The sequence below is a fragment of the Globicephala melas genome, chromosome 6, assembly GCF_963455315.2.
Source record: "Globicephala melas chromosome 6, mGloMel1.2, whole genome shotgun sequence".
Taxonomy (NCBI): Eukaryota; Metazoa; Chordata; class Mammalia; order Artiodactyla; family Delphinidae; genus Globicephala; species Globicephala melas.
Genome location: NC_083319.1, coordinates 33,375,580 through 33,497,475, shown reverse-complemented (window position 1 = coordinate 33,497,475; position 121,896 = coordinate 33,375,580). Strand labels below are relative to the sequence as shown.

Genomic DNA, 121,896 nt, shown 5'->3' with positions numbered 1-121,896 from the left:
GCTTCTTTCACTTAGCACAATGTTTTCAAGTTTCATCCATGTTGTAGTGTGGATCGCTACTTCCATGGCTGAACAATATTCCGCTGTGTGGATAATCCCAAATTTTGTTTATCCATTCATCTGTTGATGGCCATCTGGATTATTACCACCTGTGGCTGTTGTGAATTGTGCTGTTATGAATATCTGCATACAAGTTTTTAGTTGAATACCTATTTTCAATTCTTTTGGGTATATTACCTAGGAGTAGAGTTGCTGGGTCGTATGGTATTTCGATGTTTAACTTACTGAGGAACCACTCCCCCTTCTTTTTATAGATTTTCACAGACTCAGAAGGCTGGAAAGGACCTCAAAAGTGACCTAGAGCAATGTTTCTCAGACTTTTGGATTTCATACAACCATGAAACTAAAACCACCACTACCACCACCCTCTCCCTTCAAAGTAATAGGGATTTGTGTCAGGATCAAGGCCAACCTCATAAAATGAGTATATTTAGTGTCAGGTAAACTCATTGCCTTGTACTTGTTTTTCTCCTATCACCTCCACCACTGGGTCATTTGGGAACCACTTGCCTGGTCCAATCTTCATCTAAAGTCTGAGTTCCCCTCTCCAGCTGCCCTGGGCTTGACCAGCCTCTGGGGCTCAGCTGGGGGATGTTCTCCCTTCTAGGTAGCCCTGGTCCCTGGAATATTCTTCCTCATGGAGTGCTGGCCCTACTCCCATGGTCTCCCCAGTATCTTTGCTCCCCACAGACCTTGGCCTCATTCCACCTGTTTTGGGCCTGGGACCCATGCTACTTTCTGCTTCCTGAATGCTCTATAGGGCTGAGCACAGCCAACATGAGACACTGAGAGCAGAAGAGGTGGAGATGAGGGAGCCCCAGACTTGTAAAGACTCTCAGCAGAAACAAAGAGAATCTCCAAGCCATATATGTATAGTATTATGGTATTTCATAAACACCTCCCCACCAAAAAAAAAAAAAAAATTGTGAACAAGCCATACAGACTAACAAGGTTTTATTTGTTTTATGTTGGCTGGGCTTATCCCAATTCAACATTTCTCTCTGTGCTGAAAGGCAGCAAGACAGCATGGAGAGACTTGACAGGTGAGGCCTGCATTCAAATCGACCATCGCCTGTTACAAGGTGACCTTGGTGAGGTTGATATCTGTGTGCCACACTCACCAAATTGGTAGAAAGGGGATTTTAAGGCTGCCTCACAAGATTATCATGAAGGAGGTGAGGCAACAGAAGCGCCCAGCACACCATAGGCACTTGCTCCATAACAGTTCTCATTGGAAGAAATCTGAGCAGCATTTTATACCTTCGATGAGCAAAAACAAAGTGAGAACACAAACTCACCATTATTTAATATACATTTGGCAAACAGAAGTCCTTCAAAGAATCAAATCCCTGTATGGAAAAACAATAAAATAGTAACAAAAAGAAGTGTTGGATGGTAAGGAACATGGAAACACAGTAGAGCTGAAACAAAACAGCACCTTGGTCTCTTATCAAAGGATCCAGTGGCACTGCTGAGGCCAAACCCTACCCCAGCCACCTGGACAGTGGGAACAAGGTCTCCCGGAAGAGGATGGCCATGCCCTGTGTCTATGAGCCCTAGGGAGGCAGCTCCAACAGGAACTAAGACTAATGGGGGCTGGCTCAACCCACTGGGTAGGGAGGGCCCTGAGGAGGGGCCCTGGGTGGTCCCCACCTTAGGAAAGAAGTTGAAGAGGGGACTCACCACCCACCTCCCCCAGGAAGGAGATTCAGTCCCTGGCCAGTCCTTCAGAATTTGGTATCGACTTTGTCAGGGAAAGCATCAGGTCTCCTTACATGCTGAACAGGATCTGTTGGTTAATGAGACATGATCACCTTGCCTGAACAAAGCACAGATGGTGCTTCACACCTTCAGTCTGGGCTGCAGAATCTTCCCAGGAAGGGTCCCAAGCCCTCAAAAGGTGCTTTCTTGGAAGGTCGGCATAGATGTTCACAGCTGTCTAGCCCGGGACTGGCCTGCACGGCACTGTCCTTAGGCAGCTCTGAGGCAAGAGCAAACTGGAGGGGTTTCCTGCTTCCTCTCTGCCCCCTGGATCAGCCCCTGTGATCAGGCTGGAAGGCCTCCCTTCTTTCTGTCCACCTTGCTGGGAATCCCAGTGACACAAACACCAGAGTCAGCCACAACTGGAGGGTGGGGATTCAACAACAACCCTCACTTCCTCGGGGCTCCAATACCAGCAGAGCCACCTAAGCTGCTGCCACCTCTGGCTGGAGGCTGCTGCTTCTGGCCTTGCCCACCCAGCCCTGGCTACATCAGGGCAAGTGGGAGGCGGGGTGGGGCAGGGGAGAAACAGAGTATTTCAAACAGGCAAGCACCGTGGAGATTTCTCCCATCTGCAGAGCTCCACATGGTGTGAAAAGGGCTTTCACCTTCATCTGCTCCTCAGCGCCTTGGGGAGTGCTACCCCCTTGTAACTGAAAGGGAAACTGAGGTCCAAGGAATGTTAGAAATATGTTACCCATTAAGAAGTGGCTGAGCCAAAACCCAGTGCTAGGACCGACTATAGATTCAGTGCTCTTCCACAGTCTCTGAAGATATGAGTACATTAAAACAGCGAGAATGCCTGGTGCCTCTAGCCCCGGGAGTCTATAGGAATTGGTGGCAAAAGCATGGGCTCAGAGCCCACTAGATCCGGTTCTCAGCCAGCTCTACTCCTTCCGGGCTGGGGAACTGGCATGCAGCTCCAGTCCTCTGTGTCTGTTTCCCCAGCGTGCAGGATGAGGTTAAACCATGCCAGCCTCCCGGCTTCTGGTGAGGACAGATGACACTGGGTTCCAGCTGCTGCACACAGAAGGTGCTCAATGACTGTGTCTCCTTAAAAAAGGTTGGGATGCGAGGAACATTTATAAAGGTGTCTGTCAGTGATGGCTAAAACAAAACCTCTTCTCTCCAGTCATGTGGGAAGCTGGCTTTTATGGGCAGGAAGATGGGAGGATGAAGGAGGAACAGCATCCGCTGGATCAACGGACAGAAGGAGAACACGATGAGGCTCCAGGCAACATGTTCAGGACTCCCTCTAGAAGCCAGCAGAGGGTGAATGGGCACTCATGGCCGGGGGAGGGAGAGGTGAGAGGCCACATCTCCCAAGGAGACCAGCATGCGGCCAGGCAGAGCTCACGGTAAAGATGAGAACTCTGCAAAGGCTGCTATCCATTGCGCATGTCCCACGGACCAAGTGCTTGACGCACGCTGGCTCTAAGCGCCAACTTACCCGTCCCTGGCCACACAGCTGGCTAGCTGCAGGGCTGAACCAGAACCCTGAGCCTGAGTCCAGAGCACACGCTTTCTCCACTCTTCCGTGCTGCCCCTCGAGGCTGGGACCACCATTCCTTTCTTCTCTTGCTGTCCAGGTCCTCAAGGGTGGGGACTGGCTCTGACTCATCTCTGCACCCCCAGCACCCAGCGGTGCTGGTCGAATGAATTACGCACTTGAAAACATTTCAGAAACCTACTGGACTCAAAAGTCAGAGTCCTTTTCATAGAATATGACACGGTAGAAAACTACACAGGCTGATTCCCTTCTGAGGAATGTAGCCTTAGAAGAAATTCTAAATTCTTCACTTCTTTGCCTAGAAAATGTGAGTATCCAAGTCCTTCTACAATGTAATGTATTAGGGTCTTCTGCTCCCACTCAAAGTGGAAAAGCCCTACTGTGATATGGGGTGAGCAGCGTGGAATATCAGAGCATTGTCTTGCCTGACGACAGACAAGGAAACTGAAGGCCAGGAAGGAAAAGGGATCCCTCAAGATCACACCTTGGGCCTCGCCATTTTTCCTACATAAAAGGCTGCCTTTGCAAGAAAGAAGTACGCATTCAACATATACATCCTGAACAGCTGTTGTACGCTATCTGCAGCAGGTGCAGTGAAGTGCTAGAGCAGAGTTATCACACGGAGCAGTAAGGGCCCCAGAGGCTGGAGGAGTTAGTTCTGTGTAAGGGAGTTGAGAAAGGCTTCATGTGATAGGTGACTTGGACCATTAGGGAGAAGTTAGAAGTTCTAAGGGAAGATGTGGAAGAGTGGCTAACCTTCTGCCAAAATATGTGCTCCCCCATCTAAGTACAGAGCTGTTGCTGTGAAGCCACTACCTGAACAACGACTACACGTGGGGCCACGTGACTATGAGCGGCCGATGGAACGTGAGCAGTTAAGAGCAAAGCAGTAAAGAAATGGCTGTGCCTTCTTCACCATCCCCTTCCCCTCTGCCAGCCAGAAACAAAGCCTCTGAGGCCCCAGGAATGGCAGAGCCACAGATGAAAGGAGCTGGGTCCCTGAATCACCGTGTGCTTCTGCCGAGCGGATGCAGCCATACTGGATTGTATGGGAGAGTAAGTCTCTACAGTGTTGGAGTTTGTTACAGCAACAAGCATCACCAACTACTACAGAAGGGAAGGGAAGACAGGTGTTCCAGGCAGAAGGACTAAGGCACAGCGGTGTGACAAAAACATAGTGTGTTTCAGGGAATGGGGAAGGTCTGATGGTGGCTGGAGCACCGGCCACGTGAAGGGGGTACTGAGATTCAGCAAGCTCACGCTGGTCACCACAGGAAGGAAGGTCACGTACAGGGATTGTTTCCAGGGGCCCTGGTGTTGCTGGCGCTGCTCTCGAAGGAAGAGTGGAAGTTGTGAATGGTTTCCTGTAAAATTTGTCTCTCGCGTCCCTGTGGAGGAAATTGAAAACAGACACAGAAAGTCTTGTTAAATCTTTTAACCATTAATTCAATTGACACAGTGCTGTTAACGTTTAACTCATACTTGAAAAACCCATGGGCATCTTGGGGAAAACAAATTACCTAATTGAAAGAGTACTGAGTTTAATAAAAACATCCTGAGTCAGAATCTCCCCCAGCACCCACAAACACAGCATGCCAGGCCTGGAGAGGCCCCCAAGATGCAGGGGTCCAATTTCCCAGATGAGGAAGGGCAGCAGAACCCAGGGAGCAAGAATGACTTGCCCTGGGTCACTCGGCCCGGAAGGGACGTCTCCTACCCTGCCCTGTGCATCTTTCCAGCCCTCGTATCTCCAGGGACTTCAGAGGGAGCTGAACTTTCTGATACAGAGTGAGAGTTTGAACTGCCTTTACTCCCCCTTGTCCAAAAGATGACAGATTCGTTTTCACAGTGATTCACTTCTCACCCCATCCTTGCAGACCCCCCTCCTAGTTGCTGCTCTTTACACACGTATTTTGAGATGGGAAAAGAGGGGGGATGTGGATTTTTTTTTAAGCCCAAAGAACATCTTCACTGAATACGTAGGCGAGAGGCAGTGATATATAGAGGTGAAGAACAGAGACTGGAATCACACAGCCTGGGTTCAAATCCCAACCCTCCCATTTACTAGCTGGGTGACTTTGAGCAAGATACTTCATCTCTCTGGGCCTTAATTTCCTCATCTATAAAACGAGGATGATAATTGTACCTCAGATGGTTGCTGCTGACATTGGGCTGTGGGTGGGCAGCAGGAGGCCAGCATATCCTGACCTCAGAGAACAGCAGTGTAGATTAAACATATATATATATATATATATATATATATATTTTTTTTTTTTGCGGTACGCGGGCCTCTCACTGTTGTGGCCCCTCCCGTTGCGGAGCACAGGCTCCGGACGCGCAGGCTCAGCGGCCATGGCTCACAGGCCCAGCTGCTCCGCGGCAATGTGGGATCCTCCCAGACCAGGGCACAAACCCATGTCCCCTGCATCGCAGGCGGACTCTCAACCGCTGCGCCACCAGGGAAGCCCTAAACATATATTTTTTAAACTAAGAAATAAATGTGGTCAAAATGTAAAGCAAATTAAAACTGAATAATCTCTGGCAGATTGTTTTCTGCCAAGAGTGGAAAAAAAATAAAAAACTCCACCGAATGAGCCTAGACTTTAAACTTTCTCTTCCTTTATTGCATGGACTGCCCTTTCCAGATCCCCAAGCAGAGACCTCTAGTGCTGACGAGGCCTCCTGGACACTTGGGAGGGCAGAAGAGTCTCCCTTCACACAATCCTTCCAGGTCATTCTTCCAAGACAGCTGGGAAAGTGCCATCAGGATTCCATCAACACACACCTAAAGGCAGCAGGGAAGAGGACAGAGCATTGGAGGTGGGGAGGTGGAGTCAGAGGACCCCGAATCCCTAAACCACTACTCACTCTGTCCTAGGCATGACCCCATGCTGCTGAGTTTCTGTATCTGTAAAAGGGGGATGGTATCACATGCTGGGGCTGTGATGAGGCTCAACCTGAGATAATGAACGGGGTGACACTGTGCAAACTGCAGAGGGCTAAAAAATAAATAGAGGGAATGACAACCATGTCATTATTAGACACCACCTTAGCCTTAATTGCCTGAGAAATGAGGTCAGGGCGAGACAGGGTTCCAGCACACTATGCTTCCTAACCTCAGGAGGGAGCCGCAGATGATGGAAACCATAATCACTCCCTGCATCCACACCTGATTGAAGATGATAATGATAACTGCCCTTTAAAAACCCCCAAGTTTCAAAGGACCTGCCTGATAATTCTCAAAAAGAAAAAAAGCAAATGGCCATTAAAAGTAGAAAAAATGTTCAGTCTATCTAGTAGTTAAAGAAATACAAACCAACACAAGGCATACTTCTCGGCCTATCAAATTAATAAAAATTAAAAAGCAAATTGGTAGTACCCAATGCTGGCAAGGGTGACACTGGAACTTATAACCACAGCTGGTGGGGGTGTTCACTGGCTCCTGCTGGAAGGTATTTCAGGACAAAGTACCATATACCTTGACTTAGACTCTGACTCCATAATTTCACTTTTTTTAGATGTCTATTCTGAGGAGATAATTAGAAAGCCTTATACACGAAGTTGCTCACTGTAGCACTATTTATAGAAAGTTGGAATATCTACATATCCAACAAGTAGGGATTAAAAAAAATAATTTTAGTACATCCTTGCAAATTTATTTTATTATATTAAAAGAGTTCTTAATGACATGGGTAACTGCATATATTTACTGTTAAACAAAGTAAGTAGAATATAAAATTATAGGTCCAAATTTATCTCAGCCACATAAAGAAAACATTCAGCACAAAACACTGCAGAGCGATCTCACCAAATACGAACAGTGCTGGCCTCTGGGTAGTTGGATCGTGACTCCTTTGAAAGTTTTTTCGCCTTTCTGGCACTGTGCAAATTTAGTAAGACAAATATGCACAACTTTGAATAATCACAAAAAAATGGGAATGGAAAGAAGCAATGGCTTTAGGACCAACTAAAGGTGAAACTCAGGCCATCATTTCTGTTTAACCTTCTCCAATATAGCACTTGTCTGAAACTAACAGACTAATAAGCTGACTTGAGTATACATCACAACTCGGATACTGGGGTGGGCTCACCTGGAAGTCAAATAGTTTGCAGGCTGAAGGTCCACGCTGCTTTGCTGATATTTTTATGGCTGAGCCAGGTTTTGGGCGATAGTCATTAAAAAAAAAATTTTGAGGAGGCAAAGATGGTGTCAAGATGGCAGTGTGGGAAGATGCAGAGTTAGCGTCTCCCCACAACTAGGGTGCCTGCCGGCCGCTGGTGGGGGACACTGACGCCCAAGGAGACGGGAAGAACCCGAGAGTGAACTGGTAGGATGTAGGGGGACTGAGGGGGTAGGAGAAGTGGAGGCCAGACAGGATCAGCGCCCCTGAGGCCGGGGAGATCAGGAGAGGCAGGTGGGAGGGACTCTCCGGAAAGAGCATGAGAGGAGCAGAGGGCAATCGCCTGGCCCACGCGGGCCGGGGAACCTGCTGAGCTCCCAGGCGGGTCCCCTGCCCTCCAATGCCCTGTCCAGGCCAACAGGTCCTTGGGAGCATAGGAGGGAGGCCAGGGAGATCAGGAGAGGCAGGCGGGAGGGGCCCTCCCAGACCGGAGGAGCAGGAGAGGTGGGAGGGAGTTTGCCCCACCCACTCGAGCCCAGAAAGCCTGCTGGGCTCCCAGGTGAGGTCCGCTGCCCTCTGAGACCAGGGGTGGGGGGCACATCTGTGTCCCTTCTGTTCCTTGAGCCTAAGCCCCACCCCCCACAGCCCCCAGGGCCTTTTCCAGCCCTGTGGGTCCTGAGTATTGGCCCCACCCACCGCCCAAACCTCGCCCTTGCTTAGGCCCCGCCCTCCACAGCCAAGGCCTCCCACCAACCCGCCCCTTTTATTTTTTGCTACTCCATGTGGCTTGCGGGATCTTGGTTTGCGAGCCTGGGGTTGGGCGGAAGCTCCTGTGGTGGGAGCTCCGAGTCCAAACCACTGGGCTAACAGAGAACCTCAGACCCTAGGGAATATTCACCAGAGTGAGGTCTCACAGAGGTCCCCATCTCAGCACCAAGATCCAGCTCTACCCAATAGCCTACAAACTCCAGTGTTCGAAGCCTCAGGCCAAACAACCAGTAAAACAGGAATACAATCCCACTCATGAAGAGAAAAAAAAAAAAGGAGATTGCAAAAAAAGATGTCACAAATGAAGGAGCAAGGTAAAAACCTACGAGACCAAATAAATGAAGAGGAAATAGGCAATCTACCTGAAAAAGAATTCAGAGTAATGATAGTAAAGATGATCCAGAATCTTGGAAATAGAATGGAAGCACGGATTGAGAAAATACAAGAAATATTTAACAAGATCTAAAAGAACTAAAGAAAAACAGAGATGAACAACACAATAACTGAAACGAAAAATACACCAGAAGGAATCAATAACAGAATAACTGAGGCAAAAGAACGAATAAGTGAGCTGGAAGACAAAATGCTGGAAATAACTGCTGAGGAGCAGAATAAAGAAAAAAGAATGAAAAGAACTGAAGACAACCTCAGAGACCTCTGGGACAACACTAAATGCACCAACATTCGAATTATAGGGGTCCCAGAAGAGAAAAAGAAAGGGTCTGAGAAAATATTTGAACAGATTATAGTTGAAAACTTCCCTAACATGGGAAAGGAAATAGTCACCCAAGTCCAGGAAGCACAGAGAGTTCCATACAGGATAAACCCTAGGAAAAACACACCAAGACACATATTAATCAAACTAACAAAAATTAAATTCAAAGAAAAAATATTAAAAGCAGCAAGGGAAAAACAGAAAATAACATACAAAGCAATCCCCATAAGGTTATCAGCTGATTTTTCAGTGGAAACGCTGCAGGCCAGAAGGGAGTGGCAGGCTATACTTAAAGTGATGAAAGAGAAAAAAACTTACAACCAAGATTACTCTACCCAGCAAGGATCTCATTCAGATTCGATGGAGAAGTCAAAAGCAGCTCCTGCAGCTCAATAACAAAAAAACAAACAACCCAATCCAAAAATGGGCAGAAGACCTAAATAGACATTTCTCCAAAGAAGATATACAGACGGCTAACAAACACATGAAAGAATGCTCAACATCATTAATCATTAGAGAAATGCAAATCAAAACTACAATGAGATATCATCTCACACCAGTCAGAATGGCCATCATCAGAAAATCTAGAAACAATAAATGCTGGAGAGGGTGTGGAGAAAAGGGAACACTCTTGCACTGTTGGTGGGAATGTAAATTGATACAGCCACTATGGAGAACAGTATGGAGGTTCCTTAAAAAAATACAAATAGAACTACTATACGACCCAGCAATCCCACTACTGGGCATATACCCTGAGAAAACCATAATTCAAAGAGTCATGTACCAAAATGTTCATTGCAGCTCTATTTACAATAGCTTCCCTGTATTTGCAACACATGGAAGCAGCCTAAGTGTCCATCAACAGATGAACGGATAAAGAAGATATGGCACATATATATACAATGGAATGTTACTCAGCCACAAAAAGAAACGAAATTGAGTTATTTGTAGTGAGGTGGATGGACCCATCTGTCATACAGAGTGAAGTAAGTCAGAAAGAGAAAAACAAATACCGTATGCTAATGTATATATATGGAATCTAGAAAAAAAAGAAGATGGTACTGATGAACCTAGTTGCAGGGCAGGAATAAAGAGGTAGACATAGAGAATGGACTTGATGACATGGGGTGGGAGGGCGAAGCTGGGGCAAAGTGAGAGTAGCATCGACATATATACACTACCGAATGTGAAACAGTTGGCAGGTGGGAAGCAGCAGCATAGCACAGGGAGACTGGCTCCGTGCTCTGCGATGACCTAGAAGGGTGGGATACGGAGGATGGGAGGGAGGCTCGAGAGGGAGGGGATATGGGGACATGTGTATGCATATAGCTGATTCGCTTTGTTGTACAACAGAAACTAACACAGTATTGTGAAGCAATTATACTCTAATAAAGATCTATTAAAAATTTTTTTGGCTAAAATGTTCAAACTTTTTTGATTGTGTATGAAATATATTTTATATCACAACCCCGTTACATGTAAATCCATACAACTTAAACAAGCTTTAGCCTTCTTACCTGCAAAGAACGTTCATATTTTCTGCTCTGTTCTATTTTGCTTGTTAAAATGCTACTCATGAACTACTAAATTGATTCCACAACCCTCCAGCATGCTGTGGACCACAGCTAGAAAGACATGGGGGTGAGGGGACAAGGAAAGCTGGGCATCTCCTCTCCCAAGTGTCCTGAGTTTTCAAATGTGTACAGAGCATTTGAGCCACAATGGGTACTCTTTTGGCCAAGGTTCAGTTTCGAAAGAAAGAGGATGAACATTAGGAGAAGCTCCTGCCCTAGAGCAATCAAGAAGGAGACAGGAGTCGGGGTCAGGCGGGTCCAGCCCAGAAGAGCCGAGGCCCCAGGCGTCCAAAGAGCTATTGGAAGCCACACTTGGCCTGAGAAGTTCTTTGCTCTTTCTAAGAACTAGCACAGACTTGCAATGGTAACCTAGAGTAGGGAAGATACACTTGCTTTTGTGATATTCAACGTCTCCCAATCATACCTTTGCTCTAAGATGCACTTGACACACAGTCCTCATTTCCACAGGACTTTGGCACTACTGACCCTTGAATAATAGGGCCATTCTCCAGCGATCAGTTCAGCTCAGCCCCTTCCCCTTGCACCTATCTCCACGTGGGTTTGCCTGACTTTGCAGGGTGGATGCTACCTGTGGGGAGGACATGGGTGGCGTGGCATGTTGGATGCACCCGGATCTTTCAGTTGGGAGATGATCAGCTGGGGCCCCCAAGGAAGACCACGGTATTGGGCTGAATGTTTGTGTCCTGTGTTGAAACCCTAAGCCATCAATGTGATGGTGTTAGGGGGTGGGGCCTTTGGGGGGTGATTAGAATTAGGTGAGCTCATGAGGGTCAGCCTCCCATGATACCATCGGTGTCCCTATAAGAAGAGATAAGAGAGATTGGCTTCTCTCTGTTATGGGTCACATGGGGACACATGAGAAGGTGGCATTGTGCAACTTGGAATAGGACCCTCACCAAACTCAACCACTGGCACCCTGATCTTAGACTTCCAGCCTCCATACTTTGAGAATTCAATTTCCATTTACAAGCCACCTGGTTTGGGTATTTTGTTATGCAGCCCGAACTAAGACAACCACCAGCGGATGTTCCTCTCGATGGGGCCCCGCTTAGTATGGGATACAAGCTGTTACAGAAACAAGGAGAAGGGGGGCAATGAATTTCAGAGAAAACTTAAAGAAAAAAATGTTCAGGCCTGTACAGACTTTAAGACAAATGTCCTCCTTTGGAGTGGGCTTGAGATGTCACATCATCCACTCTGATGATGACAGTTTCCTAAGATTTGCAAACCAACCCAGTCTGTTTTCTTTTTATGATTCCGGACCAAGGAGGCCATAACCACTGAGGGCAGAGGAGAGGTTCCAGAAGCATTAGCGGTTACCATCTACCAAGCCCCAGGCCAGGCTCCAGGGACACCTAGCTCCTGTCCTTCCATGCCCTCCGAGGTCCTCACTGGCCCTACATCTAGAATCTTTTCTGTCCTTCTCGACTGGCCTAGGCTTGGCTTTCCTCACCTCCTTCCTCCCCTTGGCTCACACATCTGGCCCTTGGAGGCCAGGAGGAGGAAGGGTCCTAACTTCTGAGCCAGAGCCTCCTTACCATCACTCACCTAGTCCCCACCCCGAAGCCCTTGGACACTTGACTGGGTCACCCTCAACCACCCTGAGAGCCTTAATCTGTCCCCTCTGGCCTCCCCTCACACCAGGCATCTTTCTCTCCATGCTCCAGCCACTCCTTTAGTTCTTTAAATGCACCACACATCTTCTCACTGCAGGGCCTTTGCACATGTGCTGCCCTCTGCCTGGTCTGCACTTTTCTTCTACCCCTTTGCCAGGTGGTTCCTGTCTTCCTTCACATTGCAGCCCTCCTGCCCTTGCTCGGGGACGTCTTCCAGGCCCTTGCCTTACCAGTCCCCACTCTAAGTCAGGAGCTCTCACAACACAATTTGCCTGTCCCGTGCCTGTGGATTATACCGAGGCAGGATAGCAGAGAGGCCAGGACACAAACTCTGGGTTCTAATCTTGCCTCTGCCACTTACTGATTGTGTGATCTTAGGCAAGTTCCCTGATCTCTCTGTGCTTCAGTTCCCTCATCTGTAAACTGGAAACAACCTCAGCAGCTTTCGTGAGGGTTACACGAATGACTAGATGTGACGTGCTCAGAGCAATGCTGGGCACTGAGTGATACTCAGTGCTCAACACCCACACAGTGCCTGGGACATGGCAGACAGTTAAAGGGAGATTTCTCATGAGTAAATCAATGCTCTGAAGAGTTTAGTGCTGGCTTCAGGTGATCCACCTGCAGTAAGCCACCCTGAGGCTTCCGTTCCCTAGGTGAACCCTTCCTAGCAGCCGAGACCTACCCACCTTCTGCTGCTCATGTCTAAGGGCAGGGCAGAAACGGTGCTGGTCTCCGAGTTGGGGCTCACTGCCTCTCTCGGAGCCTCTGCTTCCCTATCTGTAAAGTGAGGCAGCAAGGGTCCCAGGACAGGTGAGCAGTGTTTAGGAAGAGGCCACTTGCAGAGGAGAAAGAACACACAGCAAAGACCTGCAGGAAAACGCTTAGGCTTGCAGACACCTGCAATGCCTGAAGCAATGCCGACTACATCACTTTGAAGGACGACCTCACAGCCTACACACAGGCAAAACAGTGACGACCACGAAGGCAGAAAAACCAGCCGCCAACCCGGCGAGGCTGCAGGGCTGGAGGAGCTGCTTCCACACAGTGTGATGCTGCAGGAACCAGTGAGAAGGACCCCCTCCCTACCCCCGACTCTGCTCCTGGGCTGCACGAGGAGAGTGTGAGGGTACCGGCCTCCTGGATTAACTGAGGAAAGGTATGCACAGTGATCTGTGAATGATAACTGTTACGTGGATATTTACCTGAGATTGTCACTACAGGTCTGTTCAATATTTCTGTGCCTACCTGGCAATATATAGAAAGAACCATAAAATGGTACGATCGCTAACATAACCTTGTATTGTGGAACACAGCCTGAAGAACAAAACAACAGCAGAAAAAGCAAAAACGCAGAGATGTCCATTCTGGTACTATTTACAATGGTCAAATCCCAGATTTTACCTGTCACTATCGTCGAACAAGTGGGGAGCTGTTCGGCTAAGTGTGAAAGAGCAACAGGTATGCAAGTATTTATACGTTATTGCTTGAATAAGAGACCAAAAAAATCCAGCCCACGTTAGGGAAAAAGACAGAAGGCAAAGGAATGTGAATAGCCCAAGAGCGACTGTACAACTGTCTGCAGAGTGAGTGGTGCCTCACTTCTCTTGTGTTCTGTTTGCTTGTTTGTTTTTTGCATATGTGCCTTTGGGTGGGTGGATGGGTGGGTGGGGGCTTTGCTAATCTTTAGCTCTAAAGCTGGTGAAACAGAAGTTGAACATTAGACAAAAATGCAGGATGCCAACAACAACAACAACACTGACTGACAGATCTCTGTGTGCCAGGTGCTCTGCGGAGCATTTTAGTCCCGGCAGCGAGCCCATCACCCCCACCCTACAGACAAGAAAGCGAGGCTCAGAGGAGGGTGTGACTTGCCCAGGGTCATTGTAAGTGGAGGAGCTGGGATTCAAACCCAGGTCGGCCTGACCCTGCCGCCTGTCTTAATCAACTTCCACTGTGCTCCGGAGGGCAAAACCCAGCCCGGTGGGGTGAGATGACCGGAGGGAATGTTTTAGCCAAATCTAAGGAGAAACCACCTTATGGGAAGAGAGATCTCGAAAAGGAACAGGCATACTCAAAGGTAGTGACCCCTCGGTCATGAGAGGTGTATGAGCGGGGCTGTCGTCCACCAGGTGTGGGGGAGAGATGAAATCAGACCATGAAGGTCCCTGGAACACTGGGGCCGAGGATCCTAGTGAAGCTCTCAGCTGTTGGAAACAGGAAAAAAAAAAAAAAAAGATTGAGAACAATACCTTGCCTGCGTTCAGTTCAGAAATCGCTGCCAAAATCTGCTGCCTGGACCCGTCTGTCTTAATCCCCAGCTCCTTCAGGTCGCCATCGGTGAGCGTGAGGAACGCTTCCATATCCACCTGGGGAGAGAGAGGGGGATTCGCTGCTATCTGCTCGGCGCCACACCTCTTTTCCCCAACCACAACCAGACTATCACGATAACGAGCTATTAGTGCTTATGAGCAGTGAATTAATTATGATTTACTACTTCCAAGTCCTGGCTTTATGCTGAAAGTTTATTTGAAAACATCATTAAAATCGAACCCTCAGGACTTCCCTGGTGGTGCAGTGGTTAAGAATTCGCCTGCCAATGCAGGGGACACAGGTTCGATCCCTGGTCCGGGAAGATCCCACATGCCGCGGAGCAACTAAGCCCATGCGCCACAACTACTGAGCCCGCATGCCTAGAGCCCGTGCTCTGCAACAAGAAAAGCCACCGCAATGAGAAGCCCACGCACCACAACGAAGAGTAGCCCCCCGCTCGTCACAACTAGAGAAAGCCCGCGCGCAGCAACGAAGACCCAATGCAACCAAAAATAAATAAAATAAAAAACAAACAAAAACAAAACAAAACAAAAAAAACGATCTCTCCTCAGCTCTAAGCCTGGGATTTTTAGGAGAGGTGCATTCTGGAAAGACTCTGAAAACGAAACAAGTAAGGGAAGTCTCTGAGACGGTAATCTGGGTGACTCGAGTGGTAAAAAATCCAAGTCTTGGTACTAGAAAGTTAATTCCAATGTTGCTGCACTTTTAACAGTATCCGATACTGCACAGAAAATATGAGTATGTGGCAGTACTCACCATGTTTCCCCCCCCCCCCCAAGGACAAGAGAGATGCAGACTGTGGAAAGACAGAGTGAGAAAATAAACAAGCAGAAGCAATAAAGGAAAGAAGGGCCATTGGTTTTTACCAGAAAAAAAAGGGCATCTCAAAGCTGTTCAATCCTTGGTTTTTGCCAGAGAAATTCTAACATTTCTGTCATCCCTGCCTAGGCCTCAGCTCCAGGAGAAATTTCTTCCCTGTCTTGATCTCTTTTAATAGTCACTTTACTTTCATGGATTTAAAAAAAAATCTTGAACCAGGTTTGAGTTAGTGGGGAAGGGTCTGCTCCCTTATCCAACATCAAGCTCTCCCTGAGATGCAGAAAGGGCCCCTCTGATAACGGATAAGCTCCCTGAATCCCTCGGACACTTTACAGATCACAAGGTGCTAACGGGATCAAGGAAGAGGTGACATGATTTTGACGGAAACCACCTGCCCCTGGCCCTGCTGGATACTCCCCTCCCCCACCATCCCAGACCTGTGGCAGAGACCCCACACCCAGCTCCTCAGAAAGCACGGAACGCATAAAATAAAAGCAGGCAGCCATCAGCAAACAGTAAAGATTTTTTTGACGATGAGAACAATCGCCACTGAAGTTTAAGACATCAAGGAGGCAGGAAGGACAGGCTGGATACGGCAGAAAAGCAAACCAAGGAAGAAAGCCACAGCACCCCTTACTGTTTCCTGAACAAAAATACAAACTCCTCAGATTTTGGAATTTATGAATTAGATAAGATTCTAATGACCAAATAATTCTGCCTTCTCAAATAACAGAGAAAATGTTAAATAATATTTAAATCAAACTGACTAGGTTGAGTTCATCTGCCCAGTGAGGAACATTTCTCTTGCCATAATTTAGCTTGAATTATTTTTATAGAGACTGGATTTTCTTCACAACCACAATGCCTTTTTTTATAATGGCTTTTGGCTTTTATTCGGAGGCAGACCCTTTTAAATTTAAACATGATCTGTTGTATTTACTTTGAATGCCAATATACTGTGTATTACCCCCCCCCCAAAAAAAACAAACTCCTCAACTGCATCTCAAGCTTGTTGGGGACAATGAGTGACTCTCGTGATTGCTACAATAACTATGACAGTTGTCATGTGCTAAACTGGGCACCAGAATGTTCTAAGCCAGTGATTACACCCTGGTGGCTAATGGGCCCACTGAGGAGTTTTATTTGGCCAACAGTAAAAATTTTAACATCTTATTGAGATGTAATTCACCTACCATACAATTCACCCATTTAAAGTGTGCAATTCAAAGATTTTTAGTGCAGAGTTATGCAACCGTCACCACACTTAATTTTAGAACATTTTCATCACCCCAAAAAGAAAACCCATACTCATTAGCAATCACTCCCATTCTATCCTCCCCACATTCCCTGGCAACCACTAATCTACTGTCTGTCTCTATAGATTTGCCTATTCTGGACACTGTATATAAATGGAGTCATACCATATGCGGCCTTTTGTGACTACTTTCACTTAGCACAGTGTTTTCAAGGCTCATCCATGTTGTAGTGTGTATCAGCATTTCCTTCTTTTTCATGACCTAGCTACATTCCATGGTATAGAGGTAACACGTCTTAGTTATTCATTCATCAACTGAGGGGCATTTGGGTCGTTTCCACTTTTTGGCTACTAAGAATAGTGCTGCTATGAACACTCTGTGTGAACACATGCTTTCAGTTATCTTGGGTATATACCTGGGAGAGGGATTTCTGGGTCATAAGGTAACTCTGCTAAACATTTTGAGAAACTGCCAAACTGCAGGACAGTAATTTTTAAAAATGTGGTGGTGAGCGCTTTAGAGCAAATAGGAACCTCTTAGACTAACACAGACTATTTACATCCAGATACTGAACACAGGTTCATCAGGATTTGCTTTTTTACCTGCTTTAAACCTAAGAACGTGCCAGGCAATCCCCTTCAACTAGAGAGCAGAGTTCAAAATTATACAATTCTATTATAATAAAACAAGTTATAAGGTCCCCAGGATTTCACTGTTATGAACTGAACCAAATGTGCTGAACAAGAATTCTATTTCCTCAGCTATCTAAGTGAAAAAGATCAATCTAGGCTTACAGGATGACAACCTACATATTTAGACAACTGTTTTATGGTAAGATATAAATTGACATTCAGAAAGAACATCCTGGGCTTCCCTGGTGGCGCAGTGGTTGAGAGTCTGCCTGCTGTGCAGGGGACATGGGTTCGTGCCCCAGTCCGGGAGGATCCCACATGCCGCAGAGCGGCTGGGCTCGTGAGCCATGGCTGCTGAGCCCGTGCGTCCGGAGCCTGTGCTCCGCAACGGGAGAGGCCACAACAGTGAGAGGCCCGCGTACTGCAAAAAAACCAAAAAAACCCCCCAAAAAACAAAAAAAAACAAAAAAGAACATCCTTACCTCTTGCTCCTCAAAAATGGGCTGATATTTCTCAAGTGATAATTTCTTAAGGATTCCAGTCAGTTCATCTTCAAGAGGGAAAGAATGTAAAATAAGATATTTTAGCATTGGGTAAAATGTATCAAGAGTGATCTTCAAACTTTCATAAAACAGTGGTAATCTTATTTTGAAATTCTACCAGAAACCCCAACACAGAAAACAGATCTAAGGTGCGTTCCTGGGGATGAAGCTGAAGGTGGGTCCCGAGCCACCTGTTGACCATAATCTTCCCTTAGGGCAGGCTCTCAGCATTTGCCAAAACCCCAGATTGGGCTATGAAGACAGAAGATGTGGGGGCAGTTCATGGCCAGGCTCCAAAGGCTGACTCTCCAATGGCGGGACCATCAAGTTCTTGGAGGTCTAGCTGCTGGGACTAAAACCCTCCCGTCTGTCCCAGAACAATTTTTAATTATGATTTCTTGACTGTTGTTAGCTACAGCTGCAGTAAACACTAATGCCAGCAGTCCTCAGCTAGACAGAGAAAGAACTGGAGAGAACAGGTAGGTGGGCTTCAGACCAGAGTCAAGGTTTGCCTCAAGCGTTCGGAGGCTGTGGGCTTCCTGAAGGAAGGGCGTGTCTGAATGGGACAGCAGAGCCAGATGGGCACAGACCAGGGGAAAACAGAAAATTTTGAGTATCAAGTTATCAGAGCAGGGAAGATAAAGGAGACAAAAGCAGCATCTGTGGGGGCTTTAAGAAACATTCCTTCACACATTCGATAAGGATTTATCAGACTAGGCACTGGGGGCTCAATAGGGACCAAAGCAGACCATAAGCAGGCTGTCAGGCTCAAGGCAATGAGGAAGAACAGAGCAGGGTGGGGGAGGTTGACAGGGGATGTGAGAATGTTGTTTTATAGAGGGCGGTCAGGGAAGGCCTCTCAGAAGGAGATATTTGAGCAGTAAATGAAGGAGTGAGCTGTGCAGATATCAAGGCAAAGAGCACCAGGCAGCATCCAGACAGTGAGAACAGCAAGTGCAAAGGTCCTGGGGCAGCGGGGGCAGCTTACAAAAGAGTGGACTGGAGGTTAGGAGGTCAGAGGTCCTTTTATTCACTCATTCATCATTCAACAGTGGCTACTACTGTGCCTACTACGTACTGGGAATGCAAGGATGGAAACGTCCATGCTGTGAAGGAACTCAGTGTAGCTGGGAAGATATAATGAAGAGGATGACAGCTGATGCACAGTGCTCACTGTCAGGCACCCTGTATGGATGATGCATCTCCTCTTAACAACCCCATGAGGTAGACCCTCTTACTGTCCCCATTTGCAGATGAGGAAGGCACAGAAAGCTGGGTACCATATCTCGAGTGAGGTCACACCACTAGTCCATGGCACAGCAGGGATTCAAACACAGTGGTTTAGCTACCAGGCTTCTGCTACACACACTGCTCTGCCACTTCTCCCACTGGTGATGAGTTTATGGCGAAGCACATGAATAAGGGGATCTGGGGACAGAGAGGACAGCTGACCAGCCCAAGGGACCGGACAGGCTTTGCAGAAGAGGTGCTAATGAAATAGGATGTATGAGGTGAAACGAGTCCCAGTCCACACATAATCTATTATAGGCTCATGACGCCTATCATGCTTTGCTGCTGTCATTCCCTCCACGAGTCTCTCTCCACATCTGTGTGCTGGTAAATGTTTAACAACTGGATTTCTGGGAGGGGGAATGTACGCACGTATATAAGTACATGATTTTACTGATTTAAGGATGTGTGTGCACAATTTACATACAATAATAAATTACACAATACTCTGTATTATAAATTCCATATAGCCAATGCCTTCACTGCATTTCAGGCGTCTCACTGAATGCCTTCATTGATTTTTGCCTTACTCTTGAAGACATAGCCAATGAGTGTAGCTCCTACATGAAGGCTCACTAATGCTTCCGTTTACGTGAACGTGCGAGATGAAATGAAATGATGAAGACATACGTTGGAACTTCATGTGAGCAACTTTGCTGAATCAGATAATGGTTTTCAAAATCTTGAAGAATATTTTCTCAATTTTTAATGTTATTTTCAATATAACAGGTTAAATAGTTAAAGTTTAACCTGTATAATTAACACTGTCTCTGTCACTGTCTAGATGACATCCAGATGCTCTTTAAAACATTAAATCAAGCCCTAGTGGGTATTTGCTGATTTTCGTGGTATAAATGCCCCATTGTGGTCAATTTCAACCTACCAACATCATGTTCCTGGAAGTGGAATTGGGAAAGATGCACAGCAGTAACACATCAATACACAGTATTCCCACCACGTAGATAAAGGAGACATAAAGAATCTTAAGAGAACAGGTATTAGTAAAACGCACTAAAAATCAGTAAATAATATATTTTGTTTTAAATGCCACATACCTTTACATGTAACATAATCAGCTTAATTATAAGTTCATGCAGTTTGACTTTTTTTTTGTCTTCTTTTTTTTTAAGCATTTTTATTTTTATTTTTTAAAACTTTTTGGCCGCACAATGTAGTATGTGGGATTTAATTCCCCAACCAGGGATCGAATCCACACCCCCTGCATTGGAAGCATGGAGTCTTAACCACTGGACCGCTGGGGAAGTCCCTGTCTTTTTTTTACACATATTTTTGTTGTTGTAATTTGACTTTAAACAGCTGTGTTTAATTGCCAGCTCAACTGTTTCCTACAAATGTAACAATCGGTTCTGGGCCACCATTCCCGGCTCCCAGCTCCCCACTCTTCTCAGTCCTCCTGGCCCGGCACGAGGGCCACTCTTCAGTGAAGACTGCCATGGTGCTTCGTGCCTTGCTGATAACACACGTTTGATCCCACCTTGCGTTACAATCATTTAATGTTATTATGTGGAATGTATCTGAATCCCCAGCCTGATGATGAGTTATGCTGACACTGGCACAGGTTACAGCACCCAGGGCCTACCCCAGTCACCTTCATAGTAGGAATGTGAGGCTGAGAAGGCCACGTCGTCACCACCCCACCACTTCCTCCAGGAGGAATGAACAGACGGACACAGGTGGGAGGATGAGCAGGGCAAAGGCTTGCATGCAGTCCTTGACTGAGGCTACAGATTTCCCACAAAAATATCATAAAGAATGGCTATTTGGGGATAGATTGCAGGCTCTGGTCTGTGATAATCTAATGCCTGAAGGACAAGGGTCTGGCTGCCTCGGGACCCAGGAACCCCAGGAGGGAAAACTAGGCTTTCTAAGCCAGAGAAGGTAATCTAAAAAGAATTTGCTGTCAGGTCCTCCTGTTTTTATCCCAACTAGGCTTTGCAAACCTTTTTTAAAAAAATGAATGAGAGGGGAGCAAAGTGGGCATAGACAGTGCATTCTGATGACTGTCTCAACTCTTTTTTTGGAAAAAGGTGGGGTACAAATCCCAAACTGAAACTGTAGGAGTTTAGATTCCTGAAAGCCTCTGAGGCGGGAGAGTTCATGGGTAGGGAAATTAAGATTCCACACAGAAAACACAGTTAGGGGGAATTCCTTGGTGGTCCAGTGGTTAGGACTCGACGCTCTCACTGCCAAGGGCCTGGGTTCAATCCCTGGTTGGGGAACTAAGATCCCACAAGCCACATGGTGTGGCCAAAAAAAAAAAGAAAAGAAAAAGAAAAAAACATTATATAAAAAAGAGAAAACACAGTTAGGGAGGAATGGGGTTGCTAAGTGAATCTCTGAAGCTTTTATAAATGATTGCACTAGATATCACAAAACAATAAAAGCAGCCCCAAATAAAGCGGATGCCAATGGCAGTGTACATTTATCAACTCAGTACAGACCAGAGCCTGTGCAGTTGATTTCAACTTATCACTTGCTGGGCAGAACCTGCTCTGCACTCCCTCCCAGTAGCTGCAGCAAGATGCCTGCAAATGCACTTGTGAGGACCACACACACAATGAGAGTTTCCTCCCCTCTCTGATTTATACTCCTTGATTTGCACCTGCCTGGGCCCCATCTCTCACCAAAGCCCTGCTCCCTCCTCCCCCATCCCTGCTCCCAGGAGCCACCAGAGGGGAGTTGTAAAGGATGAGCTTCTTCTCTCCTTTATCTTTTATATCTTCACATCTTTATCTGGGGCCTCACTGCACAGCCTCCACCCCTGCCCGGCCGTCCGGTCCATCTTCCTTTCCTCATCATCCCCACTCATGCAACTTCCAACGTTCTCCTGGTTACATCTCCTGCTTTTGCTTGCCCTCCATCCACTTCCATTTTCCTCTGAGGAGCTACTTCTCTCCCTCTCCCAATCCACACAGACCTGACCCCAACCCTGGCTCCAAAGGCAGACACACTCCACCCTTGGGGACACAGAGATAGTCAAGGATGGGCAAACAACCCAAGTTGTTATAAATATAGCCAAGACAGGACAATGACCTTTACCCCTGGGATTTTGCTGTACCTACTAAGAAAGCAGCACTCTTTCTGCTGGGGTTGCTAAGTTAGTAGGAAGAAGTAAGCATGGAGCTGCTGGGTATGTCCTTGCCACTACCTGAAGAGAGCTTACCTGAGACATGGAGAAAAACATTCCCTAAGCACCTGGATCCAGACACACCTGAAGAACACCCTAGATATTTCCATTATATGAGCCAACAAATTATCAGTTTTTGGTATTGTTTTTGCTTAAATCAGTTTGAGTGGAGATTCCATCCCTTGCAACTGACAGAGTTCTGATTTGTACAAGGTTCAGGGAAAGGTACATAACTGGGGTCGGAGAAGCAGTTCTATGGGTGTTTGTTTGTATATATAAACAAAACTCACCTACATTCAAAAACTACTATACACCTTTTAGGTATGTAAGCTCAATGAAGACAAAAATACAAGGTAGAATCAGGGAAGGGGAAAGACAGGTGTTTTTGTCTGACTGAAAAAATGATAAAACACCTGAACTAGGATGGCTATAGCAAAGAAGGGCAGCTGCTAGGTTACCATGGTGAAGAGGAAAGGGCGGGCTTTCAGGACCCCGGGGACTCACCCTCATCAGTGATGGTGCCACTGCTGGAGCCCCCGCTGCTCTTGGACTGCCGGTGGGATGAGGAGGAGGACACGGAGGACTCGGCTGCCTGCGCTTTGGGAGAAGGTGAAGGCGTGAGCGTGGGGGAGGTGCTTTTGGAGGTAGTGGAAGTTCCAGACGGAGGCCTTTTGCTCGTCTCCAGTTTCTGCTGAAAAGAATAAGACAAATACAATATTTTTGTGTGTGTGTGGTATGCGGGCCTCTCACTGTTGTGGCCTCTCCCGTGTGGAGCACAGGCTCCGGACGCGCAGGCTCAGCGGCCATGGCTCACGGGCCCAGCTGCTCCGCGGCATGTGGGATCTTCCCGGACCGGGGCACGAACCCATGTCCCCTGCATCGGCAGGCGGACTTTCAACCACTGTGCCACCAGGGAAGCCCGACAAATACAATTTTGAGCCCAAATCAATTGAGTCCTTTGCCCACTGGGAGGGAAAACAACTTTCATACCAGGACTGGTGAGATTTGGGGTTTCTGCATTTACTCTTGACCTGTGACTGAAATTTTAGAATCCAAGCTATAAGCCCTCTTTATCTGTCTCTGTACGTCTGTAGATTAGAAAGGCCTTAATCCTTCATTGTGTAAATGTGTAATATTTTCTTATTTCCAGAGGTTATTAATAAATTTGATTATAAAGTCAAAAAAAATAAAAAAGAATAAGACAAATACATAAGCCATCACCTGGAGGGTACACATGATTCAAACAGACACCCACAACAGGGAACACGTGGGACATTTGACTCAACAAGATATCTAACCAGGACTATGACATCTACTTAAGAAAACATGCAAAGCAGAAACAGTATTATCAAAACAGTTACAGGAAAATCCTCCCCTGGAGCAGAGAGGCAGGGAATGGGATGGAAAAAGTGGCACATAAGGAGCCAGAAAACCCGGGTCCTAGTCCTGCCCCTACAGCTGCAATATTGTGTCCTTGGCTGAGTCCCCTAACCTCTCAGTTAACCAGCTCTAAAATGGAAGTGTGGCTTATTACAAACGAAGGCCCATTCCGCTCTTCATGTTTCTTCATTTAAACCAGTCACTTCTAACCTTTCACCACAGAACACTTATTATTTTTCCTTTGTGTGTGTTGCACACAAAAAGCCCTTCTTATTTTGAAATACTTTATTTTATTGAAGTACAGTTGATTTACAATGTTGTGCTAGTTTGGGGTGTACAACATAGTGATTTGGGTAGGGTTTTTTTGCAGTTTACATTCCATTATAGGTTATTACAAGATATTGGGTATAATTCCTGGGACTATACAGTAAATCCTTGTTGCTTATCTATTTTATGTATAGTAGTTTGTATCTGTTAATCCCATACTCCTAGTTTGTCCCTCCCTGCCCCCCTTTGGTAATCGTAAATTTGTTTTCTATGTTTGTGAGTACTCTTAGACTTACAATGACGGAAACTAAGAAATTAACACTGGGACAGTATCAGCTAAACTACAGACAGTACTCAAATATCACTAGTTGTTACACTGATTCTTATTCTGGTCCAGGATCCATGCTGCATTGACTTGTTAGGTCTCCTTAGTCTCCTCCAATCTGTGAAAACTCCTTGGTCTTGCCTTGTCTTTCATGACCTCGACACTTTTGAAGAGTCCTGGTCAGGTATTTGTAGACAGTCCCTCAATTTGGATGTGTCTTATTTTTTCATAATTAGATTTACTTATGGATTTTGAGGTTGATGACCACTGAGGTGATGCGCCATTCTCAGTGCATCACACCAGGAGATACAAAGTATCAGTACCTTATCACTGATGCTAGCCTTGATGACTTAGTTAAGGTGTTGTCTGTCAGGTTTCTCCATTGTGAAGTTACTATTTTTCCCTTTATAACCAATAAATATTTGGGGAGACATTTTGAGCTAAATGTTTTGTTTTTTCTTAAAAGTTTTGCCTGCTAATTTTAACATTCTTTGGTGCATCTTCTCTGGAGCAATTACTACTGTGATGTTCTAATGGTGTTTTGCTATTTCCCTTATTCCTTCCACATTTATTACTTGGAATTCTTCTGTACAGAAGACTTGTTCCTTCTCCCCCGATTTATTTATTCAGTTATTTATTCGTATCAGCATGGGCTTGTGGATATTTATTCTCTGGGTTATAATCCAATACTACTGTTATGCCCTGGTCCCTTTTATTGGAGGGTGCTATTTAGAAACCAAAATCTGGATAGTAGGTTGCTCATGGCTACTGGGATATCACTGCTTCTAGGTCCTCTCAGTGAACAGAGCAAGGAAATATATGAAGTCTACTAACCCATGCATACACACATAGCTCTACAGTAAGTATATTCCTATGTCTATCAATCTGTGTATATATGTATATTTATGCATACATTCATACTGATTTATACTGATACCTCTGACTCCAATCCAATACTCACAGGATTAGTTCTAGCATTTCCCCTTTGACTCAATCTCTGACAGTTAAAAACTGGGCTCATTATCTATAATATATTTACTTATTTGTTCAACCCTAGTATATATATAAAGTGTATATGTACACAAAAGGTATATATATGTAAAGTAGCTTCACAACTGCTACACCATAACGCCTGCAAGAAAAAAAAAACCTCAGATGAATTGGGAGATTGGAATTAACATATATACACTACTATGTATAAAACAGATAACTAATGAGAACCTGCTGTATAGCACAGGGAACTCTACTTCACTTTGCTGTACAGTAGAAACTAACACAACATTGTAAAACAACTATACCCCAATTAAAAAAAAAATCAACTAGAGTACAATGCTTTTGTACAGTTCTTTTTGTCTTTACTTTACTCTCACAATATCCATTTACATGTTTTCTCCCACCTCCTAAAGTGCAGTTATGTCATTCACTTGTAATACAACTACATCTGTTGTCATAGTCTGCGTACATCCTTAGGTCCTGGTTGATTTTTTTAAAATTTGCATACAGTAAAAATAACTGTTGTGTACAATTCTACAGGTATTGATAAATACGTAGAGTTGTGTATTCCACCAACAGAGTACCATATGGAACAGTTCCATCATCCCCCATATTCCCTTGTGCTGTCTCTTTCTAGTCAACCCCTCCCCCCATCCCAACCCATGGAAATAACTGATCTGTTTTCCATCCTTATAGTTTTGCCTTTTGTATACTGTCATATAAATGGAATCAAACGATATGTACACTTTTTTGTCTGATGCAGCATGATGCCTCTAAGATTCATTTAAGTTACTGCGTGTGTCAGTAGTGTGTTCTTTTACATTGCTGAGTAGTATTCCATTGCATGGATATTACCACAGTTAGTTTACCTGTTCACCTGTTATGAGATGTTTCTAGTTTGGGGTATTTATGAAAAAACTGCTGTAAACATTCGCAAACTGATTTTTGTATAAACAGAAGTTTAAAAAAATTCATTTGGGTAAATATCTAGGAGTGAGAGAGCCAGGTCACATGCTATATGTATGTTTAGTTTTATAAGAAACTGACAAACTTTTTCAAGGCGGCTGTATCATTTTTGTATTCCTACCAGCAATGAATGGGAATTCCAGTAGCTCCACATTCTCACAGCACTTGTAACTTAATTTTTTTTTAAATTTTAGGCAGTCTAATAATAGGTGTAGAGTGCTGTCTCATTGTGGTTTTAAGTAGCATTCCCTAAATAATGATGTTGAACATCTTTTCATATGTTTACGTGCCATCTGCATATTTTCTTTCATGATACTTTTCAGATACTTTGCCCATTTTTAAATTTATTGGTTGTTTTCTCATTGTTGAGTTTTGAGAGTTCTTTATTCTGGATACAAGACCTTTATCAGATACATGATTCGCAAATATATTGTCCAGTCTGTGGCTTGTCTTTTCATTCTCTTAATGCTGTCTCTTACAGACAAAAGATATGAATTTTCATAAAGTCGAATTTAACATTTTTTTCTTTTATGGATCATGCTTTTGGTACTATATCTTAAACTTACTTGCCAAATCCAAAGTCACACAGACTTTCCCCTAGAAATTTTATAGTTTTTCATTTTGTATTTCAGTCTATGATCCATTTTGAGTTAATCTCTGAATTAGCTGTGAGAAATGTGAAGGTTCATTTTCCTGCATATTTAATTGTTCCAGCACTATTTGTTGAAAAGACTACCCTTTCTTTGTGGAATTGCCTTTGCACCTTTGTAAAAAAAAAAAAAATTCAGTTGATTATTCTTTGGCCTCTCTATTCTGTTCCATTGACCTGTGTGTCTGTCCTTCCCTAATACTGTACTGTAGTTTTATAGTAAGTCTTGAAACTAGGTATTATGATTCTCTTTTTCATAATTCTTTTGCCTATTATAGTTTATTTGCATCTAAATATAAATTTAAGAATCACTTTCTAGATCTCTACAAAAAGCTAGCTGGGATTTTAATTGGGATTACATTGAATCTATAGATCAAATTACAAAAAAATGGATATCTATTTATTTAAGCTTATTTGATTTATCAGTGTCTTGTGGTTTTCAACTTATAGACTCTGCGTATACTTTATTAGATTTATACTTAAGTATTTCATTCTCATAATACATTTTCATATAATTTTATTTTCATATAATACATTTCAAATGTATTGTAAATGATATTTTAAGTTTCATATTTTAAAAGTCTAACTGTTCTAATTCTAATTGTTCATTGCTAGTGTGTAAAAATACAATTGGGACTTTTGTATATTGACCTCGTATCCTGAGACCCTGCTGAACTCACTTCTTAGTCCTAGGAGCTTTTGTGTAGATTTTTTTGAGTTTTCTAAGCAGACAATCATATCATCTAAAAATAGAGATAGTTTTCTTTCTTCCTTTCCAATCTGTGTACCTTTTATTTGTTTCTTACCTTATTACACTAGCTATAGTTTTTGGTACAAAGTTGAGAGACAACATCCTTATTCCTGATCTTAGGCGGAAAACACTCAGTCTTTCACCATTAAGTATGATGCTAAGTACAGGTATCTTACATGAGGTCCAGGAATTTCTTTTCAATTCTTAATTTGCCAAAAGTTGTGATCGTGAATGGAGTTTGAATTTTGCCAAGTGCTTTTTCTGCATTTTATTCTTTAGTCTGTTAATATGGTGAATTACTCTGACAAAGTGTTCTTTTTTGGGTATTTATCCTATTTAGTGTTCTCTTAACTTCCTGGACCTATGGTTTGGCATCTGTCATTAATTTGGGGAGAAATTCTTGGTCATTAAAAAATACATATATATTCCTCTGCACCACCATTCTCTTTCTTCAGGGGTTCCAATTACTTGTATGTGAGAGTATTTGATATTATCTCACAGCTTTTGGGTGCTCTGCTTTTTTTTTTTTTTGCTTTACCTTCTTTTTTACTTTGTGTTTCAGTTTGGGTAATTTCTATTGCCCTGTCTTCAGGTTCACTGATTCTTTCCTTGGCTGTGTCAGGTCTACTGAGGAGCCCATCAGAGGCATTTCTAATCTCTGTTACAGGTTTTCTATTTCTAGCATTGCCATTTGATTCTTTCTTATAGTTTCCATTTCTCTGCTGAAATTGTTACTCATAGGATCTTGCATGCTGTTCAAATTTTCCACTAGAGCCTTTAACATATTAATTGTAGTTCTTTTAAATTTCCTGTCACATAATTCCAACACCTGTTTCACATCTACATCAGATTCTGATGACTGCCTTACTTCTTGGGAGTGTGGTGTTTCTTGCCTTTTTGTACATCTTGTAATTTATGCTAAAAATTGGACATCTCATTTAGAATAGTAGAGACCAGGACAAATATTTTCCTGCCTGGAAATGGGTACACCTTTCCTTCTGCTAGGCCTTTAATGCTCCTTCGAGCTACCTACAACCCAGAGTGGAAAAAGAAGTCCCTTTCTTACATTTTAAAAGACTTTGTCAATAAGCTGCCTATATTATTAAGGAATTCTTCCTCTGCTTTTTCTATAAAGACCGACATTCCATAATAAAGCTTCTGGTTAAGCAGAAGGTAATTGGTATATCCCTAAGAAACAGATCTATCCCAGCCAAGAGCAAAGAAACACAATACTCTAGGCCTTGTGTGCAGCATTATTCGGGAGGGAGCAGATAAATATAAAATTTGGGATGCTCTGAAATATTTGAACCATTCCTCTCATCCGCAGTGTGGCAGATTGATCATGTAATGGCATCATCTCCACCCCTCCCTGGATCAATACCCTTTGCTATGTAACTCTGTGTGGTCTCCTGCACAGAGGGTGTGATGACTTAGTTACTTGATTGGTTTTCAACTTATGCCTTTGACTAGTGCCATTAGAACATACCCAAGCTTGCTGTGGGCATACATGGCCCTGTTTTTTTGGTCACCCCAGCCAAAAGCCAAACATCTAAGTGATCCCCTCAGACCAGAAGAACTGCTTAACTAAGTCAAGACTAAACTGCCCAGCCACAGATCTGCAAGCAAAAGAAATGCCTTCTGTTTTAAACCACTGTGCTTTCGGGTGGGAACAGAAAGCTGATATTCCCAGTGGGCCTTTGGGCTTCCTGAGATCTGGGAAGTGTTGAAGCATACTCTGATCCCATTCCCCCCAATTCTGGGTCTCCTAAGGCACACTTCATGTGAGAAGCCATGCCTTACAAATATCCCGCCATCGCAGTGGTGCTTGTTTTAAGCAAAGTACAAAACCCAGATTTAGGAGGCTCATATGTTGAATACTAATTTCTAATTCTTCCTAACGCAGTCTTTGAAAAGCACTTCATGTCTCCATTTTGCTGCTGGAGCCTTTGACAGAAAGCCCACTCCTGTGTCCTTTGGTTTAGGGCAGTGGTTTCCAAGAACTTGGGCTGGGCTGGCTGCAACACTCTCTGGGGAGAAAAACAGATTCCCCTAACCCTACCCTAAGAGTTTCATTCAGTTATGCTGTGTGGGACCCAGTAATCTGAATTTTTAAATAGCTCCCCAGGATTACAGTATATTCTTATGTTAAGAATATCAGGTGATCATTAAACTGAATCGTTTCCCCAGTCTTCTGTTTCCTGAATGCATCTGTAGACACAATTTCCTTTCATCAGAACACACTTGTATATAGATTAAATGATAGGTGCATCCAAGTGAGGTAATAGTTAATTTAATTTATAACTTAGATGCCTACCTATTTCCAACACCAATTAAAGGAAGCTAACAATATATAATACATCTAATAAGACCATCAAAATAGAAACAGAAAATTTTAGACAACAGAGAAGAGGAAAACTATATCAAAATTCTAGAGTAGCAGATTTACCTTAATGAGTAGCTGAGTCTCCTAGCAGCAAAGGCAAAAAGTGAAATATGCTAATTATAGAATTCTTACTATCTGATGAAATAAAATGTATTGAAGTATCTGAAGAAATAAAATGTATCGAAGTATCAGTAGAGACATTTTTTCCGTAGAGCTGAATTCTAAAAGGAACTTAATTACATAAATCCTATTACACAAGTAATTTTGAACATAATAGAAAATATGCTAATGTATAGAGAGAAATTTTTTCTGGAGTTATATTGTAAAGAAACTAATTATACAGGTCCAACTGTGTAAGGGACTTTGAATAACAAAAAGAGTTGTATAACCAACAGTGGTTGGGCAGACAATAAAGACTATTTCTCATACCTCTCCATTAAGACATCAATCTCTGGAGGCACTTCTGGGCAAAGGTCCAAGAGTGAGGCCTTCAGACGATCTAACTTTTCTCAGGGAAAAAGCTTAAGACATCTAGAAAATGAGATGAAGAGTGCGGTTGTGCCTGGACTTGGGGTCCTCTCAGAGGAGGAAATGGGCTATACTGCCCCACTGTAGGGGCACCTGGAGAGCCATCTGGTAAAGGAGCCAGTTCATGCTCATGACTAGGTACCCACACTCTGGGGGCTCACTCCATTAATCAGCCCCAGAGGAGGGACTCAGGAGGTGGAGGGGGAAGATTCTGAAGACACTGGAAGACCTCCCCTCCCAGAGGCATGTGGGGTTTTCCACGCATTGCAAATCCCACAGTTTGCTACCAACGTGGTGACTGCTCTGGGGCTGCACTAATGGAGGAAAGGTGCCAGAGCATGGAGGTGAGGCCCTGGCTCTGTCCTGCCCACCAACCTCCGTTTAGTTCCTTTCCTACTCCACACTCTCATCTCCGGTGCTCTGCACGTGCCGTCCCCTCACCCTGGGACAGTCTCCCCCTCACCCCACCCTTGCCCCTTTCATCTGCTCCTTCAGAGCCCTGTCTAGATGTCACTGACGCCCTCAAGCCTCGGCAGAAACCCAGCCGTGTCCCACAGCATCCTCCCCTCTCCACAGCAGACCCTACCACACCAGTGTGAGATGGCTGTGTCTGCAGTGACACCCTGAGAACGGTCACCAAAGCCCTGGTTCACTGCTGGATCCTCACTGCTGGAAGTGCCAGGCACAGAGCAGATGCTCCAAAGATGTGGACAGTGGATGCATAAGAAAGGAGTACAAATACTACTGCTACAACTGTCAACAGTAAGGGCTGACACTTATACAGGCATACCAGGTACCAGCCCCATTCTAAATGCTGAAGTGTGAGGCTGTGATTAGAACCCAGGCAGTTGCTCCTAAACCCACACTCTGAACCCTTTTGCTCTAAATCAGTGAACAAAAACACGTGCCGTGTGAGGCTGGATGACCAGTATAGGGCTGGAGAACTTAGTGCTCACCCCGGCATCGCACCGCACCTCAGCACCCCTCCCACCTGCAGGTATCCTGGAGATTGGGCGAGAGGTGAACACACGTGTGCAGGAGACCAAGGGCACAGGGTATGATCTCGGCAGCCACCCTTCTCAGAAAGCCCAGGTGCGGCCAGATGGGAGGTTTAGTCCTATCCCACGACGGTGGCACCGCCTGTGCTCCCCAGGCGTGGACCATGCTAGAACAGGACCTGTGAGCGTCAGAGGAGCAGACGGAAACAGAACAAGCACCTTGCCACCAGGAACACTGCCGCCTGCAGAGGAGACCAGGAGCTCAGACGGGCTGGAGCCAGGCGCTGGACCAACAGGACTTGACCGATGGCTGGGCTTCTGCTCAGATAATCCGGCTGCTTTTTTCCTCTGGGCAGCGATCTGGGACAGAACACTGTCTATGCTTCCACCTGAGGAAACAGGAATAGGAATGACTGCCTGGGTCCAGAGCACTGCAGTGCGGGCGGTGGACATCAGGTGCCGACCTGGCTGAGCCAGAACCCCGTTTCCCAGACCCCCGCCCCTGGCTCTGGGTCAGGGCTAACCACAGGAGGACTGTGCATGACAACTGGCAGGTGGACGGCCATCAAGGCTCCAGTTTGTCCTCGCTTTCCCCCGAGCCACGGCCAGTTCAGTCAGCCGCCAGCGGGCACAGACAGCACGCCCTGCCCTGGGTTCCCCCAGCAGCCCCGCTGCAGCGCCTGCCAGCAGCTCCACATGCTGCCACGCCAGGGCTCCTCTGCCATCATCCAGCCTCCGCTTCTGGATCTCTACGCCCCCAGCTACTCCCACAGTTGAGTCAATAACTTTCTCACTCCATAATACTCAAGGGGTTAGCTTCCCTGACTGAATCCTGACTGCCAAGTTCCCTCTCCCTGTTTCCCCAAACCTACCAGCAACCTTGAATTATTAGGAAGGAAAAGGGGAAAGTGATAATAACCAGAGCGCGGGAGGGCACTGGAGGGAGAACACTGATATCTGACATTTATAGAGCACTTACTAGGTCTGGAGGGCAAAGTGTAAAGCTTCAAAGACAGGCACACCCACTGCCCCCGCCACCCTGATTCAAAGGCACTTACATTAAGCAAATCGCTAAGCAAGCAGGCAAGCGCAGAGCTATGGAGCCATTACTTAGAGTGGGATCTCCAAGAGCAAAAATCGAGAACAGCCTGAATGGTTGAACACCATTCAACAAGAGGGAACTGGTGAATTAAAACTGACACCTCATATGAGTGGAAGGCTGTCTGGTTATTTAAAAGATGCTGTAGCTACACGTGTACTGGCATAAAGAGGTGTTTACAACATGGTAATGGGTACAAAGAGGAAAAAGGTTACAGAGCAGACTACACTGGGAAGTCAGCCTGCTTGCGTGCAGGTCCTGGCTCTGCTACTTCGCAGCTGTGTGGTCCTGGGCGAGTTATTTAACTCCCCTGAGCCCCAGTTCCCTCCTCTGTAAAGTGGAGAGGACACCTCACAGGTTGTTGGAGGACTGAAGGAGATAATCTATTTAAAGGGCACTGTGCCTGGCACATACTAAGTGCTTAATAAATTATTATTATGCTTTCAAAAATATGCATTAAAGTACTTTGCGAAGATATACACCAAAATGTTAACAATGATCCCTAGTGGGTGAGATTATACTTTTTTTTTTCTTTATCTGGTTTTCAAGCTTTTCCATAAGAAGCATGCATTCCTTATGTAATGGCATAAAGCAGGGTGCCTTCCTGCAAAGCTGGCTTTGGTTAATCCTGGATCCCCTCGGGGAGAACCAGAAAATATCCTGTAACCAGCCTCATTACCTATTCCCATACTCTGGTGTTTTGTTTGGTTTTTTATAGTATTTACTATCATCAGATTTTTAAAAAATTATCTGTTTATACCAGAATACAACTTCTTACAGAACTGACTTTGAATTTTTTATTGCTAAATGCTCTATCGCCTAGACATTGCCTTGCATCTAATAAGTGGTCAACAATATTTGCTGAAAGAATATGGTAAACAAATGTAATGATGTGAAAAAAATTAAAATTAAAGAAAAAGAAAGTATGCCAATAAGCCCCAAATAACTGTGGGGCAATTTGCTTTGAGTCTTAATTGTCTCTGGGCAAATCTGCTGTGTGTCTCTGGGCAAATCTGTCACCCACTCTGAGCTTCCGTTTCCTCATCTGTTCACTGAAGGCTCAGGATGAGAAGATATCTAAGGTTTAATCTTCAAGGATTTTAAATACCGCAAAAACACCATGTATTTCTCTTAGTTTCTTGTAAAATTTTCCAAGAAAATAAAGCATTATAGACTATTTCTTCCCCTCCCCTGCCCTAAGAAAATGCATAGAAGAAACTATGAATTGTGAATTCACTGAAAAATCCTTTAGGCACATCAACGAGAAAGACAGGTTGTATGCAGTGGTCTCTAGGACTGTCCCCAGTTCACACCCTCAACCCTCAACCCCAAGGGATCTTCCCACCTCCACGGAGTGGCCTGCCTGGGTACCCACCTGAGCGGTTGTGTAGCTCCCCACCGTGCCTGCTCATGCCTCCTACCCCACTGGAGCCACCAGAAGAATGAGGTGAGTGGTTGAAGTTTCCAGAATTGGCAGGAGAGGCTGGGCTTCTGGAGAGAGATGGAAATTTAACTGGCCTGACGGGAGTCTGCAAGAACAAGGTGGATATCACAGTTAGGGTTTGCTGTTCATTCCTTCCGATGCACAGATCACAGTGGTGAGGGACCTGGAGTTCAGCTGGCCCATCCCAGCCAGTGCTTGCATCCACTGGCATGTCCTTGCCCACCGGTGCTCATCCTGCTAGGAGTCCCCCAAGGGATGGCAGTTCACATCTATCTGCTGACAACTTGACTGACCATTAACTCAGGCTGAGCACCTGTGACATCGTTTCCTACAGGTCACCCACCTGCTCCCATGTGGTGGACTAATGTAAACCCGCTCTGTCCATTTTTGAGTACCTCCAGCCACCAGGCCCTTGGTCTCCAACTAGTGATTTGGTATTACGACAGTCCAGGGAGGCAGCAGCAAGCAATGGGGGTCAGACAGAGACGGGGGCCCTGAGGTTCTCCAATCAGTCGACACAAAGCGGCAGGGTCAGGTCCTAAATCCCTGTCCTCGGTTTGCCCATTTACTGTACCTACATTATTTACAGTCTACACATATGGAGATCAGCTCCCACAACGGGACGGACTACCTCAGTATATCACAGAGACACACCGAGGGCCACCAAGTCAGAAACCACTGTGGTCAAAAGGAGACAAGTCACACTTTCTGGTTGCAAGAAAACACTAGTAGCACACATAGTTGCCTCCCAGCATTGAGCTTTGTCCTGGACCTGCGCAGTGTAGTATGGAACTTAATTAGAGGCCAAGAACCTGATTTCTGGTCCCAGCATCCCCGCCCCAACTTGGCTGGGTGACCTTCAGCAACTGACTTCCCTTCTCTGGGCTGTTTCCTCATCTACTAAAGGGAAGGGTGGATTAGATCAGGTCTTCAACCTGTGTTCCAGGGAGAGGGACTCCCATTTTCACTCCATTCACTCTAACATTTTAATCTGCTTACATATTAAGTTCTTTGGTAGGGTTTCATTAGACAAAAGAATATCACTCATTTAAAAGAAAACAAAAAGCTTCAGCCCCCCTGGATTAGTGGGTCTCAGGTCCCTTCTGCCTGCAATGTCAGTGAGTGGTGACGTGTAAAGCATGTCAGCTGGACAACTTACGGTGTCTGTGCTCCCGCCGCCCACAGGTTGCCCCCTGCTGGCTCTCTGGGGCCGCACAGTCTTCATGGGGTCTGCCTTCCCGTTGTGACATGTCCGGGACCGATCCGAGCTCCACAGCTCAAAGCTGGAAGGGGGTAAGAAAGGGGGGATGACTGCCTTCAGCTTGTCGCTTGGGAGTCTGGTGAAGGGGGCTCCATTCCGAAGCTGAAAAAGACAGGCTGTGGGTTAGGCAAGCTCCAAGAGGGCTCCCGGCTCTGCGAGGAAGGCTCCAGGTTTCCCCTGCTTCTCAGAGAACGGCAGCACTACCTACCCCTCCACCCAAGCCAGAAACCCACATGATGTCCTCAGCTCTCTTCCCAGCAACCAAGCGATTCCCACAGCTGCTCTGCTCCAACTCCCAGGTTCTCTTGCATCTGTCCACAGCAGAAACACACAACAGGGGCGGGGAGTATGGAGAGTCGTGGGGTAGCCAAGAGGTGATACGTGTGCTGTGATGGGGCAGCACAGGGGAGGGGCCACCTCTCCCTGCAGGTAGAGAGGGCATCTTGTGGGTGGGGGGGGCACTTGAGCTGAGCCCAAAGGACAACAGAGAGGTTTGGGAAAAGGGCACTGCAGACCGAGGGAAGAGAATGTGGAAAGGCCTGGAGGCAAGAGGAGCAAGACTAGTGCACAGAATTGCAAGGACACTGGTGTGACGAGAGCTGGGGGTTTCGGGAGGAGGGGATGAGGGTACTGGAAGGCCCAGGCTGGCTATCTGTGAACCCAGCCAACCCTCCCATCCCCCATCCCACCATGTCCTTCCTACTCCAGCCACACCTCCCACTGCTGACATTTTTAACTGCAATTTAAGTTTTGAAAATGTGATTTGGGGTCAGTATAAAATCCACACAATGATGACTGGCGGATTGTCAAGGAAAAGCTTTCACACAGTCCAAGCTAACTTTAATTAAGAAAAGACAGTGAACTTGGTGCCAGATGGTGCTTTGCAGGGAAGGGCATACCACAGCTAAACCTGCCTCGGGAGCCAGGCAGGTGGGCATCTCCGCAAGGATGGCTGCAAACGCCCACTCAGCAGAGCACCGTGGCCATCCTCCATCTGCCACGGGGCAGGCAGGCACACTCGTGCCCTCTAGAGGGCATGAGGAGGTGGGACAGGAGAGCAACAAGATGGGAGGGTGGGCATCCTGGGTTCCCATCCTGGCTCTATCCTGCTTTTCTGAGAGTCCGTGAATAAGGGGTGTACCCTCTGGACCTCGACAACCTCATCTGCCTAAGGGTATTCATCAGAGCTGTTAAAACAATGAAAAACTAGGAACCCCAAAGTCCAGGTCAGTCTTAGATAAAGAGATGAGGGCACAGTCCCATGATGGAATGTTCATCCTGCAGCCATTGGGTGTGATGGGACCAAAGAGTGTTTCTGACACAGAAAAGATGGTCATGACAAACTGTTAATACACCAGGTTCAGCACAATATGGGGAGGATAACAGTGCCTGACCTGGCATGGTTGTTGGGGATATTAAGTGAGTGAATATATGCAAAGTGCTGCAAATACTTAATAAGCATTTGGCTGGTACACTTAGTGCTGTGTTAAGTATTTGTTTATTATATATAACACGATATCATATTCACAGATGTGAAAAAATGATTAGGGAAAATACTCAAAAGATATATGCCACAAAATGTCAATCATGATTATATCTGGATGTATGATCAAGGGCAATTTTATTTTTCTTTATACTTTACTGCATCTTCCAAAATTTCAATAACAGCATTTGTCTTTATACTGAAAGTAATTCTTGCTATTTAATAACATTATCAAATGTTGGGCGGTACAAGTCCCACAGTCAGTGTGCAGACACCAATTTACGCCTATTACACAGCAGGGCAGAGCGGGCAGATCCTGGTCAGGGCTCCGCAGGTCCTGGGGCAGCTTAGTCTTTTGGGGGCTCCTCTGCTCCCTTCTTCTCTCCAATACTGCCCTCTCCTGGCCAGCCTCCAGATTAAGGCCTCAGAGCTAAAGGGACTTGAGCCCAACTCCAACCAGGAGACTCTCACTTCAGAGAAGAGAAATGAAGCCCACAGAAGTGAGGTAACATGTCCAATGTCACACAGTAGATAAATGAGAGCTCATTCTGGGCCAGCCACTATGTTAAGAACTTCCTGGGGATGATCTCATTGAAAAACCACAACCATGAGAGATCATCCCCTAAGTTAGAGAAGGCTAGCTATCACTTAATGTCCATCCTCGATATCTTCCTCAGCAGACACACCTGATACTTAGATGGGCACACGACCACTCGGAACAAAGACTTCATTTCCCAGCCTCCTGTGCAGTGTGAATGGGCCATGTGACTAAATTCTGGCCCATTTAATGTAAGCAAAAGTGATGTATGAGTTTCCAGGAAACTTCTTTAATTTTTTGCAGTACGTGGGCCTCTCACTGTCGTGGCCCCCCCCCCCCCGCCCCGTTGCGGAGCACAGGCTCCGGACGCACAGGCTCAGCGGCCATGACTCACGGGCCCAGCCGCTCCGCGGCACACGGGATCCTCCCAGATAGGGTCACAAACCCATGTCCCCTGCATCGGCAGGCGGACCCTCAACCACTGCACCACCAGGGAAGCCCAGGAAACTTCTTTAAAGACACCTGGCATGTGCCTATGGTCACCTCTTCTTCCCTCATCTTTCCTGTCAGCTGGAGTGAGGTAGTAATGGACAGAGCTCTGGCAGGCATCTTGGACCAAAAGGTGACCTTGGTAGTAATAGCCATGGCTGGTAGACCAACAGGTAAAAGGAACCTAGGTCCCAAACTCTATGGAACAATAAACTAGTCTTGAACTTCACTTACTTGACAGAAATGTGATGCTGTCATATATTTATGCCCGTTATTTGGGGATTTTCTGTTACTCATAGCTGAACCTAATCCTGATACATCTCTAATTTATAGATGAGGAAACTGAGGCCTCTCTCAGGCTGGAAACATACCCTCCTCTTTGACTTCTCTCTCCTTGGCTTTCCGTAACCAAAAGGGTGAGTTCAATGTCACCCATCAATTCCTATGCCTACAAGGCCCCTGTCCTCAGTACTGCCTCCTTGAGAACATGATTGGGGATTACCTCTGGCTGCTAAGCACAAGCACAGCCTTACCTGCAATTCAGGGCTGGCATCTGTCCTGATTTCTCGGTGCCAGAGATATACCCACTGTTACACATTTTGATATCGACCCCATCTGTAACCACCACAGAGAAAGACAAACGCCTACATCCCTTCTTAGAAATCAATCCCCTAACGATTGGTAGAGACCTGAAATGCGTTTAGAAAAGCCCCACACTCACCATGGTTGTCAATAACACATCTTCCTTTTCTCCTCTTGTGCTCCCAGGACCTGAGAAACAAATAGAAGTTTCCTGAAATGACCCCACCCCCACCCCACAAAGAGTTCATGGCATGACAAGTGACCAGGTCAGCCTTCATCCTGGAAAACCAACTCTCCTGAGTGATTAAATACTTAATAATAATTGGTATTCTATATCTGAATAGAAGGAAAGCACTTAAAAGGTATCTTAGAGTGTGTTTTCAGCTTTCCCGTAAACCACTGTCATGCTGGGTCAGACAGTGGTACCTCCAGCTCAATAGTCTGTCTCAAACAGTGGTGCCAAAGGATCTAGTCTGGGTGTGGGAAGTCTGACTGTTAGAAGGGATCTGATCTAATTGACGTCCCAATCAGTGTGGGAATCTCCTTCAGTGCCCTGGCAAAGTCATCCAATCTGTTGAATACCTCCATTGGTGGGGAGCTCACTACCCCCAGCCCAACCCTAGTAATTCACTCTATTTCAAAACACTGTCAGTGCAAGACCAATCACATTCGGCAGGTGGGAAAATCGCTGATCGAAGGCAAGAGAGAGGCAGTGACTGGCCAGTGGTCTCAACAGGGCATGTGGGACAGGAGCCTGGGACTTGTGCCACCAGCTTCCCCATTCTACCACACTGACAGCAATTATGTCCCTTCTTTGCCAGACCAGCCACTCTGCCCCAGTGTCACATTCCAACAGCATCTCACCTCTGGCATCAGCCTAGGAGGTGGGACAAAGGGAAGAGGGTGAGGGCAAAAAGGTTCAGGGTTTGACCATTCTGGAAATTCTACCACACATGCAACTTCTTCTTACCATTGTCTTTGGTCGTGGGGGTCACGTCGGGGAGCCCAGAGCGGCTCGTCTTGTCTGGGGGGGGCGCCCTCATTGTGGAGTCCAGTGCTGGCTCTGGCTCATCACAGAAAGGCAATGGCTGGTTGCTGGACAGCCCACGGGGCAGTGTCTGCATCAGTTTGAGCTTCCGGAACCGATTGGACATTCGGTTCCACCAGGACTGCCAAGGAAGTGCAGAGCAGAGGTCATGCCCCAAGAACACCTAGCCCAGGGACAGTGACCACACTCCACACGTGCTTCCCTTCCCCTCTCCTGGGCCCACTGCGGGCATTACCAATCAACCATAGCACCCTTTCCCAAAAGCCATGGTTCTCTCTAAATCCTTCCTGACCCAGCCCTTAGGGAGCCTTTCCAATAGGCTGGAGTTGGCAGTGAACCCTATTTGCTAACCCTCCTCCAATCAATCTCCTTATTGCACAGATAGAGAAACACAGACCCAGGGATATCAATTTGCTCAATGTCTTACAGTCAAACAGGGACAGACAGGTGGACACAGAGGCAATACCAAACACCTTAACATCTATTACTGCATAACCTCCTTCCCCCTATTCCAGTAACAATGTGAGAGGTGTCAGGGTGTCCACACCAACGCCTGGACCATCTGCTCCTGTAGCTGATGCCTTCCCACCTAAAGAGAGGACAGGTGCCACCTCTAGGGTGTCTACATAATCCCACGATAGCTCAGGGGTTACTGGCACAGCGCCAAAGGGAGGCTGTGAGAGCCTGGCCTACAGAGATGGCAGTGAGGCAGGAATGAAGAGATCTATGCAAACAACACTGTGAGGAAGAATCCAGGGGCCTGAGTGAGCGACGAACATGAGAAGAATGCTAAGTCTGCAGATCTGAGAAGGTGCTAGAACCCCAGCCAGGACAAGGGAAAAAATAATTTTGATTTCCAACAAGCAGAGCAGGGCTCGGAGGATAAGAAATTCAAAGAGAAACATTCAGCTTGCAGTTTAGAAATAGGCAACTGGAGCTTGGTTTTGAGGTTTCCGGAAGAAGCTGACGGGGGTCTGTGGACCACAGGGAGATCCTAGAATGGTGCAATCAGCAAATACTTTCCACACTAAAGCACAGGCCACAGAGAGATGGCCTGGAAGAAGAGGTGTTCAAGGTTGGCCAGCTCAGTACTACATCATGCAAAAAAAATGTTTAAATTCCCTACATTTACAAATTGTGTCTCTGCATCAAAATCTGGGTTTCTAGCTTCTCCTGAAAAAGATGGGAACATGTGGCAACATGGACCCACATACTTGCAAAGCAGCGACTAAGGCCACTAAGTGGTTACGATCACCCCAGTTTTCCCTGGTCCCCACCGTTCCCTATTGCTCACCTCCAGCTTACTTCCTGCCCCTACTGGGCCCCCACCCCAGCCTACACCAGCCCTGGTTAACAAGGAAGCGGCAAGCATCTCTCCGCTTCACCCATCCTGGCCTGGCTCTCTGACGCCATTTAAGACAAGAGAAGTCAAACCTTAAGTCCGCCTTTGTCATCAGGCAGCACTGGGACACTCCAGGGCTGTCGGACCTTCGAGTGGGGCGGGGGTGGTGAGTGGCTGGGCCGGCCTTTGTCTTTATTCACCTGCATGCAGACAGATGCCAGCAGTCGAACAAGTTCCGTGTCTATGGACACAAAAGGCAGCATTTTACCTGCAAATATGTCTGTCGGGCCATGGGGTGGGGGCCCAAGATGACCCCCATCAGCCTGAGAACTCAGCCCCACAGCTCCAGAGCCTGTGTTACTCCAGGATCAAGGCGTCCCTGCCCCTCCACTGGCTCTTCAAAAGGTGGCAAACAGGTGAGCAGGGCTTAACCCACTTAACCAGAAATAAAAGCCAGAAGTCCTGTCCTACCAGGAAGGCAGAGGGGTCGTGGGTTTAAAAAAGTACAGGCTCGGGACTTCCGACGCGGTAGTTAAGAATCCGCCTGCCAATGCAGGGGACACGGGTTCGAGCCCTGGTCCGGGAAGACCCCATATGTTGCGGAGCAACTAAGCCCGTGCACCACAACTACTGAAGCCCACGTGCCTAGAGCCCATGCTGTGCAACAAGAGAAGCCACCGCAATGAGAAGCCCGTGCACCGCAACGAAGACCACTTGCAACTAGAGAAAGCCCGCACACAGCAACGAAGACCCAACGCAGCCAAAAATAAATAAATAAATAAATATATTAAAAACAAATAATAAGTAAAATAAAACAGCTGTTGTTTAAAAAAAAAAAAAGTACAGGCTCTACAGCCAGATGACTGAGGTTTGAATTCTGCCTCTGTTCCTCCCTGGCCATGTAACTGCAGGTAGATTAAGAGGTGACATTAGTACCACCACATAAAGGTATCTGGAGGATTTGAGGTAATTCCTAACATACAGTAAGTGCTTAAGAAAGGTTAAGTAGTATTAGTTATTATTAACTCAACTAGGCTATTGAAAAAACAACAAACAGGACTGAGAAGAAAATACTACCAACTATTAATATGCTTTTCTCTTGATGACTGTTTCCTTTTTTTCTCTCCAAGTGTTCAATAATAAGCATGTGTTTCTTTGAAAATTTCAGGCAAAAACTTCATTTGAAAACCCACTAGGAAAAAAAAAAATCCATTGGGGTAGATTGTTTTATTGGGAAAGGGAGTGGGGGAGAAGGGGGGAGCGGGAAGAGACACAGGGAAAGAGACGAGTCTGTCAGAGGAAAGCGTGTGTGGGAGGAGGCCGGGGTCCCCGGGAGACTGATCCTGAATGATGTGAACCCTAGCCACGTGAGGAGTGAGATCGCTGCACTTAGGTGGAGGGCCCTATCTCTCTAGCAGGGCTCAGGTCTTCCCAGACTCTGGGCTCCTCCCCTCTACAAGCAGCTCTGCTTCTCTCGCTGCTCTCCAAGGATACAACAGGACCAGCACGTATGTGTGATGTGTGGGGCCCGCAGGAGGGGAGGGCGGTGGGGGAGGTGATGCTGGCGGTAAGGAAGGGGCTGCCACCTCCACAGCTAAGGGAGGCCGCAGGAGTCCCTCCACCAGACACTGAGGAGGCAAAAGTCCTCCCCTCCACCGCCAGCTGCTTAGAATCCGGCTCAGGGCTCAGAGCCTGCGGGCCAGGAAGGCCTCCCAGCTTCTCCTGCTCTGGGCTGAAACTTGGGGGTCACAAGAGAGACAATAGGTAAGACAGACCCTGCCCCCTGAGCTGGCTAATTGGAAGCCCCAGGTCCCAGAGGAAGGCCTGTCAAAGTGGGGGAGGGTCTGAGGTGCCAGCTGGGGGCTTAGTAATGGCGACACCTCCAGCACAGGACCCTTGACCTGCAGCCTCCACCTACACAATTAAGCCACGGGGGTCACTGCTTACTCTGATTCTGCTCGTGAGAGGGGCCTGTTTCCTCCGGAGTCAATCAGTTTCCGGCTGGGAGCACAAATACCAACCTAGGATTTGTGCAGTCTGCCAAGGGCTTCCCTCCTGGAGACTCCCAGAAGGCTGGAGCCGAGAGAGGCCTCAGGGACTACCTGGTCCCAGCTCCACCCTCCTTGGGAGGAGTGAAGACTTGCCTGAGGCTGTGTGGGGAGCTCTGGGAGTCTGAGAGTGGCTTCCCCCTTGAATAAGCAAGTGCTTAATCACAGGTGATTATCTCAATTCCCAGCCAGAGAACCCGGCAGGCTTAAAACTCTTTTCCAGAAACAACCCACCAGGATCACTCAGCAGCATCACTAGGTCAAAGGCCGTGTACCCGTTTTTTGCACGAAGAGTGACATCGGCTCCTTGGTTTAGCAGATATTTGACAATCTCCTTGTTCCTGTGGAAGAAAGAAAAAGCCAGAGTGAGACCCACTGAAAGAGAAATCATGGCCTTGCTTCTGGGCAACATGAGTGGTGGCTTTAACTACAGCAGCATCTCTGCACCTGTAAAAGGGCTTGGAAAGCTGTGTCTCCCAGCCCTTGTTCCCTACACTGTGGCCAGCCATGACAGAAATCAAAGCCTGAGTGTTCCTTCCACAAACCAAAAACCAAGGGCTCTGCCCCAAAACCACTGGCCCCCAGGACCACATGCAGGCCCTGCCCCTCCAGCCCCAAATCAGGACTCCTGCAGCTGAAACATGAAGCCTCCCGCAGGCCAGGGTGTTTGATGTGGAAGTCTGAGGCCTATCAAATGAGGAAAGAAACCACTTCAAAAGGATGCAGGAGACTGCTCTGATCACCTGAAGCAGGACAAGGGTGGAGCCCCTAATTTGGAATCAGATCACTGAGCAGGTATAAGGCTGTATGCAGATCCCTGCCTCTTGGTCAAGCCCACCCCAAGGAGGAGGCATCCAGGAGGGCAGAGGGATGACTGGATGAGAAGGGATTCAGAAGCACCAGTCGACGCTGACGCCTATGCAAAACGAGGGCTAGGACAAGCCTCACCATCAGACGAGAAGCCAGTGGTACAAATGGCCGATGTTCATTCCCAACAGGGGCAACAGGGGGCTGCTATATACACCAATGTGAAACTCCAGAAGAACTAATCTGTTTGCTCAACTGAAACTTATCTTTCAGTATAAAACCTTCCTTCTGCATGGTTTCTCATGACCACAGGTGAAATTGTGTGCCAAGGCAACAGGAAATCTGGACACAAAGGGTAGGAATACAGGACAGACTGAGCCTGCGTGGCTTTTAGTCTTTTTTGAGTGCCTCAACATCGTCATAATTGGGGGGGGTGGGCTCATCTGTAGCATCTCGGTACCAGAAACCCATCAGGAATCCTCTTTCAGCCCGGGACATCTTAGCCTCCCCACTGAGGGAGTGGAGCTGGCACTGACCCGTGGTAGGTGGCCTGCATGAGGGCCGTCCAGCCATGCACGCCGTCCTGCTTGTCCACGTCAGCATGCCTCTCAACCAGTAGCTGCACCAGAGGCAGCTGCCCCATGACAGCTGCCAGCATCAGTGGGGTCGCCCCATCCCCATTAACCAGGTTCACGTGGTTGGGGTCTTCATCGGCAATCTCTTTGACCAGCTGGAAGTTTCCTGCAAACAGAAGCAGAAGCAGAAGCAGAAGCCCTGGTGATCCGTGGGCCTGGCACTGCAGGATCATTTACCCAGTGGTTTCATGTAACAGATGTGCTAAGCCAGCCTCTGCACTGGGCTACGGGGCATCGCAGGGGCTACAAAGATGAGTCAGAGGTAGCCCGCACTCTCAAATCCTTCCGTCTAGGAGGGATGGAGGCAAGCACACGAACGGCTTTACCAAAAGACAGAAAATGTCACCGACATCTTAAAAGGATGGTGATGAAGGGCAATGAGCACGCAGAAGGAGAGCTCAGGTCTCCCTGAGAGGTGAGGATAAGGGCGAGCTTCCTGGAGGTGGGGTGTCTATTTCAGGAGAGGCAATATTAGGCTAAACAGCCCTTCATTACAAAGAGAGTGGAACGGGTAGGCGGGCAGCCAGGCATTTTAGAGGTAAGTAAAAGCCAGGACATAGCCACAGGATTTAGCTGGAGAGGCAGAGGGGGCCTGAGAGAGCAGTCTGGAACCTGTGTGTAATACAGCATGACTACCAGACTCCAGGGTCTGAACCTCCCTGGGTGAAACTAGAGTCAGGAAACAACAAAATGCCTGTTTCTTTCTCAAATACTCTGGGTGGCCTTGGAAAGGACTATAAATATTAATTAGGTTGGAAAAAAATAGCACTGTATTCTTAAATATCCAAAAAGATTTTCTCAAGCGCTTACCCATTTTCAATGCATGGAAAATATCAGGTCGCCTTTTCTCCTCATCTGGGTAAACAAAGATTTTACAAGTTAACCACGGAAAGGTTTGAAACAACAGAAAAGTCACAAGGGTGTAACGACCCAGCCTAGCTTTAAAAATGATCTGCTTCTCAAAAGCAGTCTAATCAGAGACCTGAGATGACTCCAGCAGACCTTCTGGAAGGGCTATTGTCAGAGTGTCTGAAAATGCTTCAGACACAGACCGTGGGAGGTCATCTGGCCCAGAAAACATGAATGAGCAGACCATTTCCCGATCCCACAACTCATAAAGCAGTCATTTTTAGGCACTCCAAACTTTGGGATGGCCTTTCTCAGATAGAATGGAAAAGTACAGTCTTAGAAAAATGTATTCCTATGAAGATTTTAAAAAGAAACAATGATTCTTTTAGTCTGAAAACTAAATGTACAACCATGAGGTAATTCCAGAGCAGAGGACCCCTGAGACACTGAGCAGCTAATCCCAGAGGAGGTCATGGTCGTGGCCACCAGAAGAGCCAATGCTAATATTTGCTTTCCTTCCCAAATCAGCAGCCATCTGAATGATTCTGAAAGTCACCCCTACCCCAGACTTGCAGATGCAGCGCCCAGCAGGCGACTGCCCAACTGATGTCTTCGTGCTGGGCCTTGCTGCGCCCACCCAGGGCTAGCCCCTCCCTCATCTGCTCTCTGTCATCTTCCTCGAAGCTGGAGCTAGCGGGTACCCTGCTCCTTCCCGTCAGAAAGCATCCATCCTCATGACCAGGCTCTTCGCTGGTGTGCAAATGTAGGACTTCCTTTGACTAACTCCGGGGGGATGGAGCAGCTGCAGGAGGAAACCTGTGACTCTGGGCCAAATCCCTGGTCCAGATCAGCCCCTTCCGGCAGCTGGGAGGAAGGTGCAGCGTGGCACAAGGAGCACAGAGTCTGGAGTCAGAGTACCTGAATCTGAATGCATGTTTCCAGAGAGATCTGTCTCCTCATCATTAATATGGGGACAACACACTAACATGGGGACCATGTGGTTGTTGCAGGGGTGGATAATATAGATGGTAAAATGCTTCAGAAATTCTTAGGCTCTATTCTAAAAAAAAGAGCAATTTTTGTTATCTTTCCTAGTGACCAGCATCCACCCCAGAAAAGGTACTAGTTAACTCCAGGGCTCTTACAAGGAAGTATACACAGGGCCATGGAACCAAGTGTCTAATTTTGCCTTTGAAATACTATTAAGAAATGATACTGTGTTTTGGTTTCAAAAAATATGTCTCGTTCCTTTAAGTGTTTAAGAGTCTAATTTGCTGTGGGCCAGGGCCTTCTCATGCCAAGACCCTTTGACAGAAAAGAGTGTGTCACCTGGCCCTAGTGTTGGTTGCTAAGCAACCTTCTGGTGCAAATGAATCACTGACAGTCTAGTCTTACCCCAGGAAGCTGGGGCAGCTGTGCCTGATGCCCAGTGACCCTGGGCTGGTCCTTTCCTCACTCCAGGCTCCAGTTTTTGCATCAGTATCAGAGCAACTCCAGGGACCCTTCCATAGCCCAAGGAACAACCACAGTGGGGGTGGGGAGGGTGTCACAAGGACAGTTACAGCCTCAAAGATATCCTGTCCTGCAGCTAATGCAAGGGAGAGAGCTGGGGATCTCCAAGGCCCCGATGCGGGGTGGATTTCTGGCATTTCACAAAAAAAGCTGGGGCCTAATGTTATTCACTTAATAATCTGTCATTATTAGTAACACAGCCTTTGCCCTTGCTGTTGTCCTACCCGAAGGCTCTTCCCTGAGAGGCCGCATGGAACACTTCCTCAGCTCCTGCAAGTAGGCTGAACTCTCACCTCAAGGGGGCCACCCAACGGCCCTATTTCATACAGTGGCCTGTATCGCCCCAACTCCACTGCTCCCACACCCTCCACCTCGCCCCTGTTTGTTTTCTTCCCCACCATGGTACTTCCATCTACCGTACTATGTAACTTATTTTATTTAATATGCTTATTTCCTGTTTCTTGGCTGTCTCGCCTACAGAGGCCAGCGTCCTCAAGTGCAGGGATTAGGTCTGATTTGTTTGCTGGTGCCTAGAACAGTGCCTGGTACATAGTAGGCACTCAAATACTTGCAGAGTAACGGAATGAATGAATGGTCAATAAAAATCCATTTTGGTAGCTTCCACTCACTGCTCTTTATGTGCCAGGCACTGGGGTATGTATTTTACAGGCATTATCTTACCACAGCTCATAGGACCTCACAAGGTAAGTGCATTTATTATGGCTGTTTTATGAAAGAGGACACTGGAGTCCTGGAGGGACAATGAATACAACAAGGCCGCCCAGCCACAAAGTGGGAGAGCTGAGCCTCAAACCCTGGTCTGCTCGATGGGGAAGTCTGCTCGTAACCATGACCCGGTCCCATCAAATAGAATGACTACGGTAACAGGGGTGAGGCAGCTGCCAGCATCTCTCACGTGCTCCCTCTGGGCTGGGATGACCTCACTTGATTGTCACAGCAGTCCTGTGAGGCAGGGGGTACTCCCGTCACCCACTTATGGATGACGAAACAGAAGCTTAGAGAACGCAGGCAGCTGGTCCAAGGTCCCTTGGCCAGCACAGGCAAGGCTGGGTGGATCCTGGTAGAGGGTGACCTTGGGCAAGCCCAACACTGTGTCTGCCCCACCGCACCTCGAGGAGATGAGGGCATCGCCTTCCCAGGGTGCCAGGGCAGTCCCTAAGGAGGCACGTGGGGAGCTAAGACCCCAGAACGCCGGCTGGGGGAAATCTGAGGAAGGAGGAGAATAAGCAGTACGAGAGGCACAGCTCAGTGGCTACAGGCAGGGTGCAAGTTCCAGACTGTCGACTTCTAGGGTGGAGGCCTTGAGCGAGTTGCCTGATCTCCCTCACCTGCAACGTGGCTGAAGCCAACCTCCCTGGGGTGGGGGTGAGGTAAGAGTCTGCCTATTGGCAGAGCAGGGACATGAGAAGGCAGTTCCCGTCCCGATCTTGGCTACAGAGACAAATGGAACTAAAGCCTTTAAAGGAGGGCAGCAGCCTTGCGTCAAGGAAAATACCCTGTGTGAGGCTGGAGCCCTACCTTCCAACTGCAACTCTTCCCCAGGACCTAACACTGAATTGCTATTACATTCTAGCCCAAGGGCTCACACCCCAGAGGCCGGCTTATTTTCTGCTCATGACCACCTGGTAGTTGTCATTAACCCCATTTTATACAAGAGGCAAAGGAAGGCTCAGAGAGAGTTACAAGCATGCCCAGCTCCCAGCGGCCCTACAAGTGCTCCAACTGGGCGGAGTCACATCCCAGTGCTCTTCCCATGGATTCCCTCGCCTTCTGAGTGTCACTCAGCTTCTAACCGGTATGTGACCTTTGACCAGCCTCTATTCCTCTCTGGATCTGCAAAGAAGTAAAGAGCTCTCCTGGCTCCAGATAGGTTTTCCTAAACTTTCCTTCTTTTTCCTTTCTGTTTGGCGTTCTCTTCATTTTCGCCATCCCTCTGTTGTTACGGGGTTTTTCAACATGTTTATTTCAGAGTATTTTGACCCGACAATGTATTTCTAATAAGCATTTCCCAAATGTGCAGCATCTTTTGATTGATGGAACTTTTTTTAATTGACCATTTGAATTTTTTTTTAATTGAAATGTAGTTGATTTACAAAGTGATTGACAGGACTACTGCGTATTCTTTGCATGGTTCAAACCTTTCAACACTTTCAAGTCTTTTTAGCCTGTCTGTCTGATGACCTTTTCTTCCAATTTTTACCTTTCAGTCCTACGTGCTCACATGCTGCAGCCCAGCCTTACAGCCCAGGTCGTCTCAGGCCTGCCACTGAAATCAGAGCATCACAGACAGAGGGTATTGAGGCCGTGTGACTCTGCATTACACAATTCTACTGCACATGATGAACTAGAGGTTTTGAAACATATGTCCTGTAGCAGATTTGCTAAGGATTGTTTAGACATCTCTTTAAGTGCCAGAAAGATGGCAAGTTTAGACATCTCTTTAAGTGCCAGAAAGATGGCAAAAAGAAAAAAGAAACAGGATACACTAATAGGTGTTGAAAAAACACAACAGAAAAGGAGGCTAAATTTTATGTGACTTAGTCTCTGGGCACTGGTCATTGGCAACTGAGGTTAGGCACACTGTTCTAGAGCAGGGGTTGCCAAAACTACCCCTGTGCCTGTTTTTAGAATGATGGTTTTCCTGGTCACAGCCCCACCCACTCCTTGACATATCACGTAGGCTGCTTTCATTCTAGCAGAACTGAGTGGTTACGACAGAGATTGTGTGGCCCACAAAGCCTAAAATACTATATTTATTATCTGGTTCTTTACAGAAGTTTGCTGACCCATTCTAGAAGGATCTCAGAACCTCCTGCACCAGAATCATCTGGTTAGGAAGGAGGGGCCTTGCTGTGCAGGTTTCCAGGCTCTTCTGAGAGCTACCAAATCACTCTCTGGAGGGAGGGTGGGCCAGGAACCTGCACGTGGCAGGCACCCCTGCCTGATTCTCCCCCACGGCACATCTTAAGTCCCACTACCCCGCAGGCTGCGATTTCCACATGCCCTTCTGTTTGGACACCCCTCGGCGTTTGCCATTTAAACACAATCTGGGGTCCTCTGTGAGGCCACGGCGGGACGAGGGGGTAGTTTAGCGGTGGCGCAGCCTGACCTGTCTTGGGTCTGACAGTGGTCAGCGGGTCCAGGTAGTCTGCAAGGTCCCTGTACTTGCGGTCAAGTGCGACCTCGAAGGCGGTCTTCTCCAGCACGCTGAGGTGGTCCGGGTTGGCCCCCTTCTCCACCAGCTGCTGGGCCGTGCCAAGCCTCCCGAGGAGTGCTGACAGCATCAGCGGGCTCCAGCCCACAGTGCGGGCCGCGTGGTTGGGGTCTGCACCCCACTCCATCAGCAGACGTACCACAGCCTCATGTCCGTGCTGGATTGCGGCCATCAGGGCCGTGACGTCCAGGAGCTCGTCCCTGCCGTCCCCCGCCTGCTCGCCTGAGGGTTTGTGATGGTCCACAAAGGCACCGGCTTCCAGGAGCAGCTTCACCACGCCCAGGTGGCCACCCCGAGAGGCCACGGTGAGCACACTGGCCCCCAGCCGGTTCTGGGCATTGACATCAGCCCCGTGATCCAAAAGGAGGTGTGCCACGCTCACATGTCCAAATCTGCCAGGAAGATGGACAATTAGTGACACTCAACATGGGGCAGTGATGAGGAGACAGCTCATGTAATCATTTAGTTATTAACTATTGAATCATTAACTATTAAAGTTGTAATAGCTGCTTATAATCAAAGGCCTTCTTCTGCTGCCAGGCACTGTGCTGGCCCTGAATACACACCATCACAAAGGCAAGCCACTGCCCTGTCTAGTTTCCAATCCAGCTCTGCCACCCACTAGCTGCATTACCTGGAGAAAGAATTTTAGCTTCTTCGTGCCTTCATTTCCTCATCTCTAAAATGGGGATATGATTATATCTACTTCAAGGGCTGTGGAGGATTAAATGAGTTAATATATATAAATATAAAACATACATAAAGCACCTAGAACAGTGCTTGGCCAAAGGAAGCACCACATAAATGTTAGCTATTACAATTGTAATCATTTAAACATTTTACATCACACAACAGGCCAAGGTCACCCAGCTGGTGAGAGGTGGCCACAGGGTCAGAGCCCAGGTCTGTCTGAATCCTGCTGCCCTCCCGCTTTCCCCTACACCACGCTGCTTCCCACATCGCAGAGAGTTCGTGTGATTCTGCTTCAGAGCTGGGTAAGCTCCCTCTCTGTGTTCTCATTCCCCACAGGCAGGGCCCATGTCTGACTCACGTCTACCCTTCCCAGCCCCAAACACACATGCACAGAAGGTCCTTCGAGATGAGACAGCGGACCCCATGCCAAGAAGTGTGGCGTAGCTGTGGTCAGCAGAGGCGGGTGGGGGCACCTCTCGCCAGAGGCCTGCTGCCACCTTCTGGCTGGAATGTCCCCTGCTGGCGGCTGAGAATCCGATCTGGGCCAGACCCTCTCCAGGGAAGCTTGAGCGACTGCCTGGCTGGGACGCTGGGGAGACAGACATGCACCCACCAACTCTAATACCAGGAAGAGGAAAACAGATGCCTTTTCCCAGCAAAATTTCTTCCTTCGTCTGCCGCCAGAGGGCAGAAGAGTTCTGTTTTGCAGCGTTTGGGGTTGGCGCAATCTTTCTGGGCTCAGAGCTGGAAGGAGCCTTGGACTAAAAGGAAAGAACAAGAAGAAGAAAGGGGCCGGCGGCGCCAGGTTTTACAAGACCGTAATGCCGGCATGAGGTCTGCATCTGCGAGGCAGCTTTTACAATGAATCTCTTGTGGCGTTCCCCTCCTTTACGGAAGCGGTTTTGTACTTCTTCTAAACCCAGGGCCTCCCTCCTCCCTGTGGAGGCAGAGCCAAGGTTGAATTCTGTTTTGAACTTACAAATACCTTCTGGGACGTGAACCTGAACAGCACCGGGTCACTCAGCCTGCGGAGCTCGGAGGGAGAGCTTGGTGAACTGGCTTCCCCAGCTGCAGGGGAACTGGGCCTGTCTGGCCTCTTCTCCAAGAGTGGACTGAATCTGGCAAAAATGTGGAGAGCTGCAACCCCAGCCTGTCTCCCTGCCCATTCTCCATAATGATATTCCGCAAACCTAAATCTCATGGCCACTCCCCCACTTCCCGAAAAGGCCTGCCAACTTTGTCAACCTTACTTCCTCCCAACTCCCACACTGTACTGCCACGCTCACCTGCACTCAGCAGTTATACTCCTCCCATGCCTCTGCCATCCTGCCTTTCTGACCAGAGTACCCTCCTGTCCTTGTCTACGGGTCTAAGCACACCGTTATCCTGCTGCAGGATTCAGCTCAGATCTCACCTCCTCTGAGCAGCTTCCAGATCATCTCCCCACATCAGTTCAGGTGTCCCTCAACTGAACACACACAATCCCCTGTCCTCACCCCTCCTGATGTACCTGGGCCCTCCTTCTATAATTGTGTCTTCCTGTTAGACTGTGCACTCTCCAAGGACAAGACCCACAGTGGAGCTCAGTAAATTTTGTCGAATGAGTGAGTGAATGAACAGTTGGCATAACCACGCAGAGGCTGGTCCCCAGACAGGCAACAGAAATGGCCGAAGAACTGGTGTATCCTCCGTTGGAGTAGATAACTTTAAAAGATTACCCTATTTAGGGACTTCCCTGGTGGTCCAGTGGTAAAGAATCCGCCTTCCAAGGCAGGGGACGCAAGTTCGATCCCTGGTCAGGGAACTAAGGTCCCACATGCCGTGGGGCAACTAAGCTCGCGCCCCACAACTACTGAGCTCTTGCGCCTCAACGAGAGAGCCCATGTGCCGTAAACTACAGAGCCCATGCGCTCTGGACCCCGCACGCCACAACTAGTGAGAGAAAACTCGCACGCCACAACTAGAGAGAAGCCCACACGCCACAAACAAAGACCCTGCATGCCACAACTAAGACCCAACGCAGCCAAAAATATTTTAAAAATTTAAAAAAGATTTCTCTATTTAGTTATCAAGCATGAGATAAAATCTAGCATAATCCCTGACAGCAGATAACAGATAAAAATCCTGTTTTTATCTATTGGATCTTAGTAAGCCCTGAGATAAACTGATAATGCCTATTTCACAGATGAGGAAACTGAAGATTACAATGGAAAGCAATAATCCAGAATCTCTCAATTTGGAAGCCATGGAGTCAAAACTTGAACCTAGACCCTAAAATCCCAAAGCCCACTTTTTCTGGTAAAACAAACTCACAAAGGAGGAAAAGCGCTTAATTTGAGCAGAAATGCTGACACTTGGAATGCTTTCTGAACTCGTGAGTAGCCCAAGAGGTCATTCAATTAGGCTGAAAATATAAAAGGATTCAATGAAGGCTGAGATAATTTTGTGGATGCTAAGCTTCTAATAGGTAATTACTGAAGATAGGGAAGCTCAGGGCTTTCTGAGCAGCTGCTATGATTACCAATTAATGTCAGCAATTAACACCTGTATTGAAAGACCTGGCACACACTCCCACTCTCAAAGCACTGGGCTGAGAGGCCAGCTCTGCCACGCTGGCAGGCGGAAAAGTGAAGGGCAGAAGAAGGAAAGTAAGGAAGCCAAGGGTGAAATTAGAGCCAGAGTAAACACCATATAAGCTGTCCCTTTAGTGTTTAGCAAATTTGGCAAGTGGCTTCCTTGTGGCCAACACCAAGAGGAAAATGGTGAGTTACAGGATTCATGGCTGAGAGCAGAGGCTGGGAGCATAGGCTCTGGAGCACCTGCCTAGGTGTGAATCTGACTCTGTCTCTTACTAGCTGTGTGGCCTTGGGCAAGTAACCTAACTTCTCTGAGCCTCAATTCTTTATCTGTAAAATGGGGAAGGCAACAGTACCTACTTCCTCAGATTCTGTGTGGCCTGAATGAGTTAATTCATTTGAAGTACTTAGCACAGTGCTTGACACAAACTAAGTGCTCAACAAAGGTTATCATTTTAAGAATAGGAAAAAAAACATGAATGAAACCATCTCTGATGCTAAAACACTCACAAGAGACCAAAGTGCAGTCCAGGCACAGGGCCTCTGATGGTCCTGATCCAATGACGAGCTTTGGAACACAGAGAGCTGGGAAGATAAATAGATGCTCACTTCATTGAAAGTGGTGGCTGCCAGGAGCACCATCTCTGAGGCCTATCTGCTTTCAAGGAGAAAGAGCACAGGACTGGAACGTGTCGGCACACAGCCATGTGCTTGGCCATCCTGACTCAAGGGTCAGACAAACTGTGTATCCTTTAGGAAGTCTCCCTACATATTATTCCTCAACACTGAGCTCTTGATGCAGGTTAGGCAAGCGAATGCTTGAGCACAAGCCAGCACAGACAGTCCAGATGGTCAGTATCACAAACTGAAGTACAATAAATTTTAAAGTACCCAGGCCCTGTCTAGGCTCAGCTAAAGGTTGAGTCAATTCTCATCATCTCATAGGACTATCCCATTCTACCATAGTAAATTAGAGAGTATGTCATAGCTAACGCTTCCAAAATAGCACCTGTAAGATAAATGGAGGAAAAAAGAGGAACATAATTAGTCCAGAGCCTTTCGATTTGCAAGTGATAAAGTCAGGACACTTGGACCACAAATTCCAGCTCTTTTTACAATACCAACTTGTAGAGAAGAAGGAAAATCCTCTAAAAATGTTAAATTATTAGTTAGCAGAGTTCAGCTTAATTCTTCTGAGTCTCCTGTCCCATCAAGGTTAAATTTCATTAGATGAAATTAATCAGATGACTTTGACCATCCTGCAGAACTTGGTTAGCAGCAAAAAACTGGTGATCAGGGTCTTTGAGACACCCTGCAGCAAACCAGGTGCTGCAGACATAAATCTCACTCAGCAAGGCCCCCGGGGCTCACTAAGGGTTCCTCGGTTCCAGGTGGGAGTTCAGAGATTAGGTGCGCGTCAGTGGCTCCCAAACCTACCATGTGGGAGAATCGTCGCCGGGGAGCCTCGTGTCACACAGAGTCCCTGTCCCTCCCCTGGGTCTTCTGAATCACAATCCCAGAAAGGGAACTCAGGGATCTGATTTGGAAAAGCGTCCCAATGATTCTGATGTACGGCCAGGTTTGGGTGTCACTGACAAAGGTGACCAGCTATAACGTGGGAGTGGTGGGCACTACTGCAGAGGCCTGCCCAGGGCTGAGAGACCAGAGAACAGGGGGGATATCATGGCAGGCTTCCCAGAAGAAGCTAAGCTGGGAGGAAGTGGGGGCTTCACTCACTGAGGGGAGAAGGGGAAGAAGAGGTTTCCAGTACATGGTTGTGGTGAGGACTCTGCGGCTGGACTCCCCAAATCTGCTGACTAGCTGAATGCTCATGAGCAGATTTTGTAATGTCAAATTCTCATTCATAAAGTGGAGACGAAATTCTTGGCACACAGTAAATGCTCAATAAACGTTAACTTAAAAAAACAAAGAACATGCAGGGAGACACAAGAGAAGGCCTGGACGATGTCATCTTGGCCTGAAATTTAGGAAGCCAGGGGGAAAGAAGAAGAGAGGATTTGGGAAGAGGTCCGAATGTGAGAGCCTCAAATGCCATGCTAAGGGCTCTGACTAGGGGAGCTATCCCAGGAGAGGCACAACCAAACATTCATTTCAGAAAGATCTGGAAGCTCTGCAGAGGATGGATTACAGAAGGCACACCTGGAAGAGGAGACAGCAGTGGGAGGCCACTTATAAATGTGCGGCCTGGACTAACGCAGAGGGGAAGGAGAGATGCTAAGGCCTAGACGGCCTGGAAGAGTGGATGGGGCCACTAAGAGAGACAGGGAACCTCAGAAGTAAGGCCCATAGCCCAAAAGGTTTTATGGGCACCCCACACTGCTCCGGGCAACAAATCAAGTGTCTTAAGACAAGGAGTCCCAACACAATGATAGGTACATAAAACACTGCACTACCCATGTGAATGGGCAGCTCAAGTGTTACAACTGGGATGCGTTACCTAGGTGTGTTTACAGACTGAAATAAATACCCAAGGGCTAAGGAATGGTTAAGCAAACCACAAATGGTTAAGTAGTGCCCATGGATGGAATATCACACAGCAGTGGAAAACGATATATTTAACGACGAAAATAATGCAGAGTAAAAATTTTCCAGAAATACAAATTAAACTAGAACAACCATGTAACACTTGGAAATGAACTCAGAAATGAAATATAATCGGGTCACAATGAGAAGATTATGGGTAAGAATGTTGTGATTTCAACGCCTTTTAGAAAAACAAATGGCTCATACATATGGAAAGATGTTTCATTTCACTCAATTTAACAAATGCAAGTCACGGCCACGCTGAGATATTTTTCACTCATCAGACACAAAAATTCAAAAGTTTAATAATATACTCTGTTGGAGAGGCTGCAGGAAAAAAAAGGCACTCACATACACTGCTGCCAGGAGGGTAAACTGGTTAATACTACTGTGGTCAACAGAATAATGGGCTCCCTAAAGATGTCCACATCCTAATCCCCAGAACCTGTAAATATGTTAGGTTTCGTGGCAAAGGGGAAATTAAGGTTGCAGATAGAATTAAGGTTGCTAATCAGCTGACCTTGAGATAGGGGAGATTATCCAGGTGGGCTCAGTGGAATCACAAGGGTCCTTTAAACGTGGAAGAGGGAGGCAAAGGAGGCAGAAGATGTGATGACGAAGCAGGGGTTGGAGTGATGTGATTGCTGCTGGCTTTGTAGTAAGTTGTTACAGCAGCCATAGGAAACTAATAAACCTGTATGGAGAGCAATTTGGCAATATCCATCAAAATTACAAATGACTTCTGTTCCCTCCTTGGGGAATTTCTCCAAGAAACTGGGTGGGACCTAAGTAGTTGGCTGACAGGAGTGAGAGACTTCACTGTATATCAGAGTTTCTTTATACCAGAGTTTCAAGTCCGGTTCATCCTACTTCCTGAGTACATCTCAAACTCATTGCTTTGCTCTCACACCACCATCTCTGCTCTGGTCCAGGACACCAACACCTCTTCCTGGATTGCTGCAATCCCCTCCTAACCAGCCTTTCCGATTCTAGCTCACCCCTCCAATCCATCCTCACGGTGCAGTGAAAGTGATCTTTGAAAACATAAATCTCATTCTGTCAGTTGCTCTGCCTAGAAACTTCCATTACTTCCCAGTGTCCTTAGGATAGCTCACCTTTCGCAGCCTTGCCACGGTGCATCTCCCACTACTCCCAGGCTCTCCCAGCCACAACATCGTTCTAGCAGTCCTACCAATGCCTATTTCACTTTGGTTTCCAAACCTTTGCACGGGCCTCCTATCACCCCATTCCCACCTTCCACTTCTTCTGTCCAGGTCAATTCTTAGGTATCCTTAGGTCTCGACTTGAATACATACATCATCCTTACCAGAAACCTTCCCCCGCTTCCTGAAACTGAGTCTGCTCTCCAAAAGCTCCCCCAATTTTCCCCGTGAAAGCTGTTCCTTTACCTGGCCTACCCAATGGCATGTGAGCTGCTCCAGTGGGAACTTTACCTGGGTACCGCAGCATCCCGAACGCCAAGCTAGGGTTGGTAGGTAGGTTCTTAGAAAACCCTTGTTGCCAGAAGTAATAAATGGACATCACTAAGGTTCTAAGTCTCTAAGATTCTATTTGCTGTCTCCAGATTGTGTTTTGAAAGGCCAATGTTTCTAAGATTCGGATTTTACTTTATTAAAAAGAGCGTCCACTTCTCGTCGTATCCCAAGCTACTCAAAGTTTACCATTCCAATTCTCTCGAACCAGTCCTTCACTCTTTACCTCCCGGGGCATCTGCGGGGGGCCACCGGGCAGGTCCGGCCGCCTGAGCCCGCCCGCGCCCCGGGGGCCGCTGGACACCACCCCGGATCCCCCGGCGCCCCGGACCCCTCACCTGGCCGCCTGCATGAGCGCGCTCCAGCCGTAGTGGTTGCGGCTGTTGACCGAGGCGCCGCGTCGCAGCAGGAACCGCACCAGCTGCTCATGGCCCCCGGCCGCGGCGAACTGCAGCGCCGTGTTGCCCGCCTCGTCAGAGCAATCTACGGGCACCGGCGCTCCGGCCGCCGACCCCGCCCCGGGCCCGGACGCCTCGGGCCCCGCCGGCTCCGCGCCCGCCTCGGGCTCCGCGCCGCGCTCCGCCGGTTCTGCAGTCCCCGGCTCCAGCAGCCGCCGCGCCGTCTCCGTGTCGCCCTGATCGCAGGCGCGCAACAGCAGCTGGAAGGCCGGGGGCAATCCGCCCTCCCCCATCGCGGCCAGCGGCCCGCGTCCGTCTGCGCCGCTGAACCAGCCGGCTCCGCCCCCGGATACCGTGCGCCGGCGCCCCCTTCCGCCCGCGCGCGCGCCTACTGTGTGCCGGCCGCGTGAGGAGGGCCGGGCCGCGCGCCTACTGTGTGCCGGACGCGCGCCCAGGGCGAGGGCACGCCTCAATCGCCGGCGTCGGGGGCGGGGGTGGGGGCGGGGGTTGGACAGCGGGTTCCGGGAAGTTTCGAGCTGCGTCCGCCGCCGAGCTCCCGAGGTTACCTTTGCGTTCTGGGCGCCCGCTTGCGGCCCTCCTCGCTGCTCCGGATACTTCCCGCCGCGTGCGGAGGTCCGAGCGGCCGTGCCAGCCCTCCTCACGTTGCGAGCTCCCAACCACTGGGCCAGGGTCTGAGTACACGGGCTCACGGGCCTGGCCTGTGGCACGCGCCGCTGACCCCTCCGGCACCCGGCACTAACCTGGCGCCTCCGAAATGGTCGTTGACTGAATTAAGGAACAGATGCGTCCACTCTGTCCTCGCAGAATGTCCTGCCGGGCCATCAGTGCCATACTTGTCTGGGACGGGCGTTAGGCCTACAATCACCTCCTGTACCTTCATCTCTTTTCGTCAGTGGTTCTTGAAGCAGCACCGTCTGGGACATTTTACAAATGAACATTTTCTCATCCCACCCAGACCTACTGAATAGGAAACCGAGTATGGAGCCCAGACACCGGTATCTTAGCAAGTCCTCCAGGTGATTCTGACGCACGTTAAAGTTTGAGACGCACTGTTTGATACTTAACAGCAGTGCTGTCAGCCGCGGGGAAGGGCCGAGATGATCACCCCCAATTTACAGAGGAGGCACCTGAGGCTTAAAGAGGATGTGTCTTGCTAAAGCCCACACGACTGTCGTGTGGGAGAGCTGTGACTAGGACCCAGGTCTTCTGACATATAGTCCAATTCTCTTTCTACTCTCAACAAGTATTTATTGAGTGACTACTGTGTGCCAGGCACTGTTTTAGGCCCCGGAGAAGATGCAAAATAAAATCCCTGTTGTCCTGGACCTGACAGTGGAAAGAGGCTGTAAATACACAAACAAGTAAGTAACTTGTACGTCAGATGGTGATGAGTGTTATTAAAACAATAAATAGAACATGAAAGAATCCAAGTAAATGGGTTAGAGGATGGGATGTTATTTTATAATAGGTTGGGTAGAAAAGATATCACTGAGAATGTGACATTTGCAAAGAGACCTGAAGGAATTGAGCAGTCAAGTTATGCTAACATTTGGAGAGAGTGCAATCCAGGCGGAGGGAAAGAGAAAGATTCTAACGAGAGCAGCCCTGCCAGCCAATTGCTTTACACGTTCTCATCGCGATAACAGACTTAACATTCTGATCTGGGGTAATTGGTTTCCACAGACTGTGAGCTATGGTCCCAAAGCCTAGCAAAAAGCTAGACATATGGTAGGTGCTAGGTCATTTAACTTGACTGTTAAATGACTAAGTCTAGTATATAGAATTATAATACAGAACAAAACTTGATGAGGGCATGAGGAAGGAATAAGGGTCATGGCTTTGGCAGATCAAAGATGGTAATGCCCTTCGGATATGGACCGGCAGGGCTGGAAGATAAGGTCTTCTAGGCGAAGGGTAAAATGAGGAAAAGTCTCGAAAGTACACAGGGTTCAGGCTGCAAAATGCTTCAGTGCTAGAGATTTATTCTGTGAGTAATGGAGAGTCATGGCAAGTGTTTGAGTGTGTGAGATTCAGTAATAGAGCTAATCATTTCGGCCATGTGGGAGGTGGCATATCTCAGAGATATTGCAGGTTCGGTTCCAGACCACTGCAATAAAGTGAGTCATGCAACTTTTTGGTTTCCCAGTGCATGTAAAATTTATGTTTACACTATACTGTAGTCTAGTAAGTGTGCAATAGTCTTTAAGAAAACAAACAAGGTAAATACCTTGTCAGATGGTGATGAATGTTATTAAAACAATAAATAGAACATAACAGAATCCAAGTAAATGGGTTAGAGGATGGGATGTTATTTTATAATAGGTTGGGTAGAAAAGATATCACTGAGAATGTGACATTTGCAAAGAGACCTGAAGGAATTGAGCAGTCAAGTTATGCTAACATTTGGAGAGAGTGCATCATCTAAGCCCTCAGCAAGTTGTAATCTTTTTGCAATAGTGACATCAAAAATTACTGATCATGGATCACCATAACAGATATAATAATAATGAAAAGTTTGAAATATTGCAAGAATTACCAAAATGTGACAGTGACACAAAGTGGGTAAATGCTGTTGGAAAAATGGTGCTGGTAGACATGCTCCATGCAGGGTTGCCACAAACCTTCAGTCTATAAGATGCCACATCTGGGAAGCACGATAAAGGAAAGCACAATAAAACAAGGTGTGGGGAATTCCCTGGTGGTCCAGTGGTTAGGACTCCATGAGCTTCCACTGCAGGGGGCACAGGTTCAACCCCTGGTCAGAGAACTAAGATCCCGCTAGTTGCACAACCAAAATAAATAACTAATTAATTAATTAAACAAACACTGTCACTCATTTCCACATTTGGCTCTGTTCATCACAACAGAGTTGAGGATGACTTTCTTTTGAATGTCTAATGAAGACTTGGTTCCTTGAAAATCCTGAGCAATTGCTTCCTTGTCTTATTGTATTTATTCAGGTGTCTTTTCTTATATTTTACTAACTAGTTGTTTCACTGTAAAAGTAATATACATGGTAAAAAAAAAAATTCCAACAATACAAATGGGCATAAAGCAAAAGCCTTTTTCCCTCCTCCTCCACTTTCCCACTTTCCCAGTCCTACTTCCCATAGGTAACCAATATTCACATTTATTTTATCTTTCCAAAAATATTTCATACATATTTAAACATGCACACCTACTTATAGGCATTAATCAAGGTTCTTGATTGCAAGCAGCAGAAATTAACCCTCTGGATAATTTAAGAAGAAAGGGGATTTAATACGAGGTTTTGTTCATAGCTCACAGATCCCACGGGGCCAGAGAACCAGCCCCGGAGGCCCCACAACCAAGAACAATGTCCCAAATCATGCCAGGCTGCACCCTATACCAGGATGGAGTCTGCACAGGCCCATTTTGGTGTCACCAGCTTCAGAGTCCAAGGCAGAGATGGGAGCATCTGAATGGCCTGGCCAGGTCATGTGTTTTGCCTGGCAGAAAGGGAGTTGGGAAAGTGCATTTCTAGCTTTTTCAGCATGTATAATGGGAGGTAGGCTCCATTGTGTGTGCCCCAGAAGGTAGGAGACTCTCCAGCATAGGAAGGGGGTTCCCATGCTGGGCAGCCAAAAAGGATAACAAATGTCTACTACAAATATTCCCTCTAGAGTGGATCTGTATTGCTTACACCTGTCCTGCCTCTCCTACTTGGGGAAGAGACACCCTCTTTCTCTTCGGGAGCCTCCTTCCCCCACTCTCAGTCCACGTGGTTCAGTGATTAGCGTATGTCCAAGCTCATTCCAATTCCTTCAGTGCAGGATTTTTTGTTAAAGGTTGTCAGCTGTCAGGACGTCATAAGCCAGGCTGGGGCTCGCTCTGCCCCCACTTGAAGACAACCTGCCTGAGAGTGAAGCCACCACACAGAAGAGCAGAGACGAGTGATAGAAAAAGATGGAATCAGAACCCCCCCACCCCCATTCTTTTTGGTTAGGTTTGTTTTGAGCAGGGGATGCAATCCAAGCCTTAACAAATGCATATTTTACTATTTTACTTTTTAAAGAAGTGGGTTCCTACTATGCATGCTATTCTGAATATTCCCCCGCCCTTTTTTCATTAAATAAATGGCTTGGGCATCTTTCCATGAACATAGATCTACTGCATCCTTTTTTTAAAATATATATATATTTATTTTCTTTTTGTCTGTGTCGGGTCTTAGTTGTGGTGTGCAGGCTCCTTGTTGCCAGGCGCGGGCTTCTCTCTAGTTGTAGCACACGGGCTCTCGTTGTGGCCCGAGTGCTCAGTAGTTGTGGCACGTGGGCTTAGTTGCCCTGCGGCATGTGGGATCTTAGTTCCCCGAGGGATCGAACCGAGTCCCCTGCATTGCGATGCAGATTCTTAACCGCTGGACGACCAGGGATGTCCCTACTGCATCCTCTTTAATTGTTGCATGTAACACCATTAAGCAGATGTACCGTAATTTATTTAATCATTTTTTAATGATGCACAATTAGGTTGTTTCCAGTTTTCTGCTCTTATAAAAAAAATTCTGCATTGAACAGCACTTGTAGCAGTCAGGTTCCCAGCAGGAGACAGGTGGCACATTTGGCTGAGGAAATGAGGACCATTTACTAAAGAACTAATTACAGACACGTGGGCAGTATTTACTAAGAGTTACAAGGGATGTTGCAGTACTCAGAGGCTGGCAACAGTAGGGAGCCATCACCACCCCAGGCCTGAAGGGGGAAAGGGAGAGAGCAGTTACTGGAATTCTGCAAGAGAGAAAACTGGAGAGATCTACCTGATAGGAGTTGGGCCTTTGGTAGAGGGATGCAGCCATCCTACGGCAACCCAGTAGGAAGCAATCCCCAGAGGAATAAAAACTTCTGACCTCATCCTCCTCCTGCCCTCTGATCTCTTGTCAATGCTCCTCATTGGCCAAACATAACTGTTAGCCTGAGGTTCAGAGCCTACTGATGTGGCCCTCACAGTCAGCCTCCCAGGGAGGAGAGACCGAGCGGGGCAAATAAAGATTCCAGCACCTTGCTGCTCAAACTCTGGTCCCTGGACCAGCAGCATCAATACATCCTGGGAGCTTCTTAGAAATACAGCATCTTGGGTCCACCCCAGACCTATTGAACCAGAATCCATTTCAACACCATTCCCAGGTGATTTGTGTGCACAAAGGTTTGGAAGAATGGATCCAGCACATCTTTATACATAAATCTCTTCTGCAAGTGTATCTACAGTCTTATTATTTATGAATTCTCTTCCAGTATCTTTTCACTGATCCCTATGTTGGTTTGGGTCCTCTAAGAATCAAATGCCATAATGTTTTTTTTTCCTGGGAGAAATGCTTGTGTACGATAAAGGTGGAAGGAAGAAGAAAAGGGAAGGAGAGCCTTCAGACCCAGATGCAGGTCTGACAACTGGGAAAAGAGAGTGGAAAGGGAGGAGGCTTGGGTAGGAAGAGCTTCAGACTGCCCTGCAGTTCTGGGAATGACTCGACCAGGCTGATGGGGAGTCCCCAGGCAAAGGGAGTCTGCTAAGTCTTCCTGCGTCAAACAGAAATGGCTGGGTTCTGGTGTCCCTCCCATGCTTGGTCACTGACTGGGAGAAACCAGAGGAACTGTAGCCTCAGCAAGAATATCACGGAGGACCCGAAGGCATAGCAGCTAGAGTCTCTTAGTCAACTGTTCTCCCTGCAGCAGGTTCTCTTGAAGGGCCTTCTGAGTGGTGTACCTCCATCACCAACACAATCCCCGTTCAACCAACATTAACTGAGTGCCTTCTGTGTGCCAGACATTATGTGTGTTGGATGATAGGGACACAGCCCCTGGCCCCCAGGGAATCCCACGTGATTGTGGAACAGGGTGGTCTGTGAGCTTTTGTTATCAATTCAGAGGAAGGTTTCAGAGTTTGAGGGTGTCACTGACAGCTTTATGGGAGAGCTTGACCACAAGTTGGGCAGAAAAACTGGGTGTGAGTTGGGTAGTTGTAGGAAAAGAGAGGAAACAGGTTGGAAAGGAGGGACAGGGGGATCAGAGACTGGTGCAATGGATTAGAAAGGAGGTAAGGAGGGTTTGGAAGTAAAATAATCTCTAAAGAGTATTTATTTACCTTAAAATATCTTCCTAATAAGATGATGATATGTGTTGTAAAGAGTTCCAATGTTGTAGAAATACAGAATGTAAGCTTCTTGAGATCAATGGCTCTGGGTGTTTACCATCATATCCCTTGAACCTAGTACATTGCCTGCCAAGTGGTAGGTAATCAATAAATATTCGTTGAAAAAAAATGGAATGAAAATGAAAGGGCCAAAGAATCTCACTAATCAGAAATAAATATAATATGGTTAATGGTTTGGTGAATATTTCTTTAGAGTTTTTCCTTTTTATATATTAATGTATTTTACTCAAATAGAATCATACTATCCATACAGCTCTACAACTTGATTTTCTTGACTTAACAATGCATCTTAAACGCATTTGTATGTTAAACACTTAGAATTAATGTCATTCTTGTTAATGACACTCTGGCATATTAGTGTATGGATGTGCAGTACTTCATTTTATAATCTACTATTAATGGATATCTGGGTTGTTTCCAACTTTTTGCTTTTATATACAATACTGTAGCGGACCCCGACCTTTCTGACACCAGGGACCGGTTTTGTGGAAGACAGTTTTTCCACAGACTGGGGTGGGGGGGTACGAGGAGGATGGTTCAGCCAGTAATGCGAGTGATGGGGGGCAATGGGCAGATGAAGCTTTGTTTGCTTTGCTTTGCTTTGCTTTGCTCGCTGCCTGCCGCTCACCTCCTGCTGTGAGGCCTGGTTCCTAACAGGCTGAGGACCGGTACCGGTCCACGGCGGTGGGGGGGGGGTGGGGTGGTTGGGGACCCCTGCAATACTGCGATAAGCTTCCTGTAAGCTTGTCTCTTGAGCACTTATGAATCTATTTCTGTTAGATAAATTCCTAGATGTGAAATTGCAGAATCAAAAGGATACGAACATTAACATTTCAAATAAATGTTGCCTAATTGCTTTCCAAAAGGTTGTACCAGTTTGCATTCCTACTGACTGGATAAGAGTGCCTGTTTATTCACATCCTTGACAACACTGGAATTAATAACCTTTTTAGTCTTTGCCAATCTGATAGGTGAAGAAAGTATTTTGGAGGAAGTTTAGTTTGCATGCTTTTTAAGTAGAGAAGTTGAGCATATTTCGATACATTTATAGACCATTTTAGATCTCTTTTTTGTGGGAGCTGTCTTCAAATCCTTTGGTCATTTTTACTTCTGTTTGTTCTTTTTATTTCTCTGTTGATTCATATACTGGGTAAATGTCATCTGCAAATATGTCTTTCTGATTTGTCTTCTGTCTTTTGAGTTTACATTATTTGGGGCTTTACAGAATTTAAAAATTTTTATGTAGTCAAATTTATAAATCTTTTCCATAATGGTCTCTGGGTTTTTTCATCCAGTACTTTCATCATTGGATTTTCTTATTTTTCTTTTTTTACTTTGACATTTCTAGATCATTTGGAACTTATTTTGGTGTAAGGTGTGAGGTTGGCATTTAACTTTATTTTCCCAAATGTTTATCTAGTTGCCCCAATCATTAATTGAATCAGTCATCTTTTCCCCACTAATGTTTGAAGTACCACTACCGTATAACTTATTAAGCTCTAAAAGGGCTGTAATGATCCCCTGTGAAGGGAGCTAATATGACAAATCAAAAGTGCCTTCTACAGAAATCTATTTGTTGGTTGAGCAGCAGATGAGATGGTGTGGTCAAAGAACAAGTTATCTCCTCAAACTAACAAGAAACCCAAGGAGAGGACAAGTTAGTCAATTTGGGAAGAGGTATGAAAAGAATTAAGGTCCCAGCTGGATTTGCCCTCTATGGATGCCAACTTATCATCATTAATAACATTTACATAGTACTTACTCTGGGTAAGCAGAGTAACTCCTGTTACTTTACCTCTGTTAACAAACTGTTGTAGCTCCCAGGTGGTACCAATGCTGCTGGTCTAAGAACCACACTTTGAGTAGCAAAGTACTAGTCATCTTCCATTTGCCCTTGCAGAAGCTCTTTCCACCCTGCTTTGTGTCCAGGGAGGCTGTCTGTGTGGACTACATCGCTTAATCCTTCCCAAAACCCTACTCTGGTACTGTTATTATCACCACTATTTTATACACGAGCACATTGCGTTGAAAGAGGTTAAGTGACTTGCCTAAGGCTGCACAGCAATCTGTGATGGGGCTGGGATTTGAGCTCAGGCAAGCGGGCTGCAAGGCTGTGTTCTTACCCACGAGGCTAAGCTGTCTTTGGTCTTTGGTCTCACAGCAGCCTGCCATTGAGGTGTGTGGTAGGAAATCCTGAACTAGGGGTCAGGAGACCTGGCCTCAGATCCTTGTTCTGCCCCTTGTATGTTGTGTGACCTTGGATAAACCACCTCACTTCTCTGAGCCCAAGTTTCCTCAGAGAAGAAACCTTGCAAGATTGTCAGTGGGTAAAGTGAGATGCTAGCAGTTTACAGCACATATAGGTGCTCAGTAAGTGACAGCTTGTATCCATTACCTGGCACTTGAACCCAGGTCTTGTAAGGCCTAATTCCATCACTCTTTTCTCTGCAACTAAGCCTCTGTTGGGAAGCATTCCAATTTGGTAAGCCGATCCAAGTTGTAATCCTTGTCTGTTTTCTAATCTGACAGATCTTAAATGTGTTGGGCGTTTGGACAGAGACCAAAAGGCACAGCTCCAAGACTTTCCTATCACACCTGCCTTCCAGCACCAACCAGTGGACTCTGTTTTGTGCATGGAGTCACCTCCCACTAGTCTATAGTCTGATAGCAGCAGCAGTTCCGGGTAGGAGCTGCTTTGTATGGTTCCCCTCAAACCCCATCCCCCTCCTGGAGCCCTGGGGGAGCTGCTCATGGAAGGGCCATATCCTCCAGGGAGGCCAGTAACCAGAGGCTGTGAATTGAAGCAGATGGCAAGTTAGATCCTACTCTGCCTGAGCCACCAACTTGTTCAAGACCGCCTCCGCACTCTGTGTCTTAGGCTCCCCATCTGTAAAATGAGAGAATCAGACCAGACTTATGCTTCTTAACTTTTGGGCTGTGGTCCCTTTGAAAATAGAGAATATTTGATAAAAAGCTTGGGACTAGCTTACCAGTTTACACATTATCTTTCTACAGGAGATACAAAACTATTCATTTCCCTGAGCTGGGCAGCAGCAAAGGGAGTTCCAGATTAACCTAAAGTATGATTTCAAATCACTGATCTCACTTTAACATCCAGGTATCCGTGTAAACATAACTTCTTCAGAGAAACCTTCCTAAACCCCTAAACTAAACCAGGTTCTACTAGTATAAGTCCTTTTAGCACCCTGCAATGCTTCTTCAAAATATTTATCACAACTCTAATAAGTTATCTTTTTATTATCTGTCCATTCCATTACACTCTCAGCACCATGATGTCAGAAGTATCTGTCTTGTGACAAAGATTCTCTCCTTGACCAAATTCTAGACAGGTTCCTCTGAGCTTTCATCTTGACTAGGGCTCAAACTTGGCCTGTAAAAACTACAGACTCTCAACACAAATGATTTCATCCACCCGCCTCCCCTCACCTTAAAAGACTTAAACACTAACATAGTTTCCAAGACTGTGACACTAGCACCCCTTAAGTGCCTGCCTGAGAAAGCTGAAGACTACCTAAACAATTTGCTGTTTGCTCTGTCCAACACCTAACCAGAGGCCCCTGACCACCCTTTTTAAGAACATTTACTGAAAAGGGCTTACAATTGTGAATCCTTTCTCTGTCCCTTTGAGATGTGTATGTATCTCCTACAATTCAGGAGTATCTTTCTCAAGGACCTGAAAGTCATTCCTTTATTTATTTATTTAAGTTTATTTATTTATTTATTTTTGGCTGCATTGGGTCTTCGTTGCTGCACACGGGCTTTCTCTAGTTGTGGCGAGAGGGGGCTACTCTTCGTTGCAGTGCGCGGGCTTCTCATTGAAGTGGCTTCTCTTGTTGTGGCGCATGGGCTCTAGGCGCGCGGGCTTCAGTAGTTGTGGCTCGCGGGCTCTAGAGCGCAGGCCCAGTAGTCGTGGCTCACAGGCTTAGCTGCTCTGCAGCATGTGGGATCTTACTGCACCAGGGCTCGAACCCGTGTCCCCCTGCATTGGTAGGTGGATTCTTAACCACTGCACCACCAGGGAAGCCCCAGTCATTCCTTTAAAATGCGATCGTCAGGAAGGATAGGGCCTCTGTCTGGCAGTCTCAGTGGGAGGATAGAATCCTGACTTTGATGATTGCAAGCCAACAGACATATCTGGGCTAATCAGCATTTATGCTGGCCAATCCTTTGTAATTTTTCATTTCCTCAGCTCTACTTAAAACTCCCAGTTACCCCTATGCAAATCAAAGTTGAATCAGTTCATACTGGACCTCCTTCCCTATTGAAATGGTATGTTACCGATTCAAATCTGTCTTTCCCATTTAACTAGTATCCAGCTTTGTTTATCATCGACAGTTGCTCATTGTAGTTTGCCTAGTCTGTAGCACAGTACCTGGCACATGTTTAGATGCTCAGTAATATTTCCTCTTGAAATATGTTGATTAAAATCATCCAGTTGTTCCAGTTATCTACTGCTGTGTTACAAACCATCCCAAATCGTCATGGTGTAAAACAACAATCATCTTATTATGTTCATGGGTTCTGTGGGTCAGGGATTTGAAGACAGCACCTCTCTGTTCTGTGACATCTGGGGCCATAGCTGAGATGACTTGAATGACTGGGGAGGAGCCACTTTCAAGATGGCTTCTTCACTCACCTGTCTGTTGCCTGGGCTGTCTAGGGTGGCTAAACGTTGGGCTCAGCTGACCCTGTTGACTGTGTGTCTGCCTGTGGCTTCTCTGGCGTGATGGCATCGGGATCGTCAGATTTCTTTCCTGGCAGCTCAGGGCTCCGAGAACAGTGGTCCCGTGAACAAAGTGGAAGCTTCATGGCCTTTTATACCTAGCTTTAGAAGTCACAGAACTTCACTTCTACCATATTCTGTTGGTTGAAGCAGTTAGAAGTCTGCCTTGTTTCAAGGGAAGGGAGTATCAAAGAATTTTCAGCCTGGTTTTAAAATCACCGTACCATCAGAGTCAGATTTGGGGAGAATTCTCTTGCAATTAATCATCTGTTATCAGTGAGAATTAGACTTGGCTGCCTAAGACAGAAAACCCATAGAAACAGTGGCTTCAATGAGATAGAAGTTTATTTCTCTCTCACTAAACAAAGCCTGGAAGGAGGCCAGCAGGACTGGTTCAGTGTCCACAATGTTAGGGAACTGGACTCCTTCTGCCATGGTGTTTCACCATTTTCAGTGCATGACCCAAGGTGATTGCTTGAGCTCCAGTCTTCATAGCCACAATCCAGCCAGCAAAAAAGAAAGGTAAGGAAGTTTCCTTTAAGGACATTACTCAGAAGCCCTATTTGACACCACCACTTATAGCCCATTGGTGGCACACTTAGTCACTTGGCCATGCCTAGTTGCAAGGAGGGCTGGGAAATATAGTCTTTATTTTGGAAGACAATGGGTCCAGAGAAACAAACACATTTTTAAAAAAAGGATTCTAGAGAAGGAAAAAGAGAAGATTGGATATTGGCAGACATCTAGCAGTTTGTACCATACCTTTTTATTCTGTTCTATTTCCTGTTCTGCTACTGATCAGCTGTGGGCCTGGACAACGTACTTCCTTTGGCCTGGTTACCAAGTCCTCTGGTAATTAGAGACGTGGCTGCGATGATCTAATAAGGAAGCTCAAAGGATTAAGCAAATAAATGTGTCAATGCTCTGGTTTCAGGGAGAATAACTGGAGCCCTGTCCAGTCAGCCTCCTTTTTACTTTCCTGGATGGTTTTCCCTTGGGATTTCTAGGAACAGATTCTGAAAACGTCCAGACTGAGTTGCTGAGGCCCTTCCAGCAAGAAGACCTAAAGAATTCATGTTTGTTACCTTTTGGGAGTAACTTTTCTCTGCACTTAACCAGGCTGTGCCCTCCATCAGGTACTTCCCCACTGAGTTCCAACAGGTGCCTACTTAAGTAAGTGTGAGACACAAAGCCAGCCATGAATTGAGCACTTACTGTGTCTGACACTGAACCAACTTCTGGGATCATAAAGTGACCACAGCCCCATACTCTTAATCCTTTACATTCTTTTTTTTTTTTTTTTTTTTACAAGGCTAGGGTATGAAGGGCTGTAACAAAGTATGATGGTGATATGGATTGAATTGTGTCCCCCCAGAAGATCTGTTGAAGTCCTAATCCTTGATACCTATGAATGTTACCTTATTTGGGAATAGGGTCTTTGTTGATGTAATCAAGTTAAGATGAGATCATTAGAGTGGCCCAAATCCAATGACCAGCGCCCTTAGAAGAAGAGTAGAAGGGACACAGAGACAAACGCACTAGAAGAATGTCATATGACCATGGAGTCAGAGATTGGAGTGATGCATCTACAAGTCAAGGAATGTCAAGGATTGCTGGCAACACGAGTAACTAAGAGAAAGGTATGGAACAGATTCTCCCCTGGAGCCTCCAGGGAGAAAGTGGCTCTGCTAATAAGACTTATTGCCTCCAGAACTGTGAGAGAATAAATTTCTGTTGTTTTTAGCCACCTAGTTTGTGGTAGTTTGTTATGGCAATTCTCGGAAACTAATAGACATGGTCAGTTTGATACGTCAGCTTGGCTAGGCTTTAATCCTCAGTTATTCAATCAAACACTAATGTAAATGTTGCCATGAAGGTATTTCGTAGATATGGTTAACATTTACAATCAGCTGACTTTAAGGAAGGAGATTGTTTAGGTGGGCCTGATTTAATAAGTTAAAGTCCTAAAGAGCAGAACTGAGATTGCCCTAGAAAATAAGAAATTCTGCCTGTGGATTGTAGCTTCTGCTTATGTCAGAGAGTTTCAGCCTGTCATTCCTGATGACCTGCCCTATAGATTTTGGACTTGCTTCACCAGTCTCTGCAATTGTATAAGCCAATTTCTTGCAGTAAATCTCTTAATATATCTCTTCCTGCTTTTGTTTCTCTTGTGGAACCCTGACTAATACACAAAAGGATGATGTGATCTTTAAATACGTTTACCTAAAAAACCATGGAATTGCTGAAGGCTTCATGGAGGAGGTGGCTTTTGGCAGGGTCTTGAAGGATGGGTAGGAGTTTGCTAGGTAGGGAAGGGCATTTCCAGCAGAGAGAACAGCCTATGCAAAGGCCTGGAGTGAAACCATGCCTCCCCTATCCCCCAGTGGTTGGGGGGATAGGCATTACAGAATTTGGAGTCACATTATGGGGGTCTCTCCAGTCAAGCTGAGGACTTCGGCACTTGTCCTGGAGGCTAGGGGTTCTCCTTTTTTAATTCTTTGTTCTTTTATTTCTTTATTTTTAAAAATTGAGATATAACTTTCATAAGTCAAGCGCGTGGGTTTTAAAGAAGAACTTGATGAATTTTTACATATGTATTTATCCATGTAATCCTCACTAAAATCAAGAGATAGAATCAGGGCTGGGATTAGGGTGAGGTGAGTGAAGTGAGCTGTGCAAGCACAGGGTTAGATTTTCTGCCTTTAAACTTTTGGTATTTTGTTGTCATGGATTTTTTGCATTCATTTTGATTTTGAAAAATATTGTTTATTTTGATTACTGAGGCTTATTTGGCCCACACTTCAATTTTCCGCCTTGGAGAGAGCCTCATGCCTCACTCTAGTCTGGACCCTATTAAATATTTCCGGCACCCCTGTGGCTTCCTCATTCTCCCAATCCTCCCAAAGGAAACCTCTAGCCAGGAACCGGGCTACTTAACATGAAGGGATGGCCTGGGGTGTGTGCAGTCATGGGTGTGTTTGCGTGTTTTTCTGAGAGGATAGTTCATTTCTTTGATAAGTTTCTTGGAGGCGTCTGTAAAGTGAGGAATAAGAAACATAACCGACTAATAGGGAGCCAGAGGAGGGTTTGTTATTCAAGGGATCCGAGCAGAATGTCTTAGGTCGGTATGCCTGCAGGCCTCCATGAGATAGCCCGGTGTAAATTAGCCTCACTGTGCCCCAGTCTCCTCATCTGTAAAATGTACCTCTCTTATTGGACTGTGTAGGGGTCAGATGAGATAATGGCAGTGAAATTCATAGCGCCCTGCACAGCGCATTCGGCCAACATTTACGGAGCGCTTACGACTTGCCAGGCGCTGAGCTGAGGGTTTTACGGCCGTTACCTTTTTAATAAAGCACACAGCCCACCAAGAAGGTGCACGGCTCAGCGAGCCCTCCTGAGGACCCTGTAAAAGTTCGCCCCGTCGGCGGGCAGGCGGGGCGGGAAGGGGGCGGGGCGCAGGTGGGGCGGGCCGGGGGCGGGGCGGCGCGCCGGTTCCGGGATCCGGGTCGCTGGCTGCGCCAACGCCTCGGGGCGCGCCGGGCGCTGGCCGCAGCTGGCGGGCGCATGTTGGGGCGCGCGGCGTGGAGGCGCTGCCCGCGAGGGCTTCGGCGCGGCCGGGAGGCGCTGCTGGTACTGCTGGCGTTGCTGGCCCTGGCCGGGCTGGGCTCGGTGCTGCGGGCGCGGCGCGGGGCCGGGACGGCCGAGCGAGGACTCCCACGCACCCCGCGCTCTGGGCGGCGAGACCCGGTTCTGCCGCGGCCGCCGGTGCGGGAGGACGCTCTGGGCGCGCGAGGCGAGGCAGTGCGGCTGCAGCTGCAGGGCGAAGAGCTGCGGCTGCAGGAGGAGAGCGTGCGGCTGCACCAGATCAACATCTACCTCAGCGACCGCATCTCGCTGCACCGCCGCCTGCCCGAGCGCTGGAACCCTCTGTGAGTCCCCAGGTGGCGGGAGAAGCACCGCCCTCGGAGTCCCCGGGCCTCAGTTTCTGCAGCTGTGAAGTGGCAAGGTGGAACCGGGGTCTCGAAAGACCTGGGGATCTCAAGTCTTATTGAGTCACTCGGAAGTGGGCAGTGAAAGTGTTCATACTGCGGGGTGGGGGAGAAAGTTTTAAAAAATGAAAATAGAAAAATCTCAGAAATTGACAAATCTGCAGACAGGTTTCAGATGAGACCCTTTGGGTGCCCTTCCTGGGTCCAAAGGCACCCCCAGTCCAGTTACACCTGTAACGTCCTGCTTTGGCGAAGCTAAGGACCTGTGGGGTTCGAGACAGGCTTCATTCACTTACCTGTGTGCACCTGTGTGCACCAGGGCCCATGAATCAACCAGGAGGGGAGGGCCCGCCTGGCAGGTGAGATGAAAGGTGCCTGGAAGGGCAAGTCGGAAGTCGCAAGCCTCCTTGCCCTCTCTCTGGGAGTTGGGACTCCTGACCTTTAAGTGGAGGAAGTCAGGAAGGAGCGGTTGCTGGGAAGAGCTCCTTCTGGCTGTGGTCCAGCAGAGCTGACTCCTGTGGGTGACACAGTCCTGGAACCTGTGTGGTCAGAGGCCTAATTCCTATAGGAGCTGCTGTCTGGAGGGGTTGTACCCACTGCTTAGGTAAGAAGGGAACAAGCTGGCCGGTGGAGGATGGCCCTCCTGGCCTTCTATTTCCTTTCCTCTTTTGGTAGGGATCTTCCAGGTCCCTGCTGGAGCCCCCTCCTTAAAGACTTTGAGGGAAAGAGGGCTAAGAGAGGGGGTTCTGGAGCCAAGTGGACAGCCTCCTGTATGTACCAGGCATCTGCCACTCCTCCCTGCTCCTTGTCCCTCCTGCTTTACAGGTGTGGAAATTGGCCCAGAGAGGTCAGGTGACTCACCCAAGGCCCCACAGCTGGAAAGTGGTGGAACTGGCCTTGGGGGACTGTGACCCTCCTGGCCCCCATGGTACTGTGCTGATTTCAGGATTTTACGCAACTGCTCTGTGCATCCTTGGTCAGAGAAAGCATGAATGTCTGCAGGAGGAGGCCCCACCTCTGCCCTCACTGGCAAAGTTTGAATGGATTTGCACCTCACTGTCTCTGCTGTTTTTCAGGATCTGCTCATGCCTAGCCTATGCTTTTACCTTAGGCATTTTTACTGTTTATCTTTTTGAGTCGAGCTTTGTTTGTTGGGGTTGGTGGTAGTTCCTCCTCTTCAGCCAAATGGCTGAATATATGTTTATCTCCTTGAAACACGAAGGGTGCTCACTGAGGCAAGGTCTAGGGGAAGCTTTCAGGTCAGAATCAGGGTTCAGACCCAGCTCATGTGAAATAAAATCGTGGCTCTTTTGCTCATCAGCTCTGTGATGTTGGGCAACTTATCTAGCCTCTCTGAGCCTCAATTTCCCTGTCGGCAAAATAGGGGATGAGTAGAAATAACACAACCTAGGAGTTAATAAAACACCTAACACCTGGGAACACACTGTGTACTCAGTTCTTATTAGTTTTTCCTGCCTTCCCTGTTGCCAACAATACACTCAGGAGGTTGCTTTTAAGAGTCGTCCAGGGATTGGTCATAAAGTTTTTCTTTTCCAGGTTCCAACTTCCTCTGTTGTCCCAGGTTGTGAAGTCTCTTTGAAACATTGTGGATGACCTGTGGGGCGTATGGTGTTCCATCTCCATGGTGACACAGCTGCTCTGTGTCCTATCAGGATTTGCTTATAGATCCTGCTATTGCAATGACCCTGGGAAGTTAATCCAAACCCAGCGTGATAAGGAGTGTGAATGCCTCCTGTCTTTAATTCCTGCAGCAAGGCCTATTGGGTCATTCTTGCCTAGAGAGAAAGGTGAGCTCCATCTGTGTCGGTCTCAGCCCAGCCAGGCCTTGAGGTATAACTTAGATGTAGCCAGTAGTGTCAAGGCCTTTCACGAAGACTCACTTTTATTATAGTTCATACGGGCGTGAGGACCTAATAAGGTGTTGAGATTTAGCCTGAGAAACCAGAATGGCAGATTATGAGTTCACAGTCGGGGTCCTGGGTGAGGGGGAGGGTTAGAACTAATTAATAAGCAGAGGTGTGGTTAGGATCCTTGAATGTCATAGGAGGGAAGGTCCTGAGGGAGCATCCAATCTAACCAGAGAGGAAAAGCCATGCCCCCAAGGTAACACACAGATCTGGGGCAGAGCTGATCTAGAACCCAGATCTTTTATTCCATCCTCCCTTTTGATATGGAAGCAATTATTTATCTGTTAATTTTAATTATAAGAGCAATACATGTTCACTCTAGAAAAGTTTGCATATACAGAGAAGCAAAAAAAAAAGAAAAAGAAAAATCATCCATAAACCTACCATCCTGGGAAGAACCACTATTAACATTTTGCTGTGTATCCTTCTAGACTTTTCCAGGTATAGAAATAGATTCTGAAAAATATACACACGGGTAAGTGGGTGAGAACATATTCAGGCATGAGTGTGTACAAAGGCCCACACACGTTTTTAACCAAAGTCTTTGCGCTACAGGGGATCAGTGTGTTATCATAGGCAAGGGACTGTTTGGCTTGGTTCTTCTGGCATCTGCAAGCCTTGGTAGCTAATAGAGACACTTTGAAGTATTGGCTCTAATTCTTCAAGACTTGGTGTAGACCCTGGCCCTTCTGTGAGGCTAATAATTCACATGCCAGTAGATTAGTGCATCGCTTTTTTTCTATTAATTACGGCACTGAATCGAGGAGGAAAAGGAGGAGGGCGGAGGATGACAAGGAATTCTTGCATGGTAGTGTAGTAAGTATAGGGTTTGCAAAACTCTTTCACAAATACCGTCTCATTTGAGCCTAGTGAGGAGAGGGAACTTTCGCTGTGAGATGGCAGCAGGCCAAAGTGGGGAGCCAGATAGCTGGGTTTGTGGCCTTGGGGAACTTTGAAAAATTATGTGAGGGATCTTCCCCAGAATGGTTAAATAGAGTTTTGGTGGGTAGGGCCTAGGCTGAGGCTGATGTGCAGCTAGTGTTGAAAGCTACTGGCTTAGAGCCTTTGGATTTCTCACTCCGAAGATTAAGGGTGGGTGCTTTTGAGGCTGTGGGAGAATACCAGAATTAGACAAAGTGGGGACTGATAACAGGTCAAATGCAGATGAAACTCGTGGTGACATCACAGTCAGTTACAAGGTGTGTCACAAGTGATGGTGGGTAATCATGTACCAATACTTACATGAAGTTTTAGTTTTCATAGATAAGAGAAGCCTTGAGATAATCCTATACTGTTATTCTCATTTGCATTCTGACCTCTTTAGCAGGAGAGAAAGGTGGAGTGACAGCGCCCTTGGGGCTCTGCATTTCCACCGCACATGTATGGGGATGCCACGCATGTGAACATCAGCTGTTCTCTGCCACTGCCAAGGAGTTGTGAACCGCTGGTTAGAAAAGTGTGTAAATAATACACACAGGTGTTTGCATTTCCTGAACGCTTGCTCTGGTTTTAGCCGTATTAGTGCTATAGTTGCAGAGTGTGTATCCGAGTTTAAGGACTAGGACTTGGGTGCTAGGATGGCAAAGAGTCTCAAAATAGCTCTAAATAGGTAATTCAGCAGAAGAAAGTGTTTGTGTCTTGCTGGGGTTGGCAGGAGGGAGTTGGTTAAGATTTCTCTTTTTGCAGAGAGGTAGCCTGCTTGTCTGTTCTCTTAACATTACCTTTGGAGAAACATCACACATGGTGTGGAGATTAGACTGATGTTTCTTTGCTTCCCCGACAAGGTTGTAAACTGAGGCTATTTTATTAGTTTTTCCTAGACCCATCTTGTGGTTGTCAGAGTGGCGTCCTTTCTTTGAATCAGTACCTTAAGTCTACAGAACATGTTCCTTTTGGTTAGAGTTTTCATGATACCTTCTCCCATCCTTTTATTTTCACTTCTTCTGTGACTTAGCTTTTAGGCATGTCTCTAATTAGCATGTTGCTGGATTTTGTGTTATCATTAAAAAAAAAATCCTGACTCACAGTCTTTGACTTTAACTAGATAGTTATGTCCATTTATACTTACTGTGCTTACTGATACTTTAGTGTTTGATTATGCCATCTTACTTATGCTTTCTATTTGTTATGCTTTTTCTATGTTTTTTCCCTTTTTTCCATACTGCTTTTTGAACCCATAGAACCTTCTGGTTCCATTTTTCTCTCTCTATTAATTTGGCAGTTATCTATTTCCAATCTTTAGTGGTAAATTTGAAAGTATATATTTAACTGAAAAAAGTCTAAAGTTAATCGATAACTATGGATCCTAGAATGCTTTAACATTGATCACCTTCTTTCCCAATTTGTATGTCATTTTACTCCACTATTTTAATTCTGTCTTGCTTTTTAAACCAACACATTAGACATTTTTAAAAATGCAGTATTCGTTTACATTTATCCACATGTTTACCATTTTCTCTTCCCATCATTCTTTCCTGAATGGTCATCTTTGGATCTCAGAGATCTTTCTGGGATTCTTTTCTTCTTCCTGAAAGATATCATGTATTTCTTGCTGTAGACAAGGTTATTGTTGTAAACACTCAGTTTTATTTATCTGAAAATGTTTTTATTTTGCTCTTGTTCTCAAAAAATAGTTTGGTTGGGTATATAATTCCAGGTTGATAGTTTGGCATTTGAAGATAGTATTCCACTGTCCCCTGGCTTGCTCTTTGCTGTGAGATGTCTATACTGAGTTAAATTTGTCTGTCATTCTTGTTTCTTTGTCATTCAGTTGAGGTCCTCTTTTATTTATTTAAGCATAGTCAGCATACTTATTTTATGCTCTGTCTGATACCTCTAATATCCAGGTTCATAGATTTCCTTGTTGTTCCTGTGCTCTGAGGACTTCTTTTACTTTTTTGTAAGCTGATCCATGCATTTAAAAGATTTTTTAAAAGTATTTTGTCAAGAATTTTTTGGGTGTCCTTTACCAAGAGGTGTTCCCAGATATTTTAAATCTTTCATACTGCCTTGAGTGGAAGTCCTATATTCACTTTAAAAAAAAGACTTATTTTCTCTATTAGTTAGGGTTCTTTGGTTGAAAGTGACTGAAAACTCAATGCAAACTGACTTAAATATAAAAGAAAATATATTGACTTCTATGACAGAACAGTCTGAGATTAGAACTGGGTTCAGATTATTCTGGGCCCTGAATACAGGGACTCAACTGATTTCATCAGGAAAATGTTGATTGGTCAGGCCAGGGGCATGTGACCTTCCCAGAGGGGTGTGTATATGTGCATATGTATACACAAGTGTGTGCACACACATTGTATGTATGTGTGTGTGTGTGTGTGTGTGTGTGTCCAGCCTTGCACAAACCATACAGCTTGAGAGTGCAGGAGGCATGGTTCCTGAAAGAGCAAAGTGCAGTAAGATGAAGAAAGGAGAAGGCATTCTGGGCCAATAAAACACACCTATGTATATTATGACCTCCCTGGCCTGTTCTCCAAAGGATATGAATTTTCATTTTTTTAAAGATGTTTATGTGATAACCTAAATATAATATAAAAGAAGACCTGGAAGTATTTGCCGCACCCATTCATTCACATCCATAAAATACATAGACATATATTGTACTGGTGGAGGTTATGGTAGTCCGCACCCAGTAGGGTTGTTTTGAAGGCTAAAGGGAATAATGCATGTAGAATGCTTAGCACGCTGCCTATCATGTAGTAGGCACTCAACAAATGTTACTATTATTACTAGGTATTACTAGGTATTTTCTGCAAAGCATGCAGAAAATACAGAGGAAAACACAGTTCAGCCCCTGCCCTTACAAAGCACATGGATTATACCAGAAAGTTAAGGAAAGAATGGCTTACTATGATTTAGCAGTGAATTTGGTTCTGAGCTCTCTTTTATCTCCTATGCAGAAGTGGAACCCTGAGTGATGCATAGCTGCCCTTGCCTAATGGAAGGATGCACAGCTTTTTATCACCCAGGAAAAGGGGAAAGTGTTTTTCCTGGATGCAAATTTAGAGATATTCAGGAAGGATATATTAAACTTCATGAAGGAGAATGCTTTTAAAGGATGTTTTATCTTCTTTTTTTCTTCAATTGAAGTATAGTTGATTTACAATGCTGTGTTACTTTCTAGTGTACATCAAAGTGATTTAGTTATATATATATATGTATGCTTTTCCATTTTGGTTTATTACAGGATATTGAATATAGTTCCCTGTGCTATACAGTAGGGCTTTGTTGTTTATCTATTTTATTTATAGTAGTTTATATCTGCTAATCCCAAACTCCTAATTTATCCTTCCCTCACCTGTTTTTCCCTTTGGTAACCATAAGTTTTTTATCTATGTCTGTGAGTCTGTTTCTGTTTTGTAAATAAGTTCACTTGTGTCATATTTTAGATTCCACATATAAATGATATTATATGGTATTTGTCTTTCTCTTTCTAACTCACTTCACTTGGTATGGTAATCTCTAGGTCCACCCATGTTGCTGCAAATGGCATTATCTTATGCTTTTTTATGTCGCTGTAGTATTCCATTATATGTGTGTGTGTGTGTGTGTGTGTATACCACATCTTCTTTATCCATTCATCTGTCGATGGACATTTAGGTTGCTTCCATGTCTTGGCTATTGTAAAGCGATATTTTAAAGAACAAAGGAGAAAATATACTACGCCAACAACAAAAAAAGGAGAGGGCAGAATGTTAAATATTACTCAGTGAAGACATTTGCTATGGCAAGCTAAAGAAATATGATTCAGCATTTTAAAAATCTTTCTTCTGATTATAAAAATGATGCATGTTCATTATAGAACTATTTTTTTTAAATAAATTTATTTATTTTTGGCTGAGTTGGGTCTTCGTTGCTGCACGTGGGCTTTCTCTAGTTGTGGCGAGCAGGGCTACTCTTCGTTGTGGTGTATGGGCTTCCCATTGCAGTGGCTTTTCTTGTTGCAGAGCATGGCTCTAGGCGCATGGGCTTCAGTAGTTGTGGCTCGCGGGCTCTAGAGCACAGGCTCAGTAGCTGTGGCTCACGGGCTTGGTTGCTCCGTGGCATGTGGGATCTTCCCGGACCAGGGATCGAACCCCTGTCCCCTGCATTGGCAGGCGGATTCTTAACCACTGCGCCACCAGGGGAGCCCTATAGAACAATTTTAGAATGCAGAAAAATATAAAGAATTAAATAAGAATCAGTGATAATCCCACTGCTCAGAGATCACCATTGTTAACATTCTTGGCATATTTCTTTCTATTGTTTACTGTTTATGTGTGAGTGCATGCACACACACTTTGTTGTTCGAAGAACTGACATGATGCTGTTTATAGATCTGTACCCTGCTTTTCTGATTAAACGTCAGAGAGTGGCCATCCTTTTTTTATTGCTAAATATTCTCTGAAAACATGGCTTTGGATGGCCATGTAGCATTTCTTCATGCAACCGTGAATGTTTATCCTCCGACATTTAAATTGTTTACAGAATTTCACTATTATAAATAATGTTACAAAGAAAAATTTTTACGACAAGCCTCCTTCAGGGTATCTCTGATTATTCACTTGGGTGAGAAATTCTTAGATGTATTGATATGAGATGAATGAGAAGAGGAACATTTTAAAGCTCTGAGTGTAGGGAATTCCCTGGGGGGCCAGTGGTTAGGACTCCAAGCGCTCACTGCTGAGGGCCCTGGTTGGGGAACTAAGATCCCATATGCAGCGCAGCGTGGCCAAAAATAAAAAATGTTTAATAATAATAAATTTAATAAAAAAAGAAAGCTCTGAGTGTATATTGCTAAATTGGTATCTTGTAATCTCAGAGCACACAAATAGCCCACCTGGACATTTGAGAACAGTGCGCTTGAACTTCTGGATTTTGCACAGCAGTGAAAACACATAAACAAAAACACTGAGGAGGGGCTGACATACAGTCCGAACTCTATTTGGTCAAACAGAGCTTGTCTTGTTCTCCTATTTACTCCCATCATGAGAAGAAATAAATTTTAATCCAAAACAGTAAGGATGTGATTTCAAACTAAAGGACAGTTCGTTTAAATTGAATAAATTTCATGTTTGAAAACCTCATTGTCCTTATTTCTACTCATTTCTCTTTGGACTGGTGCATATGTGAAACTAAATTTTAGCTTTACCTTATTTTTAAAGATAAAAAAATCTTAATTTTAGTTTCACAAAAACACATTTTTTTTTCATGTAGTATAAGCAGTTCTTTCTGATGCTTCTAGTGGGCTGTGGTGGCTTTTCTATGCACCCTGTCTAGTACTCAGAGAATATTAAATCCAGACATAGTTATTAATATTCTTATACATATATGTGTGTGTTTTCTTTTTGCTCTAACATATATTTGGAGGAAGGCAACTGTTTTTTGTTTTTGTTTTCATCAACATTTTTTTAATTAAAACAATTTTTGTCTCTGACTTTTTATTCTTTTATTTTGTTCTATTTTATTTTTAAAATTTATTCAGATTTTTATACAAAATTTAAAGGTTACTTTACATTTAGATTGATTACAAAATGTTAGCTATATTTCCCATATTGTACAATACATCCTTGAGCCTATCTTACGTCCAATAATTTGCACCCCCCCACCACTGATAACCACTGGTTTGTTCTCTGTATCTGTGAGTCTGCTTCTTTTTTGTTATATTCACTAGTTTGTTGTATTTTTTTAGACTCCACATATAAGTGATGTCATATAGTATTTGTCTTTCTCTGTCTGACTTATTTTATTTCACTTAGCATAATGCCCTCCAAGTCCATCCACATTGCTGCAAATAGCAAAATTTTGTTCTTTTTTATGGCTGAGTAGTATTCCATTGTATATATCTGCCACATCTTTTTTTTTTTTCTTTTGCGGCACGCGGGCCTCTCACTGTTGTGGCCTCTCCCGTTGCAGAGCACAGGCTCTGAACACGCAGGCTCAGCGGCCATGGCTCACGGGCCCAGCCGCTCCGCAGCATGTGGGATCTTCCCGGACCGGGGCACGAATCCGTGTCCCCTGCATCGGCAGGCAGGCTCTCAACCACTGCGCCACCGGGGAAACCCTCTGCCACATCTTCTTATCCATTTGTCTGTTGATGGACACTTAGGTTGCTTCCATATCTTGGCAATTGTAAATAATGGTGTTGTGAATATTTGGGGTGCATGTATCTTCAAATTAGTGTTTTTGGTTTTTTTCAGACATATACCCAGGAGTGGAATTCCTGGGTCATACGGTAGTTCTATTTTTCAAGGAATGTCCGTACTGTTTTCCACAGTCTGCACCAACTTACATTCCCACCAGCAGTGTACAAGTGTTCTTTTTCCTCCACATCCTCAGAGGGCAGCTGTTTTGGTAGAAGTGGGAATGAGTGAGAAAGGAGAGGGCCTTGGACAGGGCCACTAAGATTGAGATACGTATAGGTCAGAATTGGCTTGGTGTTTGGGTACACCCTTTGCAACATTAAAAATTTTCTTTTCTTCTTTTTGTATTAAACTTTTAATTTTGAAAAATTCAAACCTAGAGAAAATTTGCTAGAATAGCCAAAATCCTCTATATCCTTCACCTAGACCCACTCATTATTTTGCCACATTTGCTTAATTTTTCTCTTTCTATATGTATCCTATAATATTATACACATTTGAGAATAAGTTACAGAGATGATAATCTTTTATCCTTTGTTACTTCTGTGTGTATTTTCTAAAAACAAGGACATTCTCTCATGATACCATGAAGGTAGTCATCAAATTCAGGAAATGTATACAATATCAGATGTTTCCAACTGTCCCAACTTCTAGAGCAACTTTTTTCTTCCTTACCCGGTATCTAATTGAGAATCAAGTAGGACATTTAGTTGTCCTGCCTCTTTAGTCTCCTTTAGTCTGAAATGGTTCCTCAGACTCTCATTGTGTTTTAGGACAGTCACGTTTTTTAAAAGAGTACAGGCCTGTTGGTTTATAAAATGTCAATTCAGGCCTGTCTGATAGTTTCCTTGCGATTTATTTCAGCGCATGTGTGACCATAAAACTTAATGACTTAAAACAGCAATAAACGTTTATTATTTCGCATAATTTCTGTGGGTCAAGGATTTGTGAGTGCGTTATCTGAGTGGTCTGGCTTGGGAGTCTCTCATGAGATTGTAGTTAAAATGCTACCTGGGTTTTTTGTCATCTCAAGGTTTGATTGGGACTGTTGAGGCTGGAGGATCTGCTTTTAGGATGGCCCATCATATGCTGGAAAGTCTGTCTGGGCTGTCCTGGCTGTCAGAAGCCTCAGTTCCTCTCCACATAGATCTCTTCATGGGACACTTGAGTGTCCTCACTACACAGTGGCTGGCTTTCCCCAGATTGGATGGTCCATGGGAGGGAACAAAGAGGAACCTTCGGTGTCTTATGACCTGGTCTTAGAAGCCACATACTGTTACTCCTGCTGCATTCTGTTCATGTGTGGTGGTTTTAAAAAAATATACCTACAAATTCTTTGATAGTCTTCCCTTTAAAAGAAGGAGCCTAATTCTCCTCCCCTTGAGTATGGGCTGGACTCCCCTCTGTGGAGCACAGCGCTAAGTAATCACTTCCGTGATTCAGAAGACCAGCGTGTCCAAGAATTCAGGTCCTGCTGGCTAAGGCTGATGGGAATGCCTTATCGCTTCAGGGCACCAGCGTGGTCATGCCTCCAGCCTACAGATGAAGCAGGCATGAGAATGTAAAGGGGGCTGAGAAGAGCCAGCCCCTCTCAGAGACTCTCAGATAAGCCTATTCATGTGGCAAGGCCACCCCAGTGATGGCAGAGCCTGGGCTGCTGCCTGGGTAGCCTCAGAGCCCTCTACAGAAACTGTCCTGGCGCTTAGGAAAAGGGACCTGGAGCTACTTAGAAGACCCTGAGAGGGATGAGAGGAGAAATTTCCTGTTTCTTGGTAGGAGGGAGGGCTGGTTGAGGAGAGGGGATGTAGGGATCTTTGTTTAGATTCTGATGGCCCACCTGAGCCTCCCGCAGGGTCAAAGGCACGAGCCAGAACCCTGTGACAAGATCGCACAGGGACACAAGGAGTTCAGCCAAGTACATACACACTTGCAGGCACTCTGAGAACTGTCCAGGCTACCCCGCCTCTCAGCCTTGTCTTTAAAATAGGAACAATGAATGCTAACATAGGAAGAGGTTTTGAGAGTGAAATAAAGTGCTACATTTCATCAATTCTAAGGCATTTTTTCTTTCTTTTTTTTTTGGCCACGTGGTGCAGCTTGTGGGATCTTAGTTCCCTGACCAGAGATTGAACCTGGGCCCTCAGCAGTGAAAGTGCAGAGTCCTAACCACTGGACCACCAGGGAATTCCCCCTAAGGCAGGGGTCCCCAAACCCCGGGCCTGTTAGGAACCGGGCCGCACAGCAGGAGGTGAGCGGCAGGGGAGCGAGCGGTGCTTCATCTGCTGCTCCCCATTGCTTGCATTACCGCCTGAACCATCTCCACCCCCCACCCCCCATCCGTGGAAGAATTGTCTTCCACGAAACCGGTCCCTGGTGCCAAAAAGGTTGGATACCGCTGCTCTAAGGCACTTTAAAAAAAATATTTAAACATTTCTGAAATTAGGATGTCTCTTAAAATCAGAGCATTCTGCAGTTATGATTGGTAGCATTTGTCTTTCTTATTGGTTCATAAGAGAATGGTGTGTCTTCCAACCATTGGAAGACACACCATTAATTTTGATGAAAGCTTATAGACTGGAGATGTGATAGCACTAAGGAATTGCTAACTTTTAAAGTGTTACAATGATATTGTGTTCATTATGAAAAGAATCTTTATCTCTTAGATATATATATTGAAATATTTATGGATGCTGTGGTATGCTGGGTTTTGCTTAAAATTAGTCTGGGATGGGGGTAGTGGGTGAAGACAAAGATGAATCAAGACCATGTGTTAAGGACTACTGAAGTTAGGTGAAAGGGTCACAGGACTTTCTTATACTGTTCTCTCTACTTTTTGCATGTTTGAAAACTTTCATAATAAAATAAAAGGAGAAAACAAGAAATAAGTTGTGTACACAAAAGGCTTTTCCTCTGCTTTTTGTGGGACTGGGTCCCTCATTATTCAGGCCTCATCCTAAATGACACCTCCTGGAGGGGCCCTCCCTGATTACCTGTTCTGTGGTTGCCTCCATTCCCCCTTCCTACTCCCCTCTGTAGTTGCTCTCTCTTTCATCCCCCTCCTTTTCTTCATAGCACCCTAACTTTCTGAAATTATTGATATGTTTACTTATTTGATTATTGTCCCCCTGATTGTAAGCTCTGGGAAGCAGGGGCTTTGCCTATGTGCCTGGCACATAGTAGGCGATGAGGAAATGATCGGTGACTGACTGATACAGGTCCCACTGCTACAGTGCCTGGCACATGGTAGATAGTCAATAGATGTTGGTTTCACCCCTCACCCTGCTTCGTTCTCCATCTCTTTGATCTTGCACTTAGCTTATCTGTAAGACCTTCCCTTTCTGCCTCCGGAGGCTGGCCAGGCCTCAACATTTATCTTCTTCTCAAATTTCCACCCCATCCCTTGGTCTGGCCTTTAGCCAGGCCAGCCTTCAAACCCTGGTCCTTCTGGTGTCCCTTGTGGGTTTCTGTTCCTCCCCTATCTTGCTGTCAGCCATGTCCTGATTTCCAGGCACTGCCTACTCCCTGGGATGACACTGGGAGTTTGTCATCCATTACTCTGAGGAGAGAATTCTGTGTCAACCTGGAACCTTCTGTGCAAAGTAACAGAAAACCCTACCAAAGAAAGAGGGAGCTAAATGGTTCTTATCACTGCCAGCCAAGCCCTAACCCCAGAGAGATGGGTGGGCTCAGCGCCCTCCTCACCACAAGACTGCCTCAGAATGGAACGGGAGGGTGGGTGGTGGCAGTGGTATGGGGGCTGGGGGGTAGTCAGTGTTCTCTACAGAGCCCTTCCTGGAATGTTCACACATCCTAGCCATGGTTCCAGTTTATGCATTCAGTGCATCACCTTTGAAAGCATAGCCCCTGCTGGGATGCAGAGTAGGAAAGGTGCTGGGAGAAGGTAGGGGGAGACTCAAGTGGTGGTGAGTTCTGGAGCACGGAGAGTGACACCTGCTGAAACGGAGACGTGGGCAAGATGCTGTAGGAGCAAGGAGGGGCGAGCACCTGCCCCACACAGGTGTCCCCAGACTTTTCCAGAGCAGGCGGGGTGAGTTCTTGAAAGAGGACAGAGAGTGTGCCAAGCAGGAAAGGGAGGAAAGGGCGCAGTCTGAGCAAAGGCCTCAGTGGGATTGGAAAGGCGTGGACAGATGGGAGAGCTGTTGGGCGGGGAAAAGTGACAGTCCCCTTCCCTTCTGATTCTGCTGAGTTTGCATGTTGCATAAATCTGAAAATTGCTTTAAAGCTTAAAAACAGCATCTGCAGTTCAAGCTCGTTAAGTATTTAAAACCTTTTTAAAGAATCTGCTGGGTCTCCTAATGGAACACGGGGGACTCTGGAACATCCCAGCAGCTATTTGCCATTCCCCAGGGGGAGGCCCCAGGACCGTGACCTACGTCCCTTTCATCACTCCATCCCCAGCACCAGCCTGGGCCTGGTACATACAGTCACCAGTGGGGTCTTGATTCCTGAAGTTGTGTTGTGTTCGCAGGTGCAAAGAGAAGAAATACAATTATGATCAATTGCCCACGACATCTGTCATCATAACATTTTATAATGAAGCCTGGTCAACTCTCCTTCGGACAGTTTACAGTGTCCTCGAGACATCCCCAGACACCCTGCTAGAAGAAGTTATCCTTGTAGATGACTACAGTGATCGAGGTGAGCCCCTGACGTGGGCTCTTGGAAGAGCCTGCCCTTCTGTGGCTGTGCCTGGGAAGCGAGAGTGTGACGTGGGACATATAGAACAGGCCTGGAAGGACAGGCTTCCTGCACCCCTGTGTGGCTGGCCACTCCCCTCAGGGAGTTCAGAGCCAGGTGGGGGGAGGCAGATGTGATGGCAGAGGGCTCTACCACACGGTGCTACGGGACTCACCCCACCTGGGTGCTCAGGAGGGGATGGTTGACCTTAATCTTGAAGGCTGGGTTTGCAGACAGCAAAGGTGGAGGGAGGCGTTTCAAGTGGAGGGCACAGAATATGGAAAGGCTTAGAGGTGCAGTGCTGTGTGGACTGTGTAGGATCTGCAAGTAGTTCAGGAAGGATGGAGGGCCGGCTGCTGCAGTGAGTAGCAAGAGATGAACGGGGGTGGGTGGGGGGAGAGGGCTCAGGCCTTCGACCCGAGGCTGAGGAGTTGGGGCTTTGTCCTGAGGGCAGGGAGAGCCAAGGCAGAATTTCAAGCAGGAGACCAGTTTTGCTCTTTGGGGAATCCCTCTAGGCTGGAGTGTGGCGAATGGGGTACTAGGGAGCTCTGCAGGGAGGCCAGGGGGCTGTGGAGGTGGCCCAGGTGGGAGATGGAGGCTTGGAGTCGGGTGGGAGGGGAGGGCAGGGCAAGGGCAGGCGGGTGGGGGGAGGGGTACCCGGGAGGTGGCATCCACAGGCCCAGAAACTGGCTGAGGTGTGAGGTGGACCCTCGGGCTTCCGGCTTGGGTCTCCTGGTGAAGGGTGATGCGGTCCCAGAGCTAGAAAAGCCATTTAGGGCAGGAGGGGCAGGTCTGGCAGGGGAAGGGGGGCATTTGGCCTTGAACATGTTGAGTTTGGGATGAGATCAAAAAGGGGCAGCCTAGACAGAAGAACTGAAGCCAGGGAGAGGCATTCCATTGAAAGGGTGGTTTTTGTCCCTACAGACCTAACCAGTGACCTGGGATCCAGCAATTCACTGCAGTCCAAGGCTGGCCCTTTATGATTCAGTGAACGTTTTCTGAATGTGTGCTAAGGCGCTGGGGATTCCGTGGGAAACAAGACAAATCCCTGCTCTCATAAAAGTCACATTCTAGAGAGGTGGGTGGAGATGGTCAATAAACATATAAAGAACATAACATAATATGCATCACATAGTACAACACAGTATAACATAGCATACCATAATGGAACGTGATACTATACTACAGCATGAGTAGGAAGTGCTCTGAAAGAATACTGGGAACAGGAGAGCGAGTGGGGCTTGGGCACCAGGCCTACTCTAGCGGGTGGAGGTCAGGGAGGCCTCTTTGAGGAGGTAGCCTTTAAGCCAGAAGCTAGAGAGGCAGCGCAGTGAAGGTCTGGGGAGAGGGGCCGGGCTGGAAGCAGCAGGTGCAGAAGCTGGAACAGCAGCCATTCTCCGCGTCAGACCACCGGCTGGTGGAGGGTGACCTGGGGGATGAGGTTGCAGGGTGGGTGGGGCCAGATCAGGTAGGGCCTCGGAGGCCAATCTAAGGGGTTTAGCTTAAATAGGAGCCTGTTGGGAGCCGCCTGAGGGCTATTGGGAGAGCTGGAACGTCGCTAGGTCTTGGGGACTCAACTGTGCTGCCCTGTGGAGCAAGGCTGACGTTGGGGGTGGACACGGATGGAAGGGGGAGGGGCGTAGGGACTGCCATGGCCTTGCCTGGCTGGGGTTAGCCCTGTTCATGGAGCGGTAGTCAGCCAGCACATCTTTGGCCACTAGCTGACGTGAGGGCAGCTAAGCTGAAGTGAGGGGAAATGTCACGGCCCTGCAAGAGGGAGAGCTGTGGGCTTGGTTGCTAGAGCCCGTTTCAAACCAAATCACCACCCCGGACCACCCATCAGGGTAGAGCCACTGCTTATTGGGCATCTGCTGCTTCAGGCTCTGAGGCTGGTCTGTCTGACTTCAGAGCCTGGTGTATAGGTCCTAATTGGTGGGTGTGCCGGGCTGTTCTCACAGAGACTCAAAATAACAGTGATTTACATGAGATAAAAATTGATTTCTCGCTCACATCACAAATCTGGGGTAATAGTCTAGGGCAGGTGTGGCCCCTCCGCGCTATTAGGGCCCAGCTCCTCCTGCCCTAAGTCTCCTTCTTCTCGAGGATGGTGCACTGCCTCTGTCTGCATAGCCCAGGCTGGGTCTTCACCTCCTGTTCACTCCCGTCAGCAGGAGGGTTTCAAGGGGACTGGAAGCTACACCTGGAAGTTGCCCTCAGTCCCACTGAGTAGAACAGTGTCACCTGGCCACACCTACCTGTGAGGGAGGCTAGGAACATCGTCTCTATGGAGGGTGTCCATGTGCTCAGCTGAAAAGCATGGGGAGAGTGAGTCTTAGGGGACAGCTGGCATTCCCCATGGCGGCAGGCAAGCCAGACTGGGGGTTGAGGCCTAGTGTAGCCTACAAGGTGCTGAATTCTGTGGTCAGGGGTCTTAGGCGAGCTTTACCATAACCCGTCATGGCACCTTGGGCAAGTCACTTGTCTTCTGAGCCTTAGTTTCTAATCTATAAATGGGTTTATCTACACTAATACCAGAGACTTGTGGTGAGGAATAAATGAGATCATGTGTAGGACAGAACCTCACGTAGCAGCCAGCTTATAGTAGGCGTGCATCTCCATTTCCTTTCCTCCCAGGGTTTTAAATATGTCTGTGTAGACGCTGGTTCTGGGTCTCGCCGCATAGCCTAGAATCCCAGCTCCAGCACTTTGCAGCCGTATAGCCTTGAGCAAGGAGCTTAACCAGTTTCAACCTTGCCTTCCAGCCCTGTAAAATGGCATAATAGTAGTTCTTACCTTTCAGGGTCATTGTTGAGGATTAAATGAGATGAAGGTGGTAGCTTGCTACGTCAGGGCCTGGCCCATTGCTGGCACTTGTTCAGCGATAACTTCAGCTTTTATGAACTATTTAAAAAACGGCAGAGTGCCAAAAACGTTTCAGAAGTGTATTCATTCAGAAACAAATATCAGATTATTTTCTCTTTATGGGATCAAGCAGCTGCTCAGCAGACAGGAATACAGCCCAGTACAGCTCAGTGCTCCCATAAATGTAAGGCCAAGACTGTGGGGGGACAGGACTTCCCCTCCCCATCGTGGTAATTTGTAAAGTCAGCAGGATGCCCCTCTCAGCGTGTATTGGAGGTAAGAAGTCCTGCCCTGCCCCCTCCTCCCACCCTTCCTGCAGGGTCAGTCTGAGCTGATGAGGGATGTCAGCGCCTTCCAGTATTGGGGAAGACAGTTCAGGCAGACAGAAAATTGATGCAGACCAAACCCATCCTGAGTGCTGGGTGGCTGCACCACAGTTTTCCTGTGTGTTCCCTGGGCACTGCCACTAATTAGCTTTGCTTGGGAAGTCACCTCCCTTATTCCTGCCATTAGCTTATATGCAGTTATATTTAGGGTTGAAAAAAAATCAACCAATGAATGTTTTTTGTTTCTTGTTTGAGTATCAAGAGTACTTAGGGAAACATTTCACAGACAACAAAGCAACTGAGAACATTATACAAAGTTTTCCCGTCACTGATGATTGAGGGGGACTTTGAGATGAAGCCCATGTTGATGTGGGGAGATTCTCTCATTTTTATTTTACCTGACTGGTTCTCACCTGCCTCCACCTACCCATCGAGAGGCATGAATCGGGACCTCTAGTCCCAGAGCCTGTGTGTGGAGTTGGGAGTCCTGGGGCCAGTTCTAGCTGTGGGCACATCCTTTCAACTCTTAAGGACTCATTTCCTCTCTTACAAAATGGGATAAGCATGTCCTCCTGACAAGTTTTGGATTTGTTTAACAAGGATGGGCAGCTGTGGAAGAAAGCTCTGGAGGCAGCGTTAAGCCTGCAGACTCGAGCCAGAGTCCCTGGGTTCACATCATGACTCCTCAGCTCGCTTGTCTGGGACCTCGGCACGTCACTTAGCCTCTCTGCCATCAATGTTCTCATTCATAAAATGGGGACAGTAGTAGTACTTACCTCATAGGGTTGTTATGAGACTCATGTGAGTTCTATGAATCACTTGGACTGTAATTAGCACAGCAGACTTTCTCATGTTGGCTGCCATTGTTACTATTATTACTGTGTCAACTGAAACGTACTTCTGAGAAAATTTGTGTTAACGTAATTGTATTATAAATAAAATTTATGTTAATATAATTCCATATAAATTAAAATTTTATGATGTGTTGCAAAGTTAACATAAATGAACAAAGTTTATATTAACACAATTTTTTGGAAAAATCGTGGTTGGATGGTTCTTGTGCTTTTTATTTAAATGTTTACAAGTCAAGGTAATTTTGGGAGGTAATAGCTTTATTGAGATACATCCACATGACACATTCACTCATTTCAGGAGTACAGTTCAATGTGCGTGTGTTTTGAACGGGAGCATTTGGTGGTTCTGGAATCCTCCACCTCAGCCTCCCTGGCCTTCAGGGGCTTCCAGCCTTGGTTCTGGGTGCGGTGAGCACGTCCCTGGTGCAGAGCAAAGGAGGCTCGTGTCTACTTAGTCTTCTTTTGGGGACAGGGAGGCCCTTCAAGGACGCGGCTGGGGATGTGTGGCGGTGACCCTCAGTGTCCCGCTTGCCTCTCCAGAGCACCTGAAGGAACGCCTGGCCTCCGAGCTGGCCAGGCTGCCCAAGGTCCGCCTGATCCGCGCCAACAAGAGGGAGGGCCTGGTGCGGGCACGGCTGCTGGGGGCTTCCGCGGCCAAGGGCGACGTGCTGACCTTCCTGGACTGCCACTGCGAGTGCCACGAAGGGTGGCTGGAGCCGCTGCTGCAGAGGTGCGTGGACCGTCGGTGGGGGGCGGGGGGGAAGCGGGGGCCCTGACCAAACTGGCATGAGAGGCAGGGGTGCTGGGCTCAGATGCCCCTTGGGCAAAGCCTCTGTCCCTGGTAACAGCGTGGTAACAGTCCCTACCTCCTGGGGCTGTGGAGGCCGTTAAATGACTTAATACACGGACAGTGCTTAGAACATGCCAGCATGTGGGAGGTCCTAGATGAGTGTTTGCTTTTATTACTGCTTATTATACACGTTTATTGTAGAAAACTTAGTATGATCAACCAAGAAAAAAATATGATCAGTCACACAGAATTGCACTCCTGGAGGGTATACATTTTGGTGTATTTCCTTCAAGCTGGGCTGACTTATTTATTACATGCAGTACCTACAATACCTACGGCCCACCCATGAAACTTTAAGGGACCCCCCCAAAAAAATTTTATGTTAATTTCTTTTAAAATCAGAATGGAAAATGAATATCATAATAATGAATATATAATAATGAATCTAGCCTGGATTGTTTGTCTTTTTACCAATATAGTCATAAAATATTGTTTTAATATATTTTTTATAGAGTCATGAAAGTATAAATATGGCTGTGTCTTCAAGGATATTTCCTCTGCTGTCCCACAGTCTCTTACACTCACCTTCTCATCTACCCCTCGGCCTACTTTTGTTCTCTTCTCTTCTCTCTTTCCCTTTCCATCCTACTGATTCAGCATCAGGAGCTGAGCTGGCAAGCCCAGAGCTCCTCCGGGTGGGAGAGGAAAGTCTGGGGGGTCTCTGTTTGGTCCCCTCCCTGTGGAGTGGGTGAAGGGCTGGAGGATCAGAGTCTGTGCATTTGGCATACTGCTCTCCCTTGGCATCCAACGCTTGGTTGTCAGGGTCTGTTTGAAAGAGCTAGGGACCCCCTCGCCTCTGTTCCTGCATGAGACTGAGCTCTGCTCTGCCACTTCCTGCTGTCCCAGTCCTTTGCTGCCTCTTTCTCCCGCTCAGCTCTGGTGAGCTTCACCCGCAGAAAGGACTCAGGATTCCTCAGGCCAGTGATGGACTCTGAGATTACTTAGAACATAGTGACAGCTAGGTGCTCACTCTGGAACCCGGACTAGTGAGTTCATCCTTCCCCCCTTCCCCAACTGTGCATACAGAGGGCTGCCTCTAGGCCTGTCTAAAGTCATGGTAGGGGCACTTTTCCCCTTCAGCTGATTCATTAATGCCATCTAGAATTCCACTTCACCCCGTCCCACCCTTTGGAGAGAGCGAGGCAGCATTCCCCATAATCACGTCCTTGCTCCATACCTGGAGACAAAGGGATTCTCCCCTGGTTACCCTTTAGAAATAACTGGGGAACCTTAAAAACTCCTGGACTATTTGGAGGGGTAGATCCTGGCCTTCTGGATGTTTCAGAAGCTCCCTGAAGACTTGAGGGTGCACCAGAGTTGAGACACTGGAGTGTAGACTGTCCCTCAGGTGGTCCCAACCAGGCACAGTAGCCCCTTTCCTCCAGGGGCTTTTGGAAGTGGAAGATGTTTTTGGTTGTCACATCAACTGGGTAGTGCTCCTGGCATTTTATAAGCTGCTGTTGACATCTGGGGCAGAACCATTCTTTGCTGTGTAGGGCTGGACTGCACACTGCAGGATGTTTGCATCCCTGGTCTCTGGCTCACAAGATGCCAGGAAACACGACCCAGTAACCACTGCTACTGGGCCTGCACGTTCTCTAACCGTGATTTAGAATTCTTTACTCCAGTGCAGGCTCCCCCCGTTTTTCCCTTTCTTGCAAAAATTAGACTACCCGTGGTTCCAACCAGCTGGACTGCAAGTCACAAGTTAATGATTTATAGGTCTCAAGTTCTAGAGAACTGCCCCCAAAATGTAACCCAGAGAAATCTAGCGTTCACACGTGGTTCAGTCTCAGTTCATGTTTCCTGGTGTGCTGTCAAATGCAAAGAAACACAGTCCGGAAGCCTGCTGGGATGGCTGGGCTTGTAAGAATGATTGTGGAGAGAACTGCTGAAGACTACGCACAAGCTGATGCTTGCAAAAGGAAATTATCACATTTTCCACTACGTGTAACATTTAATAATAAAAAAGGTTAAAAGAAAAATATAGCAGTAGTTCCAGGTTCTCTGCCAGCCTCTTACAAACATTCCCGTAGGGAGTCCACATTAACCTATGAGTAGGTATATTTTTCCAGTGTAACCCATGAGGCAACAGGCTCTAAGCAGTTAAGTGACAATGCTAATGTTACACAGTAAGTAAGAGGCAGGATTAAAATTTATTTTCTAACTGCAAAGCAGACCCTTTGGTCTGGGCGCATCTCTGTTCACAGGGAGATAATTATTTCTTGACTTGAAGATGTTTCATTTTAATTAAATGAAGAAATCTCTTGCAGTCTTGAAGAAACTGAAAATGTGCTTTCCGTTTTAAAATTTAGCTTTAATTTTGACATCATGACTTTCATAGAGGGATTCAAATTTAACCAGAATAGCCCTAGATGGAATCAGAATATTAAAGCTGTGGGACTTTTCATATCAGGGCCAGAGTCCTAGCTCCCTGCCTCCCCCCACCGCCCAGCAGCCCCCTTTTGCTCACCTGCCAGGGCTGACTTGGCTGTAGACCCCTGGAATAAGAGAAGCAGGCCTTTCTCAGACAGGTGTTCCTCCTTCTAGTGGAAGGCTCTTCTGACTGTTTTCAGGATCCATGAAGAGGAGTTGGCAGTGGTGTGCCCTGTGATCGATGTGATCGACTGGAACACCTTCGAGTACCTGGGGAACGCTGGGGAGCCCCAGATTGGCGGTTTCGACTGGAGGCTGGTGTTCACGTGGCACGTGGTTCCCGAGAGGGAGAGGATCCGCATGCGGTCCCCCATCGATGTCATCAGGTCAGGGGTTGACTTCTCTGAGCACGCATCTGGCCAACTTGTCAGTGAAGGCCCTCAGGAGGGATGGTTAGCTGTTGCCTCTCTTTTCTTTTTCCAGAGTATTTGTTTACTTTTATTAAAAATCATTGCTATATATGTGGATTTTATATTGGTGTGTATATATATATATATATTTTAAAATTTATTTTAAAAATTGTGTTGAAATATGTATAACATATAGTTTACCATTTTAACCATTTTTTAAATGCACAATTCAGTAGCATCAGGCACATTCACAATGTTGTAGAACCATCACCTCTACATATTTCCAGAACTTTTTCATCAACCTAAATAGAAACTCTATACCTGTTAAGCAATAATTCCCTTTCCTCCCCTCCTCCAGCCCCTGGTAACTTCTACTCTACTCTCCATCTCTGTGGATTTCCCTATTTTATGTACATCATATAAGTGGAATCACACAATATTTATCCTTTTGTGTCTGGCTTCTTTTCCTTAACAAAGTATTTTCAAGGTCCTTCTAGAACTTCATTCCTTTTAATGGCTGAATAATATTCCATTGTGTATGCATCCACATTTTCTTTATCCATCTGTCTGTTGATGGACACTTGGGTTATTTCCACTTTTTGGTTATTGTAAATAATGCTGCTGTGAACAGCGGTACACTATTGTCTGTTTGAGTGCCTGTTTTCAGTTCTCTGGGGTATATACCTAGGACTGGACTTGCTATGGTGATTCCATGGCTAATATTTTGAGGACACACTGTCAGGCTCCTTCTGAGCTGCAGGAGATGAGTAGACCTGGGGGTACAGGGTCCAGCTTTGGCCAGTGGGTGAGCCTGGGTCTGAGAAGAGAAGGCTCAAGCGGTGCTGGGTTGCCCTCATTCTTGCGGTGTTGAAGTCATAGTCTGGCTTCTTCCTCTCCTTCCAAGTTTAGCACCAAATGGGAGACAGATGTGGGAGTCAGGCCGGTGGAGGTTGGACTTCAGCTTTATCACTGGGGTATTGACTGAGAAGTGGTGTCGTAGATCTGCACCCATGTTTGGCAGCTGGCCTTCTGAATCCTTCCACCTGAGTCCAGACCTTGAGATGACCCAGTGCTGGCTGGAGAGGAACAACTGTGGAGACGGTGTTGAGAGACAGGGCTGGAGAGGTGAATGGGGCCAAGTCATATCCAGCCTTGAAGGCCAAGGAAAGGGGTTTGGACTTTACTGTGGGTGTTCAGAAGCCACTGAAGGGATTTGAGCTGGAAGTGACCTTATTTAGCCTGTTGCATTCTCTAAAGTCTGTGCTGGATGCCACATGGTGGGGGGTGGGGGCCTGGAGGGGGTGGAGCTGCAGGCAGGGGCACCACTGGGAGGTGTTGCAGTCCTCCAGCTTAGAGATGATGGTGCAGGAGAAGATGGAGGGACATGGTGGACTCCAGAGACTTTGTCGTGGGAAAATTGGGAGGAATTGAATGGGAATGAGGGGAGGACGACTCAAGGATGACATGTAGGCTTCTACGGGAGCCCTGAGGGGCGGCATCCTGCCCAACCCCTCATCTAACAGGTTTGGAAACTGAGACACCAAGTAGGAGGGATCATATCAAGCGTCACATATGCAGCCTGTGATGCTGACACAAACTGCCCCCCCCCGCCACACACGCATGCACGCACGCATGCACATGCTCAGGGACACTGTGGCCAGCTATCCTTCCCCTCCCGTAATATCCTTGGGCCTCAGTTTTCTCACTTGTGAAATAGGTATGAGCATATCCACCCTACCTATTTCCTAGCCTTTAGGATGAACACACATGAAAATGCTTTGTAGCCTAGAACCTTCTCTTCCATAGTCTTGCTGTCCTGTTCTCATTGGCCTAGAGCTTGGAGTGCAGGAAAAGCCAATACTTTGTCAAGGCCTGGAAGCACTACTGGAGGATCTTAAAATTTTGAACTGTTAGGCTCTTCATGTTATAATTTCCCCATTTTTAAATGTATTCCTCTGCATCTCTGTGGTGTGTTGACGCTATAGCTTTCTGCGGGGGTAGGATGGAAGCCTTGGGCCATTTCTGAAACCAGTGCCATCTCCTAGATGAACCTGGAAGGGAGGAAACAGGGCTGGCTGAGGCAGCAGGCCAGAGCTGGCCGTGTGGGTCCTGCAGGGGAGGCCATTCCAGCAGGAGAGGCTCAAGCCCTGGGGGAGCTTTAAGATGCCAGAGTGGCCTCTACTGGCCCATAAAGGACATCTGTGAGGGCTGCACGAGCAAGGCCACCGCACCCTTACTTCTGCCACCCTCTTAGAACCTGGTCTCTCTCTTCTCATCTCTCCTTGTTGTCTGTGCTCCTAGAAGTACAAGGCTTTCTCTCACCCTTGGGCCTTTGCTCATGCTCCTGTCTTCTTGGAGGACCATTCCATGCCTCTTCTTGGCTAACTTCCCTTTGTGCTGCAGACCATGCCTCCTCCGAGAAACTTAGCTCTACCCGCCCCCCTCCGCATCTCATGGCTGCTTCTGCATTCCCGCTGGGCCCTAGGTTGGCCTTAGTCATCCCACACCTTGCTCTGTGCTTGCCTGGTGAGATGTCTGTGAGCTTCCCCAGGGCAGGGGCTATGGGGCACGTCTGTGCCTCCAGCCCAGTTCAGCACCAGGCCCAGAACGTGAACTCAGGGTATGCTTATATGGATGAATGGACTCCAGGCTTGTGGTGAGAAGGGATTCAACTAACTGTGATGGTTTCCTGCCGCTTACCTTGAATTATGATTCACACGCTTCTAGGTCTCCAACCATGGCTGGTGGGCTGTTTTCTGTGAGTAAGAAATATTTTGAATACCTGGGGTCTTACGATACAGGAATGGAAGTTTGGGGCGGAGAAAACCTCGAATTCTCATTTAGAGTAAGTATTCCAGTCTTCTGTTTGGACTCATTCTTAACCTGTTCTCTTTCTCTCTGGGAAGGATGTATTTGCTAGGAGAGCCTGGTGGACTTTTCCTCCATATTGGCAGTTTATCCAACGATCCTCAAAGATGACAGTGGCACACATATCCTGTAATCACGCCTGTCTTCTTGTGTAAACTTTTTAAAAAAATACACTTTTAATAGATTTGGGGCTGGAAAGGGTCTTGCAAGTCTCACCTGGTTCTTTCCTCTCACTCCATAAAGAGGAGGGGCAGAGGCCGGAGGCGGGTAGCGACTGGCTGAAGGTCACTCACAGAGTGTATGGCAGAGACTGGACTAAAACACGGGTCCCTGCCTCCTGATCCCATGTTTTGGAGCCTTGATTTGCTTGACTGCTTGATAAAGTAGCCTCTTTACTTGGCACAGTGACTTTCAAACTTTGACACATAGCAGAATTGTTAGGGAAACTTGTTAAAAATGCAGATTAACAGGCATGGTCTCTGGAAAGTCAGATTTGATAGATTTACGGTAGGGACTGGGAATCTGCCTTTTGTAATGAGCCCATCTATTGATTCTGCTGTATGTGATCCCCAGAGGCCCCTTTGGGAAAGCCCAAGCATTTGGGTGGATTTTCTAGTTAATTGAATCTTGCATTTTAAGTATCAAAACCTTATGTCGATGTTCGTGCTTTTAAATGGAAAATTTTAAACTTTACAAATATTTTATATGGTTTCCTGCTTTAAGAGTTAATACACAAGGCTTTGACTCTCCACTAAGGACTCACCTCCCCCCCCCCATTATAAGCACCAGTTGCTATCCTTGGTCATACATCCAGGGGACAATGGGGTATTCACAGCCGTTTGCCCCAGCATGCAAAGGCTCCAGATGACTCCACCTGCTGAGTTTTGGGGTGTGCTTTTAATGGTCTTTCTACCTCTTCCCCAGGTGTCAGGCTGCTCTGTCTGCCTCTAGAAGCTCTTCCTGTCCCCCTTCCAAACCTCTCTTCTTACTTGCTGCTTTCCTATCTTCTGTGGCTAGGAGACCAGGTAATCAGCCTGTGCTTTACATAATAAGTAAGTTCCCAGCGAGGTCCACTGTCGGTGCTCCTAGGAGTCAAGCGCATGAGCCTTAGTGCATGGACTTTGGGGTCTGGATTCCGATGGCTTAGTTGTCTTTGAGGCTGCTTTCTTGCTCTTTGACTGCATCCCGTGTCCTGAGTATGCTGGGGGAGTGGCCCCCTGCCCCATGGGGGGTGAGGCCTTGGCAGTGTTCACCATGACCTCCGTGTGTCCAGCCTCCTTGCTCTGGGCATTGTGGACCTGCAGCTGACTTCCCGCTCACTCCCCACCCCACACCTCCTACCCGCTCTGTGTACAGATCTGGCAGTGCGGGGGGACCCTGGAGACACACCCGTGTTCGCACGTTGGCCACGTTTTCCCCAGGCAAGCTCCCTACTCCCGCAACAAGGCTCTGGCCAACAGTGTCCGCGCAGCTGAAGTGTGGATGGATGAATTTAAAGAGCTCTACTACCATCGCAACCCCCAGGCCCGCTTGGTGAGTTCCCCGGCCTGCCCACGCTCCATCTGGCTGCATCCGAACAACAGCAGCTAATTCTGTCCTCCTACCATAGTAGATCTAGTTCCAGAAATAGAGAGGAAATTGGGTGCTCATGACACTTGTATGGGAAAACTTTATTCCTTCACTTACAGTAACAACAGACAGCTGATTCTCACTATTCGCAGCAGTCAATGCTGCATACAGGCACTGCAGTCACTGAATTTGGAACCAACTCTTGAGCCATTGCTCGTGGGGGAAGTACAGGGTTAGAGTCCTGCAAACCTCTCGCAGGTGGACATTTTTGTCGATCGATCAATACATAACTTGGTTTTATGTGTGTTTCTGTTTAAATAATTTATTTAATATATACTGTTGATTGGTTACATTGAACTCATGCCCAAGTGAAGCTCATACAATGCACCTATTTTCTCCCTCCAGCACATCATAGCCTTCTTGCCCTAGGAACACTGGACAGCACTTCAGCCCTATGCTTGGGGGCCATTTAAAACAGTGAAATCACCAACACAATGCAGAACAATCTGAAAACCGTGCCACTAAATAGACCATGAACAGGACACTTGCTTTCAGAACAAGAACTGAGACGTGACCTCAGCTGGGAACATGCACGTTGGGTGACTGTCATGTTTTAGAATGACTGAAAGCGTGAAGACACCACAAGTATTGATTTTGGGGTTACAAGTACATTTTAGCAAAGAGCCTCACTGCCTCTGACACATCACCTCTGCACACCCCAGGACAGGGTTCCCACTTACCTGTGTTCACATAACTAAGGGCCACGTGGAAAGACAAGAAGCTCTGTCCCAAGACCTCTTTCCTGGCCACTTGATGAAACTCTCTTCTTGTGAATCCTTATAGCAGCCCTTCAGGGTAGCTCTGAAATTTTCATTTTATAGGTGAGAACACTGAAGCTCAGAGAGAGAGTGATTTAAGGAACTTGCCCAAGGCCTCGTAGCTGATGCGGGTAGAACTGGGTCCACCCCAGTGGATCTCTTTCTGCTCTGTGGAACCCTCGGGACCCTCACCCTGACCTCCCCTTTGGTCTCTCTCTGCCTCTGGGCTCCAGGGTCATTGTTTCCTCTCTCTTGCCCAGGGCTGCAGGGTAGAAACATCTGCTTTTCCCTGTCACCCAGTCTGAAACCCACAGATCCCTCTTCCTGATGGTTCCCAAAGAATAATATGTTAGTAAGGGGGGCACTGCATGCACCTTTTGTCTGAATGACCAGTGACCATGTGTTGAAATGGACATTTGGTTGAAGATGAGGTCATAGTGACTCTCATCAAAGAATGAACTTCTGGGAAATAAGGAGAAATTGGAAATTTTATTCAAATGTTTTTCCTATCATTACCATTTTGTTAAATGTTTAACTTGTCAAATTTTAATAGTATAACGTCAGGGACAGTCCTATCTTTGCGCTCAGCATTGCTCTTGTGGTTGCACATTTGCTGTGCTAAATAGATGCTTGCTTTATTTAATTATTCAGAAGTTCTTAATCATTGGGGGCTTCCCTGGTGGTGCAGTGGTTGAGAGTCTGCCTGCTAATGCAGGGGGCACGGGTTCGAGCCCTGGTCTGGGAGGATCCCACATGCCGCGGAGCAACTAGGCCCGTGAGCCACAACTACTGAGGCTGCGCGTCTGGAGCCTGTGCTCCGCAACAAGAGAGGCCGCGATAGTGAGAGGCCTGCGCACCGCGATGAAGAGTGGCCCCCGCTTGCCACAACTAGAGAAAGCCCTCACACCGAAACGAAGACCCAACACAGCAAAAATAAATTAATTAATTAATAAACTAAAAAAAAAAAGTTCTTAATCATTGGTTTTGTCCATAAAACTAAACTTCTACAAGTATTTATTATTGCAGTATTTTGCTCTTACTATCCGAAGAATATATTTAGACTTCAATAGATTGGGCATATAAGGTTTTCATTCATAATTACCTCTAGAATACTTACCTTTGTTTGGAAGTGAGTGTTCAGGTATCAGTGGTGAATCAGAACATTATGGCATACGTGTGCTACTGACTTGTTGCTGGTCTGTGATCACACGCTCATGGATGACACATGGGGCCAGGGATGCTGGTGCAGCCCCAGAATTCAGCTCCCTGTCCCATCTGCAGGTGCTTTGTGTTTTTCCTTCCTGTACCTGGCCACACCTCCCTGCAGTGAGAGCACCTGGGGATGTCATTGTTTGTGCAGCAGTCTCTCCTACTAAGATGCTGCAACTACGTCTGAGGCCATTCCTTATCCTCCGTGCACCGTGCAGGCTACGCACACAATAGGTGCTCAATAAAAGCTTACTGAGTGAGTGAGAGAGGGGCTTTGATAGGAAGCGCCGTGGCCTGCAGGGGCTCACTGTTTTGTCATTTTCTCAGGAACCCTTTGGGGATGTGACAGAGAGGAGGCAGCTCCGTGCAAGGCTCCAGTGTAAGGACTTCAAGTGGTTCTTGAGTACCGTGTATCCAGAACTGCACGTGCCTGAGGACAGGCCTGGCTTCTTCGGGATGGTGAGCGAGGTGGGCCCATGCTGGGCAGGGTGCTCCTGGCCTCCAGGTCTGATTGACGAACTCTGTGAAAGAAAGACCCCTTCATGGCGACAGCTGGCCTCTCCCACACCCCTCCCCGCTTTTCATCCACTGTCCTTCCTTCTCCCCTTGAGTCTCTGGGCCTCAGGTCCAGAATGTCAGCACAGGAAGCATCTCAGAATTGGTGAGTACAGCCTCCTATTTTACAGATGGAAACTGAGGCTTGGAAACTTGGTGTTCCCAAGTCCTATTTTTTTATACTAACTCCTATCACATGACTTCAAGTCTCAGTAACTGGACCAGTTACTAATTCCCAACTCAGGGATCCACAAAAGCAGTAGTAGGGAAGGAGAGTCACTTGTGTTATTTCAAAAAACCTAAAAGAAATGTTGTTGGGATGAGGTCAACTAAAATGTCCAGCACCTTTGGCTTTTGCTTGAAACTCCACCAACTTAGGGAGGCCTCTTCTGCTGTGTTGTGTTCATCAGAAGAGCTGTGTTCCATTCTGGAAGTCTTGATAAATACAAAGGGTATTGGTGTGTTCATTTCAGTTAGCATTACGAAAATGTTCAAACATACAGAAATGCAGAGAGAGTGTGTAATGAGCCCTGTCCCTGAGATTCTACAATTACCAAGATTTTGCCTCTCTTGCTTTCCCTCTTCTCTGCTCCACCCTCCCACTGACAGTGTAATACTGAATGAGGTTTAAGATTTCTTGCAGCTCTATTTATTTATAAAATAGATTTCACTAAGGAAGTGTAGTCAAACATACTATGCTCTAAAGTCATTCAAAACATTCTCTATGTCTATCACCAAGTTGATATAGTTAGCTTAATCAGTCTGTTTTAATCTTTAGGGGTTTCTCCTTTTTTTTCTTCTTTTTTAGTTTTTCTTGTAGTTTCTTTGGTAGACCACATCTTTTGAACGTAGGGAGCTGATTTGAGGTTGAGGTTCTTTGGTGGTCAAGAGTGGGGACAACTTGGCTTAATGACGTTTGAGTTCTTCTAGCTATAAGATGCTCTGATTATTCACATCTCCTGTTCCCAGATTCCTTCACAAGCAAAGGGACATCAAGAACATGCTGTTCTGTGTTTTATGAGCTAGTGGATTGTGGATTCTTCTTTCTATATGGCTGAGTCTTATCCTCAGGACCAGGCTAGTCAAAGGTGGACAAGGGCCGGGGCAAGAGTGGGGTTCAGAAGGAGGTTCTTTAAACTCTCCAGAAAGGGATTTGCAAGATGTTTGAGTCTTTCTCTGGAGGCTCCTGGAAGGGAGGAGGAGCATGGAACCTCCCATGGTTTTTTGCTCTTAGAATGATTAAAGGGATTTAGATCCAAAAGTACCTTAGAGATGACATTAGATTAGGCAATATTGAGTGATGGAGAGAGTACTGGACTTGGAGTCTGAGGTCCTGGATTCAAGACTCAGGTATCTCCGCTTACCTGTTGTGTGACTTTGTGTGTGAATCATTGGCTCTGTATTATGCTGTTCCTGTAATCTACAATGATGGACTTCTGATCTGTGGAATGCCGGGTCTCTCAATTGGGGTATCCTTCGCAGATGTGCGATAGCAGGAGCTCCTTGGTACGTACGCAAGGTGACAATCCAGCTGTGTTTGGCCTAGTGCAGCAGTAAGGCTGCGCTAATGAGACATGAAGTGGTATGAGCTCTCAGGCCATAAAGGGTTCATCTCTCTGCTCCTCAGGTTTATCGTTTTAAAATGGAGCTTATGATTCCTGTCTGTGGTATAGGATGGGAAAACACTTTTAAAACTAGAAATGGCAGGGGCTCTTAGCAATGAGTCCAGTTCTTGAGGCAGCCACTCCTCTTACTCCATTTACCCGCCCACACAGCCTTAGGTGGAATCTGGACTAAAATGCCTTTATGTTTTGTTTAGCTCCAGAACAAAGGACTAAAAGATTACTGCTTTGACTATAACCCTCCCAATGAACACGAGATCATAGGACATCAGGTCATTCTGTACCACTGTCATGGGATGGGTCAGAACCAGGTAGGTGCTGCTTCTTTAATAGATTGACATTCTCAAGCTCTGGGACAATGGACAATGGGACGCTCAGTGCTCAAGGGATCATTGGTGTGGGCCTTTAAAGAGGGAGATGAGGGGAAATCTGTGTGTTTTTAAAGCATTAAATATGTGACTTTTTTATTATAAAGGTAATATATACTCATCACAGAACATTTGGGAAATATAAAAAGTAGAAGCAAGTAGTAAATGACAGGACCCAGAGTGACCACCATTATAATTAAGATATATTTACTTCCCGTGTCTTTTTTTTTTTTTTTAATTTATTTATTTATTTTTGGCTGCGCTGGGTCTTCGTTGCTGTGTGCGGGCTTTCTCTAGTTGCGGTGAGTGGGAGCTACTCTTCGTTGTGGTGTGTGGGCTTCTCATTGCGGTGGCTTCTCTTGTTCACAGCATGGGCTCTAGGTGCACGGGCTCAGTAGTTGTGGCACGCGGGCTCAGTAGTTGTGGCTCATGGGCTTAGTTGCTCCACGGCATGTGGGATCTTCCTGGACCAGGGCTCAAACCCATGTCCCCTGCATTGGCAGGTGGATTCTTAACCTCTGTAACACCAGGGAAGTCCCCCAATGTCTTTTAATGCATGAGCTTGGTATTATGTATTTTAAATAGTTGTTATAATGTCTACATGTTTTATAGTCTCTTATTTCCATTACTTAATCATACTTTACTTGTATTGTTAGACACCCTTTGAGAATATCATTCCTAACGGCCCCTTGATATTCCTTTGTGTGGCTATATTAATTACTGTTGAGGTAACTGATTCCCTTTCTCTCTGTTTTTGTGACTATAAATAACCCTGCCACTGACATCTTTGGTCAGAAAAAAAAAAAGAGGGAAAAAACACCAACAGATCTGCATTTCAGATGACTTACTCAATTAATACTTTTTTTCTTTACATCTTTATTGGAGTATAATTTCTTTACAATGGTGTGTTAGTTTCTGCTTTACAACAAAGTGAATCAGCTATACATATACATATATCCCCATATCTCCTCCCCCTTGCGTCTCCCTCCCACCCTCCCTATCCCACCCCTCTAGGTGGTCACAAAGCACCGAGCTGATCTCCCTGTGTTATGTGGCTGCTTCCCACTAGCTATCTATCTTACGTTTGGTAGTGTATATATGTCCATGCCACTCTCTCACTTCGTCCCAGCTTACCCTTCCCCCTCCCCATGTCCTCAAGTCCATTCTCTACGTCTGTGTCTTTATTCCTGTCCTGCCCCTAGGTTCTTCAGAACCATATTTTTTTTCATATATATGTGTTAGCATACAGTATTTGTTTCTTGTATTTTCTCCATTCTGTTTCCACAATTTTGGGTCATCTTTACTATCATTACCCTGAATTATTTTTCAGGTAGAAAAACTTTCTTCTTGAAAGTTTTTTCAGGAAAGTAGACTGCCAGTTGCCTCTTCATTTGTTACGTCTGGTGGGTGCTTACCTTGCTCCTTCATCTGCTGTATGTTTCTCTGTCTTCTCATTTTGCTTATCTTACTGTGTTTGGGGTCTCCTTTTCACAGGCTGCAGGTCCGTAGTTCCCATTGTTTTTGGTGTTTGCCCCCAGTGGCTAAGGTTGGTTCAGTGGGTTGCGTAGGCTCCCTGGTGGAGGGGACTGGTGCCTGTGTTCTGGAGGATGAGGCTGGATCTTGTCTTTCTGGTGGGCAGGACCACATCCGGTGGTATGTTTTGGGGTGTCTGTGACCTTATTATGATTTTAGGCAGCCTCTCTGCTAATGGGTGGGGTTGTGTTCCTGTCTTGCTAGTTGTTTGGCATGGGGTGTCCAACACTGTAGCTTGCTGGTCGTTGAGTGGAGCTGGGTCTTAGCATTGAGATGGAGATCTCTGGGAGAGCTTTCGCCATTTGATATTACGTGGAGCTGGGAGGTCTCTTGTGGACCAGTGTCCTGAACTCGGCTCTCCCACCTTAGAGGCACAGGCCTGACACCTGGCCAGAGCACCAAGACCCTGTCAGCCACATGGCTCAGAAGAAAAGGGAGAAAAAAAGAAAGAAAGAAAAAAATAAGATAAAATAAAAAGTTATTAAAATAAAAAATAATAAAAATTATTAAAAATAAAAAATTAAAGAGTAATTTAAAAAAAGAAAGAAAGAAGAGAGCAACCAAACCAAAAAACAAATCCACCAATGATAACAAGTGCTAAAAACTCTACAGAAAACCCCCAAGAAACAGGGCTTCCCTGGTGGCGCAGTGGTTGAGAGTCTGCCTGCCGATGCAGGGTACACGGGTTCGTGCCCCGGTCTGGGAAGATCCCACATGCCGCGGAGCGGCTGGGTCCGTGAGCCATGGCCACTGAGCCTGCGCATCCGGAGCCTGTGCTCCGCAACAGGAGAGGCCACAGCAATGAGAGGCCCGCGTACCACAAAAACAAAACAAAACAAAACAAAAACCAAGAAACAAAAAACGGACAGACAGAACCTTAGGACAAATGGTAAAAGCAAAGCTCTATAGACAAAATCACACAAAGAAGCATACACATATATACTCACAAAAAGAAAAAGGAAAAATATATATATGTATATTAAAAAAAAAAGGAAGAGAGCAACCAAATCAATAAACAAATCTACCAATGATAATAAACTCTAAATACTAAACTAAGATAAACATAAAACCAGAAACAAATTAGATGCAGAAAGCAAACCCCAAGTCTCCAGTTGCTCCCAAAGTCCACCCCCTTTTGGGATGATTCATTGTATATTCAGGTATTCCAGAGATGCAGGGTACATCAAGTTGGTTGTGGAGATTTAATCCGCTGCTCCTGAGGCTGCTGGGAGGAATTTCCCTTTCTCTTCTTTGTTCGCACAGCTCCCGGGTTCAGCACAGCTCCAGGGTTCAGCTTTGGATGTGGCCCTGCCTCTGTGTGTAGGTTGCCTGAGGGCATCTGTTCTTCCTCAGACAGGACAGGGTTAAAGGAGCAGCTGATTCAGGGACTCTGGCTCACTTAGGCCAGGGGGAGGGAGGGGTACGGATGCAGGGCGAGCGTGAGGCGGCAGAGGCCGGTGTGACGTTGCAGCAGCCTGAGGCCCGCTGTGCGTTCTCCTGGGGAAGTTGTCCCTGGATCACGGGACCCTGGCAGTGGCGGGCTGCACAGGCTCCCGGGAGGGGAGGTGTGGATAGTGACCTGTGTTTGCACACAGGCTTCTTGGTGGCGGCAGCAGCAGCCTTAGCGTCTCATGCCCGTCTCTGGGGTCCGCACCGATAGCCGTGGCTCGCGCCCGTCTCTGGAGCTCCTTTAAGCAGCGCTCTTAATCCCCTCTCCTCTTGCACCAGGAAACAAAGAGGCAAGAAAAAGTCTCCTGCCTCTTAGGCAGCTTCAGACCTTTTCCTGCACTCCCTCCCGGCTAGCCGTGGTGCACTAACCCCCTGCAGGCTGTGTTCATGCCGCCAACCCCAGTCCTCTCCCTGCGCTCCCACCGAATCCCGAGCCTCAGCTCCCAGCCCCGCCCGCCCCGGCGGGTGAGCAGACAAGCTTCTCGTGCTGGTGAGTGCTGGTCGGCACCGATCCTCTGTGCGGCAATCTCTCCGCTTTGCCCTCCGCACCCCTGTGGCTGCGCTCTCCTCAGCGGCTCTGAAGCTTCTCCCTCACCCCACCCCTGTCTCCACCAGTAAAGGGTCTTCCTAGTGCATGGAAACTTCTCCTCCTTCACAGCTCCCTCCCAGAAGTGCAGGTCCCGTCCCTATTCTTTTGTCTCTGTTTATTCTTTTTTTTTTTTGCCCTACCCAGGTACGTGGGGAGCTTCTTGCCTTTTGGGAGGTCTGAGGTCTTCTGCCAGCGTTCAGTAGGTGTTCTGTAGGAGTTGTTCCACGTGTAGATGTATTTCTGATGTATTTGTGGGGAGGAAGGTGATCTCCACGTCTTACTCTTCTGCTATCTTGAAGGTCTCTCCAGAATTAATTCTTAAATGAAATTATAGGATTTGATGTGTAGTGCCACATTGCAAAGCGGTTTTTAGGGCAGTTTCATCAGTCAGGGCCCAGGTAGATCGGTCTGGGTTAAGTGCTGAACTGCAAGCTGGGCAGGGGAGCAAGACCTGGAAGTTCTGAGGACCATAACAGGACCCTGCCCGGGAAGCAGGCAAGCCTTTCAGGGTGGGCCCAGGGGAGGATGCAGGAGAGAGCAAAGCATTGGTTCTGGACCTTCAAAGCCTTGCTGTCCTAAGTAAGGTGTCAGACACTGGAGACGAGGGATGGGCATTCAAGTTTTCCTCCAACCTGGAGTCACCCCGATTCCATTTAAATATTATGCACCATTATGGTCAACAGTAAGCTTTCATAATTCGGACCCCTACAGCCTTAAAATTTTCAGGTTCTTCAACCCCCTTTAGAATAGCACTCCTCAAAGGTGTCCCCACGTGGTACCATCAGCATCACTTGAGAGCTTAGAAATGCAGATTCTCAGATCCATCCCATCCCTCCCCAACCCACCTCTTGTCTTGACCAGCTTTCAGGGAGATTTGTTTGAGAAGCAGTGCTCCATATGCCTTAAGAACAGTCACCTGTGTCAGAATCTCCTGGAAGCAAGGGGATGGATCATGGTGGATGGGTGGCTGTGTGTCTTGTTAGAAGTGTAAAAGTGCAGCTTCCTAGGCCCCATCTCAGACAGAAGGAATCCTCATTCCCTCTTTGGGAGTGGGGCCTGGAATCAGCATTTTTCCTAGGCACACTAGGCTAGGAAAACCATTGCTCTGAAGAACAAGTCCTCCTGTTAGCAGTCCTGTTGCCTGCTTGTACACAGAACTTTTATAGTCTCCAAGGTATGGTTGCCTCCATTATATTTCAGGGGAAGGAGGAGGAAAGGAATGAAGAAAAGGAGAGGAAGTGGCTGGTCAAGGTCACAGAGAGCCCCTGACTGCTGGGACCGGTCCATCTTCTTTCCTGCCGTTCTGCAACAGCCTGGGGATAGGCACAGCGGGTGTGGGGTGACCCAGGAACCAGCCCCACCCTCACAATCTAGCAAACGAGAAGGATGAGAAAGGTCCCCTCCATTCATGCTTGCTAAGCACCCCTCCAGAGGTGCACGTGGTGCTCCGGGGACACAGGCTGGTGTTGGTGGGTGAGGGGAGAAGGCTGGATCCCAGCACCCACGCCCTGGTGACCCCAGGTTTTCATCCCTCTTTCTAAAGACTTCCCTCTTTGCACATCAGAGGGTAACTGGCACATGTTGGCCGCCCTGTTTCTAGTTTTTCGAGTACACGTCCCAGAATGAAATACGCTATAACACCCACCAGCCAGAAGGCTGCGTGGCGGTGGAGGCCGGAATGGATGTTCTCATCATGCATCTTTGCGAGGGAGCCACCCCAGAGGATCAGAAGTTCATCTTGCAGCAGGTAAGGGAGCTGTCTCATGCCTTCCTTGCTGTCACTCCTGGTCCCATGGGCTGCAGAGGGGAGTCTAGAAGTAAAGCAAGTCCCTAGCAAGTCTCAGGGATGTGAGACTACATACTCCTACAGGAGACCAGGAACTTCACAGTGACCCCAAGGGATCCCATGGCATCCAGCACTCATAGCACTTTCCTTCTTTCCTCACTGTCCACTCCCTTTCAGTCTTCCTGTCCTCCTTACACTTTAAGCTGTGACTGGCTGGAATGGGAAGAGGCGCTGTCGCCAATGTGTTCAGAGATCATGTGGGGTTCAAACGAGTGCAACAAATTGCCAAGTGTGAGGACATGAGGTTAGATCCAAGTAGAAGCCACTCCCGTTGTCTAAGTCTCATTTTTCCCAGCTCTAAAGTGGGGACAATAATCACAGCCTTGTCTACCTCTAGTGAAGAGTAGATGTATGGCCAGAAAGAGTCTTTGGAAGCTGTAAAGCTCTATAGACATTAATTGTTACTTGTATAATAACCAAGAAAACCTCTCTGATGGAGTTGGTTCTCTATCAGAAGAGCCATTGTTGATTTGGAACTGGGTGTTATTTCACGCCTGAAAGGCACTACCTCTACCATGTTTGCAGTAAGCCCGTGGTGGGACTCATACACCAGTCATCTCCAAAGACTCACTAAAAAAGCACTTGAGGGAATAAATCCAAAGAAAATAATTCAGAAGAAAGAATTAGTTCACTTTTATGTCAATGGAAAACTTTCATTCCCAGCCTGGCCCCAGGGATAGAAAGATTCATCTATACTACTTATAAATGGATTAATTCTAAGTATAATTAGAAGTTGGAATATGCTTTCCTGTAGAAAGTGTTATGATTAGCAACGAAATTTGCAGGTTTCCTGGAAAAACCAGGCACCATAGTGCTGTCTATGTGATATAAAAAATAATAGGGAAAAATATTTTTGTAAACCCCAAAAGTTTTGTCCTTCCCTTCTTTCTTCCAACTGGAAGCCATTGTAAGCCCTCAAAGAAGAGTAATGCAAGATAGAAATCATGGGGCTTCCCTGGTGGCGCAGTGGTTGAGAGTCTGCCTGCCGATGCAGGGGACGCGGGTTCGTGCCCCGGTCCGGGAAGATCCCACATGCCGTGGAGTGGCTGGGCCCCTGAGCCGTGGCCGCTGGGCCTGCCCATCTGGAGCCTGTGCTCCACAACGGGAGAGGTCACAGTGGTGAGAGGCCTGTGTACTGTTAAAAAAAAAAAAAAAAAGAAATCATGAAATTGGTTTGAAATGTCGTTAAAATTTTACCTTAAAAATCTTTAATTTCAGTGACCATTTAAGCAAGTTTCTTTAGAAGGGTGGGAGGAGGGAAGTTTTAATTATTTACTTTCACATTATTCTAAAGGCAACTTATGAGCACCTTTAAGGGCTTTCCAGATTAATATTATAGAGATTCTTTTGCATCTAATTTTATTTCCAAGGGTTCTGTTTCCCTGGAACAGGTATGCCACTTGTTCTGCCCTTTTGCTTCTCAACCATGATGAAGTTCCTTGGGGCTGTACAGCTTACACCAGAGAGAGACAGAGGGAAAAAAATAAACTCCAGAACTTGGGGAGAGACTTGCCGAGTTAACTCAACAACAGTTGGGGAAAGAAGAAATGGGAGAGGCGGTAGAGAGGGTCATTGTCCTTCGGGGTTTGGGAATTGGCATTGTTTGCAGAACCAGCTTCCTCTCTGGTGACCTGTACCCTCACCCAGCCGGTCTGTGGCTGAGCTGGGACTAAAGCCAAGTTTCCAGATTCTCCACTTAAATACATAGGAGAAAGAGACTACCAGAGATGGAATTAGTTGACCTAAGAGAAGTGGAAGAGATTAATAAAGGATCTTTGGTCCTGGTTACCCTGAAGGAAAAGAACATCAGTAAGGGTGAGATATAGGGTCTGACCGATCCCAGAATGGCCAGCAGGTGGCACTATCGGCCCTGACGGTAGAGTCACGGACCCCATGAAGAGCTCCGGGGAGAGACAAGCATGACATACGTTTCTACACGCCTGGCCCTCTCTCTGCACAGACAATCATGGGCTGCCTTCATACCTGCAGACACTCACTACTCAATAAATATTTCTGAAATAATAAAAATCACCCTGAGCACTTAACAACACATTTTAAGGAAAAGATACTTTCTGAGGAATTGCTTATAATTATCTTGAACACCCAATGTCTATTATCTTTTGTAGGATGGTTCTTTATTTCATGTACAGTCCAAGAAATGTGTTCAGGCTGAGAGGAAGGAATTGAGCGACGGTTTTGTACCACTCTTACGAGACTGTACCAACTCAGATCATCAGAAATGGTTCTTCAAGGAACACATGGTATGAAGTGTCACTGTACTACGGAGCCCATCTAGAGGAGATGGGGGGAGCCCCTGGACTCCGTGTTTAACAGACTTAGCTAAGCACAGAGACAGACACACCAAACACTTGGCTGCTCTTCTTTTCATAAGGAAATCATTCTGTGATTTGTGAAAGTGATGTTGGCTTTAATAAAAATGTGAATAAGCTTTGTACTGATTTTGAAAACTTTAAAATTGTTCCCAAATACCCTGTTTTCAAAGGGTAGTCATAAAATGTTAACTCTAGGTATTCAGAGAATTAAAAGCTTTAACTATTTTTCTATCAAGATGTATATTCTACTGTCATGTCTTTTTATTCCCCTTAGCAAAAAAGTAAATATTTTATTTTGGTATTTGAAAGGATTCCCAGGTATGAAGATGTTTGCATGGAAATTAGACTCATGCAATGTACTTTGCATAAATTGATAATACCTCAAACATTGGGTTAAGATTTTTCTCATTGTAGATAGGTGGACACTGGAACATTATATTGATTCCTTCAGGTCATTGAGATAATCTAGATTTATTTAATAAAGAATGCTATGTGGTTATGTGTTGCTGTCATAGTCAAAACTTTATGTTAGTCGAAGAGGACTCACCAAAGTTGAAACTTCAAGGGAACAATTTGATGTACTGGGCTAATATAAACTTCAACTGCACAGAGTAGACTTCTGACAATGCCTAGCTGTGGGATGGCTGGCTACTTTTAGTAATTACCACAATGACTTTAAAACATGTTTATATCATTTTTAATTTTTATCACACATTAGTGTCAGGGAGAAATGTAATGCTGTATGTGAAATTCAGTTTTCAAATTTGTACATTAATAATATTTGGTCATTTCAATCCATGTTAGATTTTGTGCCACAGCAGCTGCTGCAGTTTCTCTTCATAATTCTGATTTGTGAAGGATCCCAGATCTACTTCTGAGATCTTGTCAACTTGATGAAGTCAATATGAGTGATTTTTTTAAAAAAAGCAAGAACATTGCCAATCTTTGTTTTTGCAGTCAGTCAGATGTGAGAGATGACACACATGTCTTCAATTGATTAAAAAGCATCAAATTTTGTCTCAGGCTCTTTTTTACACATTCCCCTTTGAGGGATGCAGTTTAACAATTAGCCAGGAACAAATCCAGTTCACCTGGCTTGGATCAATCTGATGCAGCTTAACCACTCTGAACTTCAGTTTCTTCATCTGTGCAATGAGAATAATGAAACCAAGCTTGTGGGGCACTTGTGAGGATTAAATAACAAAGAACAGGTGAGGGCTTAGCTTAGTCCCTGGCATACAGTATGGGTTCATTAAATTTCTGTTTTCAAAAATGCACTTTATAAAATGTGAAGCACAGTAAACATCAGTAGGTGTTTATTCAAAAATAAATATTAAATAATTTAGTTATTTTATCTTTACAGGATTAAATAGCTCCTCAGCAGGCAGGAATACGATATGAACTCCTTCCAGCACAGCTCAGTTCTCCTGTAAATGTAATATGCTGTGAGGCCAAAGCTTCCCTCCTCCATTGTGGTAACTTATAAAGCAGGTGAGATGCCCCCTCGGTCTGTAATGGAGGTAAGAAGTCCTGCCCTGCCCCCTCCTCCCGCCCTTCCTGCAGTGTCAGTCTGAGCTCCATTGAAGGGGTGTCAGCCCCTCCCAGGGTATAGGAAGGCAGTTCAGGCAGACGGAAAATTAATGCTGATCAAATTCATAATGAGTGCTGGGAGTCTACACAAGCATTTTTGGGTGTGTTCACTGGACACTGCCGGTAATTAGCTTTGCTTGAGAAGTCATCCCTCTTACTCTCGCCAGCAGTTTCTACGGGGTAATTTTTAGGATGGAAGAACTAATAAAAATATTCAGGGTGTCCAGGAAGATATTTTCAGACTGTAAGGCAATTTACAATATTTTGAGGAATCTTCCCTTCACTAATGGATGAGGAATCTCAGCCTGGGTAGGTCTCCACCTGCCCCACTGGAAGGTATGGATTGGCCTCCAGTCCTGTTGTGTGGAGTCAGGATCTTGGGGGCCAGCCCCAGCTGGGGTAGGTTGCTTCACCTGCTAGCACTCATTTCCTCATCTGCATGATATGGATAAGAATGTCTTCTGTTAAATTCTCAGATATATTTTTTAGTTACTTTTTTAGCAGTTGCCCGAAGGGATTATATTATGCTTCCTGGATTTATTACAATCTTCTTCATTCTTAGTATTGAGTTAATTTGAGTAAAATTTAGCAAATTTGTATCAGTATAGCTCCTGTCTCCTCCCCTGTGCTATTATGGACATATATGTTATATCTATATGTTATAAACTCAGTAACAGAGTGGTTTAGGTCTTGCTTTAAATAGTAAGAGAAAAAGAAAAAATATGCACACATAATATACACACAGTCTCTTATATTTACCCATCTATGTACCATTTTCCATGCTCTTCATTACTTCCTGTGAATCTGAGTAACCCTCTGGTGTAATTTTCTTTCAGTATGAGGCCTTTCTTTGGTATTTCATCTAGGATAGATATGTTAGCAATAAATTCTCTCAGTTTTTGTTTATTTGGGAATGATTTTATTATGCTTTCAGTTTTTGGAAAGATAGTTTAGCTGGATATAGAATGCTAGTTGACAAGGATTTTTTTCTTTCAGCACAGTGAATTTGGGATTACACTACCATAGTGTCACCATTGTTTTGATTGAGAGGTCATCCGTTAATCATTTTGTTACCTGTATGGGATGAATCATTTTTCTGTTGCTGCCTTTAAGATGTTCTCTTTATCTTTCAGGAGTTTAAGATATGTGTAAATGTGGTTTGTATTTATTGTACTTGGAGTTTGTTGAGCTTGGAATGTAATTTAATGTTTTAAAAATCAATTTGGGAAGGTTTTAGCCATTATTTCTTCAAATATTTTTTCTGCCCCTTTCTCTGTTCTTCAAATTGGATAATTTCTGATGATCTATCTTTAAATTCACTGATTTCTTCTGTCAAATCAAACTATTGAGCTATGTAGTCATTTTATTCCAGTAGTCATTTTTTGTAGTCATTTTTTTTCAACTCTGAATATCCATTTGGTTCTTTTCAGTAGTATCTGTTTCTCTGTTGAGATTTCCTATATATTGACTCATTGTTAGCATATTTCCTTTAGTTCTTTAATTATAGTTTTCTTTAATTATTTGAATATATTTTTAATAGCTGCTTTGAAGCCTTTGTAACTTAGCAGCTTAAAACGTTAAATATATTATCTTACAGTTCCTGTAGGTCAAAAGTTTGCACGTGGCTCTTTTTTTTTTTTTTTTTTTTGTCTGCGTTGGGTCTTCATTGCTGCGTGCGGGCTTTCTCTAGTTGTGGCGAGCAGGGGCTACTCTTCATTGCGGTGCGCAGGCTTCTCATTGTGGTGGCTTGTCTTGTTGCAGAGCATGGGCTCTAGGTGCTCGGGCTTCAGTAGTTGTGGCTCGTGGGCTCGAGCACAGGCTCAGTGGTCGTGGTACACAGGCTTAGTTGCTCCGTGGCATCTTCCCGAACTAGGGCTCAAACCCATGTCCCCTGCATTGGCAGGCAGATTCTTAACCACTGTGCTGTGCCACCAGGGAAGTCCCTTGCACATGGCTTGACTGGATTCTGTGCTCAGGGTCTCCCAAGGCTTCAGTCAAGGTGTCCACCACGGCTGTGATCTCATCTGTGATCTCACTGATTGTTGGCTGAATTCAATTTCTTGAGGCTGTAGAACTGAGGACCTCAGCTCTAAAAGGCCATTTTCCATTCCCTGCCATATGGCCTTCTACACAACATGACAGTTTTCTTCTTCAAGGCCAGTAGGAGAGTGTCTGTTGCTGATTCTTATCTCTTTTAAGTTCTCACTTGATCTAGTCAGGTTGACCCAGGATAATCTTCCTTCTGTTAACTCAGAAGTCAACCGATTAGGGACCTTAATTACATCCAGGTAATTCCCTCTCTGGAGTGATATGCCATCATATTCACAGATCCTGCACACACTCAAGGGGAGGGCATTATATTCAGCATGTGTACCAGGAGGCAGGAATCTTGGGGGGTCATCTTAGAGTTCTGCCTATCACTGTGCACCTTTGATCCCCAATAATTCACATCCCTTACACGCAAAATACATTCACTCCCTCCCAAGGTTCCCAAGAGTCTCATCTCATTACAGCATGAGTTCAAAGTCTAAATTTTCATCATCCAAATCTAAATCTCATCAGCTAAAAGTCCAAAATCTAAATCAGGTCCAGGTCCAGGTGCAGCTCATTTCAGTATATGCAGCTGGTAGGACACCATTGCTCTCCATCTGTTACACTGAAGAGGCCATTTATCCACCCCAATACTCCCAACATACAGTGGTAGGAAGGCATAGGATAATGTTTATAGATATTCTGGCTCAAACAGGGGGAAATGAAAGTCAAAAGGAGTCATGGGTCCATAATTGTTTTGAAATCAGGTAAACATTTGACTTTTCTTGATTCAATTTCAAGACCTGGGAATAATCATGAGGGGCTTTTGGCTCTTCCCTCTGGGCACGTGGTTCCACCTTCTTGTCATCCTTACTATTTTATGAAAAGTAACACACGTTTGCAGCTGAGTCGTTTTGTGAGCCTGCTTCCCACCAGTAGAATTTTGGTTGTCCAACCTCCTCTTTTCATTTTGTTCTCTCTCTCTGTCCCATTTTGTCCAAGCTGACAGGATTTCTTTTCTTTTTTTGTTGTTTTAATATTTATTTATTTATATATTTATTTGGCTGTGCAGGGTCTTAGTTGTGGCATGCGGGATCTAGTTCCCTGACCAGGGATCAAACCTGGGCCCACTGCATTGGGATCATGGAATCTTAGCCACTGGACCACCAGGGAAGTCCCCCCAGCTGGCAGGATTTCTGCTGAGATAATTCTCAAGAACTTTGTGGTCTTTCATGGATTCACTGCTTTTCACTCCATTAGACAGAAGCCACATCCACTAGATCTTTTCAAACAAATCCCTTTTCTCTCTTGGCCTCCTGTTGAGAAGGCTGAGTGATAATGACCTTCAGCTTCCTGGATGCCCCTGGTGTAGTCAAGAAGATCCATGACATGCACACACTCTTGATCTCTTAAAAGGTCCCTTTGTGTGACTGAACGTTCTGAGCTTTTGATCTCTCTGAGGTTTTAACAAAAGATTGTACAGTCACACACTCAGTCTTTTCTCTGTGCCACATTTTCAGTAGCCATTCTGATTTTTAGCCTCTTTTGCCATCTGGAGTGGCTGAAAATTTTCTAAATAATTCAGTCCTACTTAATTTTTGTATAACAGTTATATATATATAATGTTATGTATAACATTATACATATATAATCTCTCTCCTCTTCCACTTTACCATAAGCAGCAAGAAGAAACCAGGCAGCATCTTCAGCACGGCTTGGAAATCTCCTTAGCTATATAACTAGGTTCATCCCTTAAAAATTCTACATAACTGCTGGAGACGATTTTGCTAAGCTTTCTGCCACTATATAATAAGGATCTCCTTTTTCCACTTTCTAATATCCTCACTTTCTTCTTAACCTTCACCAGCAGCATCCTCAACATTTATATTTCTGCTAACAGTCTGTTTAATTAAGGAAATTTAAGCTTTCTCTATTATGTGCTGCAGAATTCCTCCAGCTTCCTCCTACTGCCCAATTCTAAAGCTGCTCCTACATTTTAGGTATTTCTTAGAGTGTCATCTCACTCCCAGGTACCAAAATCTTTATTAATTTTCTATTGCTGCGTAATAGATTGCCTCAGATATAGCGGCAAATATAGTGGTTCCTGTAGGTCATAAGTCTGGACATGGCTTAGCTGGGTTCTCTGCTCTGGATCTCACTGGCTGAAATCAAAGTGTTGGCCAGGGCAGCTATCTCATCTGGGACTTGGGCTCTTCCAAGCCCACTGTTTGTTGGCAGAATTCAGTTCCTTGAGGTTGTGGGGCTGCAAACCTCAGCCTCTAGAGGTCGCTTGCTGAGAGATTCTCCTGCTGGCTTTGAAGAAATCAGCTGCCATGTTGTGATGGGCCCTGTGGCTGGGACCTGAGGTGGCCTATGGGAGCTCAGAGTGGTCAAGTTCATGTTGAATTTGTGGAAACAAAGACTCATCAGTATGATTATTACATTAATAACAATGTAGACCATGCAGGTGCATTTGAAACTCTGGCTCAGGGATGCCCATCTCATCAGATGCCTACTTACCATTCCAGAAGATTCCTTTTTGAAAACTTGTAAAAATTCCCAAGAACCTGAACCTTCATTGCATGACAGTCTCCTTACACATGAGTTGGGAAGGATTTGTTTTATTTATATGGGTCGATTCTGGATATGTGTTAAAGGGAAATTTCCTGCGCTAACTAGCTTCCCTTTTCTCCTCCTATGAAAGCAGTACTTTTCACAATTTAATGTGCATGGGAATCACTTGACATCTTGTTAAAAGGTAGATTCAGGTTCAGCAGGTCTGGGATAGGCCTTGAGATTCTGCATTTCTCACAAGCACGCAGATGATGCCACACTGGATCAAATTTTGAGTAGCAGATTATTCAAGTGAGAATAAGAATGCAGGTCCTGGTTGCCTGGTCCCGGGTGTGTATTCTCACACACACACTAGATGGTGTTGTCAGCTCAGGAAATATCACAATGCTTTAGTTGCAGGCGTGTCTGTTGATCTAAAAGAATCCTCCAAATCTCAGGTCCATGGGATGCAGACCTGGAAGGCACCCAGAGATCATCCTTTGCCCAGTGGGTAGAGGTGGTAATGAGGCCCATGAGGGAAGGGGGTTGCCTGAGATCACACAACAAGTTAGGGACAGCGTTTTCTTTGTCAATACCTGTCAGTCTATGTAGTAATCAGCGTTCTAAATTTGGCCTGGGTGTGTTTTTCTTAAAGTGTTAAATTGGTACTCTTTTTAAAAAAATTGTATCTTCAAATATTGGCTTGCTGTATTACATTAAATTATAAAAAGGAAAATTAGTTTCCTATCTTGATAAGAAGTTCTAAAGACTTTGCCACATGGTTTGTTGTATCATAGCCGCAACGTTTATTTAAGCAAGTGGGGTTGGAAATGCTGGCCTCTTACAGTCTCCTAATGTTTGTGAGATTTAATGCACTGTACACCAAATTTTTCACACTTATACACAACTTTAGAGTTCTGTTTTCAAGAGTTTTATTTTGTTTGCTCCTATAAAGTCAGCCGAGTGAGGATTGCTGTCTCCTTTTTATTTTCAGCATCTGCTGATAATAATAATAATAATACCATGAGTTTGGGCACTGCTCTAAGCACTTCATGTAAATGAGCTAATTTAATGCTGAAAACACCCAGTAACATAGGTGTTGGTCCTCCCCTCACCTCCTACCAGCTTCCCCCATCCCCAATTTAAAGGTGAGGACACTGAGGCTCAGAGAGTGTAGGGAACTTGTCTCAGGTCACACAGCTAATCAGGGGCAGTGCTAGAATTGAACTCAGATGGTCTAACTCCAGAGCTCAGTTGTAACTGCTGGGACCTGGTACCTCCTGGAGGGGAGGGGAGGCGACTTGCCCAAGTCAGGCAGCTCGTACACCCTGGCCACAGCCCTCCCCTCACTTTTAGTCCAGTTACAGCACACTGCTGGTCATGGCACGAGAATTAATGAGAGTCTGTCCTGCTTGGAGAGTACAGGGGTCACAGCAGAGTCACGTCTCTGGGCAAGTGCCAAGTCAGGGAGCAGAGCCAGGCATAGAGCTCCAGGCTCAGAGCCGCTGGGGGCGCAGACCTGCTCCTCCAGGTGCCATTGTCCTGGTGGGCTCCGTTTTGCCCACACCCACACTCTGCCCTCTTTCTCTTTAAAACGAGGCAAGAGTAGGAAGGCAGGATTCAAGAAGAGGGTGGGGGGTGTTTCTTCAGTTTCCCCTTTGAGATTCTTGCTGCAAAGCCAAGGAGGCCCACAGTCCGTGGCCAGATCCCCTGCGGTTGCCCCATCCAGCACTTTGCTGTCTTTGGAGGGTTTAGAGCCCGTGGGACTGAGAGTTCTGTCCCATCTGCCATGTCATGATTGCTCTGTGAATCATCTCAAACCTTCTTTTACAAGGCAAGGGTCAGTGGAACTGATTGCTCATCAGACTGTTAAGATGGTTATTTCAGTGTCCTAAAAAGAAATTGCCCGATGGGTGTGTCTATTGGGCAGCTCTGGTTATTAACTCAACAGTGATTGCACAGCACCACTGGATTCTGACTGCCAACTGTTATAAAAAGAAGCAAGTTACTGGGTTATAGAATTTGCAGGGACTTTACAAGTCATGTATTCAACTCCCTCCTAAGCAGGAGTCCCTCCTTGTCCCCAGCAGTGGCCAACCAGCCCTAGCTTGCCCACTGCTGGTGCGGGGATTCTCCTCTCTTCACAGGTCATCCGTTGTGTTCTTGGACAACTTCTTACGAGGCTGAAATCTGTCTCTCTGTAGCCTCCTTATTGCTCTGGACCCCCCGCTTAGAGGCCACCCAGCATGTGTGCTCTCTCTTCCCCTCAGAGATTCAAGGAGAGAGGATATGTGTCTCAATCTTCTCTCCTCCAGGCTGTCAGCCCTCCCTTCTTCAAAACATCATTATGGAATGTGGTTTTCACTGGAGTTCTGTGAGGGAGTAAAGATAGACGCTTGCATTAAATCTTCTGCATTTAACCGAAGGTCAAGACTCCATTCCCCATCCCTGCAGAGAAGTCTCATCTAGCTCAGGACCCCCCAAATGCTCTGAGGGCAGTGAAACGACATTAGTGGGCTGTAGGGTGGGACAGCAAGAGGGAGAGAAATGGTATAAGAGAAACTTCATTTTCCATAATAGGAAGTCAGTAATAATGGTCTAAAACTGAAAAATCGTGAGAAAGCAGGGCTAATGTGTTATTTGAAGTTCTGAGGCAAATACTGGAAGAAATTGCTGAAAATGTTGAGAGGAGGGGCTCTCTTGAGAGCCAGATCTGGGTAGGGTTGGGACAGGAGACTGCTGATTTTATTATAAACCTTGAGTACTATTAGGCTTTTTAAGCTAAGTACATGTACTTAAGCTAAGTGTATTTGTTGAAAATTATCTCTAAAAAGTCTCCCAAATGGAGTCTGGGCTCAAAGTCTTGTTAGTAAGGAAACAATTAGGGGCCTAGGTTTGGCTTTATTTGGCAGGGTAGATTTAAAAGACATTGAGATATGTAGAAGGACAGACCTGGATATAAATTTGGTCTGGTGAACTTGCCAGCTTTGTGACTTCGGGCAAGTTACTTAACCTCTCTGAGCCACAGTTCCTCATCTGTAAAATAGAGGCAGTGCTAGGACCTAACTCTAGGGGGTTGTGAGGATTAAATGAGATGAGGCAGGCTCAGGGCACCCAGCAGAATGGGGGCTCAGGGGCCATTTCCTGGCCACAGATTCTCTGTTGCTCGATCCCAGAGATATCCTGAGGACCAGAGCAGCCGTCAGAAAAAACACGTGTCTCAACTCCTGCCTGCAGAATGTTTGCTCTTCATAGAAGTCCTGGATTCAGTGCCTTATGGCAGAACAAACAAGCAGGAGTCCTTAATGGTTCCTAGTCCTCCTTCCCTCTCCATCCTCAAGGAAATTAGCTTTTTGTGTGTGTGTGTGTGGTACGTGGGCCTCTCACCGTTGTGGCCTCTCCCGTTGCGGAACACAGGCTCCGGACACGCAGGCTCAGCGGCCATGGCTCACGGGCCTAGCCGCTCCGTGGCATGTGGGATCTTCCCGGACCGGGGCACGAACCCGTGTCCCCTGCGTTGGCAGGCAGATTCTCAACCACTGCGCCGCCAGGGAAGCCCGGAAATTAGCTTTTTAACCCTTCTCCTCTCATAACTAGTTCATCTCTGGGAAAACTTTGAACCCAAGAGCAGCCGGGGGTTGGGGGTCACTTCAGTCCATTTTTTTTGCCATGAAGTGGGGGCACTGCTCCTCGAGAGCGGCCAAGAAGGGGACCACCAGGCCAGTTCATCCTTTGTGCCTGCGGGTAGGGGACAGGAGCTATAGCCTCAGCCTCTCTGCAAAACCCTAGCAGGCCACGGGATTTGGAAGACTTGGGGAGCTTGTCCCGAGGTAGGCTAGGCTCAGCTCACTCCTTTTGGAACCAGAAACTGAGGCAAAATAAAACTGCCTTTTCTGGGTAGGATTCTGGACAGTTCTGGGAACTTGTCTGCAAAACAAATTGATTTATGGGGATCCAGCTGTGAGGAACTGTACAAAACAGGGATCAGAGGAGATATACTCCAGATGTGGCTTCATTAAGGTCAGGGGTAGAACAATGGGATTGAAAGACTTCCGAGGTCCATTGGGCCATGGAGACTTCGAGAAAGTATGGCCAAGGGCCTGTGGCTTCCAGCTGCTGATTCCGAGCTGTAAAACGGCTTTGAACTCATTCTGTCCAACCTCTTGAAACTACAGGTGGGGACCCCAAGGCCCAGAGAGGGAAGGGGCTTACCCAGCATCACACATGGAGGGGAGACAAGGCTGGACCCAGAAGCCACATCTGCTGCTGCCGGTACCAACATCTGTCTCATCACCCACCCCTGCCTCTCACTCCTGCCTTTTAGAATCCAGCCCAAGGTTGTTTTCTTAATCAAAAGTTGAGGGAAGACTTAACTCTGCCACACTCTGATGGTAACTTGCCCAGTGAGGAGACCAGGCTCACCCTAATGCTGGGGGGAAAGCTCCCTCCCCACTTCACGGGCTGCTGAGACCCTGGGTGACACCTTCTGTTGGAGCAGTCGGTCCCTGTGCTTCTGGAGCTGGAAGTGGTACTTTGTTAGGTGCCTGTTCCCTGTCCTCTGAGGGTGAGGGCAGGATGCCCTCCTACTGCATTGCCTGTATTGGGAATGAATTTCAGTTTTTTTTAATGTAGTTTTTTTTTTAATATTACAGCTATTATTTATTTTATTTGGCCATGCCTCAGGGCACGTGGGATTTTAGTTCCCCGACCAGGGATCAAACCTGTGCCCCCTGCATTGGAAGCGTGGAGTCATGACCACTGGACCGCCGGGGAAGTCCCAGATTTCAGTTTTCTGAAGCTTGGAAATGAGATTCACATTTGGCAGAATCTCAAATCAAGTCTGGTCTCCCACTTCTACTACAGCATTCCTGACATGTCTCTTTTTTTTTTTTTTAATTTTTAAATATTTATTTATTTATTTATTTGGTTGTGCTGGGTCTTAGTTGTGGCAGGCAGGGTCCTTAGTTGTGGCTCGAGGGCTCCTTAGTTGCGGCTCACTGGCTCCTTAGTTGTGGCATGCAAACTCTTAGTTGTGGCATGCACATGGGATCTAGTTCCCCAGCCAGGGATCAAACCCAGGACCCCTGCATTGGGAGCGTGGAGTCCCAACCACTGCGCCAC

General features: G+C 46.4%; 2 protein-coding genes across 5 annotated transcripts; one reads left to right on the top strand and one right to left on the bottom strand.

Moving 5' to 3' along the window:
- Positions 1-1,341: 1,341 nt before the first annotated feature.
- Positions 1,342-58,091, bottom strand: ANKS6 (ankyrin repeat and sterile alpha motif domain containing 6). 3 transcript variants are annotated; one of them, XM_060300704.1, is made up of 15 exons: positions 58,050-58,091; positions 49,675-50,171; positions 44,994-45,038; positions 44,085-44,289; positions 42,976-43,082; positions 40,786-40,934; positions 39,274-39,472; positions 38,443-38,492; positions 35,110-35,313; positions 33,882-34,035; positions 31,627-31,796; positions 22,672-22,858; positions 17,670-17,737; positions 14,399-14,515; positions 1,342-4,719 (listed from the first exon to the last, which is right to left on the bottom strand). In XM_060300704.1, exons 2-15 carry the CDS (start codon positions 49,949-49,951, stop codon positions 4,615-4,617), a joined length of 2,037 nt encoding a protein of 678 aa, XP_060156687.1. In that variant the 5' UTR covers positions 49,952-50,171; positions 58,050-58,091; the 3' UTR covers positions 1,342-4,614. The 3 variants fall into 3 exon arrangements, with proteins under 3 accessions (XP_060156687.1, XP_030685678.1, XP_030685680.1); XM_030829818.2 differs by lacking the exon at positions 58,050-58,091 and adding an exon at positions 57,424-57,795; XM_030829820.2 differs by lacking the exon at positions 58,050-58,091 and adding an exon at positions 57,424-57,795 and having other exon boundaries at positions 22,672-22,855.
- Positions 58,092-58,773: 682 nt separating this feature from the next.
- On the top strand, positions 58,774-111,598 carry GALNT12 (polypeptide N-acetylgalactosaminyltransferase 12). 2 transcript variants are annotated; one of them, XM_060300702.1, is made up of 10 exons: positions 58,774-58,865; positions 85,956-86,125; positions 90,747-90,936; positions 93,633-93,818; positions 96,570-96,687; positions 98,067-98,243; positions 100,634-100,765; positions 102,681-102,794; positions 108,023-108,169; positions 110,395-111,598. In XM_060300702.1, exons 1-10 carry the CDS (start codon positions 58,801-58,803, stop codon positions 110,533-110,535), a joined length of 1,440 nt encoding a protein of 479 aa, XP_060156685.1. In that variant the 5' UTR covers positions 58,774-58,800; the 3' UTR covers positions 110,536-111,598. The 2 variants fall into 2 exon arrangements, with proteins under 2 accessions (XP_060156685.1, XP_030685681.1); XM_030829821.2 differs by lacking the exon at positions 58,774-58,865 and adding an exon at positions 71,978-72,342.
- The last annotated feature ends 10,298 nt before the right edge of the window (positions 111,599-121,896 follow it).

Coding starts and splice junctions, on each gene's coding strand:
- ANKS6 (XM_030829818.2), bottom strand. CDS start 57,776: ATGGGGGAGGGCGGATTGCCCCCGGCCTTCCAGCTGCTGTTGCGCGCC. Junction 35,314..38,442: donor ATGTGTTATTGACAACCATG/GTGAGTGTGGGG, acceptor TGTCTTTTTCAG/CTTCGGAATGGAGCCCCCTT. Junction 34,036..35,109: donor GCGGCGGGAGCACAGACACC/GTAAGTTGTCCA, acceptor TTGTTCTTGCAG/ACTCCCGTCAGGCCAGTTAA.
- GALNT12 (XM_030829821.2), top strand. CDS start 71,978: ATGTTGGGGCGCGCGGCGTGGAGGCGCTGCCCGCGAGGGCTTCGGCGC. Junction 100,766..102,680: donor GGCCTGGCTTCTTCGGGATG/GTGAGCGAGGTG, acceptor TGTTTTGTTTAG/CTCCAGAACAAAGGACTAAA. Junction 102,795..108,022: donor ATGGGATGGGTCAGAACCAG/GTAGGTGCTGCT, acceptor CCCTGTTTCTAG/TTTTTCGAGTACACGTCCCA.